Consider the following 109,340-nt stretch of genomic DNA (forward strand, 5'->3'; position numbering starts at 1 on the left):
CTGGCTGGTAAGCAAGGCTTATTTGGCATGAAACTTCACAGCTACTGAAGGCTGTTTTCTCAATCATTAAAAAGACTCCAAATGTATTAGTTATGGATAACCTGACATTGGCCAACTGTATCCTGGGCTGCATCTAAAGAAGCATGGCCAGCAGGTCAAGGAAGGTGACTCTCTACCTCTTCTCCACTCCTGTAAGACCCCATCTGGAGTACTGCATCCAACTTTGGGGTTGTCCCACAGGAAGGACACAGAAGTGTTGAAGCAAGATGATTAGAGGGGTGGAGCACCTCAGCAGTGAGGAAAGCCTGAGAGAGTTGGGGCTGTTCAGCCTGGAGAAGAGAAGGCTGTGGGGAGACCCTATAGCACCTTCCAGTACTTAAAGGGGGCCCACAGGAGAGCTGGAGAGGGACTTTTTACAAGGGCATGTAATGCTAGTACAAGGGGGAATGGCTTCAAACTGAAAGAGAGTAAGTTTTCTTTAGATATTAGGAAGAAATTCTTTCCTGTGTGGGAGGCGAGGCACTGCAACGGTTGCCCATAGATTTTGTGGATGTTGTGGATGAGAGATGTGTAGATGCTCTATCCCTGGAAGTGTTCAAGGCCAGACTGGATGGGGCTCTGAGCAACCTGTTCTAGTGGAAGGTGTCCCTGCCCATGGCAGGAGGGTTGGAACTAGATGAACTTTAAGGTCCCTTCCAACCAAAACCATTCTGTGATTCCATAAAATGAAAAATACGAGACTCAAAGTTCTCCCAAAGAAGAAGATATCAGGCTCTCTGACTGTGCCCATTACATGGCTTTATCACCCAGACCGGTTGTCTTCTTGGAGCACTGTGCTAATGCTGGCTTAACTGGAGATGAACTCCCTTGGAGGCCAGTCTGTGTTCGGACTTGGTCCATGCTGGTTCAGAATAAGATAAAGTACTTGCATTTATGACACTGGGAGCCAACTTCTTCCTCTAAATCACATTTTCAGTATTTTCTCTTGTCCCCCATCTCCATCTTTTTTTCCTCCAAACTGCTGCCAGGGAGATTGCATTGTCCCTCTTCCCTAACATGAAAACCACTCTTGTGTCAGTCTCACTGTCAGAATTGCTTTGGACTCCTCATCCCACTCCCTGTGCTGGGCTGTGCTCATATGAATTTGCCAAATGTCTGTGCACCTGCTCCAGGATGGTTTTCAACCTAAAAAACCCCATGCTGGCATTGAAGCATCATTAAACAGAAATAATAAATAAATCACAAACCCTAAATTCCTTTTTATTTTTTATCTGGAATTTCTTGATAGACTTAAACTCAGGAAGTGGGATATGAATAGTTGAGATCTGAGTGAGGTATTACAGGATCACAATTTACTGAAGATCAAAACTATATAGAAGATTAAAACCAAAATACTACCAGATTACTTCAAAACCTGCAGGAGCAGATCCTGCCAGGATGTTTTCTCTGTCCATGCTTCTGAAAGCCAAGGCATATAGGATTTCTTTTAAATATCTTTGTCTTTCCTAATTTCCCACATCTTCCAATATCTGGGTATAGGAATAACAAATAAAAAAATTTAAAAAGCAGTAAAGTTCCTTCTTGCCTCAATAAAGACTTCAGACAAGGCTGTTAAGCTGCTAAATTAAACAGAGCAAATTTTGTAGGGTGGGAAGTTCTCTGTCAATGGCTCTGTATATGAAAAAATCTACAGCAGCTTGTTCATAAATAGACCTGGAAAACCTGCATTGAAAATTTGTTCTTTATTTACTTTACAGCAAACTGCTTGGGGGAATTAAAATGTATTCTGCCTCCCTTCATTAGGCCTCAGAGAGCAGCTGGTCACTTCCATTGCCTTTGGATACATACCTTGTGGACTGATCCCTACTTATGTGGTCAGCAAAATCCTCAGTGTTTTTTTCCAGCAGGAATAAAATATCCTAGACAGAAAGTAAGGAGAAGAGCCCAAGCTTTACTGTTCTTCTGCATAAAATTTTATTCTCACTGGTGGTACAATTACAGCTGACAAAGAAGTTTGGACAGGAATATCAAATCTTTCCCCACTAGGTGCAGAAAAGCTAGTAGAAAGCAAATGAGCCTGGTGGATGGCACAAGCTGGAGGGAGAGCAGTGGAAGGTTCATCTGAACCAGAACCTTCAAGCTTCACTACCCTGTTGGGCATGCAGCAGGCAGAGCAATGTACCTATGGATGCTTGACTTAACTGTGAAACAAGATTGCCTGGATCCAGAGCACAGTCCAAATATTCAGCAGGCAACAGATTGTCTCCTAGTTTATTAGTGGAGACAAACATGGACAACTTAGAAGTTGTCTCCTTTTTCAGCTGCTTCTTGCTCTGTTTGCCTGGTTTTGCCTATCTTCTAGTCACTCTCCAACTGTGTGTCTTCCCTGGGAACTCCCCACCTGTGATTATGGCAAATGTGCTCAGTGCCTGTCTCTTTGCAGAAACCTACACCCATTATATAACAATGGGAGAAACCCTCACAGGAACACTAGGTTTCTGTTACTTCCACTTAGGGCCATTTTCAAAGGCAGAGTAAGGTGGCAGCCATCTATCCTAGCAAGAAACTGCATGTGCTGAAACTTTTATAAATGTGAAATTAGCCACCTGCAATAACTGTTGTAAAATTGTTAAATTAGTAATGGTGATTACTCATTTCTTGCTGGGATATCAGGGTAATATCATGAAACAGCAGTAAAAAAGGCTTCCATATAGTCCAGAAAATAGGTTAAACCAAGTGTTGCTCCCTCAGTGAAATTAGAAACCTTGCTGAACTCACTGCAGGGATGCCTGCTTGCAAGAACTTTGTCACCCTATATCCCCACTGAAATAGCACAAAAGCGAATAGGAAAGAGTGATCCATTTTTTAATGCCTGCTAAAAATTAATCTGGCATGAAAAGAATTACAAGTTACAAGATGCCACAGAAAACTTGAATGTTTAAGCTTAATACAATCATAGTTGCCAACCCCATTTTTTTCCTGGTTTGAGGTGTCCAATCTTCAACATACGTTTGCATCCTCTATGTTTAATTTAACAAAGTACATGGAAGCTCGCAATCAATAGCATGGCTTCAACTAAGCATGCACAGTATCACAGAAGGATCCACTTCTCCTGCTATCAGACCGGCTTGCAGACTTTGGATCGTTGCTTTTTTCCCCAAACGCTGTCTCCACAGGACAAATGCAGCTACTATTTGTGACTGCAGGTTGTAAGGGTGATCGACTTTACATCGATAGATGTCAGTATGGGACAAACCCAAGCACAGAACTACATGCTCCCATTCGGGTCCCAGCCTCATTGCAAGCTTGTTCAGCTGCTGATCTGTTGGTGAAGTCTTCAAAATGTGTGGTGCAATAACAGTTAAATCTGTAAAAGAAAACAAAAAGATTAAGAAAAAAATGCCTATATGTGTCACTAGGCAATGCTGCAAATATTAATGTGAGACCTCGACAAAGGAAGAAATAAGCATAACCAAGAATTAATTAATTAAACAGAGTACATATTCATGTAGAAAAATTAATTACATCATCACCTAATGCTCAGTAGACTATACAGGGTGCCTTGTGGTTTTGGACGCCAGTAATCAAGATATTAGAACTGTATACCAAAACAAAGACTTCTAAAGTAATTATAGATTTCAAAGTACTGACCAAGAAAGGTTTTCAAGGAACATGTTTCCAGCAGCCATCACCCTCTGAAAATCAATCTGCTTGCACCAATATGATAGTGACAAATGACAAATATGGAACCAGTAACACCTTATTACTCCTGTTCTGTGACTCTGCTTATACACTTGAGAAATAAATTTGATTCTTTAGCTAGTAGGTATTACTCTGCTCTTTTTTTGGTTTTTTGCTAAGGGCCATTCACAGAAAATTCTTCTGTCTCTTAAGATGTCACTTACCCTTTGTGCCTTGTCATATGGCAAACTCATTTCAAGGAGACCAGCTTTTGGGCTTTTCTTCTATTTGAATGAATCCATAAGAACCCAAATGAACAGGGCATCAACACTGTTCACCAGTACAAATTATGCTTTCTTATCCCCCACCCCAGCTGCAACACTCCCGAAAACAGGTATGTCTGTGCTACAGCCCCACGCATCTGACCTCCTTGAAGCTGTTTTCAGGAGAGTGCAAGGAGGTCCCATTTTCTCTAAGAGATTTTTGCCCAGTGTTAAGTAGTCCCTTAGTATTGTCCAAGTACCCAACAGAACACACTCTTCATCCAAACAGATGTTGAGCATCGAACTGGTACCTGAGGAAGACAGGAGCAATACAACTACAAGCTTTCACAGGAAGCATTAAGGGTAGCTGTGACTGTCAGTGGTAAAAATCTTGCAGGGACCGAATCAAGCATTTCTTACATACACAACAGATTTCTTTACGTGTTCCCTATGATAATCTGATAATTTATAAAAGAAGAAAAAAAAAGCATTCAGACAGTGTTAGTAGCCAAGTGAGCATACAGTGCTATTCAGAAACATGCTGTATGGGATCCATCTCACCTAATTACAGCTAACACCTCCTGAACTAAATATGTTAGGATTAATTATTGGTAAGGGGAGAAATAGGCTCTTCTAGAACACAAGCTCTCTCACTGGAAAGAAGATGTCTAAAATAATCAGATTAATGACTCCTCTAAACATGCACATTTCTCCCCACTGATTGCAAAAGGAGCACTGGGTGTAAGCTCAGATGTTGGCATTGATGATGCAAACAAGCCAGGGCTGATGAAATGATTCCCTAATTTCAAACAACACACTAGTTACTTTGAAAAGGGGCATTTAGAAAAACAATGTAACATACCTATAAAGCAATTTATTTTTACCCTTTGTGATCACAAGATGAAATGAAGGGTCAATGCAACCTGCAAATTACTGCTCTTATTCTGTTACTGAAAATACTGTGACAAAACAGGCAAAATATCACCACGAAAATGCTGAGACCAACAACAGCCTGTCGAGCTGAAGCAGCAGACTCCCTACAGAAGTGCTTCTTTGCAAAATCTAATTTGTAGCTTCCATATCATGCTCGCAGTCTCCACCACAGCAAAACAGCAACATCAGAAAGCACCACTCCTACATTTTATCAAAAGTAATTGTTTTTGCATAGAACACCCAAAGCCTGCAGATGTTTGTGCAATTTAAGCCCAATAATACATAAGTACTATACCAAGCTGCTTTGAGTAAAGGGAAAATTGCTTTCTGAAGTGTATTTAGGTCCCTTTGATCTTTCCATCTCCAGATTGCCAAAGGAACCTGCGGCAAGTGCTGGTTTGGGGATAGGGCAAAGGATGCACAGCTTCTGAAGAAGGCTGAGCAATACCGGTGTGGCTGCCTATGCTGTCACATCACATGTGACACCAGTTTCACAGGTAGGTCAGGATAAGGGAGTGCCTTTCATGAATGTAAATAGTAGAGAATAAAATAAATATAACTACACTATGCTGTCACCAACACTACTTTTTAATAATAAACCCTTGCCTTGGCTTTGGGTCAGCTGCAAAGTGCAAAGCAGTGTACTCACAATTGTGATACCTGCCAGCCTGGGCTTTTTGCTCTCAAGCTGGAATTTTTATACTTCAAGTTCACTAGCAGAATGATTTTATGATACTGAAATGTGATCAGGTAGGGAGGCCTAACAATAATACATGTTGGTTTGTCCATCCAGCCTTTGATATTACGCAGGTTTTTTTACTACAACAAATATCTTGCCTTCAGTCTGTTATCAGCCCTTTAATAAGAATCAGAATGAAACCCATCCAGGAAATCTTTTCATCTTAGGCTACCATCTGATTCTAATATGGATGTGGAAAATTCTGGGACAGAAGCCAAATGTTAAATTTAATACAAAGGACTGTTATTTTAGTCCCATTTTATTTTCTGTGATAGCTCATTTTCAGCTCTGATACAAAGTCACTGAGGAAAATCTGAGAGAAATATTACATGACAGGCAGTGTTATTTAGAAGTACAGAGAAATACTTTGTGAGATCTTTCAGTTAGGCAAATGCAAAAATCACAAAAAGATTTTATGTTATAGGATTAATGGCACTCCTAATTCAATAAACATAATGGCATTTCAGGTGAAATGGAAATGAGTTCTCTGTGCTCAATGCCCAAACTTCTTTGAACACATTTCAAAAAACATTAAAGATGCCCTTTTTTTTGTTATGTTTACTACAAACCCTCACTAATAATCTCCATTTGTCAGGAACTGCCTGAGGAAGGTTAATGGGATTAGACCAAAAGTTTCAGTTATGCATATCCTGCCGTTGCATTTGAAAGGTACTTTTAGGATATTGAGAGCTCATTTTTGAAAAAAAAAAAGTGAAGCTCTTCTTGCCTTAGGTGGATCCGATGAGGAGGTGTACATGCTTATGTTAGGCATGTGCTTCAGCTTAGCAAAATGAGGACTGCACTGTTAAAAATGGGAAGAAGTGGGGCTTGGGACACCACCAGAGGGTGTTGAGGGTTTCTCTGGAGAAGGTGATTTGTGGTGCTGTCACCTCCAGTGAGAGCACCAAGTGGAACACTGTCCAGCTGTGGACAAGGTCTATGCTGCAAAGTGTCAGGGCCTCATGCTACAGAGATTTAGGGGCTGAAGTCTCACTGCTCATGCTGAGGTCACTAAGTCCTTAAGGAATGAGAAGCTGACAGGTTTGTGCTGGGCACTGAGCCAGCCTGGTGCAGAGCTGGTGTCCTGGGAGTGCCAGCCAGCTCACTGGCACAGCACTTGAGACCATGAAAAGTCCCTTTCTCAGGGCAGGAGATGGGAAGGACTGTCGCCACTCTGGTTTTGGAGCTGAAACTGACCCAGAGGAAGACCTGCAGCTCCTTCTATTCAAAGCTGCAGCAAAAGGGAACGTGATTCTCCCCATTTTCAACTCTCACTGGTCAAGGAAGCTTATCCACACTAAGCTTTTATCCTAGTTGTCCCAGTCAAAAAACAGATGTTGACAGCTTCTGGCCTGTGTGTACATCTATGCTTCCAGACCACTGCACAGACCAGGAGACACAATGGTGCTGGTAAGCATGGACAGGAAACAGAGCTGGACATAAACAGACAGTATCACAGATATATAACAGACAAAACAGAGCAACCCAGATACCAAAGCTATACGTGGGGCAAAGACAGCCACCCATTGCTTTTGTATTACTTTTTCTTCAGGACTTCTCCAGCTTTAAGTAGTAGATTCAAAGAAGAAATTTCAAAAATCAGGTGGATGGAAAATAAACTCACATCAGCTCTGTCCTGTTTAGCACAAAAGGGAAGATGCAAGATAAAGTTCAGGGAAAATGGTCTTGGAATTACTCAAAGACATTTTTTTCTGCTTTTCCTTTCTCATCATCATCCCCAGGTGATGAAAAAAGATGAGATCACCCCTTAGGTTGTCTTGCACCACGGGAGAATCTTTATCAGCGCTGAGGAACTGAACTCCCACTCTCTATGCTGCTGGAATGCAGTGGGGAGTAAGAAAGCTTGGCTCCAACACAGGAGACAGAAGCAAAAAGGACTAAGGCAGTTCTGGTGATCTGCAAAGCACTCAGCTGATTCCACAGAAATGCAGGCCACCAAAGTGCCTTATGGTTTTGTCCAAAGGACTTCTTTGTGCATGACCAAAAGCATTTGTTGGGAGTTTCAGGGACTTCCCCAATTAAGTCAATACATTTTAACATGATGTTACACAACCCCCAACCTTTATGGATTCTCTCTCACTCCCAGCAGGGCACTCACAGCATGTCTGTGAGAAAGTGTTATCTCTCCATGGGAATCCTATTTCTCAAAACAGGCAGAGAACAAACAGTAGGTGGAATAAACAGAATTTTGCCACACTGATCTTTTCCAGGCCTAGTTTTCCTAGCCGTGAAAACCTCCTTGAGCGAAAACTCTTTTTTCTCCACAAATAAATCTTACACATTTAACTTTTTTCTACCTACATAGGTGTATGGAGTCCTTGAGTGATCTGGACCCTCTTATCAGATCCTGCTTATAATTTCTGAAAAGGTCAAAGCTAACATTTCAGGAGTACTCTTTCATCATTTTTTCTGGCATCTGGAGTATAGTTTTTCCCTGAGAAGTGCTAAAGTTAGATCAAGAGGTTCCACAAGCAGCAAGACAGAGAAGCCTTACTTCCCCCAGGTGTGAGTACTAAAGTTGACTTGCACTTCAAGACTTCTCCAGCTGCCTACCAGTTCTCAAGACACTCATGAAATTGCTCCTCTCCTCGACAGCAACTAGGTAGGCTTCATGAAGTTGGCCAACAAGTTCAGAAGCTACCAGAGGTACATGCATGGCCCACAGCAGAGAAGTGCATGGCCTTGGTTTCCATAACAAATGCTAAAAGGGACTTCGAAACTCCATAGAGCTGTCATGGCTAACGTGCCAGCAATGACATTTGGGGCACTTCACCTCAAGGAAAACATACATAGTAATAAATCTAATGTCAAGTTCTTCTTCCCTCCAGTCCCCTTGGAGCACAGTGCACTTGTGCAACTCTTCCTGAACCACTGACACAGCATTGGATATGAAATGGGCATGGTTGCCAAGACTGTGTGCTGTGTATTTTGGCAGCTGTGCTATGTTCCAGAAATTATTTAATGAATAAATGTGACAATAGAAAGTAACTTGCACATAACCAGATATATTTGCTTTAGAATGACATCCCCTTGGCCTGAGCACAATGTTGAAAGTGTGTCATGAAGCAAAACAACACTTGGTACATCAGGTCGGGACAGGCTTTCAAGAGCAGTGAGGTGGGGTTGCAGAACCTGAACTGAAAGTAAGTATTTAATGGTCTCACTAATGGGACTGGAGACTTCTGAGACTCTCAGCCCCCTTGAGCTGTCAGAGATGCTGGATGAAAGCGAAAGCAGAGAGTGAGCATTTTGAGAGATTCCAGTAGGTGTTGTGACTACTGAACTCAAACACAAGACCATGGTGGAGGTCCTGGTGAGAAGGATGGAATAAACACAAGTTGCTGGGTAACTGCAAGGAGTGGCTTAGCTTGATTTGTTAGAAAAGAGGATGGGAGGTGACCGTAGATCTGAATTTGTGCAGCCGTTCTGCTGCTTTCTTGTTCAGCTGTTCTGTTCCAACTTTATCCTAACAGGCAAAACTGCAAGCAAATGGCTGCCCACTTTCTACATCACATCCAGATTCAAGAGCCAACCTGCAGCCATGAATGACTGGAGTGTCAGACAGACAGTGTCATTCTGGATATACAACACTTGGCAGACCCGCATGGAGCACGCAGCACTTGGCCTCTCATATTCAAGTTAAAAATTATCATGAAGCATTATAAGGTTATTTCATTGAGGTGAACTTTAGGGCCCAACTTGGGATTTAAACACAAGGAACGAGATCAAATTGCTAATCATCAGGAAAAAGTAGAACAGTCTATCCAGACATCAACTCCTACTATGAAATTTGGGTGTGGTTTTTAATCTTGTTGTCATTGTTGCTAATTAAACACCAGCCTGATTCAAAGGCTGGGAGGGGAACATTAGTGTTTTGCAAGACCTACAAATCTTAGGCTCCAGAGAATATGGAAAAATATTTCTCTTCTGGGTATCAGCATATACATGACTTCTATGCGTCTGCAAACAGCACAGATCACACAGCCCATCCAAAGTCTACTCAAAACCACCAGGTCCACTTCCTGGTGTCAGTGGGTTCTAAGAGGTGTTTGATCAAGGAGTGAGATGAACTGAACTGTAAATCCAGTACTATTTGCAGACAGATAGCTAACCCCACTAGAGATATCTTTTTATACATAAAGTTAATATACTCAGCTTAATTCACTTACAGAAGAAGATTGAAATAACTCGGAGAAGTTGTATGGCCCTCTCCTGCTTTTAGCACGTGCATAGCTGTTTCTCTGTCTCTCCTGCCAAATGTGAGTGGTGAGTTACATGGGTAGCTGCGAGGTGGAAGGCATGGTAGCTGTTCCACTGATCTATGCTGGTTGCCTCCTCTGTAGGCTCCTGCTGCCTACCAGAGAGATGCCCACCTTCTTCATACTATCTGAGGTTACTGGAGGACAACATCTAAAGATGATTACCAAGCAGTGTTGAGCTATGTTCTCTGCTTGGGAAATCCAGCTCCTCCCTCCCACAGAGTTGACTCACCATGGGGAAATCCCAGGAATGGAAAACCTGCACCTCTGTAGGAACAACAAGTCCAAAAGAATCTTAAGAATATACACTATCTTCTCTAATGCAATCAAAATCAGCACATTTTTTCAACTCTTTGGGTTATAGTCAGAATGTCCAAACACATGCTGCAGTTATGCTTCACAAAGTACAGTTTCTGTAGCTTGATAACTCTGATCTGATGAATACAAAGAGAAATATATGGAAAGTGCATGAATGAAACCAACTTCTGTCAATTAGTGACTCGTAAGCATACTTCTATCAAGGTGATTTACATTTCCAGGCTTCTTAATTAGATTATGAAAGGCTTTAATCAAAATGAAAGCAAATATGAAATACATTTTTAAGACTGGCTGCAATCTTCCACATTGTGCTGGGTTTTATGACTTGCATTCAAAGATAGCAAGTTCTCTGTCTTATTTTAAACAAATTGCAATCTACTACCACTACTATGACGGCCAATGTGCAGAATAAATTGTGGCCATGATCCCATTGATAATCAAATCTATAGCAACTTTAAACGATCTCCCTAAAGTGAAGCATAATCCACCCATGGTACCAAATCAGCATCTTCCTGCCAAAAGCTCACTGGGAATCTGCATCAGTGGTGTAATTAAAAAGCACATATATCTTCATTTGTTGGCAATCTCTTCTCCTGTGTGAGCTCTAAAGCATCCCTCTCTGTGACATGAAGTACATTTTGAATATTAGGCTAAGAAAAAGAGACTGCATAAAATTTTGTAAATCTACAGGCAATTCAAAACAACAGATGTTTCTATTTTGGCTCAATGCCAGTAGCTAATTCCTATATTCTTTATCACTTGCTAATGACTGCTTAGTAGCTGCAGATGTGGAAGCAGACTGCTAAAACCTGAAATATAAATATTCAGATTTCATGACAAAAGTTTTCAGTTGTATTCCCACTATTCAGTTACAGTAGTTATGCAGTTTTCTTGATTTTTTAAAATCTGTCTTACAAGTTCTGTACCTCCACAAATCTCTACTATACTGATAGCCTTCAGTAGTAATCTATTTTAAACAGATTGACAGAGAAGTCCCTAAATAAATTAACTCTGTCTTCAGTTTCCACCCTTTTCAAGCCATTGGGAGCAATCCCCGAGTTTAAGGAACTAGAAGAGATTGAGTTTTCACATCTTTGTTCCCATTTTACTGTAAAGAGCAGGGAGGAAATTTCAGCAGTTAATAGTGTGGATGCTATTCTGTTTTCCATGAAAAAATATTAATTACAATCCCACACAGTATTTCTCTGCTGTTGCATACCATAAAATCAAATAACAAATTTCATAAATAAATGGCAGCTGCAGACAGATGAAAGGAAAAGAGCACCTATGTGAAGAAAATACAAAGATAACATACTATAACGTCTTCTCTCTTTTCAGGTGGGAGGACCATACATTACAGGCAGGATTGGACTTAATCATGCTGAAGTTTCTTACCTTTTTATTTTTAGCAGCATCTGATACTGCTCTAGGCACTGAAGTAAAAATAAAATTTGCTTGATACTTTCTATTAGTTTTGATATTGTCATACATAAATAAGCTGTAAGCATAAGCACTGAAGCCACAGCTAACGATGTCATCATTGCAGCAACACCTTTGTTTTAGATGTACAAACGGGTTTAGCATGCTGCAATACACCAAAGAAAAAAAGAAATATCTATTCAGTTAGGAGGTTCTGTGGAAATTCTGAGCTTTTGGGAATTACTAGACAGCACAAAATCACCTGCTAGTCTGAAAGCACAGAGATGAGAGTCTTTGGTTTACAGGCCACCAGTTACTCCAAGAGTCAACCCTAGAAATAATGCTGAAAAAATCAAATGCTGACATATGTAATTGCATACTCTATACGATATACTTTTCTATATACTTTTGAATGCTCTGCAGTTCCTAGTGAATTCAAAGGAGTTTGATAATACTCGTGACACCTTCAACCATTAATTACAGATCTGAAGCTCATAGAGCCATAATTTCTCTTTGTCAAGTTTCTTTGCCATGCTATCACAAAAAATAAATTAGTGGGTGGTTGTATGAAGTCAGATGATCGTAAAACACACTCATATTTGCAGTAGATGTCTCATGGTATCATAGGAGGCAATGTGTACCCATATGGACAGAGCAGCTCTGACAGTGTAATTCACAAACAAAACTGGAGGAACTAATGACTGTTTTGTCAGCGAGGTGACAAACTCATGACCAAACTTTTGACAGGGGATTGAAAGCTAACTTCTTTTGACAGATGCTACTTAAATGCTCATTTCAAATAGCCTGAGCTGTCTTTCAAAGAGCTGAGGAAGTTTTAATCCTGCTGTTCCTTTGTATGCAAGAATCGCAGCAGATTCCTTAGGCTTTTTAGATTCTGAGTACAGTGAGAATTTTTTTTCCATCAATTTTCCTATCAAGAAATCTTTCTAAAGGCTGCAGCACTTCAGCAAAACACATGTGCTTGGACTTCAGCTATTAGTGTTCCTTTCATGCAACAACAATAATCATACTGCCAGCATGAAGGACCGTTTTCTCATATATCACAACTAATCATATATTTTTCCCTTGCAGGACTTAAATATGACAACAAGCCACTATATTTAGCCTTGGTAAAACTGTTCATTCCTCTTTGAGATTTTTTTCCTTCAAATTGGCTTTTCTTTTTGCTTTGGCTCAAGTCAGTAGAAATATCAGAATCAAAGATCTGCACAACAGATGGAGCTCGGTTGAGAAGAATGCCTTTGGCTGTTGAGGATCTTTGCCTGGCAGGTGTCAAACCAAAATTAATACTGCACATATTACAGCAAAGTGAGACTGCGTTCCTTTCTGACCACAAACTCATATTAATAGAACAAGCCTTGCAGAGCAAGGTAAAATAGTACTATCATGCTGAATCCTCCACTGTTTGGCATTTTATTTAATAATTTACATCCATGCAAAGTAGGTAAACAAAATGCAACAGGTTAATTTAGTGTCTCTTTACAGACATCCTGCACAGGTGCAAAAGACTTCACAAAATGCCATAACCAACATCGACTTAGACCTCTTCTGTTTTTTTTTTTTTTTAAATGCCTCTTTTTGCATCACTGCCTTAAAGGTTTATGAACTTTACAATAGACTTCCTGACATTTCAAAATCCACAGAGAAAAAACAGGTACTGGTAGTAAAATACACTGCTCAGCTACCATCTGTTGCTACGCCTGGTTTCCAAATGCAATTCAACAGCCCGAGTCAGAAGGCAGAGCTTGCCCTAGGTGTCAGGAAGGAGAGCTTAAGGTGGCATCACCTGCTTCTCTCCATTTTCAGAAGAGTGGAGGCTTAGCATCAGAAGCAGCCCTCTTAAGTGCCAAGTCACTTGAAGATCTGAAAGAAACCCATTTGGAATCTCATAGCTGGCTTCACACACCTGTGTGTCCAAAAGCAACTTTAGCTGACCAATAGGGCACTAATTGCAGAAGGTCACAGTCACAGGATATTTAATTATCTCTAAAGCAAATGTGAGATTTTATTTGTGTGTATATACAAATATATTTACATGCATAAATGTCCAAAATCTTAATTTAAAAAAATCAAAGTCTTAGATAGATGCAAGTCAAATTAATTTCCTTTTTTAACTTAATTTCCACAAATTCAGGTTAGGAATCTGTCACAACACCCTGGTAGGAAAAGGATGAAAACAGGAGCGTGGGTGAAGTAATTTCCTAAACAGAGGTCCCAGCTCAGGAGCACTTTACACCACCACGGGATGGATGAGCAGTTCTTTCCCCTGTGAGTCAGCACTGACCTAATACGGGCAGTCTGTGCTCTGCGGCGTGGTTGCCCCGTGACCGCGCCGGTGCGGGTGACCCAGCACCCTGATCAGCTGTGGCCAGCAGAGATCCCAAGGAAGTACCCAAAGTAATGAGATGACTCACAGCTGCAGCCACGCACTTGAAGGCTGAGGACACAACTACTCTTTTACTCACTCGGGGGAACAGTATTTTGCCAAAGCAACTGAATCAAGTTCAAAATCAAACAAGCAATTACAAACATTTGTATTACTTAGGGTATTTGTAGACTATTTATGCTAGTTGTATATGGATGTATGGCCAGACTTCATGAACGAAGATTTGGGCAAGGCTCTCCCCACGTGGCTCTGCCCTTCCAGCCTGCACAGTGGATTGTTTAGGTGAGGCACAGCATGCGCAGAACTGGCCCCACCGTTTAAGTCCCAAGGTCCATCTGCCACGGCCGAGCGAGCTTGGACAGTGACAGTGAAGTCCTCAGGACTGTCACAGCACCCGGTACTAACCGGGGCTGACCCTGCTGAGCATCCGAGATCTGACGGGATGGGATGGCAGGGAGGCATTGAACTGCCAGGGAATGGTCCCCACTGAGACTTGAACTCAGGTCCTTGGGATTCAGAGTCCAGAGTGCTCTCCTTTACACCACGGGACTGCCCCCTATGCTAGTATTAGTGGGACAATTAATATGCAAAACCTAAACATTTTAAAAAATAATTTGTTTAAACAACTAATTTTCTTGTCTCATGCACAGAGAACAGTGTTTCCCCTTATAGTTTCATAGTCTGCTAGCTGCCAAACTTTAATACAGCATTGAAATTTCAGACATTTTGGCTTTCATATGTAGCAAATCAGAAATAAAAACGTTTTCACACCAGAATGAAAAGGCTGGAAGATCAGACAGACCATAAAGATTTGTTTTACTTGGTTTGAGAGTTTTACATAGCTATGCCTAAACTAAAACTGAAACAAAACCAAAAGGCAAAACAAAAAACTAGACAAACCTCTTCTGTCCCAGAGATGCAGAAATACCAGTGATATTTGTGTCCCTGAAGGAACCAAACCTGAAATCCTGCTACAAACAAGAGAGAAGGGCTGTTATTTCCTTGACAACAAGGAGGTTCCTGACGTCACAGCAGTCTCCTAGACGTAACAATGGAAAAGCAATCTTAAAAAAGGATTTTTTTTAAGCAAACCTCTTTTTAGTTCTACAAACTCAGAAAAAAAGAAATCAAGGAGTTTTTTTCATAATGCTGACAATATTCGCACCAGAACTGTAAACATCAACATCTTTATCTTTTTTTCCTTTTTCAGATGTAACTCTTAGGTGTTATTTGATTTTATTAAAGAAATCACACACACCCTGCAATGAACCTTCTAACAGATTTTGGCATTAGACAGGGATGTTTTGAGCTTCACATTCAACACGTTACCTCAATTTGTGTGTGTGCTCCTCAGAGAAGAGTTGATCCTGGTGATGGGAGGTTAACACATTCTGCAGAAGTGGCCTCAGATTTCCCTTTGTGGGAATGTGCCACACCACATCAGAGTACACAAACCCAACAGTGCTCTGCACTAACCACACAAACAGTGCCCAGCTACCTAACCAGGCCTTCCCCTTGCACTTCAGTTTGTGTAAATATGCTAATGACAGAGGGTGCATGTGCAAGTTTACAAATTCAAGTGCGGAAGACAGATGAAGATTTGTCTGCAATCCCTTGTTTTTTTCTCATTTTGGGAGACTACAGATGTCTAAGTCTATTATGCAGCCTAGGACAAGACTGACCTACTTCAGTATCTTTATTCAGTTTTGTGGCTTGAAAATGGGGGATCCTTGTCTGCTTGAGAGAGGTTGACAAGAACATGAAGGTACTGCTACAAGCCAGGTTTTTCAAGACACACTATTTACTAAGCATTATTTAGTGACATTTATACTATATTTGAAGCACTGAAAACTTCAGACACCCCATGAAAACTCCTTTCTTAAGGCATCTTGGAATTTATAGATGTATAAAGGTTTTCACTTCCAGGATTGCCAAGTGGATAGGGACAGTCAAGCTAAAAACTGTGACAAGCCTCAGTGATTTCAGAAAGCTCTGTGGAGGCAGATTATGAGATTGTGGACAAGAATCCCTGGTTCACCTCAAGAAACCACACCTACTTTATACACAACCCAGGTCTTAAGCATTTGACAGAGACTCAACAAAGCCCTTCTGTAAACCAAGCAAGGAAAGTAGAAGCCATTTGACTGTTCTTTGTGTCATGCAATTATTTCCACATGCCAGTAGAGAAACTCCATCAGTCAAAGATGCCTGTGCCTGTAAGTGAGGCAGGAGCACAGTGGAGCAAAAGTCTCTTTGAACAGCTGAACAAAAGCTTGATGAAGGAATTTCAACAACGTAAGAAATTGTGTCAGATACACAAGTGCAAAAAAAATGCAGCTCTGTAAACCTGCAGAATGCTATTTTAAAGACAGTTTCATTAAGAAACTCAGCTTGAGAACATCTATCAAATATGATCAGAGCTACATGTGGGGACAGCAGGAGGCAGCTGAAGCAATCTGCAGCACAGCTCTACTGCTCACTGGTCTCTGACCCTGAGAAAAAAGATAATTACTGCATGAATACACACATTAGACCAAAAGAGAAAGCCTAGAAAACTACGTATCTCTACTACAAAGAGATGGTGAAAACTCCTCAGGTTTTGTGCAGTAGTCTACAGCTTGGTATGTGTGAATCTGAAAAGCTTTGTCAGACTGGCAACACAGCTGTGGCTTTAATTTTGAAGTCCACGTTTTTCTGCGGGAATCATTAAATGTAACATACTTGTCCTGTTCAACAAAATCTCTCTCCATTTTTTATTCCTCTGAAAATTTAATTTAATTGTGCAACATTCACTTTAGAAACATATTTGAAGATGTTTTAGATATGACCTCATTTGTACACCACCCCAGGCTTTCCAGGAACTCTGAACCAACAGCCTCCTAGCCTTGCTTGTATCTGAACTAGTGTGTTTTATAGTTTCCACACTATACTGTCAGGAAGCTCCCTGTGCAACTGGCCTTGCTGCACGAAATACAAACACATATGGAGGAGAGTTTTAAATCTTGGGTATGGGTTGTTAAAAAGGCTTTCTATATATTAGTTAATGTACACAGAGATTGCTACGATGTTCAAATAACTCCGAAGAGCTAGGCCTACATAGGTGAAAAAGGAAAAGAACCAGAAGAGCCAGCAGCCCAGCAGCTCATCCATGCTGAATTTCCTGCTCATAACCACTGCTTTGAAAGGTGCCCATCTTCAGATGCCGATGGAGCCCGGCCTCGCCTCTGCAGTTTTAATCAGAGAAGCTAATTGACCAGGTCCCAGAAATGCAAATAATAAGTTGTCTCAAATAATCTTGAGTGAAGAACTGAGCATATAGGAATATGGAAATCCAGAGGTACTGATAACCAAAGGGAGCAGAAAACCAAAGGGGTCAGTAGTTATTTGAGCTAGAAAGTCTGAAATGTTATGAAGACAAATATACACCTCACCTCTATGCTGTCAGTTGCTTCACATGGAATTTAAGGCATTGGGTTTAATATGAAAAAACATACCTTTGAGTCAAATTCTGATCTTTGCATTTACACAAAGTGATAGATTTTCCAAGACAGTTCACAGCGTACATTTCTTCTCGTCTCTCACTGTTAGCACTGACTTAGCCTATTCCCACCATCTGCCACGTCCTCCATCTCTCCTTTGTTCCCTGCCTCATGTCTCAGCTGCTGGAGGACTCTCGAGCTGGGATAAGATGCTACCACCATGTCTGTCCACCACAGAAAGGCAACTGATCTGTCTCCCAACCCACGCTGAGTAGGCTTGAAGCCCTCATGGGTGGACTCCTCTGTGTTGCAAGTTTTTCCATAACAAAAATCCCCTCCTACTTTTAAAAAATGCATTTGTTTTTTTCTTTTTTTTTCTTCCTTTGCCAGCTTTTTTTGTCATTCCCTGCCCACTTTTTCAAGCAGGAAGCAGAGTGACAGGGAGAATAATGATTTCCTCAGCTTGTGTTGGAAAAAAACCACAAAAAATTTCCACCAAGACAGAATTTTTTTTCTGTTTTGTTTTGGGTTTTTTTCCCCAGTGAGGCTCAGAAGCCATTCTTTTAATTTAAAATTTCCTAAGAAAGTGTCCAGTTAATGCTGTCATTTGGTGTGGAAGGTAGCAGAGACCTGGTATCTGTTTCGTTTAGCACAGATCCCAGCCTTGAGTGTGGCAAGAGGTCAGCTTGGGCTTTTCTCTTGAATTGTATCTTTGCAAACCTCTTTTCAGGGTTTCGGTGGTATGAATCAAATCCCATAGCACAGTGTGGATACATCGCTCGTCCTGCTTTCCTTCTGTCAATTGGCTGTGCACATCCCCAGTGTTAATCCCCACTGCCTCCACATGTTCAATGAGGAAAGAAAGCACTGGTGAGTGAGGAGAGGACCTGAGTGTCCAAAAGCTGCAGCAGCCTTCCCACGCATGGAAGGGAGCATCACGGATGGGTGCAACCAGTGAAGGAGCACAAAAAGGCATTGAGGCCATTCACTGATGGGCAGGGCTCTGAGCAGGCTTGGGACTCCGTCACCGATGAGACCAGTGTGTGCATCACACACAGTCTCGGTTTCAGCTCAGGAGTCAACCTTGTTAGGGTGTGGTTGTCTGAGCAGATGGCAAAGCATGACGACTGCTGGGCTAAGATTTTGCTACCAAATCAGCCCCCAGCTGTTTTCAAAAATAAAGACTGCTGCTCTCTTTACCAATGCAAAAATAGACATCTCTCTAATTCCCTTCTTCAACATATTATTTCATGTATTACACGAGCACATACCTAGCCAGACTATATAATTAACATTACACAATTTTTAATTAACTACCTACAACAATCTTCCTGCTTTGGTGATGATGGTGTTGGAGGGTTGTTGGGGTTTTTCTTGAGGCTACCATGAAAATCTGAATTCCCAGGTAGAAAATCACTTAGTGCAGAGCATAGCCTGCACTACCAGGTGTAGAAGGTGTCCCGTCGCTCTGGCTATACCATTCTTCCAAGAGAAAAAAAGCTTGTGACACAGAAACAGGGCCAAACCTCGTTTGCAATAGCAAGTACATAAGGCAGGACTGTACCAGAAAAGACAGTGACAGAAACACATACTGACTTAGTTTATTCCTTCAGCAGCTGGGCTTTTTTCATTTATTTTTGTCCAGGAACGTCCTACAAGGCTAGGTTGTTAACTGACTGGGTGCCTTCCGGCAGAGACTCCAAGGGTGTGCTGGGATCACAGGGCAGCACAGCTTCCTTTAGGTATCCCTCCTTCTGACAGCGCAAAAGGGCTCAGCAGCACAGCAAGATGTAACTCAATGCCACACTGACCCAGCAGCAGGGTGTCGGCCTACTGAAACTCAACAACTATCTACAAAACATGAAATAAGCGAAAGTCCACTGACCATGGTTGGCACAAGTAAGTTCCAGACAAACCAACACAAATACATGAAACATGACAAGTTGTAGGGACAAACAACCATCATCCTCTTTCCTCTGAAACTCTGAGTCTGCTTGCCCTGGAAATAGGAGTGAAAGAAACACCCCAACTGTGAGTGCCCAAGTGCGCACAGACACAGACACACACACACACACACACACTTCTCAGCAGACCACCAGCAAATGTTGATCCACCAAATGCAGCTGTTACACAGCAACTCCACACCAACGATAAAACACCACTGGGTCAGATGTGATGGTGTCAGCCCAAATTAAGCATCACAAAACACGCATTGGCCCAGCCAGCAGTTCTCCTTAGCTTCAGTGCGCCGTAAGCCAGGCTGCATGGAACTGCTGCTTTCCACATGGAATGTCTCATTTAAACCACGGGCTGTCACAGCAACTGCTATAGCACTGCTCATTTTTTGTGTAATATATCATTATAAGAGTGGGAAAGTATTTATTTAGAGTGGGAAAGTATTGCTCTGTGAGCTGAAAAGCAAACCAAACAACAAGTGATAAAGCCATGTGCTTCAGGCCAAAGGTTTTAATATCTGGTGTCAGTCCCATTCCCTAAACAAAGGATACTTCATACACACTCTAGACATTTTCTATCTGAAGCAACACTAACACATAATCCTTTATTTACACAGCACATGGACTGTCCTGCACCCCCACGCTGAATCTAGATCCACCCTGCTGTTGTTTGTGGGTGTGTTGCAGAACCAATGGGTCCTGATATTCTACAACAACACCAGGTGGAAAAGACAAAGTGAGTCATTCCTCACAGGGCTCCAAAGTCCTCCCAGATCGATTTTAATAAGGGAGAGGGCACAGAGAGGGGAGTATGGTAGATAGATATGTGGGAAAACTAAAAACTCAGGATTTCTGGAGTTTTTATCCTAGGCTGTAATTGCAAAGTCATGCTTCCTGTCTTCCACATACACACCTTTTTTCTCCCTTCATCCTGGAGGTGCAATGCTTACTTTGATTTCTTCCCTCATTTCAAAACCTGACTTCAAAAAGAGATCAGACCACTGGGTGTAGTCTGGACTTTTGCTTCCAAATACTTCTTTCATCATGGAAAGGACCAGCTGGAGAGCAGCCAGGCAGAAAGGGACCTTGGAGTACTAATTGACAGGAAGCTCAACATGAGCCAACAGTGTGCCCAGGTGGTCAAGAAGGCCAATGGGATCCTGGCCTGTATCAAAAATATCGTGGCTAGCAGGACCAGGGAAGTGATCCTTCCCCTGTACTCTGCGTTGGTGAGGCCACACCTTGAGTACTGTGTTCAGTTCTGGGCCCCTCAGTTCAGAAAGGATATTGAGGTGCTGGAGCGAGTCCAGAGAAGAGCAACAAGGCTGGTGAAGGGACTGGAGCACAAGCCCTATGGGGAGAGGCTGAGGGAGCTGGGGTTGTTTAGCCTGGAGAAGAGGAGGCTCAGAGGTCACCTCATCACTGTCTATAACTACCTGAAGGGAAGTTATAGCCAGGTGGGGGCTGGTCTCTTCTCCCAGGCACTCAGCAATAGGACAAGGGGGCACGGGCTTAAGCTCTGCCAGGGGAAATTTAAGTTGGATATCAGAAAAAAATTCTTTACAGAGAGAGTAATCAGGCATTGGAACGGGCTGCCCAGAGAGGTGGTGGATTCACCATCCCTAGAGATTTTTAAACGCAGATTGGACGTGGCGCTGGGTGCCATGATCTAGTAAATGGACTAGAGTTGGACCAAGGGTTGGACTCGATCTTGGAGGTCTTTTCCAACCCAATCGATTCTATGATTCTATGATTCTATGAATAACCAAGCAAGTCATCCTATTATGCAACAGACGGGAAAACTATTTGTGCAAACACACTGCAGTTTGCATTCTTTTGAAGGCTGCTTTTCCCCAGGGAATTCCAGTAATCTGACTTATTGAAGTGTGTTTTGACAAGCTACAACAGTCCAGAAAACCCACCTTATGAAATTATATCTTGGGTAGCATCTTCCAACGTAAACTCAAATCTCAGTATCACAGCTCATTTTGGAAAGCACTATGCCATAGTTTTCATTTGTTATGAGAACATAGCTTTAGGGGTTTTTTTGTAGATAACAGCTAACAATGTGGCTTACTCTTCCCTTGCAGCAGGTTTTTGTACTGGCAGGGGCCCTATGGATCATCTCCTGAAACTGACCAGAATAAAAACATAGTCTTAATATATTCTTATTTCATCTACTTTCTTTTGCTTTAGGTGACTCCATGGCAAAGTCGTCAGCTCACCCTGAAGACTGTTTGTCCATCCCCAACAGATAAAGTAATTGAAGAAAATCAGAACAAACTGCCAGGGTAGACGTTGGCCCACTGGAAAAACAGGAACACTGCCAGAGTCCAAGGACCAGGCAATATTATGCTGAGAAAGTTTTCTTACTACTCACACCAGCAGTGCCTGCAGGCCCAGCCACGAGCCACATGCCAGGCACAGCACGTGGTTCCCATCACTTGGCTTTTCTCTGTTTATTCCACTACTCCACAAGCCTACCAGTCTCATACTGCCTTTTGCTTGCCACTGCCATGGAGAGAAAATATTTGACTGGGTAGGAAACTCTTATAAAGAATTGAGGATTCAGAGGGCAGAAGTTTTAAAATGCTAGACGTTAGAACATTTTGGAAAGGGAGTCACAGTAAGTATGAATGGACCATTCTGGTCCCTGGGCTCAGCACATCCTGGAAATATCTACCAGGAAGACAAAGAAGACAGAAGCAGTGAAAAGCAAGGAAGTCCCAGACTAAAATATTTCATTTTCCTATATTTCTCTCCCTGAATATTGCAAAACAGAAAGCAGATAGAGTTTTTTGCAGAAGTTACCAGGATTTATTAAAGACAGGATATTGATATGAAACATTCATGACCCTCAACTTAGCTGTATTTCTCTTGGATGGGGTAACGAAGTAAATTTATTATATATCAGTGCCAAGAAGCTCACAATAAAAATACAGATTACAGTTCTCAGATTCACCAACTCAAACCAGATACTTTTGAAAAAACACTCGAGCAGGAAGAATGTAAGTCTCATAAGATACTTGCACTACCAAAGAAGCATATGAAATACATATTTTATCCAACAATAGGATACAAAGCAAACTATTTGATTTAAAACCTCTGACACAAAGACAGCTTGTGAAGACATGAGAAGGAGACCTCTTGTCATGTTATCCCAGGTGCAGGATGCACAAAGAAAGATATATATGTTAGACACTGGCAAAGCAAGCAGAGATTTTATTGCATCTCGAATTTATGATTTTACAAGACCTGAAACAGATTAATAAAGCATGGATAAAGCACGATAGAGAAATACTGCTGTTGGGAAGCCAGGCTTCAGAAAAGGCTCAGACAGATCACAGTCACAGCAAACCTTCATATCAATTCTACCTTGATCATTTACTCCCCTCTCCCCTTCTGTTTCTGACCTTCATTTCTTTCTTTAATGGGACATACCTAGTGGAGAATCAGCCACAGAGAACTGATTTATTAAATTCCTAATAGTAAGATTTTAATAGTTCATTCTGCTTCTGCCACATTTCCTACAAAAGTAAAGACCTCTCTTCAAAATGCTCCCAGAGCTTGCCTGTGTGGCAGATGCATGGTCTGCATGGCTCCAGGAAGACCTAACACATCAGCATGCTGTGAAAGAAGGAACTCATATGTCCTTAGGTATGACTGAAGCCATTGTCACTACTGAAAGTTTCCATAAATCAGAGTGTAATGAACCCACCTTTTATCAACTCATCTCTCCTCATTTACAGACATACTACCAAGGGGGAAAATTCATTCTGCCAAGGATTTCCAAGAGTTCCAATTCCTCACTTCTTCCACCTCATCCTCAGGAAAAACAGCAAAGCAAAGCAAAAAAAACCCACCAAAAAACCCAAAAAAATATCCTTCCCCAAATCCCCCAAACAAAGAACAATTAAACAAACAAAAATAGTAAGCCCCAGAGTGTTTCTAATTGCCTTCCAAAATACAACAAACAAAAAAGCATTTAAAATTGCTTTAGTCTGGGGAAGTTACTAACCATGAGATCTCTAGTGCGTGTCTGTGTTTAATAGAGAAATTAGTGGAAAAAACCCAGAATATTAGTGACCATCCAAGAAAGATTTCATAAAAATAGGGTGGAAGGGAGTTTGCTTGGATTTAATGTTTCCCCAGAAGCATCTCTAGTCCAAACATTACACCACAGGTCAAATGGAGGGGAGCCAGAAAGTGAAACTTTATAAAAATAACCCCTAGAAAGGAAAGTGAAAGTGGCCAGTCTAGTTAGAATCATAGAATGGTTTGGGTTGAAAGGGACTTTAACAACCATCTAGTTCCAACCTCCCTGCCATGGGCAGGGACACCTTCCACTAGACCAGGTTGCTCAAAATCCCATACCACCTTGAACACTTCCAGGAATGAGGCATTCACATCTCTGGGCAACCTGTTCCACTGCCTCACAGCCCTCACAGTAGTAATTTCTCCCTAAAATCTAATCTAAACCTCCCCTCTTTTTGTTTGAAGCCAATCCCTCTTGTCCTATCACTATGTGTCCTTGTCCAAGTTCCACCTTTTGTGACCATGATATGCAAATTCTATGATAAAAAACACATTTGGTATCTGAGCATCAGTAAATACTGCAATCTACACATGGGAAATCCAACAGAAAAATATAGGCCCAGCTTGTAAAATTCTTCCTGAGGGACACTACTGCTTATAAGTAAGCTTACATTAAAATATTTTGGTTTGGAATTGACAGTTGAAAATACTACAAACTGTCCTCAGGCCTCTGTTGTAGCCCTTCCAAGATGCCTCTTTGCAGACAGAGAAGCTCAGCAAAGCACTCACATGAGACCAATTGCCACCAAGATCAGAAAAACTGTATGGGGCAGCTGCCTTGGTAATATTTTATAGCCATGATGTTTAACTTGCCAGTCTATTTCACACATTGTAATATTCACTTTACTTAAGATGTTCCTTCTTGCTGAAGGAAAGTAACCTGTTTAATGCCTGACAATGCTGAGACACCACATCCTAATGTTTGTGAATGATGCTTTTCCTTTATGGGATTTCCCTGGGCCTCAAGGTTCAAGATGCTGAGAGAAGAGAGAAGGATGGCACTGAGCACCGTGGCAATGGAAAGCAGTCACACATTGTCCTAGTAGATTCTCCAAGGGAAGCCCTGCAATTCCATTTAATGCCTCTCAAATTGGCAAGGTCACAAAATGCCTGTAGAATAATTTTTCTCTCTTCTCCAGCTGCTCTTTGAGACAGAGATGTGTGCCATTTAACAGAGAACCAGAGGGTTAAGCATTAAATTGCCTGAAAGACAGACCACTTGGGGCCACAGAGCTAAATATCTTAATCAACGAAAAGACAATTTCAACCTTCTTGTCAAGCATCATTGAGAAGGGAGTGATCTTAGCAGAGGAAGAAATGGCCAGCAGCTTGAAGCACTGAAGCAAGGAGTACACGCTTTAGGGGAAAATTCTGACAGAGTCTCAGAGGATGCTAAGAAGAGCTTTGAAAAGCTACTCTCTCCTGAGGCTCATGAAGCTGAAGGGAAACTCCTTGAGAGGTCAGAGGAGTGAGCACCTATCTACTCTGACATGTCATCTTGCAGGAAAAGCTGTAGTCTGATAAGGTAGGAAAGAAAAAAAAAGAGAAAAGACAAGTTCTGTATTTTGGAATTGAACCCAAGGGGGACACCTGCTCCAATACTGCAAGCTGAGAACTTCAGGTTCAGAAGCAAGCAAGCTCTGCATTTCTAGAGAGAAACAGGCAAATGTAAACAACAGTCCAGGGAAAAGATGCTGATGAAAGGCATTTTGTTTTGTGCATAAAAGGAAAAAGAGAAAACTGCTCCAAACATCTAAGGGTTCCACAGAGGTCTTTTCAAATGAAAAGTGGGAAAAACAGATTGGAAGACTTTAAAGATTGGATTTTCATGGGACCTTCAGAGCCTTTTCTGAATGCTGAGGTTCCCTCTATGCTGTGCATTGGGTCAGTGAGACTTCTGAAAGCATGGTACACAATGGCTGGCAGAGTGAGCAAGAAATAAAGAAATGAGAAATGCTGAGCCATATGCCCTTCAATAACGTGAGAGCCTAACATGGCCACAAGGAGGTATGTCTCCATTCATGGTTCTCAGCCTAGAATCCTCTTCCAGAGCCAGATAAATACTTCATTTCCAAAGCAAGCAATATCTCACTCCTTGCAATGAGATATGAGGACTAGTGCTGCCACCTGTTTCCCTTCAGCCAACCCCACACACTCACAATTCATTTACGAGGAAGTTCTTAGTTCTCAGAAGACTGTGCTAACCTCTCCATCCCTGCCAGTGAAGTAGCCCTCTGGCTGCCCTCAGGCACCAACGGCATGCATGGCTTTCTAGCCTTCTGTCTCAGTGTTCATAGCCAATGGCTGATCAAGGGCGTGCAAATAACTAGTGAAACTCTCAGTGCGAGCTGCAAAAGGAGATGAGTCTTCAGCAGGCTGCAGCAGAACATCCTGTCCCATCATGGTCAGAGGAAGCAAGGGAGGAAATGGGAAGCTTGAGTCAATTGAGGAAACCATCCTGGTCTGGAATGTCTTTGGTTTCTTAATTGCCTAATGCAAAAATAAAACAAAGAAACAAACAAACAAAAAAATCCCAACCAAACAAATGTACAACAGAAGAAGAAGGAAAAAAAAGGCTGTGGTAGAAAAGGCACAGTCAATCGATGAGTCATTTCCAGTTCAACTATTTTCATAAGTGCTTCGCAATGTTTTCTATGTAAGGGACATCTACTGCCTCTGAATGAGTACTTAGAGAATTCAAATCAGCCTTGCAGTTTTGTTGCAAATCCAGAGGGCTTTGCCAAGAAACTAGAAGGTGGTCCCCCCAATTCACATCTTCCCTCCAAGTCAGGTGCCTTACAAGCCAAGCAATGTACATATGAACACAACATGACTTAGTCGAAACTGAAGAGCAGAATTCAGCCAAACTCTAATTATTAATCCAAGAGCAGGGCATACTCCCACAAAGGGGCATACAGGCCAGCCAGCACACACGTAGGATTATGAACACTAATGACAAAGAGGCAAATTTTAATGATGACACATAGGTGTCTCCATTACGAAACAATGCCTAAAAATATCTACTCATTTATTTCCAAACTTCAAAAAGTGGTTACTATGCCAGTAACAGAGGAACTGCAATCACAACATTTGGTGGCTTTGTCTTATTTTTCTTTGTTGGTTTTGCTGGCAAATCACATACGAGGACAGATGATAAATATTCCTCATACTGGAGAATGCTCTAATGCTTTCTGATAGAGAAATCTATATTATGCAGTTTCTCTTTCTTTGTGTATGTATGTTGAGGTTTTTCTAGTTTTGAAATGGGAAGTGAAGTGCTCATCAGCTGCAAAGCGTTCCTTTAATATCAGCCATGCAACAATTATCTCCACAATAACCATCATTACATTAAATTACATGCTATCCTTCCTCATCTCAGTGTGAAGACTAGCTGTAGAATAAAAAAAGGATAAAACCCCAACCCTCCTAAAAGCCATTGTACAGTACTGTGCCTACACCATCAAGGTAAATATACTTCCTGCAGGGAAACTAAGTATCATTTAAGAACCGCCTGTCTTTGTTGGAAGTCTTAAATGAAACCTGTGAAGGCCCCTCACCTATTTCAATATTCATTTCACTGTAATGATGCAGTGCTAATGCTGAAAATGCATGCATATTACTGCAAAATTGAAGAGTACACAGTCACAAGGAGCTAAATAGTGAAGATAATTTTGCTTTCAGCATTTTCTTACTTTTCACTAATTTTCTTAGCAACCCAAACATTTTCATGAGGTCTTTTTCAGTACTGAGCAGGGGTTTATATGTTCCACTACTTTCTCTGAATAACCAGTAATAGTTTGGGAGGGTTTCTACTTTATTTTAAAGATATATTTGTATTTGCTGACTTTCAACATACATATTTACCTATTGTCATTCTGAGGTTTTAAAGTGAAATTTGTTTTGAAATTATTGAAACAACATTCAAACTTTGCATCTTTTATGTCTCAGTGACTTCCAGATAAAATTCATTCCACTTACAAATTACAGACTTGGGGTAATTTTTTTTGGTGGTGTCTTTTCTTAACTCTCAGCCTGTTTGATTGCCCAGGAGCTGAAAAATCAGCTGCACTCTTTTTGATTCAGTCTTCAACACTGGTAGCTACAACTATGCAGGACAAAACATGCATTCAAGGAGAACAGGGCAGTGTAAGTAAAGTCAGACTCAGTGTAAGTAGTAACTAAGAAGAGAGTTAATTTGGTGACACTGAATAGAAAACAGTTCATAGCTATGCATGCACTTTGGCATTCTGAAAATTAAAAAAAAAAAAGAGAAAAAAAGGCTACAATGAGTTTCAAGATTTTGTGGGGATGGCATGTTCCTTGTTGATGGACAGCTCTGCAGCAAGGCCATGAGCAGCCACAGCACCATGAGCAGAGCCAGACAGAGGCTGTACAATGGAGGTGAACGCTGATGGAACTGAACAGAAAGATGAAGAGTCCTGCTCCAGGGTCTGCAGCCTCAGAGCACAGCTTGAATAGTGAATGACAAATCTCTGTATCCTTGGACAGCGAAGGCTGGGCAGACACTTCTCCATCTACAGCAGCGTCCCACCTACAATGGACCCAAGGCTCATCCACCCAGTTATAACTTTGTGAAGTCCTGGCTAAGCTGGACCAGTAATAATGATCATGTAAATAACCAGTATGTTCACTGTAAAGAACATGGAATTGTTTTTGCTGCTTGACATATATTTAGGTTGTGAAGCAAGCACCAGCTGCTGATGTCTCAATGGACAGAGTGTATTGCCCACTCCATCCCAGCCAGTTTGTATCTCTGAGAGTGGTCATGGCTTTTTCTTCAGCATTTAGAAATCTTGTTGGAAATTGGGGGAACTAGTTGAGAAAGAAAAGAACCATAAGCAACAAGACAATGATCAGTGTTCCTTACACTCCTGGAATTAAAATGTTGTTATTGTTGATAACTCTGGCAGAAATGAAATCCATCACAGGAAACCCCACTGATGTTTATCAGCTCTCTATCAGCTTCTCATGAATTTCCCTTCTCCACTGTAACAGGATCACACTTGCTCTCTTCTTTCATATCCTCATTGGAAAGACAAGCAGACACACAGAAGAGGAATGACTCTGACAAACAGTACTGTAAAAAAAAACCCTCCCAAGTTGACACACACTTACTGCATGACAGGATAGTAACACATACTTAAAGAAAAAACAATTTGGCCTCTGTCTTCCAAAGAAGCACACATTATGCACTGAACCGACTCTTAATACACATCAAGTTTGACACTGTCTGGCATATACAAATGCACTCTGGGTGAAACTTTGGCATAACTGAAGGATCCTGTGATCTCTGAATAACTTAAACTGAAGGGAACCCCAGAAAATTCCCAGTTCAACCTCCTTCTCAGAATAGAATCAGCTGTGAGATCAGATCAGTTGAGTATTGAAAACCTCCAAGAACAAAGGCTGCATAGCCTCTCTGGGCAACCACTACCTAACCACCCTGGTGGAGAAAAGGTTTCTCCCTAAGTACCACTCTGCATCACTGTGAACAGCCTGGCTCCCTCTCCTCCATTGCTCCCACGTAAGCAGTGAGGGGCAGTCTCTCTGAAACCATGTTTTCTCCAGGCTCTACCAGCCCTGGTCCCTCAGCCTCTCCTCACAGGGCAAGTGCTCCTGCCTGGAACCATCACGGTGGTTCTTTGCTGAATTAATTCCAGTTTATTGATGTCTTTCCCATGCTCAAGGTGCCAAAACCAGCTAGATGTGCCGTCCTGAATACGGTGAGGGAGATAATCACTTCCCTTGATCTACTGCTTCTCTTAAAAGAGCCCAGGATGCTCTTGGCCATCTTTGCTGCCAGAGCACTGTGATGGCACACATTTGCCTGCTGTTTATCGCATCCGTATGTTCCCTTTCAGCACAGTTACTCCCTACAGTCAGTCGCCTGTACTGCTTCTTTCCCAGGTGCAGGACTCCACATTTGACCCTACTACATTTCCTAAGGTTCCTGTTGACCAATTTCTCCAGTCTGCCCAGGTCTGTCTGAATGGCAGCCTTGTGCTTTAGCATCCTGACAGGTTCCTTCAGTTTGATGTCATCTTCATACCCGATGAATGTGCACCTGCTCTCCTCGCCCAGGCCACTGATGTCTCAATGCAGAATCTGTGCTATCCTGCTTGCCACAGGCTCCAGGTTGAGTATGACCCAATAACCAGTAAGAGAGTTCAACCCAACTTCACACCACCACCAAACAGGAGATTGCATTGCTTACACAATGCAATAAGTGGGTCTACAACAGCAATATCCCAAAAGGTTTCAAAAGGTGTGTTCTTATCTTATTTTAAACTGAGCCTGTGAACATTAAAAGGCACCATCTGTGCAGAGAATATATAGTCTCCTTTAACTTACTACTTGTCCTCATACTTCCTTTCAGGTAGTAATTTTTTATTTAGGACATATCACCATGTCAACAACACTCACTATAAATAAGGGAGCAGAAAGACAGATGCAAGCCAGCCTTGAGCACAAGTGCTTACCATACATACCTTAACACGCTGCTTATACAGAAAACACAGGTTTTTTCCTCACTCCACAATTTACAAAAATCATAGACAAAGGATGTTCTAGAGATTAAGTAAAATTGCGTTCAAACTAGATTAGACAAATTCAGAGGATAAATCATCTCCAGTGACTACAAAGCACAGTGATCCAAATGCAGTCTTTGGACATGCTTAAGGACCTGTATGTCTCCATCATTACCTCTTACCAGCCTCTTTCAGAGACACAACACTGTGCTAGGCTCTTCTTCCAAACGAGTCCCCAAGCCTCTCTAACAAAGAGATATGTTTAAAATAGGGCCTCCCATAAAAAACCCAAACAACAATAACAACAAACAAACCAAACCCACAACTTTCCATCAACTGCCTCAGAGTTTGATCTTAAGCTCTCGTAGAAAGGTCCTCCCAGTTTGTCTCAGCTCTCCAAGTACTCCAGACTAGTGTTAAATACCACTACCAGGCTATGTTTCAATATTAGGCACTGTGACACAAGAAACAACTCACTCCAGAGACCCAAGCCTGGATCTGAATACTCAGAGTAATTAAAAGAACATTTTCAGAACTTCTAGAAATGGGTATCTCTTTTAAGAGGTTAAGTCAGCATCTTCTATCAGACAGTATCTGCTCCTCAAGGAGACGGCTAACCTGGAGAAAAAGTCTGTCATTTGCTTCAGATAACCATCTTCAACTCTTTCTACAAAATTCTCCTTTTTTATGCTGCCTACAAAACTTCAGCAACATTCAGAGCATGGAGATGCTGAATTCAGGGCATACTGTCTTGCTGACAAATATCCCTTTATAATGCACTGTGGACCATGGTGGTCTGTTAAGTAATTTCAGTTGTGTAGATAAGGGTTGGGATTTCTGATAGGCCCAGCAGATCAAGATTTCTGTTTCCTGGCCTAAAAGACAAATAATTTCTTTTTCCATAACTCAGGAAACGGAATTGTTTCCTGATAATTTGGTAAGAGGCAATGGAATGCTTGATGTGCTAACTAGGCAGCTTGAAATATGTTGAGAAGGTGAGGAAGACAAGATATAGGATGATGAGAGTATTTGAATATGACATTATGAGATAAAAAGTTTGAATAAGATATTTGTTGGGTCACAGTGACACCAATTATATTCAAAATTCAAAAGCAGGGTATATAAATATAAACAGGGTTCATATAAAAAACATCAAATCCAGTGGTTTATTTACATAGCTTATAACCGCCTATGTATGCATGTGGAGCTTCCTCTAAACTCTACCTCTTTATCTCAACAGAACAGTATGATGCAAAATTGAGCTATAAAAGGGATCTTAAAACACTGGTGGAGTTATGCATTTTAAGCATACCCTCTTTGATTTTAGTAACAAAGAAAGTTGCTGCTTACACAAACCAATAACTTCCTTTTAGGTATCAAATTATATATTCTTTGCTAAGACAATTTATGTAAAGTATGACTTAAAACAGGAACCATCTGCAAAATTAAGATGATGATTTGCATTTGCATAATGATCCCTGGTTAGTTTTTAAGTCCACAATAAAATGCATATAATAAAAACAACAACACCACACCACTTACAGCAATGTGTCACAGTCAAAAACTAAATCTCACAACAAATATCAATTTCCCAGCAATGTATTAGCTCCTATCATCTCCTAGTCCTACACAGAAGGATCAGAGCTGTTCCTGTGCCCTGAACAGAAGATCCTGGGAATTATAATTGACTGATTTCTGACACACATTATAAATCCCATTTTTATTTTTAGACCAGTTATTTTAAAAAACAACTTTTCTTATAGTTGGGAGTTTCTATAAGTGGGTCAGAAAACAGCAGATAATCTTGGAACTTCACAGTTGAGACTTCCAGAGAAGACTATTGGGTTCAGTGGGACCTGAACCCCAGTGGACTGACATGGTTTTTTGAAGTCTCAGACTTGGTTCACAACAGTCTGTTACTTCTGATTCAAGGGACTATGGACATATTTCAGTATGCTGTCAAACACTGTCACTGCCCCAGTGATTTCAGTGGGAGGATCATAAGCAGTGACAGAACTATGGCCTAGCTACTGGAGCCTAAGTACACTTTCTGCTATCGTAATTTCACTAAATTATATGGGATTCTTAATTGCTCCACACATTATTAATTCACAGCTGACTCATCTTGAAGACTTATACACGCCCAGGATTACAAGAAGAAAACATGTTGTGTTTGTTTCGCCTTCCATCTGAGGATCAGAGCATACCTTATCCTTTATTTATTAGCCAAATTTTTTTTTATTTTATAAATGGACATGTTGAGCTACAGTACTTATGTTCCTTGTCCACCCTTGTCTTATATCTGTTTTTCCAGAAAAGTATAACTGAGTTCAACAGAAATTATGAGATCCACAGAAGAATTACTGTGCAGAATATTTAAGCTATCATGTGTGAGGGCAGGTTAAACAGTATCTTCTAACTCCCTACTTACCCTGCCAACTCCAGTCTGAAAATTGCAATGATGGGATCTTTATCATAATCTACAATTCCTGCCTAGATTTTATCACAGGACTATTTTCTGTCTCTTAAGGGAAGCTATGGCGTTCCTCAGCTCCATTCCTGCATGGCTACACTACGCCAGGGATGAGAGCTTTGCTAAGGCAGTTGCTGAGTTTCTCCCAGATTTCCCAGTCTTCACATTTTCACTGTGGGTAGATTACCTTGCCTTTCTAAATGATTGTATCCATGTCTGCCCTATTCAATGTTTTCTGTATACCTAATCCAGACTTCAGGTAGACATTATACAAGTGTGACATTAGCTGAACTTCAAGGACCAGTGTTGGAGTGCTTTTGCAGAGGTATAGCTGGGTTCCTGCACACCCTTGACTGCCCTCAGACAGAGGGACCTGGGGACTGGTTACCACCACCAAAGGATCTCTCTGGCAAAATCTTAGGAGGAGATGCAAAGTGGTCTATGGGCTGGACAACTATGAGTCTTATCAGAAGTATCTACTAGCCACAATCTTTCCACGGACATGCTGCTTTCCACCCCACCTCATGATGGATGAGTGCTACAGCAACAGAGGGCAGCAGGCTGGATGAGGGGCCATGTGTGATAAAAAGTTAGATGCTGAACCTCCCATGTCTCATCTAATGCTTTGCATTATCACAAGCCATTCTATTTCAGATTGTTGCCCTTGCACCAATTCAGTTGTGTTGGAATACAAGACAGATTTGTGACTGGCTACGGTGCATCTACCAGGAAATCTTTTAGTCCTTACTAAATAGAAATATTTAATTTGTCAACCAGCAGTTTCCTCCAAAGGTTAGGAACCTCTGTTATTAAAAATATGAATCCTGCAACTAATTTGAAATTTTCTGGCTTCAAATTCCAGCCACTGACTTATATTATGCCTTCTGTTGCTGTTAAAGTGACCTTTCAGTAACCTTATTTTAGTATCACATATTTTCTCCCCATGAAAGCACTTATACATTACAAATGACCAACGATCTAGTTTTATTTTAAGAAAAAAACTCAAACTGTTAAGTTTAACATTCTCCTTAAGTAATTGGAGGTCATGTAAAAAATATCCTGTTGTCCCTCATTTCTTCATTCTCTTAATTAGAGCCAAATGTTAGAAATATCCTTAGAAAGACAGAAATAGGCAAGACATCCCTGCTTGGCCTAGTTACACAGCATGACTCAACGGTGGTCACAGAATTGCAACACATTAAAACTTTTTTTAAAAAAGAAAGAGCACTACTTATGCAGGCAGTGAGTTACTCCCTGTAAATCTAATATACTATTGAACACTTGCAAATTATTAACTAGCACAGAAGTTAAAAAATTTAACTACAACAAGAGTAAAAAAATACGCCAATTGAGTACACAAAATCATAAACTGATTTCACTCTGATTTGACTTACAGTAAGAAAAAATTCAGTCACATTTGGCAAGTCATAACATTCCAGTCTTATATAGAAGGTAGGCTTCCTTCCCTTTAATACCTAAAGATTTCATAAATTACTATCTCTAACCTGCTTCACCCAAAATTCAAGAATAATTTTAGCAATGATTTCATGTCCCTTTTATTGCAACTAGAATTTTTAAAAAAAGAATCTTGAAAAGTTTCACTGATTATTTTTTAAATTAACTTAAAATACACTTTTTCATCTTAAAAGTAGCCAGCTTCAGGCTTCAAATTGCATCCGAGTTTCACAGTCTATTGAGATCTGAGCAGCTAATTAGCAAATTCACTGGCTGAGAAAGTAATGCAAGTGTATTAGAAGTTCTTTTATCCTCAGTGCTTTCATGGCAACCTGCTAACTCAGCCTGACAGCCTTCCAAAATGAGATGATTGCTTGGTGCTGAGGGAGGGGAGAGCAGTAGATATTGTTTCTCTCAACTCCGGTAATGCCTCTAACACTGTTTCCCGTAACAACCCAGTAGACCAGTTAAGGGGACAGTGAGGCAGACTGAAAACAAACCTGTTGAGCTTGAAAGCACAAAGTTTAACACAAGTCACTAGTGGTGTACCCCAGCAGAAGATACTGGGGCCAAGACTATTTATCCTCTTCATCAGCAACCTGGATGCTGGAATAGTGGGCACCCTCAGAAAGTCCACAGATGATACAAAACTGGGAGCAGTGTCTGATGCACCAGAGGGTCTTGCTGCCATCCAGAGAGACCTGGACAGGCTGGAGAAAGGGACCAACCTCATGCTGCTTAACAAAGGGAAATGCCACGTCCTGGGCATAGACTCAGAAACAGCTCCCCAGAGAAGGACCTGGGGATCTTGATGAACAAGCTGTCTATGAGCCAACAATGCACCCCTGCAGCAAAGAGGCCACCGGTGTCTAGTGTTGCGTTAGGCAGAGCATCTCCAGCAGGTCAGAGCAGGGGATCCCTCTGCTCTCCTCAGCCTTGATGAGGCACAGCTGAGGGTTGTGTCCAGTGCTGAGGTCCCCCATAAAAGAGAGACACAGACATGGTGGACTGAGCTCACCAAAGGACCACAAAGATAATGAGAGGGCTTGGAGCATCTGACATACAAAGAGAGGCTGAGAGAGCTGGGAGTGTTCAGCCTGGAGCAGCTCAGGGGCATGATATCCATGTGTGTAAATACCTGATAGGGGGAAGCAAAAGGGATAGAGCCAGGCTTTTCTCAGTGGTGATCAGAGACTGGATAACAAGCAATGGGCAGAAATCCAAATACAGAAAACTCAAATTAAACACAAGAAAACATTTTACTGAGTGATTGAACACTGGAGCAGGTTGCCCAGAGAAGTTGAGGAGTCTCCATCCTTGGAGATGCTCTGAATCTGATGGGTCACAGCCTGAGCAATATGTTTTGTCTGACCCTGATCTCAGCAGGAATGTTGATGTCCAAGGGTATCTGTCCACCTCAACCATTCTGTGATGCTGTGACTATGAATGTGAAAGTAGAAATCCTTTTCAATAGAGATATAATTTTGCCACTCTGAGGAGTCATTTGCCTCTCACTGCAACCTGTGTTTTGAAACTTCCATGACCTGTAGAATTTTGTTCTCTTAGCAATTTGATAAATGTTTCTTTTTCCATAACTCATCCACTCTGTTAAGGGGAATGAAATCCTTCCAGTCCGAAAGCCTAATGTATTTTGGGGTTGAAAAAGGCTGAAGAAGAAGAAAATACAGGATGAACTTCTTGTGCTAGCAGAAAATACAACAGGCTATATTTTGAGAAGACAGCAAACTGACTCTTAAGAGATGGTTTTGTCAGCACCTGTGATAAGTGGAACTATCCATATGCTTGAAGTTAGACTTGTGATTAAGAACTCCATTGAACAAAGGCCAGAGTATCACACAAGGAATCCTCTTGATATCTGCTCAGAATAAGGACAACATATAGGGCAATAAAATCAACCAAACAAGTCAGACTAACATAAATGCAACCATATCCCACACTGCCTTTTTCCTATTTGTCGGTAGTACTAATGATATGCCCTGAAAGTTACATCTTATTTACTTTCAGAGTTTCTGTGCCACAGATACCAACTCACAATCAGTTTGGTCTATGTTCATATAGCTCCTAAGAAATTATTTTCATTTCAAACTCCTAAACACAGCCATTACATAAAGACATTAATGTTCCTGGACAAGTCCAGATAGAGCCAAAATAGCTTTGCTACCAGGAAACTGACATCACTGTCACACATGTGTGCTCTACAATACAAACCATTCTGAGACATCCATTGCTGGGTACCATACTTAATATGACAGTTAGAACAGGCTGGACAACACACACAACACACCATAATGGAAGCACAAGTAGTTTTATTCATTATAGGGATGTTTTAGCAGAAACAGGACACCAAAGAACCACAAGCATAAGATCGTCTAACATCCATTGTGCATTAAGGTCAAGAGGACTGTGGGAAGAAGGACAGGAGAGGTGTAACCAATTTCACCACTGTTCACTAATAAATTATCCTAGCAACTTGTCCTCATATTAATTTAGATATTTTGGTGGGAAAATAAAATGACAATTTGGGGATAGAAAATTTTAGAATAAGTAGTTATGTTGCTAGGAAGACCCACTCTGGCTGCAGTCTGGTTTGAAGAGTTAGATATTTTGGGTTTGTTGGGTTGTTTTGGGTGTGCAAGTTGCTTTTCCTGTAACTCTGAGAGAAGTATCTGAGAGCTGTGTGTTTTTATGTTGCACAGAAAATGCCACTTCCTACCAGGCTGGTGAACAAATATACCTTAACCACAGTCAGAGAGCTCTTTTTTATTACTACTTTGAACCACACTTGGAGAACCCTTTTCTATTATTATATTGAATAAAAGAAATATGGGAGAAATCTGTTTCTCTCTTGCTTGTTTTCTTTCTTTCACACACACACACACACACAAAAAAAAAAAAAAAAAAAGACATCCCCAAGATTATTTTAATGTTTAATACAAAAATTCAGGAGCATAGCTCAGGTTCCTTATCAAATGCCAGTAAATTTTCTAAAGAAAGGACTAACCAGCCTATCAATCTTTCTCATCTTCCACAGGCAACAGAGAGCCCCAAGGGGCCTCCAGTTCCCCTCATATTCTGGTAAAAGTGAACTGCAGTTCAGATAAAAATAAAGAGAAATTTTCAGTATTTTGGCCTTGATACACAGATTCTATTGAAACGACCAAACAAATTTCAGGAATGAGGAGATGCTCTGAACGTTGAGCTGTCTGCTCAAGTCTCTCTAACCTTAAAAACTGCACCTAATTTTCCAGAATTTCTTTACTAATACTGGCTTTAGAAAGCTCTGATTTACTATAGAAAAAAAAAAGTACTTCAAAGCACTTTAAAAGCCTAACATGTTGTATAATAAAAGTGAAAAGTAAAGCAGCAACTACGGCTGACAGTCCCTGGTTTCTGCGTGCTCCTCTGCTATTTGTTGTGCTGGTTTAAAGGTGAACCAGCAGGGGAAATGAACTCACCACGAGAGAGATTATAAGTCAGACCTAAAATTTAATAATAATATTACAATAGCAACACTGACACACAAGGGAAATTGCTTTCAACTCACAAAACCCCAGCAGTATAACCCAGTGTCCTGGGGCACAAACCCAAGGGGGTTTGTTTGCCCTTGTGCTGAGACCCCTGTGGTTCCCCCAAGTCCAGAGCAAAAGGAAAAGAAAAACCTGTTGGTGCAGGCGAGGGCCGTGGTCTGTGCGAGAGCGGGGATCTCCTCCTGTCAAGGTCCTGCTGCTGCTCTGGATCCGACGAGAGGTTCCCGAGGTCTTCTTACCCACCCCTTATGTACCCTCAGGGAGCTCTCAGTCCCTCCCCCTGGGCGGGGACTCACACAATGGGTGATTAACTCTGGGAGCCAGGGGGTGTTGAGCTGTTGATGGCCCATTAGCAGCTCCGCCCCCCTCAGGCTGGGTGTGAAGTGATAATGGCTCTCTGGGCAGCTGCTGCTAATGGCCCATTGACCTTGGGGAATGAATAGAGGGGGTAGAATACACAGCTTTGATCACCCCCACACAGGGTTAGCTGGTCCCTCCTGCTGAACTAGGACATTTATATCACTCCATCATGCAAAGCTCACTCCAAATGGATGTTCTGGCAGAGGTCCCAGACACACATGCCACCAAGTCACAAAGCAGCTCACTGTCACACCACTCTTACTAACGAGAGCTACAGCAGCAGTTCTTCAACATCTTTTCCTCTATGAAATCCTGGAATACATTCCTTACGTCCTCTCCTGCCTTCCCCAGCCAGCTGGAGAAGTGCTGACTCCAGGAACGGAGAGATGTGAAACTGCAGACTGTGCCCCATGAGGCAGAGGTTGCTCTTGCAAGGAAACCCACGGGGAGCACAGCGAGCAGTGACTGGGCAGAGGTGGCAGGAGGTACCACTCAGAACTAATCACAGCTAGAGGAGGGTAGGCTGGCAGCCCCCATGGCAAAAGACTAATGCTGCACTGGCCACTAATTACCACACTAATCCTTACTGTGTTTGCCCTCCTCCTTCATCTTCCCCAAACAACTGACGACTGCCCTAGCCCCGTACTAGCCACTCCTTCCCAGGTGCTCCCTTTGCTCTGTGCTCTGAAGCACACCACGGATATTCCACATTTCCTGACAGAAAGAGGTGTGTCTTGGCTCGGCAAGCCACTGCACTGCATCGCTGGGAAAGGAGAACAGCAAAACATTATATGATGTGAAAAGCTGCTTGGATGAGGGGGCAGGCAGCTGGTATGTTAGGCGAAGATTCAGAGGGAAAAGCTGCTGAGCATAGCTCAGTCCAGATGACACACTGAGTGGTAGGCACAGTAACAGCAGGAGAGAGAAAAAAGTAGACAAAGATCTTCCTTCAAAAGAGTTGGAAAGGATTATGTAGGATTGTGACCACATTTTTCCTCAACCATCCAGGTCTGCCTTCCAGCTAAGCAGAAAAAAGGAGAGCTCATTTTTCATTATGCACACGGAAGTTCTGGGAAGCTTCTTTTGAGAAGAGTGGCTATTCCTCATTTAGGAGACAAGAAACACAATTTTCTTTTGCAGATTACTTCAAGCACTGAGATAATCCAGGTGCTGGTTTCTTCCCGAATCCTGGGAACACTCCTAAGCATATAAAAATATTCAGTAGCAGAACAGTTAGCTTGTTCCAGAAAGGAATGGAAAGGAAGAGCAAAAAGATCCAGCAGGCTGTGACAGCATCTATGTATGCTGGGAAGTGAAGTGGATGCTTTTGGGAGTGGCCAGAAAGGACTATAGGTCAGGACAGAGGCCTTGACCACATTCAAGTCTAATAGAAGCGACTGAGGGTCTGGAAACCAGAGAGTGGAAGCATGAGCAGCTTGAGGTTTCTACAAGGGAAATCACTAAAGACAGTCATGACTGGGGGGAAATGGAGAGAGTTCTCTGAGGAAGACACCAAAACATATACATATACATTACATCAAGTCTTGCCCTCTAGGACAACAGTGTAACATATACATATGTTCTCCGTGCTCCATGCTGGGCACCTGGGTGGGGTTGAGCATACACTGTATCACCGAGTGGGAGGAGGCTCTGCTGCTCGGGATCCAGCATGGTCCAATAGAAACCACCACAGCCACAAAACCAGATTTACTATTCTGCTAAATCAATAAATTTGCACTGCATACAAGACAAAGACTAAGGAGGAGGAAGTCAGTTTCTTGATGCTGTTTTGGGATGCAACATGAACCTCACCATACTGGCTTGAATCATCTGCTCATCTGCAGGAAAGCGGTCCCTCTTCCACACAGGCGCACTAGCTGAAGTGACTGGCAGATAAATTTGTTGGCACAGTCTAGATGGTGGCAGCCATTCAGAGGATAGACAGCATGAAAAACCACTGGGCATCTCTGGGTTATGAGATTTTGGGTGGTTTATCTTATCCACCTCTGTGGTCAACAGAATAGCTGAATAGGAGAAAAAAAATAGCTGAATAGGAGAAAATGTTGTGGTGTGTTCCAAGAAAGGGGAGCCTCCAGAGGGAAAAGAGGATGACAAGCACAGGCAGTCCCAGTATGGGCCAGCAAAAGCAGTGTTTGCACAGGGATATTTAAGGGTGGCAATTCACTGCCTTTTCCTGATGCATGTGCGATTCCAGCAGGGCTGAAGCAATGATGGCAAGCACCAAGCTCTGTAGGAGGCACTCCAGAGTGGTACAACTTCAAGGATTCAGCACACCCTTCACTGGAAAGATTGTGCAGATTACATCACATTAAAACACATTTCATCACCAGGGTGTATACTGCCCTTTTGCAATCTTAAACACCTAGCAATAAGCCATTCAAATGAAAAACTGATCTCCAAGACAGCACAGGTATTTACATACCTGCCTGATGTCAGCAACAGAAGCACAGAGACATTTTACGGAGGAGTCTTAGTTTTTAGCAGGTTTTTTTCTTGTTATTTTTACACACTTCAGCTAGCTAGAAACTTGATAACAGCAGCAGAATCATGATAAACTCTTAATGTTTAAATAATTAATGCCAAATACTAGAAGTTTAGTACTCAAAGGGTACCTGAAGGGAAAAGAAAAACCACAACTGATATCACCATTCTAAGTAAATATGCACTAATAGGCCAACTCAGCTGTTCTCAGCAGGAAGAAAATTGCAGGTTAGAAAGAAGAAATGCCTTGCAAATACAGGGCTTCACTTGAGTTAGCTGTTACAATGAAGTGAGAAAATGGATTCTACTCCTGTCACCTCTAACTGCTACAGGGTGGACTCCAGTCAGTCTCTACCTACAACTACAAATGCCACCATGACAAGCAAAAGCATACATTTCATCAGGAATGTAGTTTTCTCAGCATTGAGACTATAACTTAATTTACTGTAGTTGACATAAAGTGAACACCAGCTATCAGAGAGGAGATTGCCTGTATCATTAGAATCTACTGAAGAAATGCCAATGGAGAAAAGGAACAGCTTTTACCTAGGGAAATGCAAGTGAAGGAAAAAGAAAAGCAAGGCAGCAGAAAGATCAATTATCTGGCCCATAAATCTAAAAGAAAAGCATTAAATCTTCAAATGGGTAATCCTGTGTCTGGTTCTGAAGGTACACAGCAGAACCTCAAAGAAATGCAGACATTATATACTGCTTACTTACAACTTGCTTGGCTAAGAGCACAGAGCCAGTAGATGCTACAATATTGTCCCTCAAATGGCAGAAGCGTGAAATGTATTCCAAGATGCATGCCAGGAAAAGGAGTGGGAAGGTACTGTTTTGGGAAGCAGCAAGTTTTAGTTTTTTGAAGGCCATTTTAGGAAGGCAAGATACAGGTTCAAAGGAGCAGCAGTTGCCTGCTAGAGAAGCTGCCGAGAGCCAGGTCTGATGCCAAGGGAAATGACCAGCCTCCAGCAGAGCTGTGGAAGAGCGAATTTTGCTACCAGCTGTTGTCTCTTTTGAACCTGTTCTCCTCTTACAGACCGTTGGAAAAGATCCTCTTTGCACACATCAGTAATTCTTACTCATAAAAATAAAGCTGGCCTATAATATATGAAGTATTTGTCACTGTGCACTTACTACTGGGAACACACTTGTACTCTTGACTGACCACTCAATTAAGCTGAATTCAGTCTTCCACATAAGACATTATTCACTCCTCTCAGATGGCAGAGAGCGTTGTAATCCCAAATAGGATTAGCAGAGCTGTATCGTTTTACATCATGTGGGAACCAGTCTATTCACCTGAAACTGCATTTAACTTCATAGGCTACTAGTTTCATCCCAGGGGGTGATTATCATGATCCTGAAAAGAGGAGAGCTACACTGGATATTGAAACTCAAGAAGATAAGCTTGGCAGCTGAGAGACACATTCTGAGACAACAGGGCAAATGAATTTCAGTTTAGAGAATCACAGAACCTGCTGAGTTGGAAGGGACCCAAAAGGATCATTGAGTCTAACTCTCAGCCCTGCCCAGGACCACCTCCAAGAGTCACACCATGTGCCTGAGAATATCATCCAAATGCTTCTTGAACTCTGGCAGAATTGGCGACCACTTCCCTGGAGAGCCTGTTCCAGTGCCCAGTCACCCTCTGCGTTAGGAACCTTTTCTTAATGTCCAACCTAAACCTCCCCTGGCACAACCTCAGGACATTCCCTCGGGTCCTGTCACTGGTCACCACAGGGAAGAGAGGAGTGCCTGCCCCTCCTCTTCCCCTCATGAGGAAGTTGTCAACTGCAATGAGATTCCTAAAACCAAGGCTGAATTCTGCTGATGTGGTACTTTCTTGTATTTCACAATTACTAGTCTAGTGCTTCCTTCTCTCTCATCTTCTTTTTTTAATTTTTATTTTTTAATTTAAAATAATTTGTAAAATAGTAGGCAATAATAATAGATATCTGCTTGCAGCCTCCAATCCTGGACTGATGGAGAGAGTGATGTCCCCACTAAGAACAGGATGGGAACAATGCAAGCCGAAGGAAAATATTGCCATGGTTTCCTCTAAATACTGAGCATCATTGGACTCAGGGCCTCAGAAAAGAAGAATGAGGATGGAGCAAATACAAAAAAATGCAGAAAAGGACTAAAGATAGACTACTTCTAAGGAAACATCTGAAAAAGCAGAAGTATAAAATGAGAGAAATGCTGGCTTGTTTAATGTGAAAAATAAATAAGAAAATGATAGGAAAGAAGAAACTTCCTACTTTCATAGAAGCCAGTGAGAATAAAAACCAAATACCTTTAATTGAAGAACAGAGGAGAATTATAACCAGCTCTTATATCATTTCTGTATTAAAAAAAATATGATTTAGTTACTTATCTCTTCTTTTTTTTTGTTTTGTTATTAAAATCACTACTTTAGGAGGGAAATGTTTATTTAACATAACAAGAATATATCTGCAATTACTGTTTGTGTTATTCTGCCCCATGAAGTGCAATTAAATTGTATTAAACGTTTAGAAGATAATACAAAGTAACAAGTTAGAAATCTCTTTTTCAATGCTTTCCACACTTCAAAATAAACGCAATGAATTGAGGGCTTTATGTTTTCAAATTCTAAGTAGAACATTTCTTAGTTCCAGAATTCCTGGAAAACAGTAAGAGCAACCATGAAAAAAACCAGGAACAGCAAAAGCTCAACAAATAGCAACTGCAACTTAATTAAAATTTACTTTATTTCCTACTCAGCTGCAGGAAACACCTGCAATTGTAACAGAAATTTTGGTCTCTTATTCAACTATCAGACTGCAATAGTTCAGCAATATTCTATACTTCTACATGTTTTTAACATAGGTTTTGCTGGGGAGGATCTTCCACTAAAAATTCCTCAGTCTTGAGAAAAAAATAAAAATGTAAAGCTCTGACTGTGGCTCCAACAACAAACAGGCTTTAATAATTTCCCAATTACTGCAAAATATTTGCATGAATGTTAAGAAATTACTCTGAACATTTCCTGCACTTTTTCAGGCTCAAATGCACAATGAGAACTTATCGTATTAGAATCAGTCATATTAAAGAAATAGGCTGCTTTCATCTATTACTGAGACTTTTTGAGAGCTTCAAACTGTAAAACTTAATTTTGTAGAAGCACTTTTATATTTCAGGAAAAGAAAACATTTCTAGAAATTGCAGCTTTAAAGTATCTCTGTTAATACATACAGTCAATATTAAAATGCTTTCCTGCAGTGCTGCTATTGATGGGGGTTTTGGTAGGCATTGTAGTCAGATGTTCCTTGAATATAATAACAAGCAATATTAAATTTATCAACTTTTACCATGCTGTGTGCAACTCTCCAATGTTGTCTTTCTATTATGCAGTTCACCAACTGGCCAGCAGGGAAGCAGACTGGTCTGGCTGAACATAGCTTTGGCTGGAACTCAGGAAAAAAAAGGAGAGTTTATGACCTTTGGAAGAAGGGGCAGGTAACTCAGGAGGATTGTCATGAGGTTACGCAGAAAGAAAATTAGAAGGGCCAAAGCCCGGCTGGAACTTAATCTGGACAGTATTGTAAAAGACAATTTAAAAAGTTCTATAAATATATTAGCAACAAAAGCAGGGCTAAGGAGAATCTCCATCCTTTATCAGATGCAGGGGGAAACATAATGGCAAAGGATGAAGAAAAGGCTAAGGTACTTAATGCCTTCTTGGCCTCAGTCCTTAATATTAACACTAGTTGTTTTCTGGGTATGCAGCCCCTTAGGCTGGAAGAGAGAGAGAGGGAGTAAAATGAAGCCCCCATAATCCAGAAAGAAATGGGTCAGTGACCTGCTATACTACTTAATACACACACAAGTCTATGAGGATGGATGGGATCCACCCAAGGATACTGAGGGAGCTGGAGAAAGTGCTCAGCAACCCACTTACCATCATTTATCACCAGACCTGGCTGATCAGAAACGTTCCAGTTGACTGGAAGTAAGCAAGTGTGACCTGCATCTACACAAAGAGTTGGAAGGAGGATCTGAGAAACTACAGGCCTATTAGTCTGACTTTAGTGCCAGGGAACGTCATGGAGCAGATCACCTTGAGTGCCATCACAGGAAACATGGAGAACAACCAGGGGATCAGACCCAGACAGCGTGATTGTATGAAAGGCAGGTCCTGACTGATCAACCTGATCTCCTTGTGTAGCAAGGTGACCTGCTTAGTGGATAAGGGAAAGGCTGTGGATGTTTACCTGGACTTTAGTAAGGTCTATGACATTGCCTCCAACAGCATTCTCCTGAACAAACTGACGGCTCATCACTTACGGACAGGTACGTTAAAAACTGAAATAAAAACTGGCAAGATGGCCGGCCCCAGTGAGTGGTGGTGAACGGTGCTATGTCCAGTTGCCAGCTGGTCACCAGTAGTGTTCCCCAGGGATCAGTGACACCAGGAGGTCAGGTCTGTTTAAAATCTTTATCGATGGCCTAGATGAGGGGATCGAGGGCACCCTTGGTAAGTCGCAGACGACACTAAGCTGGGCAGGAGTGTTGATCTGCTGGAGGGTAGGAAGGCTTTACAAAGGGATGTGGACAGGCTGGATCAATGGGCTGAGGCTGCACTTGAGACACAACAACCTCATTACAGGCTGGGGAAAAAGTGGCTGGGAAGCTGCTTGACAGAAAAGGACTTGGTGGTGCTGGTTGACAGGAGGCTGGACATGAGCCAGCAGTGTGCCCAGGTGGACAAGAAGACCAGTGGCATCCTGGTCTGTATCAAAAACAGTGTGGCCAGCAGGACTAGGAACATGATTATCTCCCTGTACTTGGCACTGGTGAGGCCACATCTTAAATATTGTGTTCAGTTCTGAGTCCCTCACTACAGGACAGACACTGAGCAAGTCCAGAGAAGGACAATGGAACTGGTGAAGGGTCCGGAGCACAAGTCCTATGACAAGCAGCTAAGGGAACTGGGGTTGTCTAGCCCTGGGAAAAAAGAGGCTTAGATGGGACCTTATCTCTCTCTACAACTACCTGAAAGGAGGTTGTAGATAGGTGTGGGTCAGTCTCTTCTCCCAAATATTAAGAATGAGAGGTAAAAGCCTCAAACTGGACTAGGGGAGGTTGAGGCTGAATATTAGGAAAAATTTCTTCACTGAAAGAGTGGTCAAGCACTGGAACAGGCTGCTCAGGAAAATGGAATCATAATCCCTGGAAGTGTTCAAAAAATGAGTAGATGTGGTGCTTAGGGACATGGTTTAGTGGTGAACATGGTGGTGCTGGATAAATGGTTGGACTTGATGGTCTTAGGGGTCTTTTCCAACCTAAAAGATTTTATGGTTTATGAAAAATCTCATAAATAAGGGTGATTGTGTAAACAAAGAATGAGCAGTGGAGGGAAAGGGAACATGAGGAAAATGAGAAAGGGCAAAAAAGAGAACATGAGCAAGCAGGATGCTCCACTGACAGGAGAAGATAAAGGAGTCAGAGTCATCCCATCACCAGGCAGAGGAAGAAGATACACAAAATGGGAGACTGTCCTTAACAGATCTGAAAATCTGTCATCCAACTAGATTGACAAATAAAAATGGCATATCAAATGGATGTAGGGTATGGAGTTAGGTTTAAATATGACCCTGAACAATACTGCATTTAAAAGGTACGGCAACGGGCAAAAGAATGTCAGTGAGTAAAAAATGAGAAAGAAAAGAGATTTAATACTATAGAGTGCAGTAATTGAGAGGAAACACAGGATTATGCCTAATCCAGTCAGGGAAATGGATGTGGTTAGTGAAAAACAAGTAAAATGATTGTGTACTAATACTTAGGCCATGGACCAGAGAAGAAAAAATGGAATTTCAATTGCTGGTGCTAAATGTAAAAGCACTATATTAGAGGAATAACATAAAATGCAATCAGAAGTGGAACATGACTGTGTTCAGGAAGGGTGAAAACAGAGGCAACAATGGTGCACAAGAACTGAACATGAATAATGGCAATGGGATAAAAAGCAACAGCATCAATAATACAAAATCTTTCTAGGAGAAAGACACTGCACAGTAGATTCTCAGTTCCTTTGAAACAAATTTCTTTCTTTTTTCCCCAAACAAATTTTTACCTTACACTCACAAGACACAATTCCCAGTAGAAAACAAGTTTTTAAATTATGAGTTCTAGATAGCAAAACAAATGGATTTAGTAACAGGAGGGGCCCAGTTATTTCTGGATGTGAGATCCTATGTATTTTTTTACTGAACAACAGTTAAACAAAAGGACTGTGGGTATTCTTAGGGTTAATTTTGGGAGTAGAAAAGTTATCTGTAATACAACTGGATTAAGAAAATAATAGAGTTATGAGACCAATATTTGGTTTTGTTTAGACTAAACAGAGAAATAAGCAAAACACTTGAAATACAAGTTCAGGACTTCACATGGGCACGTTTTTATAAGCTAAAAGAAAACAGTTTATTAAATATGCACCTGGCCTGAGGAGATATCAGATAGGAAGAACTATCTGTGCCCTTGAGGCATTGCTACAGAATTGCAACTGAAAAAGCAAGACCATGAACAGAAGGACTGAAAGAAAAATTTATGCTATAAACAAAACTCATCAGCTGGGAATATCGAAGAAAAATCTGTAAAATCACAGAGAGCTACCCTGATAAAATCATAAAAGATAAAGACACTGCTAAAGTGTATCAGATGAGTTTCTGCTAGAGAAAGATCACTGCAGTGCTCTTGATCCACAAAGCAAGAGTTCACCTGGAGCACTAAGCAAAAGGTTTTCACTATGCATATTGAAGGAAACTGGTCTCAAACTGGTGCAGAGCAAGCTTACCAGGGTGATCAAGAGAACAGACAAGCTTCTCCTAGACCAGAGAAGGACTCAAGGAACTTGGCTTGGTAAGCCTCCCCAGACCTAGACTTCTGAGAGAGCTACAAGATTTGTTTACTTAAGTATATTACAGAGGAAGTAAAAAAAGTGTTTAAGCAAAATGACAATGTTAACTCAAGAACAAGTGGATATAAACAGGCCACAATGAAATTCAGGCTGAAGTTCGAAGAAGGCTTCTAGCCTGACCGCACTGAGGCTTTGAAACATAGTTGCAATGACAGCAGTGAAGACAAAGAACTTAACAGGATTTTGATCACTTTGCAAATGGCATAGCAGGAGGAGGTTGCTGGAATGGTAAGAGAACAAATGCTAAGTTCAGGAAATCTTTTCCATTCCTAATTTAAATAAAAAAATTGTTCACTGAAACTTGGCAGAAGCTGTTCAATGCTGTGTTTTAATAGCTGTCTTTGTTATTTCATGAAATATACTTAAAAGGATTATTAAAAGAAAAACCTTTCTGTTGAAAGACAGCGTAGTGTTTTTATGATGTACAAACAATAAGTATCCTGGAATCCTAGCCAGCACACTAGAAGTCCATTAAATAAGTTGCAGCAAATTCGTTAGGAATAGTGATAACTACAAAAATGAGGCATTATTGCAACAGCGTAAAGTTCATGCATTCTGGAGTTACATATTTTCGTAAAATTGATGATAGGAAAAACCATCTGTGGTTAGGACAGTGGACTGGGACTTTAAAGTTTCATTCCTGAATCTGACATAAACTTTAGGGAAACCATTCATTCAGCTGCTCAGTTTGCTAGCTGTAAAAGTAAAATATTCATCTTCTTTTCCCTTGCCCTGTATATTTAAGGTCTCCACACCTGGAGATGGTGACTGTTGAGAACACTAGGGCCAGTTCTCATATTGCATTTCTCACATTACTGCAACCAGCAAATCGATCACACAGGATGACTTTGGCTCCACTGGCTTATTCCCACTGTGCTGGCTTCTAGCGACTGACTGAGCTGTGCTTTTACAAGTAAAATCACACAACGACCTGGAACTCCGCCATGACAGAAGTCAACCTCTCTATACCAACCTGAAAGATCAAAGCTCTGGCTTGTAAATGAATGATATGAAAATGAAAGACAATGTAATTCTAACCACAATTCACATGGTCAGTCACAAAACTCTCGTATTTATAACTGCTATTCTTCAAGATCAAAGGTCAAACTCAGTCATGCTCTTAATATTTAAGTAAAAATAAAATGTACATTTTAACTTTAATATATTTTCATAGAATATATCTGTATGTTAAGACATCTCTCTGAAAATGCTTGTTTTATACAATTTCAGTATCTCCCAACAATGTAACAAAGGAAATAGGATTAACCTCAAAATTTAAGTGTAATCAGAAAAACTCACTGCATGTCTAGAAAAGTTTTTGTAAAAACAAGGATTATCACATTTGCATAAAAGTTGAATTATTTTAATCCATATTTTGTAATGGAAGGCCTTTCATCATTTTCTTGCTTATTATTACTTTTACAACCTATAAGGCAACACAGAACCTCATTCTACCTACTGTGAATTAAATACCTACAAACTTTCATGTCATTTAGAAACCCCAGCAGCTATGAATTAATAAGCCCTACTTAAGATGATGTAGGACAAATTCTATCTGACTGGTATGCTGAGAGAACAGTTTTATTATCTTCCTTGTGACTTCCAAGAAATCCAGTGAAGAGAAGAAGTGGCATAGATGAAGCAGTTCTTTCGATAGATCTGGCAGACCGCCCGTGTTACGCAATATTCACACCATGGCACACATTATTTTGCATTACTGCCGAAAGACTACATGAACAGTGCAGATAAATCCCATACAGAAAAGAAATAAACGATGCTGAAAGTTGTACAGGCCACAAAGCAGCCACTCGCGCTAACCCTGTTGGGGACTATTTAATAAAAGGGAGACAGAAAGACAGACAGACAGACAATGCCCTTTTGCATATGAAGCTGGTTTGTCATGCACTGCACACAGACCAAAGGAAATGCTTTGAGTCTTTGTGCACAGCTTTATGTAAATAACACCAAACTGACACCCCCTGGCAGTCCGGTGCCATTATTCTTTATCAGAAGCACTTGTGAATTTACAGGTATAATCCTCAAGGCAAAAAAGGCTCACTTTGGTCTTCTCAGCCTAGGAAGAGCCTTGGTGAATGAACAGGAAGGTTTAAGAGAAAGGATCCTCCTGCATGCAGCTCTTTGTACAACTGGAATTTGTACCTGAAGGTTAATGTTTTTATTACATGGCCACCACAGGCTGCATCCTTGGTGAGAGTATACTGCTCTCTCTCTTTTAAGCTAACAGGAAAGCAGGTCAGAAGTTCAATCTGTCACAATCTCCAGGCACCAGGGTTCAACAAGCACATTCTCAGGAAGAGAAAAATCCATGAAAGTCCATACATCATGAAGATACAAACTGCAGCTCATGAAGTCTCCAAGTTCCATCCTGCAGGAAAAGCATGGCAGATACCTACTGCTATGGGCAGCTATTCTTGCAGCTTTCCTTCAGCCGCTGAGCTACAATCCTAATAAGAAGCAAGTTGCTGAGACAGATTGACCTTGGTCTGCCTTCATATGACCATTCTTAGACCTGCTGGAATGAGTTCAGAGGAGGGCCATGAAGATGATCACAGGGCTGGAATCCTGTGAGGAAAGGCTGAGAGAGTTGGGGCTATTCAGTCTGGAGAAGGGAAGGCTCAAGGGAGGCCCTACAGCATGTTCCAGTATTTAAAGGGGGCCTACAAGAGAGCTGGAGAGAGACTTTTAACAAGGGTATGTAGCGATAGGACATTAAAGAGGGCAGGTTCAGATTTAAGAAGATTTTTATATGTTAACGTTCTTCCTAACCTTTAGTTGTTAGGAAGACATTCTTTACTTAGAGGGTAGTGAGGCACTGGAACAGGTTGCCCAGAGAAGCTGTGGATGTCCCATCCCTGGAAGTCTTTAAGGCCAGATTGTATGGGGCTTTGAGCAACCTGGTCTAGTGAAAGGTGTCCATGTCCTCCAACGGCAGGGGGGTTGGAATGAGATGATCTTTAAGGTCTCTTCCAAACCAATGATTATTCTATGATTCTATGACTTTTATGTTTGTGCTCTCTCAAAGTCTGTTCACACACAAAAAACCAGACATACAATATGCTTTTCCAAGGAGTTAACACATGAAGAAGAAATCAGTGATGCTTCGAACAACACTGCCAACTCCAAGGGGTTTACACAACAAAATGACAAAATAAAATAAAACTATGGAAATAGCAGGGCAAGGAGAGGAAGTTTATTTTGCAAATTTTTGACTAGCAAACTTGTTTTTCTAAGTTTGTCTCCATAATTGGCAGTGGTAACACTCTTACATTATCAAGAGTTCTTTGCAGGATTCAAGTTCCTTTACAATAGGAAAATTAAACAAGAAGCTCTAAAATTGCTACAAATTGGAGCAGCACAGTATTCAGCATAATATACCCTCTACAATTAGGACTTTTTCTCTTCTGGTGTTCCTTAACATTAGCTCATATAATGAACATTGCAAGTCTAAACTGAACCTGTTTATGAAATGAATACAGAGCTCTCCTGCCTACATAAAACCCAGGAAAGAAGGCTTAGGAAGAAAATCAGGGCAGTGTTTGATCTACCACATCATTGAGATTTGTCTCCCTCTGCTTATATGGGAGTAACAGATATCCATGAAGCAGATTCTCATGATACTTCCTTGATTTTGGGAAATCTCTAAAGTGCCACAACATCCCACTCTCATGCTGACCCCATGAACTACCAACTAATTTCACAGCCATAAGCCTAACTCATGAACGTGACTCTAGAGCAGCCACACCTGCCCTGGCTTGCAGCAGGATTCTTGGTGGCACACCTACAACTGTTTGCTAAACTTTCTTTCCTAAGCTGTATGGCACCAGAGGTGAGACTGGGATCAAGCATGTAGGATACAGGGCAATGCTCTTCCCTTCTGCCAAATCTCTGCTCCCGCCACATGAGTCTGAGATCCTTTTGGCCTACCCTGGGACTAGGAGAGGATACAGCTCAGCCTTGAATATTCTCCCTGTCTTTATAAAGAAATGAAAAAATCAATAACCATAGAAAAAGTATCAGTCTATCAGGATGTTCTGTACCACAAGAAAAAAGTTCCTGAAAATCTCATCCCATCCAGGCAAACTACAGCCAAAGATGGAGGAGCCTGCTGGTTATAAAGTATGCTGTCAGTCTTTGCTTTGTGCTTCTTCTTGCAAGCAAAACAGTCTCAACTCCAGGAATTTGCTTAATTCACTTCACTGCCAATTAACACAAAATTCTAATTACTGACTCAGATGCTGGTGGTGGGGAGTGGGGAGGAGAAGATTAACTTCTCCCCCTTCCTAGCCTCAGTTTCTCTTGTTTCCCCCCCATGTCATGCTTGGTCTGCTGAAGGGCAGGCAGCACAGACAGCACAGGCAGCTGGGGGCAGGCAGCTGCTCCTTTCTGCCTTGCCTCCCTTATAGCTGCTTCTCCATACATCTTGTTCTCCCTGCCCCTCCGAGGACCAGGAGGATGCCACAGACGTGTTCCCAGTGATGGTCCCTTCCCAGATGTCTCTCCCGCTCTCTTCCCAAGGCATGTGTGAGCCTGGCAGCAGGGGCCACATTCTGACACCTCCACGGGGCACCCACAGCACTGCCCACACCCTGCAGCTCACCCCCCAAACACTCACTGCCAGCAAACCCCCAGGAGGCAGGGCTGCTGTAATTCCAGCAATCACACTGTGAGCCCTTCTTTAGAATCAGCAAAATAAGGAAGGGGACCGGCGAGAGGCCAAAACACGCACTGCCCAGGCATCTCTGAAAGCTGCAGCAGCCGGGCTGCGAACGCACACGGCTGACATCAGCCAGGCTGGCTTTTTGCAAGCAACTCACACTGGTTTTTCCAGACTAAATCAGTTTTAGCTGCAAAGCCCAGTTATGCAGGTGGGTGTCTCTGGTTTTTGGGGAGGGAGGGGGTATTTCAAGCACTGGGAAAACAGGCTGGCAGGGTGTGGGAAGGGGCATCTGCTGGGGTTGCAGTTGGCACAGTCACACCGTCAGGAGCGTCAGTTTTGTGCCAGTAAAACTTTCACGGTAATGCTCCAAAAGTAATAGCAGTAAATATTTACCCTTTATGCTTAAAAAGCCTGACTACACAGAACTGCTAGTTGCTGGTGCATGCACTGGAGGGACAGAAGGGGAGAAAAGTCAAGGCCCAGGGAACTGGCCTGCTAAACTCCTTCTAAGGTAAATTTTCTGTAGCCTTTTAGCAAAAAATCATCCATTTTAGAGAGAAGCACGCACTGGAGTATTTTGTTTTCTCAGAGAAGTGAGGAATTTGAAGCCAGGTCCTTTGGCTTATCTGTTGTAAACCATGACTGCTTCTCAGCACCACACCACTCAGTATTTCCTAGAGAAGGGATTCTGAGAAAAAAGAAAGAGCTCCAGTTCCCTAGAAGCATTAAATTAACACAAGGGATCTGTAAACGAAACAGCAGAGGTTTGAAAGCCTTACCCTTTACTGTTTCCTGCTTTCTTGGAAAAATCTCAGTATTAAAACAGATTGGATTACATTACAGGACTAGTTGCTGCTGGAGAATTTTATTTTGGGTTATAAAACACAATGTTTGCTGTTTTTCTAATTCAATTTGCTTTTACCTTCCTTATGTCACACTGTTACTAAGGTTCCTGTGAGAAAATGCAGGTTGTTATTGCCTGCAAACTACTCCAATTATTATCTGCTCTCACTTTGCAAAGTAATCATGAGTAGAAACTATGTAGTAAATATAATGCTGATCTAAAAATGTATGTCACAACTTTTGCTTTAGGCATATAAAAAAAATGTTAACTTCTTTCCCCAAAACCCCCCAAAACCCATCCTTAAAAGGTTAACGCATCTCTAATTAAAACAAGCACTGACCCTAACACTACCAACCAGTTTACAACTCTGAATTATAAAATGTAAACAAGGGATCTTGCAAACGTTATTTTCAAGGGCTTGTGCCTTTTGTAGTGAAGTTTTCATAACAACATCAGCAGCCTCGTGTGGATTCAGACTGATTCACCAAAAGGGCTGACTGTAACTCCAGCCCTATGCCTGCAGTTCTGACACAAGGAAGACGTGCATTTAATACAGTGGGAATTTTTGCCAGGTGATAGCCACAGGATCAAGCTTCCTGGATAGGATAAAAATCTGAAGTGAATTTTTATTTCATGTTTAAAGGTTTTAAGTAGGTGAAGTGAAAATTCTTGGCACTCCCAAATTACATCAAAGATTGAGGAAGGAAAAAACCAGAAGATTCTTGGTAGCAATATATTTAGCACCTTTCTTGGAATGTAATTGTTACTGGAAACTTTGGGGGTGTATCCCTATGCGTTAACCACTCTTATACAGTAAAGTCCAGTTTCTGAACTCATAAAAGTATTACACAATATTCCAGCTACCTCAAGAGGCCTGATAATAAAATCACAGTGCTTCACAATAATCCTAAAGATAAAGAGAATAATCAACTTGTAGCTGGAAAAAATATGCTACTGCATATGTTACTGTAATTACAATTTCTCTGAATACTGCAGTGATACTTCTCACGTGGCAAGTATGAACAGAGTTAAAAATATAAAAGTGGCAGGCCTGGGCAAGTAATTGACTCTGCCAAATTTATAGATGTGTGTAAAAATTTGACTTAACCATGTTTTTTTCTAAGTACTCATGGGCTACATGAAAAATGGGAGTTGAAGGGAAGTCGCAGTGAAAACAAGAGATACAGGTCAGGATCAAACTTTCTTTTAACACTATTCATCTGCTTGGTTTCATCTTCCAATGCCACCTGTATGCTGGAACAGTCAGGTTTTAATGAGGAACATTAAATGATACCATAATGCCTGTAAGCAATACCCTTCTTGAAATGGCACAGCACAGCACTATCAGACTGAAAAAGGGGGAACTTCTGTGAGTGAAAATACATTGCCACTGCCCAGTCTGTGTGCTTGTTCCGGAGTGTTTGTAAGCAGTTTTGTTTAAAGGTAAGAGAACAAGACTGTCCATCAGAATCTCCTGGTATAATTTACCACCACTTTTGTATTTATAGAAGATATACATCAATCCAAAATCACGCTGCAGAGACATTTTTAAGATAAAATAAAATATAAATGACATGGGCTAATTAATGAAAATTACACAAGAGCCCTACAGATTTTTAAGTTATTTATTCTGGTTCCTTTTGCATGCTAATGTAATTTCTAATACCATAAGCAGAAAATACAGACATCAAAACTGACAGTTATTGTAATATTAAACAAATATCTCAGGTGTAAAATTTTCTGCATTTCAAACTGAAACACTGAGGTTTTTTCAAAAAGTTAAAAAAAATCATGGCTCAGACTTGCCCACAATTTATAGCTGACTTAAAATTTCCTGAAAAATAAAATAAGATACTATTCACCCAAATGAATTCTTATTGAGTATTCAGATCAAACAGCAACAAGAACAGTAGCTCCATATATTTTGGATGTAATTTCAAAACTCAGACACACAATTATAGTAATTTTGACAGCACAAGAAATAATTATGGTTCATACAGAAGTCTTTCTGTCTCCCAACTGCACAGGTATCTATTAATTTATAATAATGTAAAAAAGTACTTGCAGAAGGAGAAGAAAAAAATTAATTTTTGTTGTTCAATATACAGTATGTCTGTTCAGCTCTTAATACTTTTGGACTTTCTCTTACCTCATCTCCTTCAGAGTATGTTTACCACTGACCATCAGATTTTATGAAGTGCTGCCACTATCTGCCTTGGGACATGAGGGGTGCTCCTTATTTTAACAATTAAGTCCCAAGTACATAACCCCCCCCACACACACACACACATTAACAGACTAAAAATATTCTAGGCTGTCACAACCAATAAATATCCATGTCTGAATGTTTTTAAAGAATTTAATGTTAAATCTAGGTACTCTATTTGAGCCGCAATTCAAGTAGAAAGGAAACAGCCTGAATTCTTCCCTCTCTTCTAGAATGAAAACCCTACAAAATTCTGGGAAACTTTGGATTTCAGGAAAATCAGACCAATGTTACATAAGCACATTGAATTTTATGGAAATAAAAATTTTAAACTCCTTGTAAGGTTCTAGACCCCACTTCTTCTTTTATTTAGATACATATGTGGGTGAGTGTGCATATACATCTGTTTTAGACATCTGCATACACTGGACTTCTTAAAAAAATTAAATATTGCTGACATACTGTGTGATAACCATGAAGTGCTAAACTACCCACATAAAAGAACAATAAAACTATTATCAGAAAGGATTTCTATTAGGCTCTTGTAATATTTGCAGAAACAGTTTCATATGATTAATATTTATAGCTAAAAAATTATTCCAGTAGCAGATTTCTGTAAAAAACCACAGACATAGTAAATATTTTGCAAAATTCTTCAAAATAAATATAAATAATGAATATGGTATAGTATCAGTTATTTTATATGAACACTCAATTTTTGAGACCATTATGCTTTTCTTTTTATAAAGAGGCTGTGCTAGCAAATAGGTTGTAAGAACTTACCAAATGCACCAAATATATTTATTTTGAAAATAATATGCTTGGAGAAATAAACTTCTGATTGAAATGTGGATGATATGAAAAAATATTTGCTTTGAGAAAAGGGAGTGACAGAATTAGAAAGCAAACTCATTCTGCCTGAAATATTTAAGCAATTTAGTGACTTCCTACTACAAATCCCACTCACAATATTCAATAGGAAAACAAGTCAATATAGCTTGACAATAAAACCAGAGATAGTGCTGTAACTATAGCCTTGGGTGCAAAGGAATAAATGGCTTAAATGCAGAATATGGGACAGAGTCTCAGTTGATGGTCCACTGGTTTAGCTGCTTTCAGTGGGACTATGACAACTTAAACCAGCTGAAGCCCTACCCCACCATTTTGTTGTTCAGACAATTCAATACGATTCCTGCTTCAGGGAGAAAAGGAGGGCAGGATTTCTAATAAAATGAATACCACCACCTGACTGTGTGTTTTTTTCTAAAATTGACAGAGCTCTATAAGTCAATAATAATATCACACTGTAGATGTGGGACTGAAATCATAAGACACAGTAAATTCAGTTATGGGAAACAGCTTTGAATGGTTTTAATTATATTTTCCCAGAAAGGCTTATAGAATGTTATTGATATTTGACCTGGATAGTTCTGTTTTCTATTACAAAGTACATAATATCAATACAGCACCATATATGTCTGCATTCAGAAGTCCTTAACCCTTTGCTGGCCCCAAATGAAAGGAAAGGCAGGTGGATTTTCTTTTTTCTTTTTTCTAATCTAAGGAAAGTGGATGCCATCAAACTAATCACCTGTCAAACACCATTAAACTGTTGAAGTAAAGAAGTAATGAAGTCTGAAACACCATCACATTCTAGCATGACGAAGAAAAAGAGCAGATTATTTTGTCTATGATGGTATTTGTATTTTAATACTTAGACATTTTCTATTTTACAATTGCCTCATTCTTTTTCTCTCCTAAAGCCAGTTCATATGCCTGGTCTCCCCTGGAAGCCTCTGCTGTCTATCACTTTCCAGTGTTCACATTCCAGGTGATTGAATCCTTTATTAAATGAGATACCCCCATACTGAACTAAAAAAAAAAAAAAAAGCCATACATTATAAGCAAAGGAATCCAGTTTCTCAGAACTATAAATTTAAAATCCATCTGGTCTGGGAGGAGGACAATAAAAATATAGAGAAAGTGATTAAGAAGTACTTCACGATACCCACTATAGCTGGCTACCACAGGTCCTGTGGGTCCATTCACCCTGTGCATTCATACCACAGCTCAGCAGTTACAGGAGATGCATAAATGAATATCATTGCCTCCAGGGAATATAAGACAAAGCAGACCAGTAGTCACTTGCCCAAGGCAACGCTTTAAATCAGCACTAGAACAGGGAATATAATTCCCAAATCATTCTGCTTTCCTGGTTCAGGCGCCATTCAGTGGATTACAGCACAAAAATAACAAACAAGCACACAGACAAAATTAACAGTTTGGTGTAAAGGAAAAATTATCTCAAGACAGGAGCATTGTGACAAGGCTAACAGCAGCCAAATAACACACATTCAAGCTCAATCAGAGCAGCCACCTGAAACGGGAGTACTGATAACCCCCAAAGAAAAGTGGGTAATTTTAAAAGCCCTGGGCATTATCAGCACACTGAAAAAAGAGGCACACCGTGGCAAACAGTAACTGCTCCACTACTTACAGTATATATATCCTATATCTATGTGTGTTATGTGTAACACATAAATATATACATCCACACAGACACAGAAGACAATTCTTCATGATTCAGTAAGGTTACAAGTGAACAGGAGCTGCACAGCACTTGAAGTGATGACAGGAATGAGTGGAAACAGCAAGGTTTCGATGCATGCCCCAGTCAGACATTAGCAGGATACAGAAAATCAGAGCTATAAATGTAGGTTAGAAATACACGGGAGTCACTGGTGAATAGGCTAGGGGAGTTGTTTCAACAGCCTGGCATACTATTCAGAATGATCTTTAAAATCCATTAAAAAGGGAATATACAGTGAGAGAGAAAAGGCAGCAAATATAAATTATTAAAGCAAACAATGTCCTGCCCAGTTAACACTCTGCTGGGTTATGTCCTGCATCAACACAGCTTCAAACTGATACCAAGGGGGCAATAACACACAGAGCAATTTTTCTTCCTGTTTTTTTTTTGTTTTGTTTTTTTGGGTTTTTTTTTTTTGGTTTTGGATTTTTTTTGGTTGGTTGGTTGGTTGGTTGGTTGGTTTTTTTAAATATCAAACCAAGGTTTCTTGGGATCCACAACTAAAATGCAACTATTAACCCTAAGAAGGCAGGGAAGGAATTTTTCATGAGTGAAGTTATATTCATAACTCAGCAATACAGAGATTCTTTCATGTTTCTCAAGAAGCTTTAAACTAACCAGCTAGATATTATTTGGATGGATGGCAAATCTGGGAGCAGTTTGAAGAAGCCACCTATTGAAAATGTAAGCAAAAGGCTCTTAGGGTGTTTTTTTGATGCTCAAGAAGGAAGTCTTTGGAGAGACCATATACAGGGATTATAAGGGTGGTGACTTGGTGACTAAATTCATCAGTGTTAAAGGAGAAGGAATCTTACCACCCTCAGACTATGACAGAATCAGTCTTTGGAAGTGTAAGATGTATGGCATTCCAGTATGTGCACTGCATCAGGCCAAAATGTAGATGAGACCATTCTGGGGGTTTAGAGACAACTCACCAACAGCACACTGGGAGATGGCTTGTGACCTTTAAGACGAGGTGTAAAAAGGCACACTTAAACCTGGATGAGCAAGCCAAAAATTAGGAAAGCACAGAGCTACCAAAGTGTCCTTAAAGAAAACAAATCCTGGTCCCTACCACAAACAAATGGAGATCCACATGTTAACAAAGGGGGGAAATGAAACAAGCCATTTGGAGCAGTGAGGCTGCAGTCTGGAGAAGGAGCAAACAGACTGGTCTCCAGAGTGTGGTGTCCACATCCCACCCTCACCTTCACTACTGGCCCAGCACCAAGAGAGCTCTGTCTCAACAGGAACAACACTCTTGGCCGCTCTGCCTAAATACCCAGTTCCCAGCATCATTTTGCCAAACATGCTGCCCTTGGTTTTCATGAAATAAAAACCCCTACCTTCCCCATGAGGAAAGGAGGTGGGGAAAACTTGAGAATGTAAACCTTCAAGAGTTAGAGATGAAAGCCATGCATTTCCCTCTTTGCCATGACTGGAGCTGTGGTTGGCACATTCCAGCTACCCTCAAGACATGCCAGGAAGAGAGGCAACTGGTCTCTTGTAAAGCCTCAGAAGAGAGCAGATTTTTGAATCTTGGTTTGGCATCCGGATAAAGTTAAGTCACAATCCAGATCAAAACCAGAGTGCTCCATTTAAATCTCTTTTCTGCAGGTACAACTGTCATGTAGACAACCATCTAAACCCCATTTTCTTTGACAACATTTTTTAGGAGGAGAACAGTAAGATGGTATGTGTGACTGCAGCCCATCTCAGCCACCTGTGCAAATAGAGCACACAATTACATTAACTTCTATTACATCATTTTGTGCTGTTGACTTAAAAGAGGAAATTCCTTTTCCAAACAGTGTGTCCTGGACAAAGATTAAGATCCATTTGAACTACATATTAATTTGGGAAGTTCGTGTCATAAACCACTTGGATCAGAAATTCCAAAAAATAGCATTAAACAGCAATGATGTCCATTGACAGAGCAAACTGAGCTCTTTAAAAGAGTAATTGTTCCTGAAAACTCAATTATGCACTGCCATTTTTAGTAGCGCAGTCAAGACAGAACATGAGAATTAACACACCAGACATTACCAACAGCAAACCTTATCTCAGTCCCAGGGGAAAAGACAAAAACATTAGGTTATGAGCAGTATCATACAGACAGATCGAAACAGGTTGAGTAAAGGGAAGTGGAAGTTTGCACAGCTACTGAAACCATGAGCTCATCTCAATGACAACATATATTCTACACTAGTTTGCTCTTCTCTTCCTAGTGCAATACAACACACTGATCACAACCTGCCAAAAGTCCAAAAGAACTGTTCTGTAGTTCACAAAGAAGTCTTCCATGGCAAGTTATGAATACCCAGGTTCAGCCTGGTGTTAAAACTCCTCTCCAGCAGCAAGAGGTGCTTGGCAAGAAAAGTTCAAATCTTTGGAAAGTGCATCCTATGAAACACCATGCTTTAGGGCCCCAGGGCCTAAGGATCTTCAGTACTAAACTGTATCAGCTATTATCTTCTCTTATGGGTTTCAAATATGAACTACTGTAAGATCTTCAAAGGCTAAGAGTAAAGCCTATGCAAGATCATAGCTTTCAAGTTTTTTTATTTATTTACTTATGTACTTATTAAAAAAATAGCATTGCTAACCTTTACTTAAGAAGCCTGAGATCTATATCCCTCTTAACAAGAGTTCTCTCTCTAGTCCCAGTGCCTGGTGGGAATGTGAGAAGTTTCTCTCTGAAATGTTATCTAACACTAACTGGTCTGAAGTTCAGATTTCCCCTGCCTATTCCTTAGGGCAGGCCACAGAGTAGACCTGAAAACCAGCACCTTCATCTTCAGATGTATGTAATAAAAGTCATCAGATGCTGCAGTGACTTCTACTCCATAGGCAAGGTTCTCTACAACTATTTCAATAAATTATTATCAAATTTTAAGATTTTTCATGTCATTGTCTAAAGGTCCTGCACATATTTTTCTGTACAAATTACGATTTAACTCTTCCACCACAGCAAGGACCAAAAGCAGAAAAACATATCATGGAATGATGAAGGAGAGACAAAAAGACATCCTTCCCTAATTCATAGAATTTTTTTTGTTTGCCAAAAACTTTGATAAAAAGGTATCTTCTGCCTGCAGTTCATATTTCTTATGGTCCAAAAGAAAAAAAGAACTACTAAGAAACATGATAAGAAAACACAGAATGGACAGAGCTTCATACACAAAAAGCATCTTTTCCTTAATCTTTCTGATATTGCAAGAGTTCGCTTATCTTCAGAAAATAAACAACAAACACAACTCAAAACTCAATTACTCAACTTGTAGCATAAAGAGTTGTGACTGGCTTTATCCTCAAACAGGAATGATCCTTTAGTTTCACTTCAATACTGTAACAAAACTACACCAATTATGAAGATTAATTGGAACCACAGAATAGCTGTAGACAAGAAGAAAACTTCAGCTTTTCCTCTGGCTTTAGTCATGAAGAAAACGACCCTGACATTAAATTCTGGTGCATTTTACGGTATACATGTAATACACATATGCTTTATGTACTGGGGCAAAGCTCCAGTTGAATCTACTTGTTTGCTCAAAGTGCAAGACACTTTTCTGAGAAGACTCAGCTCACCTGGGTGCTGCCTGAAGCAACACACACCCAACTTGTAAGGAGGGAAAAAATAAGTTATATAAAGAAATTCTAAAGACAAGCCATTTAGCTTTCTTCAGTACTAAATATCACTCAATGCAGATTTCCCCACTGGAAAACACCAGGAACAGCAACAGATTCAGATGTTCTTCTGTTCCTGGTCAAAGGTTCACCAATCAGCCTGAGTATACCACACAGTAAGTGAATCACCGTCTGCCAGAAGCACCGATTCTCTTGAACAACCTCATTTCAGTTACTAAAACATACTCCTTTGCCATAGGAAATAAACTTCTTGGATATGTTTATACATTTTGAATCTAAGCTACCAAAACAGGGGGACTCACTCAAAGCTGAGAACAGCTCTCATCACTTTCTTATAACCTGTAGGCAAGAACAAGTGCAGAATTGGTTGTAGTTCTGTCAAATTGCTACATCCGCTTTAGCATTCCTAAAGCACCAACCACCTTTGTCTGCAGACACCAATATTTATTTTATAAATCTGGAATGGTTGAGGGAGACTACATGACAGCACATTTCCCATATCTTAAGCCTACATCATACCTTGTTTTGAGTGATTTTCTTCTGCCTCTACATCTGAGGTAATCTGTTTTGGTGTTCCAGACATGGCATAGGCAGTTTGTTCAAGTATGTGTTGCATTATCACTTTGCACGAAAATAGTTACAACTGTGGTGTTAAAAGACAGAACTTTGATTAGACAACTCCAGCCAAATGAAAAAATCAAATTGAGTCCTAAAATCCATGCCTAAAAAGGCAGTCACTGAAAACCCTGGGACTAAATGCTCACTCTCAGAGGTTTTTTTCCTAGACCACTGACCTGACTGGATTTTCTACCTGGGACAGGTGTCAGAGGGCTAGATATGGGGAAACCAAGAAAAATACTGCATGTGACAAGGAAAAGAGAGGTTGAGGGTCAAAGTGTTCAAAAATATATGAAAAAAGGGCCAAAGGGGAGCTTCAAACAAGACATCTCTGATGCCATTCCTCTTTGTCTGGAGACAGGTCAGCAAAATGGAGTGGTAAGTGGTCCTGTCCCACTGGGATTTCCCCAGTCCAGTTTCCTTCCCATGGCACTGTGGGTATTCAACTTGACAGAGCCTGGCAAAGGTTAGCAGTGAGTTCCTTGACATGATGGGTATATGAAGCAAGACAGAACCAGCATGGCTGTCCTTTCATCATCTCTCATCCCAGTGGTTATATTACAGAAAGGAACAAAACATCAGGCATCTCTCTTTTTCCAGCTAAGCAACTGCAAGACTGCTATAGAGGAAGAAATACCACCAATAACATAATGGCTCCCACAGATGGGGAAAAAAATCAAAGTCTTATAGGCCCTTACAGATCAAAGATAAGGCAACAAACACTGGTAAGTTTGTAACGTAGGCTGCACAAGGATAGGATATGATAAGATTAGGATTCCATCTTGAAAAAGCCCCTTTTTCAAAACTAAGATGAGGAAAACTATAAAGGATAGTATGAGGACTAAGCCCATCAGCCATGATCAGGAATAAGTGGCTATCTGCTACAGAGGGCAATGATTTAAGGACAAAGCAGTAAATGGTACATTAGAATTTATATCAGATACATAACATCTTGGAAAACATAGAAGATCATCTTGGCCAGCATTAATACTAACTCTGCAAAAGAAAGATGAACACTTTTGTAGAAGGAGGATATTCTGGGTCATTTTGGTGTTGACAATTTTTATCCCTAGGGAGAAATTATACCCAAAACCTGAAACTTAATATCCAATTTTGGTGTCATTGCCTAATAATTCACAGCCATTCCCCAAATGAGACAAAGCACACAGTTCTTCATAGTTTATATATTCTATATGCCAACATTTTTTTAACCTTGTGATACCACTGGACTCAGAAGCTGGTAAGAAAGGATATGAAGTAATAATGTACTCACTCCAAACATCCTGATGAAGGGCAGAACATGCAATCCTAGAGAAAGGTTCATGTAGTAACTTTGCTTTTAGATATTTAAGGATGCACTACAATGACATTCACTTCATTCACAGCAATTATATTAAGCTTTTCTCTGATATGTAGGGCCAATGTGCTTTGCATGCCAGAATTAAATCAATTATATGTTATAATGGTGACTGATCTGTAAAATGGTTACGCATATACAAAAATTGTAAGCTGAGAAGCAAACCTCTATCCAGAATGGGGGGAAGACTAAAAAGTTGTGGTGCAGACATGACTAGAACCAGACAAGGAGAAAGAGGACCATTTAGAATTGGGTGCACACAGAAGTGGCTTTTCAGAGGATTTTATACCCTGCTCCCACACTAGTTTACTCAATGAAACAGAGGATTTAATTTATTGAAAGAGTAGTTCTTCATTTTTAATATGACAATATAAATGCTTTTCTTGATGTACAAGGTTAAATTAGCAGTCTAAGTAACTAAACAGGGAGGAAACGGGCTGCTGCAACAGCTTGTACAGTCAGCAGGAACTGAGCAGTAAAAAAGCAAAAAGCCATACTTACGGCATAGGACAGGAGAAAAGGACTTTGTTTATCAGTGCAAACCCTAGAGGTGTGCCAAATCAGAAGGCTAATTAACGCTTGGCAGTACAGAATCTCTTACCACCTCCCTCTCCCTACCAGGAATAGGCATGCTTTGGGACTTTGAGCCCACTTTGATGGTCCATGATTAACTAATTAATTGAAGCTACTACATCCCCAATTCCAGAATTTCTAGTATTCTCCAGCCATGTGTGGGAAGAGTTCATAATTTACCCACAGGGAGTAATGCAAGACAGTGATGAAGTCTGAAGAGCTCTAGGCTTGTCTGGATATGTATCCCTCAGACAGTGTTGCTGACATGATGACAAGTTTCCCAGTACGAATCTACAAGGTAAGGACAACACACAAAAAAGTATCTGTCTGTACACAAATGGGAGGATTTGCAATTTTAACTGGGCAGTATATTATTTGGTATAAGAAGCACTAGTTATGACGATTGCAAGAATAATTCATTACCCTAGATGTTTATCAGGAGGAATTAGTTGGCATGAAAGCAGTATCCTGACATGGTCATCCTATGTATTTCCTCACCTTAGACCTCTGAAGCTTTATAGACAAAAGTTACTCAATATCTGATAGCATTTAAGAAAAAAATGCTTAAGTTGAAAAACCCAAGACAAAGTGTACAATGGTGAACCTTATCTTGGGCGACACTACCAGGAGGGGTAGACACTAACAAGTACACACAATCTAAGACCAATGTCAAAGGCTTAAACACAAAAGCAGGAAGATAATTCTGCCTTTCCTAGCATTTACAGGTGATTACAAAAGACTTACAGAGAATCTCATGGAATTACTGCTGCTATAATTATCAAGATTGTTTTTGTTAAAGTTCCTAAATGATTTCAGCACTCGCCAAAGAAGTTTTGAATGAAAAGACACAGTATATTTGTGCATGCAGAACCAGAGGAGCAAAATCCAGCACACTGCTTTTTTAATCAGAACATTATCCCTGGCAACAAAAACAGTGATACAGGAGAAATTTTACCAAGTGCATAGGCTACTAGTAGTGAAAGCAAAAGCTGTTAAATCATAAATTCAAGGCACTAAGTCACAGTTCCCTTCACATCTGGCTTGGGGGTGGGCATGATAAAAAACCAAAAAAAACAACAAAAAAAACCAACACAAAACCCAGGAAGAAATCTTCTAAACCAGAGCCTGGTATGCCAAGAATTATGTCAAAAGGTGCATACCAATGGCAAAATGAACACTGCAGGGGACATATAATCACACTAAGAATGCCTCTGATCAGCATTAGCCAGAAACAAACCTTGTCATCCAGGAGGCTAGAGCATGAAACTCAAGTGAACAACAGAGTTTACACTCCAATCCTTCCTGATATTAGTCTGAACAGAAAGGCACCACACTACTGAGATTCACTTTTTCTCTAAATGACTCGATGTTTATTCTTTACACTACTGTAGGTGGCAAATTGCAAAACAAAAGAAAAATGCTAACAACCCAAACAACACACAAACAACTTCGTAATATCCCCCAGGACTCCCTGTGCATCCTTCAGTGGAAACACAGTTGTTTTCCCTCCTACAGACTCTGTTTATACATATATTATAGCCCAATCCTGTGGATAATTAAAGTAAACTTGGAACAAATAATCCAACCACGGCCAATGAGCATCCTAACAAGCACAGTCACACAGGGAAATGCTTGCAGGTTGAGTCTGACAATTAAAATATATTATCTCACACCTCTTAAACTAGCCATTCCAATTAAATTTCAGCAATGCACATGTTTCCACTACCTGGGATATGGACAGCATGTAAGACGACTATTGCCTTCTGGAGACTGAGGAGCTCCTTTCAAGACTTTGTCTTCTGCAAGATATCAGGCCAATGCAGTGCCATGCCAGGAGGTGGCCAACTTTATTTTATCTAAACACAAGCATGGTAACAGCTTCTTAATAAAAGACAGACACTTGCACTAAACAGGTATTTCTCATTTCTTTTTCTGTTTTTCCCATTGGTCATAATGGAAGCTGAACAATCCCTAACATGTGTAACAACTTTAAAGAGACAAGGAAGTGTATGTCTCTATCCTCTGTATAGGAAAAGGAGAGTTGACTTAGTTGAACAACTTTAAGATACATTTAACATTGCTATATATGAGAACTAGGATAAAAGAAACATATAAACAAATAGTGATAAATAAAAACAAGACTCTTGGTTACAGGTCAATTCTGCTCCACTCAGGTGCAAGACAGAGACACAGGTTTATCATCAATCCCCTTCCCTCAGAACAGGTCAAATTGTTTTGCTAAAATGTGTGCACGAACTCTAGGCAAAGCTAGGGGCATTAGGAGGGGGATTCCCAGAGGCCAGTGCACCCATTAAGAAGTTGCTGCACTAAGCACAGCTGAAACAAAGAGGAAAGAAACTCAAGCCCTCTTTTAGGACTTAGATACATTTCTTTCAACTACTGGAAAGGACTTTATTCTAGTTAAACTATGAGCTGTCTCTTGGAGTTATGCCTCCACCAAATATTTAAAATTATATAAACCATACATGCACTTACGAGGGAAATCACAAGGTGGTACCCTTCCTGTTACACTGTGGGGTCCTATTAATATTACAGTATTCCATGTGAAGAGCTGCACCTCGCTGCCAGCCACTGGCAGGGATGCAGCCCCATCTGACAGGTGTGTTCTGCAAACACCCACAGGATTCAATCCCATGGGTGAAATTGCTGGAGAAACACCTGGCCGCGTGTCCCAACACAAGCATGAGCAAGGTGCGGCGCCCTCGGCACTGTTGAGAGGCAGGAGCCTGGGATGTGCCCAGAGCAGGCTTTGAAGTGCCCAGGTAGCTCCAAGGGCAAGAGCTTTGCTACCTGGGGACCTGAATGAAAGCACAATCAGCAGCTTGCTGAGGAAAGATTTAAGGCCTCCCATTTTGGATCCTGGTGTCTGCAAGAAGAATGCCCCAAGAATCCTGAATTAATTTCTACTGCAAACAGCAGCTCTAGCTATAGCCTGATGTTGCTTTCAAAACAAGCCCTTTGCAGGTGAACTCGACAGATCCATCAAGAGTACATTAACTGAGGGTATGGGGAGAGTGTTTTGCAACCCTAACTGCAGAAATCATTGTTCAAGAATCTGAAGACTAAACTAATCTCATGTGGGATGTAGCAGAACTGGATCACAGAGGACTACATGACTTTTTAATTAAATGGAAGAGGAGTAAGAATAAAGAACATGTCACTTAGAAAAGCTGAGCAAACAAAGCCATCGGCTACAGTAAATAAAACCATATTTAAATAAATAGTTTCTTCACATAAAAATACTAGAAAGTACTGCCTTTCCTTTTCATTCCAGCATTTCTTTCTCAACAGTTACTTTGCTGAGGATTCATATGCCCCTGCTTAAAGGTAGCACCAGCTGCGTGTGGAGGAAGGCTACCTCCCACCAGAGCCAGTCAGAGACCCCAAGGGCTGGCAAGGGGCTTAGTCAGACCTTAACCTGTGTAAAGTCCTTTGACTCAACCCTACCACATATTTTATTAGAAAGATCCAAAAACTGAAACAGGCTGTTCATTAAAGAACTCAACATATTGTTAACTACAAATGAAAGGTAAGACTTTCCAAAGCATCTGCACAGGACTAAAATTGCCTTCTTTAAAGCCAAGGGGAGCTTACCCTTGACCTTGACGGGAGAAGGGTTGAATAAGCTTGGGTTAACTGTGAGTACTTCTGGAAATCACAGGCAAGGTGGTGAAACACTAAGATTAAGGAGGCTGCCAGAAGTGGTACATAATGTCGATTTATTCACCTTGGTCCAATGCATTAATGCTCATTTCCTGCACACATAAACCCTGTAATATAAATCAAATTGGTTCCTTCTCTAAATGTAAATTGGAAGAAACACTGAAGCTTCACTTCAGTTTGCAGCAGAGGTGTTCATCAAACCATATGGACAACTCCTTTTTGATATATGGGGTTTTGTCATTTACAAGAATGAATTACAAGTTTTCTGATTTACTCTGGAGCATATATTAGTGTATATCCACAGGCCATAAGGGCCATTAATTAGTATCAACAATTCTATTCACAGATAAAGCAAGAGAAGGAAGAAAACTCATAAAGAAAATCTGACAGAATACTGGAACAATGGTCTAATGGGGGAAAGAAGCAACAAGATTGGTTTTCTGTTTACCCAGACAATTGCCAAGTAGATAAAAGTTGGCTTTAAGTGTCTTGTGTACAAAACCATAAATCTTCTAACAAGATAAACCATATCATTCTGAAGTAACAAATGATATTTGGGTGCTCTAGTCCTCGTTCTCATAAACATACATATAACTGTGAACAGATCTATAATGAAAATTTAGTTGCACATGGCAGTGCAGGGAGGGCTTCAAGATATAGTAATCACGTGTAATTAACTGTATCCTGGAGGAACCTCCTGACCTTTGTCATACAAGTGACATTTCCTGCCGAGAAGTAACTCACACCACTGCTGATATTCTCAGCTTACACGCAAAAGGAGTGTGGAGTCTTAACTAGTAATAGCTTTCCAGCTGTGGAAATTATTTTACTTTGAAGGGCAAGACATGCTGCCATGTTAGTGCAGGGAAGACAGCATAGCACCCATTCCTTCACCAGCTTGCTCTGGCCCACAGAGTCCGGCCTCTGACTTCACTCAAGTCAGACTTTCACTGAGAGACACTACTTAACATTTTTACTGACTTTGGGTGGCTATGCAGCCTCCCTAACACAGATAAGTTAATGTGTTGTCTGCTTGGATGGTTGAGTATTGTTTTGTTTTTTAGTAACATTCATAGACTTAATTTATGAAAGACAATCAATTTTCCCCATACAATGGAAATAAAAAAAATCAGACATTTTCAAATGGTCGTCTAGTCCAACATCCTGCTCAAAGTAAGGCCAGTTTCAAAGTCTGATCAGGCTACTCAAGGTCATGTACTGTTGAGTGTTGACTGTCTCCACGGATCTGAGATGGAGCCTCTTTAGGCAACCAATTTGGTTTGCAAACTCTCCTGGCCAGTGTTTAACCTGTCTTGTGAAATTTTAAAATTACATTCAATCAGACTTTCCCTCACTACAACTTGTGGCTGTCACTTCTTCCCTTTTGCACCATAGGAAGTGTCTGACTCCACCTTCTCTGAGCATACTCTCGGCCTTCTTTCCTCCAAGAACAAACTCAGTTGTGTCAGCCCTTCCCTGTAGTTTATGTTAAACTAACCACTAGTGGTGCTCCATAGGACTCTCTAGTTTGTCAATCTTTCCCTCGTACTAGTGGCATAAATCTAGACACAGTGTTTTAAATACAGCCTTCTGGTATCAAGTACAGCAGAATAATCACTTTCTTCATTCTTCCTGCTGGCTTTTCTCTTGCTTTTGGAGTCCTGTGTGTGGTTAGTCTTCATCATATTTGCTTTCTATCAAGACACTCAGCTTTTCTTTTGCAGACTTGCAACTGGTCAGTCAGTGCCCATCTTGTTATTTTGTTGGAATGTTCTATCCCAAGTGCAGGACTTTACAATTCCTTCTCCTGAATGTCATGAAGGTCTTGCTGGCCCATTCATCCTACTTGCTGGGATCCCTCTGAGAGGCAGTCCCACTCTTCTGTGTCAAATTATCCCTGGGGTCTGGAGGGTTCCCTGGGTTCCTCTCTGAATTTGAGCTAGGCTGAAACTTCAGCTGAGCTGGCTTCCTGACATGCTTGTTACTTTTCCTGCACATAGGAATGGATCATTTTTGTGCTTTGAAAAGGTTTTCCTTGAGGATCAGTCATGTCTCCTAGGTGCTTTTCCCCTTCAGAATTGTCTTCTACTTTGTACCATCAACCAGTTCCACGAATAAGCTGAAGTCCAGAACCTTTACACTTCTATTTGCTTTCCTCTTTTCTCTGCCTTAAACTTCAGAACTGCATGGTAATCACAGTCAAGGCTGACATTAACAAATGCATCCCTGAACAGCTGTTCCTTGTTTGTGAGTGGCGAGGCCAGCAGAGTATCTCCCTTACACTACTCATCTAGGGAATTCATCAAGAAATGACCTTCCATGTTCCAGAAGTCTCCCGTCACATTACATTAAACACCACGGTTATTAAGTTTCCCTGAGAAACAGGACCTCCAAAAGCAGCACTCTTTTAAGACGACTTCATAGGATCACAGGGAAATTCAGGAAACCTCATGAGGTCTCATGTCCAACCTTCTGTTCAAAGCAGGATGATCTCCAAGATCAGCCATGAAAACCTTCAGGGCTGAAGACTACTTACCTGTTTGGGTCCTTACTCCACTTCTTGAGTACCCTTAAAATAAAAACTCTCCTTATAATGAGTCAGAACCTCCCATTTCAACTTACATGCTTCATCTCTCATCTTCCCATCATGCATTGCTGTGTAGTGCCTATCCCTGTCTCACATGGATATTCTCTTGGAAGATACTGGAAAACTGCTATTTTCCCTTCTACAGGCTCTACCTTCTCTTGATCAGAAGCTCTACTAAAGATGCCACCATAATGTCTCTCTGACTGACCTTCCTCTGATCCTAACCCAGGATTTTGACCAGCCTATTGCCAAGGCAATAGCACAGCTCGGGCACTCAAGATGCTCCTTTGAAGAGGCTGCAATGGCATCCTTGTCTAAGAACCCAAAGCACTATGGCCCTGTGGTTGTGTGAACTATCCTGTCATGACTCTGCAAATCCCATGACATCACAGTGCTGCAGCTGTGCAGACTTCCACTTTGTTCCCACACACCTACTGGTAGAGAAACTTTTGCCCCACACTGTTGAGTTGATCCCATCTGTTCCTAGCAGTCTCCATTTGTTGACAACTGCCCTGTGGTCATGGAGTCCAATGTGCTGCTAGAACAGGAGGTGCACAGACAAATGTGAATATGCAGGATGAATCCACCCCTGCCCAGGTTCTTCCCCTTGACTGGAAGGATGGAGAACTGCAGAGGCTCCAGCCCTTCACATGGGATCACTAAGATCCATGGTCATCCCTAATCTCCTGAAGTATTATTACCACCTACATGAGAGAGGAGCAAAGTCTGATGATTGGCCAGGTCTTGCCAACCTCTGTGATGTCCTGGATCCAGTCACTGGCAAAGAAGCAATCTCTGAAAGTCATCAGGTCTGGTCAGCAGATGGATGCCTCCACTTCCTACACCATGGAGTCTTCAATCCCAATTACTTTTGCTTCCTCTTAGTGGCACTGATTAAAAGTAGTTGATCAGGCACAGCTGGTCTAAACACCCCTCTTGCCAGAACTCACTCCTCCTCTTCTGTTTCCAGGGTCTATACATTTTATTAAATCTATATTATTAGTAGCCTCATATACATGTGTCACTGAGGATGACACCAATTATGGGTTTGTGTTTCCACTAACTTACCTGAGAGAAACTGTTTGAGGCTGGAAACACTACAGTTCCTAACAGTGATGTTCCTAGGATTCAGGCTTCTCAAAGTGAAAATAAAAGATGTAAGCAGCATAAAGACAGGAAAAAAATAGCAAAAAAGCAAGCAAATATTCCTTAAATAGTAAAAAAAAAAAAAAAAAAAGAAAAAAGAAAATTTTACATCTATACACACATCAAACTAAAATAAGTACACAGAATGCTCCATAAAACCAGGGAATTTGATTACTTGTCCATGCCATGATGCATACTGTTAATATTGAGTGTCTGCTCAAATCTTTAATGCCAGACTTCACAGATCTCACTGCGGTCAGGAACACAGCCAAAGCTGTAAATGTAACACTCGATTTTAAGGGGAGATGGGAATGTGGAAAAGAGTTTGAGAAATTCTCCTACGAAGATACCTTTGAATCTCTCCAGATAACCAGAGAACATTTTCTCTAACCTCCAGGCATTAGGATGTGGCACATGGGCAATCCTTCATCTCCACCAGGTCAAACCAGCACAGCCCAGACTGTTTAGCTCATCCCTTTCCTTCAGACATATATGGGAGGAAACTCCCCCTTCTGCCACTGGACTATACAAAAGTGGGGAGGGAAAGAAGAGAAAGAAAAAACCCACAATCTCCTGACCACCATTTTAGAGAAAGGAAAGGGATTCATTAGCTGCTCTCCTATCTGAGAACCAAACGGAAAAGGCAAGAGATTAGGCTGCTTCCTCACTGCATTAAATGGGAGAGGAAGCAGAACAGGAAAAGGGCTGGAAGCGGCCAATAAAAGGTAGGAAGACATACTAAAATTCCCCATTTCCTAAGGCTTTTGCATTTGAATCCAAATCATTAGAAACTCACAATCCAGCTGTGGAAAAAGGACTTTGGGAAAGCTGGGAGGGGATGGCAGGAAGTCTGGCTTTCTCAGCATAAGTACATGTTTCAGTTTGTTGTCTATTTGCATGCCTCATCCAAAGTGTTACACAACATGAAGCTTTATATAGCTATATGAGAACACGCGCTCCCCACACAGCCAGCAAAAAACCTCAACCACACTAAAATCCGTTCAAATCAAAAAACCTCACCCAAGTCTAATAGGACTCTAATATTGACTAAGTACCACAACAACAAAATCATACATTAGAAAATATCCTGTTTAGCTGTGAGAGTACAGCTTTCCCATGGCAATTCTGTGTAACTCCATGCCCTAAAATCACTAACATTTGTCAGATAACAGCAGCTGCTCCAGGATTCCTTTGGCAAATGCCATAAATCAGACTTTTTTTCTTTCTCAGTATGCTGCAATCTTCTGTGGAATGGCAAAATCATCTATACTACAAAGAGGAGCAGTACTAACACTTTTAGAAGAAAATTATTTTATAGCACGTTTTATGGAGAAAAATGCAATACTTGGGGCGAGAAATTCTGGAGCAGAGAGAGATTAGAAAAACATTCTGATAAACAAACGCCATCAAAAGTTATAGATTTTTTTAATTCAGTGCAAAAAATATTGGGTAACTGTTTTCTGTTCCTAGAAAGAAGGAAATTCTACTGCCAACAGCTGTAGTTTTCATAGGAATTATAAGACTATATTGAAGATTTATGTTCCTGACAAAGGCACAAAGTTATCCAAACTAGGGTAGAAAAAAAATAGGAATAGTCTTTTCCCAACGAAACAGACCCACATAACTTTTATTAACTCTTACTATGGCAGAAATTTTGATCTTCAAAACCAGGAACTCATGCTGTTGATGTTTATAATGATTAAGTCTTCCAATGCCAATCTGCATAGAGTAAACTGGTTTATCACAAGTTATTACACAAGTAAGAAAGATATCCTATCCACTTTAAATCAATTAAAGTCATAATACTTACCACCTCCAAAAGCACATGACTTTAAATTTCCTTCTTGAGATTTTGAGGTTTTACAGCAATGCTTTCCCTACCTTACGATAAGGTTTCCATTAAGCTGTGGCCATCTGTCAAATCCACAGTAGAGAGGAGAAAGGTGACCCAAGGCAAAAGGCTGTCCTGGGCATAAGTAAACAAGCAAGGGGAAGGAATCTTGGATCTCTTTGTTGCAGTTTTACAGATGCAAGTGGTCCTACCTGCCTGCACCTCACTCTCCTGATTCTCATGGAAAAATACTCTTTATGCTCTGCACAATTATGGTCTTTTGGTTTCCTTGAAACTACATCAGATAACAGGACACAGAACTATTAAGTCAACAGACATTCAGCAATAAAACTCAGGATATCAGAGATTTTAAAGTTCACTTATTTGAAAGCAGTCAAACAGGGTTGAATCCTGGGCCAATTTACACTTCCACTCCATGCTGTTCCATGAACACTACATCAAGTTACACAACTTGGGAATCAATAAATTCATTGCCTTGAAAGAATTTGCTCAAGGGCTCATGATGAGTCAGTGGCAGTGTCTTGCGTAGGTCTCAGACTTTGGCTTCCATTATGTAGCTGCTTAGTTCACCAGATCATATTTACACAACATCAACAAAAATGTTTTTATTTCTGACCTTCTGAAATTGCTGTTTGTTTGGTTTGTTGTTTTGGGGTTGATTTTTACTAGGAGAAGCAAATAAATTAAAGTTTCTAAATAATTATAGTTGTGGGGTTTTTTAACTAGGAACCAACAAAATATACTTCTCAGCTGAAGCAAGAATGGGAAGCCTGATCTCATCAAATAGAATACAAAATAACCCAAAGGCCTACATAGAAAAATCACTATGCACAGGCCGGTTTTAGGTTCAGATAGACGTAACCTAATAGTCCACTTAGTTACTGACTTGAAAAACCCTCCATGTAGCCATTGTGAAGGAAGAGACGAAAATAAAACCCTCCTTCAAGAATCACCTTGCTATCAGGCCTTAGTCCTGCAAAGGGTCTGTAAAAAGTGAGGATATTTTGCTTGAGTTAACAGAATTTTAATTAAGCACAAACAAGTGAACAGCAAGCATTCAATTTCCACAGTACATATGATTCAAAGGGGAAAAAAAAGAATTAAAAAACTGGGACCATAAAATCAACTTCAATTTTAAAAGTTTTAGGGTCTAGAAAAAAGGTATTGTGTATGTAGTAGGCTTTTTCACCAGAAACAGGTTCTTTAAAATAATTGCCATTGACAAACAATCATTTATAAGAACAGTTTTCAATAAGGCAGAAGTTAAGTTATCTAGCATGGCACTAGAGAACAAATTTCATTTTAAATATGCTTATAGTTTTATTAGAGCCAATGGCTTTTTCCATGCTTAAGGCTAAGCATATGCTCATGTACTCTGCCAAGACAAAAACTTCCAAGTTTGTTGTTAGAACGCAAAGCAAAGCTTTTATCCCAAACCACATTTTCTTGCATGTAATCAGCACTGATGATGCCACCATAGTCTCCAATTCTTTCCAGGGCACACTCAGCATTTATTAGGGCACAGATGGTGTTCTTTCTTTGGTTTCTAAAGAACATGCCTAAATATTACAACAAACTTGGCTATCTGCCTCTTATCCTCTTCTTACACTCTGTATTGCCACAATAAAAGTAACAGCAACCTTTGATCTAATCTGGAAGTCTTTTCTAAATTACACACAAAATTTAGCAATAGAATTATCAAGTAGACTAAACCCACTCGAAACCTGGAGAACCTGACAGGCATAAATCCAGCACCTTAGTGACAAGTGATCGAGGACAGGAACAAGCAATTCACAAAACAATCAAAACCCCAAAAATCGGTAACAATTTTCCCAGTAACATACTACACCGTCCCCAACTGCACTTCATTGACTGTGTGTTTCTGGACCTGTAAGGACTATTCAACAGCTTAAGCAGCAATTATCAAAGGAAGAGGCTGTTTTTTAATGCAAATAAAGAATATTAATATGACAGGATTTGTTGTAAGTAAGGAAGACCTTTTCCAACACACTCAATGCCTTGGTTTGCATTGTGATGCAGCATAGGACACTTACTTCCCAATTTTTGAAAATTTACTCATTTCCAAGCACACGCACAGCAACCTCCACAATGACCAACAGAAAGACAGGCTGTCACAATATTCCATTAAAGACATCCCAAAGTAAGATAATCTCGAATTTGCCCACCAGATCTTGACAAAATGATCTTGAACGTGTAGCTGAGATGCAAGTGCGCATGCTGGTCAGCAGGTCTTAGTTACCCCTCTTCACAGGCTTTCAGTCTCAACAAAGCACAATGACTCTGGAAAAATCACAGGTCATGTGCATCAAAATATGTATGACCAAACTCAAGAGGGGGTAGAGCAGGGGATGGAGGCTTGAAGAAAGATTAATCAGATTGCTCGAAAAGGATGTTCCCAATTGAGGACTATTTCACTGTCTCACTGGTAACATGAGATTAGCAGCCAGTGCATGCTGCCAGAATCTGGGACAAGAAATGTGCATTTTAAGCAGTTCTCTTGACTTCAAAACAGCTCAGCTAATTGCATGCATGGATTGGTAAAGAAATCACTTCTGAACAAACATCAGGTCCATAAAACTAGTTTCAGAAGTACATTTAAATGCCAGAGATTTTACTAAATAAGATTACATAACACCCACTAAATCAGTTAGATTTGATATTCTTTTAAAAATAAGCAATGGCTAGTAATTTTGAAAGCAATGATCCTAGATATTTTCACTCCCATAAACATAATAAACTAAATAAATCTAAGTTAACACATGATACTAAATAAAAATTACAGTGAAATCATAATAAAAGTAAAACAAAACTCTGTCAATACAAATGATCCAGAAACAAACCACTGTAAACATACATAAACCAAACAATAATCAGGTGTGGATGGTAAAGAGACTGTCCTGCAGCTAGTCAAAACTATATTTTTATAGTCCGCTCCCTCTGAGGTAATGGATTTTGGGTCCTCTTATATCCCATCCTCTCCCAAGGCAGTCACTCCTCCTGCCTCCTTGTCTTCTAAAGCTCAGCCCTGCTCACGCCCCAAACTTTGCAGTACTTCCTGGTGTTTGACTGGCTTCCAGGAAATTCAGGCTGTTCCCTTTTCTTGGTATCATGCATAACTTGAAACTACTGGTACATTCAATACTTTTAAAATTATGGCTTGAGAACAAGCTTCAAAATACCAGCAACAACAACTTACCTGCAGGATCTTGTACCATCATTTCCTTACGCTTCATTCTCAGCTTGTCTTTAACCCATGGGAACTCCTGTAAGGAATCCAAAAACACTTCAAAAGCTTTGGGTCCTCTGGTGGGGAGAATATCAAGGAGCATCATGGTTTTCCTCTGACTGGTGGTTTGGGCTTTTATTTCTTGAACATGACTGTCTGTAAGAATTCCTTCTTGGTAGAGATACTGAATAACAAGTCCATCCACCAGCACCTCTGTGCAGAGCTCCACGCGCAGGGAGCGTAAAAGCTGCTTGTCTCTGGCATCCATCTGGTAACCTGAATTGTGAAAAAAGGAGTAGGGAAATGGGTAAAGATTAAAATACTTCAACCTTTAACATCCAGAAGTGATGTTTGACACCTGCCAACCTTTAGAAAGAATTACGAACTCGGAATCACCACCCTGGAAAAACTAGTAATGATCCACATCATCTTCTTTCTGCTCAGATTTCACCATCTCACAAGGTAAAATGAAGCCATTTCTGGGAAATATTAGACAGGAATAGAATCTTTGGCATTGTGAAGACCAGTCCTTTGCTGGAGTGAAACCCATGCCAAATAATCCTGCTCACTAACTTAGGTTAAGGTCCATACTAAAGGCAGCTAGAGCATTTGACAGTCCTTAAGAGACTGTAACTCCGAAAATTAAAGAGATGTCACAACTGACCACTGACACAATTACAAAAGCATTAGCAGAACTGGTACATACACCACAGCCAGGCAGCAGCAGCAGGGCCAGAATCAGCAGGCAGCTTTGGCCTACACAATGCATTTTAACTTTAGGAGGGATAAAAACATACCTTCCCAGGTTGTTCTCCCCCCTGAATCATCCTGGAAGATTGCTCTGGAATTCAACTGATCTGATAATGAGAAACTTTCTTCGAATTTCTATCTCAAATTTATCCACCTTCTATTTATAGGCATTTGTTCTGCTGAAACTGTTATTTAGCTTAAGTAGCTCCTCTCCCTCCCTTCTAATGTGTTCACAGTAAGCAATCAGATGACCTTTGCCAGCTTCCATTTTACTTGACTAACACTCTGATGAGATAAAAGCTGAAGAAGATGCTTTTTATAGCCACTTTGCAGAAGAAGAGTCAAGGTCCAGAGAGACCAAGATCATGACAGGAGTCCATGCCAGACCTATGAAGCGAATGAAGATGTGTAGTCTATTCTTTAATGACAAACATATCCCTAGGACCATGAATGGTACTTGAAAAGGAAACTGACAGGACAGTACAATGAAATACTTTCTCATTACTAAATAATGAAGATAAAAAAGTGCAGTAGGTGTTGAGTGTCATTAGCAGGAGGTTTCTAATAATTAAACTAGAAGCTGCTGTTTGAGCAGCTAGACCCCGCAGAAACTCTACTTCATTCAGCTTGAGGATATAAGGAGAGATAGGAATTTTCAAAGCTTATCTATGAAATCTGCTAGTCTTTTTATCATCAGAGGTGCCTACTGACCCAAGGCCCCATCAAAGTTGGTTTAGTTGATCTGGTCATTAAAATCTAGGGCAGGCAACCAACAGAACATATCGACATGTAAATGGCACCTCAGACAGAATGCAAGGACCATGAGACAGACTTGGAAAACTCTGTCTGCAGCATCCTCTGATAAAGTTACTTTTCGAAAATGCTTCCACTGAGTGCTAAAAGCACTGCTGCTGGGCACCTTCCTGGAGGATTTTCCTGGTTTACTAAGTGCATTTTTCATATACTGAAGTGAATTTCAAGGTGCTTACCTTGTATCTAGGGATCACATGGGAATGAAACAACAGCTATCCCATGCCCTTAACATATGCTGGTTTGCTAAGCATAGCTCAAACATCAAACTCCATCATGGACACAGACAATAGCGCAAGCAAGCAGCTGGAAAAAGAGCAAGCAAGAAAGAACTGGATTTCCCTAACATCCCACTTGATGTTAGGATGCTAATTTTGGAGAGGTGAAGCTGAAGATCTTGGTCTCCAACATATAGTACCTTTACACTACTGGGAAACAATCTCTGGACTAAAGCAAAATTCAGGCAGTAAATCCCATCACTTCTCCCTTCTACAACACTCCCGAGCTCACAAAGCACTCGCAGAGTTCAAGGCAGGCATCGAGCAGCAGCTCTGAGGGTGTTACCTCAACCCAGGCAGAAAACTGTTTCAGATGCTACAAAACTCTTGTACTTCACATTCTGTATGGGCCACTGAGAGACCCGTCCAGGAGCCTCCTTGCCCATGTGCTGGATGAGGAACGTTGAGTCCTCCAGTCACTGCATTTGGAGAGTTCCTTTTCTCCACGACCAAAGCAGCCAATTCTTTTCAAAAACAAAGCTCTTACAAACCATCCCAGTTTGCACCTATGGCTGCTGAAAAATGCCTGTTGAGCCATGAATCTGAAGGGCTGAAAAAGGCTTCTGTCTTGCTGTCTGTAGACAAGTGAAGTTTTAAAGACCTGATAAACTTTCAGGATGGGGAGTAATGCTTTCTCAAGTCTTTTTAAAGATTAAGTATTTCTCTGTGTGTGTTTAACGTGTTGGGACAGAGTTTAGTGCAACACAGAATTAATTTAAATTCATTTCAATCACAGTCTACATCTAGGGATCCAAAGTAGACTCTGAACTAAATTTTGTCTAGTAATTCCAGGGAAAGCGAAAAAGATGAGATGCCCATTTACCCGAAAGATGGCATGGCTCAAACCTTTCCCACGTACTTCTGAAAGTGGATCTTTTCCATCGTAAAGACAAATTTTAAGAAATATACTCTATGTCCCGCTGAATCAGCACAATCCCTACTTCATCGCCACACCACTTTCTGGGATCTTACAGAGTCTGTCTACGAATAGGGATAAAACTTTTCATAAAGTCCCCTTCTGATCTTAAAAGGCACATTCACTTACTCCTCGGCTAGAAAACCTTTGGCGTTTTCCGGAACACCGAGGGCACTGGGCTGCTTACGACTCTTAAGTGCGTTCCCACACGCCTGCTTAGCTAAGGATAAGCTCCCCCCTGCATAACCCGTGAGTGACTCTGCCTACTCACAGCCCAGGGGTTCAAAATCTCTCCCCCATAAAGTTTTTAACTTCCTCCCTGCAGCCGAGGTCTGGCCGCTGCTTCGCCTGCAACAGCGGGACCACCTGCCGACCCCGCGCCCCGTCGGCAGCAACCCCGGCCTTCCCCACGGGGCCGACAGCGGCGGCGGAGGCGGCCCCGGTCCGGCCCGCCCCGCGGAAGCCCGGCCCCTGCCGCGGCCCCGCGGCGCTGGGGGTACTGCTCTGCCGCTCTCCCCTCCGCGGCGCCCGGGGCTGCGGGCGGGAGCACCCGGGCCGGGCTGGGCCGGGCCGGGCAGCCCCGCCGGCAGCGCCCCAGCGAGCGAGCCCCGCGTGGGGAGCGCCCCCCGCCCCGACCCTGCCGCTACTTACACGGGCGCAGCGCGGAACTGCCCGGGGCGCCGCGGCGGCCGCCGAGCCTGCGCGGGGAGCACCGTCTTTGTGCAAGGCAAGAGGCTCCACCGGAAGCCGCCGCCGCCGCCCCGCTGCGGGCCGGCCGAGGAGGGACGGCCTCACCGCCATGGTAGCTGCGAGCACCGCGCTGGGCCGGGCCGGGGAGCGCCTCCTGAGCGGGGGTGCCGGCCGGGCTCCGCCACTGCCCGGGAGTGCCTTCCTGGGGGTGCCGGCCGGGCTCTGCCACTGCCCGGGAGTGCCTTCCTGGGGGTGCCGGCCGGGCTCTGCCACTGCCCGGGGGTGCTGCCGGGCCCCGCCGCTGCCCCGCCGCGAAGGAGTCCCTTCGCAGGAGCTCGGAAGAGCTGCTGCGCTCTCCGCGTCTCGGTGGTGGGGGTGTTTAGGGAGTGGAGGGGTTGGATCTAAAATTGAATTAGAAATTACGAAATTGGCGTTTTAATGGCATTAGAAACAGCTGATCCCATTACATTCGAGGAATACTCGTTCCTGTTTGCAAGTGTGTGCTAAGCCGAACTTCATCCCGGTGCTGTATCGTCCTGTCCAGCACAGAGCAGTATTATATCGAATACTATACGTATTTACCTTCACTGCTTTCATCTGAAGAGCCTAAAAAAGGCGAAACTTTAATAGATGAAAACCGTTTAGTAAAGTAAGAGCCAGCCTGTGCCTATGACAGTGCTATGCATATCGACGTTTGATTAATCTGTTAGTGAATACAATATCATTGAATTCACATCATTTTATACTAATATTTGGAACAAAATATGGCAGAAGAGAGAAGACTAGGCTTCATAGAGCTATAAAAATGAGGTGGTGTCACTTTCACTTACGGAAGAACTTTTTTACATCTTCATGTAGGTAGGTGTCAGGTGTTACACAGGATTGAGCAGTGTCAGTCCTTTGTCTTTCATATTGGGACCGCAATAGCAATGAAAGAAAAACAAAAAAAAAGAAGGAACAAGAAAATATTCTGCACTGCTGGAACGCACTACCTTGAAGCTGCTGGCGATCACAGCGAGCTGGCAGTGGTCTGCACAGCATGCTAATGCCTACCCTCTGGAAAAGCAGGAAAGGTGGTGGCTGCAGCTGCTGCTAGAAACGTTGTCACCATGTGAATCTTTTTTGTACACTCAGTTTAGACTAATCATACAGATTTAAGGGTATTTGAAAGGTTTAAGGGTATTTGGAAGTTAGCGAAACCTTTACATACCTTTCCTAGATACTGTGCCATGGAAAAATGTAACCGAAGGTGTTACTGGTAGAGCTCACATACTGCATACGCTTTACATGGTATTTACCTACAAGATTTTACATAAAGATACATAGTTGCACTCAGGAAACTTAAATCATTCCTTTGATTTTCCTAGGGCTGACAGCAGAGTTGAGAATTTATGTGGACACAGAATGTAGATCAGTCTTAGAAGCCAAGTTGGTATGCTGGTTTTAAGAAATGTTTAAAAATATATATACATTTATTATGTGGCCAGCTTCTGCAGAGATGCTACTTTATTGGCAATTTTAAAGCAGTGTTTTGGTTTGATTGACATAATGCTTGTGTTTACGATTATTTGCAGGAAATAATTTGGATACGGGAGGTTAAATTGCATGTGAATAATTGATAAATAATATTTTATTCCAATATTAATAGTAAACCAAGGTAAATGTTTTTTTGTCTCAGGCACACATGTTAGTGTTCTAGGAATACACAGACATAAAAAACTGAGTACACCTATGGGTTGTTTCAGAGCAGTGCATTAATGTATTTAGTGTGACCTTGACAACAGTGGAAACCACACAAGTGTCATCTTAGGTAACTTAAACAAGAAGTATGCTGCTATTGTGGCCAAAGTACAACTGGGATTTCTTGTCATAGATAGTTTGATACTAGTTGTGAGAAAATTCATCTGTGAACAGCACAGATCAGCACCAGGGAGCAGAGAACACCATAAACCATCTATATGATTGTTCCTCAGCTCAGCAACCAGAAGTTACACAGCTACCAAAAGTTTCCTTTCTTGGCTTGTCCTTCTGATTGTCAGCTTTGCTTCCCCCCCTCCCCGTCCCCCCCCCCCAAACTCATGATCTAAGGAACTGTATTATATCTGGAATTGGAGTGACCGGACCTAGAGACTTCACAGAATCACATCATTGCAATCTTGACAGCTGCATTTAATTGCAGATAATGTGCCTGCATTTTAAAATAGAAATTAGGAGAAGCAGTTACATCACTTACATTTACTATATCTTTTTGCCAGATGAGGCAATTAGGTTTATTTATTTTATACTGTTCAAGAATGTCTTAGAGAGTTAACAAAACATGGATATGCACAGAGCAGCTCCAGATTCCACTTGAGGGTAGCAGTTATACAGTCAGCATTTAGTCATACCTTTGCCTGCAGTCTGAACAGATATATGAAAAAGGAAAGCAATGAAAGGAAACAGATAAACCTAGGAAGGAAGAGGACAGCAAGAGGTCCAGGCCTGATTAAAGGGAAAATATGGTGGTTCCTTTTTCTTCCACGGATAACTAATTACTGCTGGAAATTTACTTAGCAGGAACTGTAAATGTGCTCCTAGTGTTTTGGGTTCATCTTTAGCATTGTAGCCCAGTTGTTGACTATATAGTACAGCTAAAGGATAAGAATGTCTGCAGGTAGTATTTAAACTCCAAGGAAAGAAGACTTTTATCTCTTTATTTCAGTTCCATTTGGGTTGAGCCATCACTAAAGTTCTTCCAGTTCTGTTCTGGTCCAAGTTCAACAAGACTTCAGAAAGATGATTTGGTTCTATTCTAGTTTTAAGGACAAATATATATATATTTTTAAATACACATTTTTTTATATATTTCAGCCAGTTTGGTGTCAGTTCAATATCCCACTAACTACTCAAATCTCAGTGCTAATCATGTAGATTAAGAAAGTATTTCCTAGACTTTGCAGATCAGTGGACCACAGTTAATCCTGCACATCAGTATCATCTGACTTTTAGACTTAAAAACTTGTTCTGTCTGGTTCTGCAGACTGAGGAGTCACCAGTGGTCGTCATCTTTTAAGGACGATCACCACACTTTTAAGGACTGCTGAATTCAGGTTCACAAGTCCAAATTTGTGGGAACCAAGCTAAGCAGTATCTCTTCTGACAGTGTTATTCTCTTTACATGTGAGGTGTTCCAGGTCATAATGCCAGATTTTTCCATTTGTTATATGCTTTTTTAAAGCTCACTTAAAAGTCCCAAATCTTTTTAGAAACTCTATACATGTATGAGATTAAACAGAAAAAAAAGCTTTGTGCTAATTAGTCAGGTTGTATCCAAGACTGTATGTATTTTCTTTGTTTTTTACAGACTAGTTTGTTTCTGCTGATAACAAGACCCTAAATGTGTTGTTAAAACTAGCACAAGCAGATTTAATCTATTAGGATTATGCTGTTTTCAATTGTCTGTAGGACAGCATACCAATTTTAAGGACAAAAGAAAAAATATGAGCCTCTAGATTTGTTTATTAAAAACACATCTAATTGGTTAAATCACTACAAAACCTCAGAAATTAAGATGGGAAGAAAGAAACTTATTGTATGCCTGCCTGTCATTTTTAGAAAGAAGAGCACAGAAAACACTTCTTTATGTGATGTATCTCAAAAACAGTATTAAAATGTATGTCAGAGTGGGCCAAACTTGGTCGTCTGAAGACCAGGTGAGGGTCTCGCAAGCCATTGCTGTCCACTGCTGTCCCAGACAATAATCCCTTCACTTCCTCCCTCTTCTCTTCCTCACCGTGGTCCCCATTGCACTCTCCTTCACAAGTGTGGGCCTCTGTAATGCAACATCCTGTGCCAGTCACTGAAAAACAGGCTGATGCCAGAAGGGAAGGTTTTGGTATGGAAAGTTTGCCCAAACTGTAGACTGAATTTTAGGGATGCTGTGCTGGGTGCCAGCAGGGTTTGAGGGCATTAGGTTGTGAGTTGGGAGAGGGTGTCACTCTTCAGGTAGCATTTACTACTCCAAAAATGATTCCTTATCACTCCTAAGAAAAGATGATAAAGCAAGACTGAAGCGCAGCACTGAAAGAGACCGGCCCCTGGGCTGCGGCTTAATTATTCTGATACTTGGTAACTTCCATTCATTTAAGCAATAGAGGCTTTAAATTAAATGCAGTTCACAGAGGAATTGATATAAAATATAGGTGACACATCATGAACTTTCTTAAAAGTATTATTTTATTAAAAGGCATGTCCAGCATGCAGGTAAAATATAGCAGAGAAAGTTTTAAAACATCTTAAACCATGAGGTTTAAAGTGACCCTGGAGTGTCTATACATGTACATTTGTTTCAATAATAAAAATAAGTGTTTATAAGCAGTACTGCAATGAATTCTTAATGCTGTTTGCTTTGATACAAATAATCTGTAGCAAAAAGTTAAATGAGGAATAGTTATAGAAAAGAAACAGGCATCAAATGCAAAACTTTTGCATACATTCCAGAAAAAAAATATCTCCAATGAATTGTAATAAAAAACTTGCAATTAATATTTGTAAAACATGACTCAGTATTTTTCAGAATTTTTAGTCCATTTCCTTTAAATATATGAATTGATGTAGTTCTGGTTTTAATTTAAAGATGCTTTGAAGAGACAGATGAAATATTGCAAGCCTCTTATTATTTACTATTTATTCCAGACTTATGAGATTATTTTTTAAATGTAAAGCACCATTTTAATAATGTGAAAACAAAGAATATTCACTAATTATCCTGAAAAATCAAACATTGACAAATGGCTGAAATGAATTTATGATTCAAGTCTGAAACCTTTTCACAAACCCAACTTAATTTGTTTGCAAATTACAGCATATAAAAACATTCTCTAGCATTTTACATAAAAGATTGGTAGGCAGGTTTTATTTAGGGGGAGAATAACTATTGCATTTTATAATCTTCTGTTTCTTTCCCAGGATATGAACTAGGCAAACCCTTATACAAACCTGTATTTCTCAAGTTTCTTACTCTAAGGTTAAACTTTCCAGGAGCTAGTAATGATTTATGGAAATTTTTTACAGCAAGAGATGTGCCACTGCTTATACTTTTCCCATAAATCCTGTTTTCAAACAAAAAATACACTTTGAGTAAAAATTCACTTACTCTATTTTGTTCCCTTTTAAAATGAAACCTGCCTGCATGCAAGCTAGTGAAGCAGCCTGCAGTAGGCACTGCATCCTCCATCAGGAGGGTTAAAAGAAACAGAGGAATTTACAGAAAACAGTTGTCTTCTCACAGCCAGTTCATTTTGCAGACAACACACATCTGAAGCACTTCAGCTCACGAAGGAGCTGTGATGCCACCTGCACTGCGATCTAGCTAGACAAGGATCTCACTTTCCTAACTTACTTCCTTCTCTCTTCCAAGCAAAGCAGCCAGTGAAAGATGTTGCCATCATTACAGCTTAAGTTCCTATTGATGTTAGTTGAAATATAAGCCACTTTTCACACTATACTGATAAAGTACAAAATGTTGAGTCCACCGCCTGTTTTACAGATGGAAAATTGCAGCTCAGTCTTGTTTAATATTGCTGTCCTAAACAAAATGAACCAAATAAAATCCCTTGAACAATCACAGTCAATCCACAACTTATTCCACACTCCGTATGTGTCAAACAGCATACTGGGTAAAAAAAAGCAAATGTATGATGTGTAATCTGTGTCTGGAGCAATCTCTCAAATTTGGAGATTCCCCTTGAGTCAAACAGAGTAAGGGTACAGCAACTCAGCTGAACAGATCCTATTTCAGGGTTGTAACCTGAAGGGATACAGTTTAGCTGTAATAAAGCATTTTGAAAAGAGATTTCCAGCTTTCAACTACCAGACTTAAAGCTATCTTTTTTATAACTCCTATTATCAAGCCTGATCCAAATAACCTCAAAAGAAGAATTTGCATGAAGATTTGAATATGTCCCCACATTTAACGTACCTCTGCATTAACTATTTGTTAACCAACAGCACACCAAATTGCAAAGCTCAACTATGAAACATCAATTTCAGAATAATTTTACTAGAATCAAAAGGATTTACTTATACAAACCCTGCCTGCCAGTGAAGGACAAGACAGGACCACTGAATTGGTGGTGGTGGGGATGTTAAATGTATTTTGTTCTTTGCAGCACTCAGCACTAACTTTTGCTGATAGTGTCTGCTTGAAGTTTTTCCTACTAAATACCTTCATGGAATCACAGAATATGCTGAACTGGAAGGGACCCATAAGGATCATGGAGTGCAACTCTTAACCCTGCACAGGACCATCCCCAAGAGTCACACCATGTGCCTGAGAGAATCATCCAAGCACTTCTTGAACTCTGTCAGGCTTGGTGCTGTGACCACTTCTCTGGGGAGCCTGTTCAGTGCCCCACCACCCCTTACGCTAACATAAATAGCTTTTGCTCTGGCATTATATTCCTCCTTAATACCATAGAAAGGAGTGGTATTATTTTGGTATTTCAGTTCCTGGAAAGTTAATGGCTTCAGCTCTGGAGGAAAACAAAATATAACATAGATGCAATCCCTTTTCAAAACAGGATCTAAGTAGAATAAAATTCACAATTTTTCAGGCAGATTAAACACCATAATTATGGTGATATGTTTTTAAATTTCTGTAGACTTTCTCAGAGGCACTGGCCTCAAAGCTCTGTAGATAACCTGATTACTAAACAGTTAATCACTTCTCTGGTTTGGTAACCCTGGCACCAGGAGAGACTGATTTTGATATAAGGTAGGTTTTTTTTCCCCTGAAATTCAGTTATCTAGCCAGACTTTGTTCAAATGAGGATTCAAACTGTACTGATACAACTTATGCCCCTGGACCTTTAATCTCTGCTAATAACAGTACCGTGCTCATCCTGATGGTTAGTTATTTGAGACACCTTGTGAGAAGTGCTGCCTCTCACAGGAGCTGCAGGCTTTTCCATGTTCTTTCCCTTCAGTCCCTTCTCAGACACGAAAGCCAGACAAATATTTCCCTCCGTAGCAAGCTGAATATTTTCTCATCTGTTTCCTGGCAGCAGTATTTCACCTAGCTTGTAGTCTGCCCTCTGTCTAAGACAGCAGATAAGGACCAGTGACGGTCAGCACTTGATACCTTTCATGGCCTCAGGCAGCACCAACTCTGCCTCCCAGTTCCTTTGGCTGATATTCAGCCCACTGTAGAAATTAGCCAATTCCAGCACCACTGTGGCAAATCACCATGTTGTTGTAAAGCGAGCTCAGCCCACGGTGACTGAAGTTATGTGTCAGTGGAATGTTGTTTCCAGGCATTTTCGGTCATGCTAAAGGCTTAGCAAAATACTGAGACCTGCTGAATTCAACACTAACAAAGAAGTGGTTTTCAGGAACTAGGATGAGATACCAAAGTAGCTTGTCATCCTCACTGCCGTTGTGCATACAGAACTAACCCACTCAGACCTTTCAACTAATTTCTAGTTATTCTATTTGGAAGTTTTTTTGGTTTATATACTAAAAGGTTTTTTTTTTATTTCTATAGTTTTTTTTAAATAAAACTTATCCTTTCAACAAAGTTTCTTATGATTATTGAGAATTAGCAATACTATTTTTAGAATCCCTCAAGCCACTGTTTCCTCTAGCAGTAAATATGATATTTAGTTTTATTTTAATGACAGCAAAGTCAGCAGAAATTTTATTTTACTTTATTTTAAATGACTCTTAGACATGACAGCCATGTCTAGAGATATCTCTTCCCATTTCCATCATGTGTTTTGTGTTAAGGAGAGCAAAGACCTGACATCACTCGACTTACTTTCTGCTAGAGCCTAAGCTTATAGTCAAAGGAAAAATCCATAGGATTGTTGTCAGGAATACAAGAAAAACCTCTTGAATAGAACATGTAAGTAAATAAACTTCTTTACAATCTTTAACAAGGCAATTTACCTGCAGGAACTAAGACTCAGAAGTTGGCTAAGGTATAGTAATTCATGCAACTACCGAACTCTATCATATGTAGATTCTGTTTTCTCAAGGTGATGAGACTTTAGTAAGAGTCTCATTATAAAGCTCCATCATTCCTACTGAAAAGTTCCTCATTGTTTTAAGATATTAAAAACCCCTCGGTCCCCATATTCTAATGAACAATTTTTCCTTCTTGCTAATAATTTTATATTGTTTATCTAGATTGTGGTTACACAAAATATAATTAGGACAATACAGACAAGATCAGATTTAAAAAATTACTTCTAGTGCACTGGGTGCAGCTGCTTGGTTACATTCCCACTCTACCCATTCATCCTGCACTCGAACCATTTTCTGTCTCTGGTGATAATACTACCAGCAGGAAAATACCCATACAACTTGAATGCTGCCACAGTTCGCACTTCTGCCAGACTTAGTGCTAAACAAAATACTGTCACCAATTCTATTTTCATCATTCATCTTGCAATTATGTTTGGTTTAGTTGTTTGGGGTTTTTTGTAAACATCACCTTTTGGGATTGTAGGATTCTTAGTTTTCCTTTAATTAAAATAAAGAGGTTTTCAGCAACTAACATTCCAGGTATAAGTTGGAAAATCTGAAATGTCAAGACTCAAAAACAAAAAGCCCAACCAGCACATGGGGTGGAAAAAGGATTAAAGTCCTTATCATGATTTTTGTCTGACTCATGGGCATTGAACATGTGAAACTGGCTTCACTGAACACTCTGTACTAGCAATTCAAGATGATATAGATCAGTTAGAAGTAATTTTGGAATCTCAAGGACCAGCAATTTAAAAGCTGCAGCTGCAAACAAGCCATGAAAGAGAAAGAAAAAGAAAGAGAGAGAGAGAGAAAGGAAAAGAAGGAGAAAGAAAAGAGAGAAAGAAAGAAAAGAGAGAGAGAAAGAAAAGAAAGAAGGAGAGAGGGGGAGGGAGAAAGGGGAAGGGAAAGGGAAAGGGGAAGGGGAAAAGAAGGGAAAAGAAGGGAAAAGGGAAAAAAGGAAAAGGGAAAAGAAGGGAGAAGGGAAAGGAAAAGGGAAAAGAAAGGAAAAGGAAAGGGCACTGGAACTTTTTTTAAATGTTTCAACAACTTGATCACGAAGTCTACATGCAAGACCTTTGCACCACTGTAATCTAATCATGTGCTATCCTTGGATCTTTTGTACTAGAACAAGTCATTCCTCTGTGCTGCATTAGAAAGAAACCAAGCTTTCAGCAAGCGACAGTGTAGTTTAGTTTTACTAGTGCAATGCATCACCCCCAGGACTGGCATCCTAATGAGGACAAGAACTGTGCTTTCATACAAAGAGGACTAGTTCCCCCTCCAGTCTGTTTAAAATATTGTTCACTGCTTCAAGCATACCATAGCTACAGACCCTACTTTTCCTCACAGGAACTAATACAAATGACACGAAGTTTAAGTCAGTATGCTCCATGTTGACTTGACTCCACATCACAGTAACTAATCTTGATAATTTATAAGGATCACCACCTTTCACTTTACTAGTACTCCTCGTCCTCAGCCTACCACTTGCCCTTGTGCTTCAGAGAACTACTATCAAAAACACCTGAGCTTCCCTGCATCTGCCCCAGGTCATTGCTGAGCTTGGTTCTGCCATGGGGTACATGTGGCCTATGACTGCTTACAGCAGACTGCCAACAACAATCCATAAATCATTTCTTATACTTGCAATACAGCAGTCTCATTGAACCCTGAAGCTTTTATCTTCTCAGTCTGCCTGCTCCAGCATTGGTATCCATGATTTTAGATCCTCAGGCCAGGGCCTATCCAGGGAAGGGTTATTTTAAAGGACCTTTGTACAATGTGTTTATCATTGAGACCCCAAGCATATCACCTTGGCTGAAAATGCATGGTAGCAGAAGGTTAACATAGCAGCAGATTAGAGTGTTTCTAACTGTGACAGAAGTTATGCCATATAGCAGCTCTATCACTGCAAGGCAGAACTAGACAAGAACTGTAAGAAAACAGATTCAATAGAATGAAGTGTGTTCCCAGGCATATGGTTCTTTCGCAGGCTCTGCTCACAGGAAAAGCTCCTCAGCATCAGGGTGGCAGATCCCACGAAGACTGATGACCAGAAATGTGTGATTGACACATACCTGGAATACAAGAGGTCTTCTGGGATGGGAACGAAAGGGTGGTCACCATGTAACATGAAAAATTTCCAACTACATTTTGGCAGGACATGGAGAAAATTTTACATAATGAAATGTTTTGTTTTGTTTTTTGGGAGAAAACTCCTCCCATTTCTATACTAAAGCTTGCATTAAAAATGAGGAGAGAAAATTTAATCCATGGAGGAGAAAAGCCATCTTTTCCACAGAGAGAACAAGAAAATATGAAGTATTTGTCACACCAAGGAACCATCCCCTCTGCCTCAGGTTCTTGGTATCTTGGTTTTTTTAATGGCTCTGCTACTTATTTCTGCCAGCATGTCACTGAAAAAATTGAGTATAATACTGGGAACTTAGATGCAACAAATAAGCTGGTCAGTGCCCCAAAGTTTATGAGAAGAGACAGAACATCTTGACAGTACAACAGAGCAGTTAAGTCACAAGGAAAACAAGAAGATTATTTTATGTTGTTTCTATTTCAGCCTGGGCAGAGCTAGATTACAGCAAGTCTTGACAATCCTCCTTGTCCAAGCATAGGTCTTTAATTAACAAATAAGCCAGGGAAAGAGCTAAAACTGTGAATTTGTTGACTGAGGATGAATCTATGTCTCTCTTTACTGCTCTCCTACTATTCTCATCCTGAATATGTCTTCTATTAAATACTTCACATTTAATCTGAAGAATGGGTACTGAGGGTCCTAGTCCCCTCTTCCTGTTTGGAAGACTGCTGTAACAGAAAAAGCAAGATCCTATGCTAATACCTAACTACAGGAATTCAGCAGGCAGTCTCTAAGCTACTAATCTGAACGTAATCCAGCTGTACCTCTGAGCAACACTACAAAGGCAAAGCAGGAGTATTCATCCTCACTGATACATGTGCGTATATCTGAATATTAGCTGGCAAATTATATAGATTCATAAGAGCACTGTTTCCTGAATAGTAGCAAATCCATACATACAAAGATTTGGAGAATGTTGAGCAATTTGATTAATTTTATTGAGTAATGGTCTGATAGCTACAATGGTGAATCAGAAGTTTAAAAAAAATAAAGAAAAAACCCAACCCCCTCAAAAAAAAATCAAAATCCTATTTCCCCATATTTTGGGAAAAAAGCTGAAGAAAACATTCTACACTGTAGAAAGACAGCTGTAACTGCTGATATCCATGTTTTGACATTGTAACTGAGCAACTGCAAATCTGCAGCTTACAGTCCTAAAGCCTCAACCAAAAGAGGCTTAATAGTAATATGGATATAACACCATTGTGAAGATGTTAACATGTTAAGGATTCTGGGATACCAATCTGGTATAATCAGCAACATACTGGGTTCCTGTGAAAGATGTGGCATTTCTTCTTAAGGTCAGCTTTTACAGAACTTTGAAAAACAATGTTTTAAACTGATTACTTACAGTACTCCTTTGCTTGCAAAAAAGCAGGAGAATAGCTCAATAAAAACTTAATACATGATCACGTTTCTGACTGGATTTGACTAGTTGCATAACTTCAGCAAGATTTTCACAGTGTGATCTAGTTAAGCTTTAAGGATTATATGAACACCAGCACCAAATTAATCTTGGAATCAGATAACTGAGATACTTGTGAACTCTCACACATCTCTGACCACTTCTGCAGTCTCTCGGTCTCACTGCTTCAGTAAGCATTTGGTAGTTAGTGCAGCATTTTATGCCATTGACAAAGCAACACAATGTGGACAGACTCCTGACTTCCCTCTCCTTGCAAGAATAGCATGCCACCTTGTCAAACTCCTAGGGATGCAAGTTGGGATTACCCTACATAAAGTCTCCCTTTGTGGCTTTTGAAATAAAACCCTTTTTCCCAGAATTGCCACTGTTTTGATAGTGAATTCCATGTGCAGTTTTACAACTGGTTACTCCGTTCTTTGGCTGATTTTAAGAATTGCATTCAAAAGTTACGTATGTTAGAGGCATTTAGAAAATATATTTATACCTGGTATTGATACTCTTTCAAGTACTCTTTTAGTCTTGTTGGTAATGGCAGCTCCCAGATCTGATTTGTACTCTTGTTTATAGCTATTCTGCAGCGGTGTTGCAGAGTTGGAGCAGACGTATAGAGGGGTTTGTTCAAGTAAAGATGAACTGTTCCATTTGAAGGTGTTTCAGTTCTGTCTTTGCACATAAGAACATAGTACTCAATCAAATGCACAACGCTGTTGAACTGTTTAAGTCTAGATCTGACACAAGTGATAGAGTCCAGTCTAAACTTGCCATCTTGATATTCTATACGTAGATTGGTTGGTCCCGCTGATGTTTTGACTGAAATAGTCAGTAGATACTCTGAATGTGAACTATCCCTAACCAAAAAGGTTCCTTCAGGGGCATCCTGTAATCTCTCTTTGGCTTCAGCAACAGTCATGCTGCCCCAGTACCATCCTGTTAAAAAATGAGAGAAAGAAGGGATTTGTTTATTCCTGTTTGTTCAAAAAGCTGCTCTTTAGCAGATAGACTTGTAGTCCCCCGTTTCCTTTGTTGTTGGAAAGCTAAAGTCCTTCAGGAATAGTAAATTTTTATTTGCTATTTACATCCATTTGCTTTACAATGCGTCTCGTTTTGACAGAGCCGTCCAGGTCACTCTTTATTTTCACATCTATGCATACACGCGCACAAACTTTCCCCGCAGCGTCCTGCGAGACAGACCCCAGAGCCGCCTCGCAGTGGCAGGGACGCGTCCCGCGGCTCCCCGCTGGGTCCGCACGGCACAGTCTGGCAGCTCGCAGAGAGCCCGGCAACTCCGGGCAGGCTGCTGTTCAAATGAGCTTTGTGTAGCGATAGGAAGAAGACAGGAGTAAGAACACAGCTCCGGCGGGGTGGCTGCGGTTCTGGCGCGGCAGCGATGAACACAAAAACCCTTCCTGCCGCCCGCAGCCAAGCCTCGCGTCCTGCGGAGCCGGGAGAGCCGCCGCCACGCCGGGGAGCGGAGTGCAGGTACGCGGAGCCGCGGGGATGCGACACTGCGACCGCCCCGGCCGGCGGCAGCGCCCGGTCCCCGCTCAGCCGCCGATCTCGGGCTGCCGCCGGGGCGCGGCGCTGCCGGAGCTTTCGCTTCGGCCGCCGCCGCAGTCCGCGGAAGGTCGGAGCCGCCGCCGCCCCTCTCCGCCGCGGGAGCGCGTCCCCGCAGCGCCGGGCGGCGACAGCCAAGAGTCGCCCCGCCGCCCACTTCCCCGCTCTCGGCCCGGCGGGGCTCTCCGCCGCGCCGCCTCCCCCGGCACCGCGCCGCCGCCCCGGGCGCCTTCCCCTTCCCAGCCGCCCGTGCTTACCTGCCCGCCGCAGCTCCTCCATAGCCGCGGCCAGCTGCGCCGCCTCACGGGACTCCTCGGCAACGGGCGCCGCCGTCCCGCGGTGCCCCCAGCGCTCCCGAGAGCTCTCCGCGCTCTCCAGGGACTCGGCGGAGCGCAGGGTCATGGGCGGCGGCGGCAGCGGCGGGCGCGGCCCCGCGCGCACGCAGGTCGGGGGCTGCCGGCAGGCGAGGGCTCCGCTTCTCCGCCCCCGCAGGGTTCAGCACCGCGCCGGGTGCATCGTTCCGGCCCCTGGCCCGGGCGCCGCCTGCAAGCGGAGAGAGAGCGTGGTTAGCGGCGAGCCCCGCGAGAGGCGCTCCCGACGCAGCCCGTGTGTTTGTGGCGATCCCGCTTCGGAACTTCCCAGCATCCAGAGGAGGAACGCGAGGCGAGAGATCACCTCCCGGCTGAGCGGGGGAGGGACATCTCCTCCCTCCGCCGCCCAGCCTGTCCTCGGCTCCCCTCCGCCGGGCACGAGGAGGAGGAGGCGGCCCGCGAAGGTGGTCTCGCTTTATTGCAAGGGCAAACCTGCTGATGCGCCGCTCCCTCCGCCGGGGCAGGCGAGCCCGGCCGCAGCGCCGGGGAGGGAGGAGGTCGTGGGGGAGAGCCGAGCACGTAAAGGTATGAGTGAGGAGGAGTAACCAACGGAGCGAGTCAGGTCCCAGCCCCGGCGCTGCCCCCGTTGCACGGCGCGGTGCGTAGGAACGGTGCGGTAGAGTTTTTCAGTAACATCATACCCTAAAGTCGTACCTCCAGGAATGGGTGCCCGGCCTGGGCTGAGCTCCCCGGGGTGGGAGAGTTCCTCCCGCGCAGCTTCGTGTCCGAGGAGCTGCGGGGCGGGTGCGCGGACAGCGCACACTCCCTGGGGCTCCCCGGCCGCTTGGGAACGAGAAGGGGCAGCGCGGTGGAGGGTGCGATATAATTAGCGCGGGCAGGAAATGTGCTTTTCCCGCTCCATTAAATGCTGATATTGGGGGGGGGGAACTTTCCGCTCGGCTGAAGCAAACGGGAGGGACAAAAAGAGCCTCTCCTCTTCTGCGACCACCGTCACGACAGAAGCGATACAAAGCCGTACAGTACCAGCGAGGGGGAGCCTAACCGGCTTGGCCGGGGTGGAGGGAGGCCCGGGGCAGCCAGGCACCGGTGCTTGCGAACCGGGTAGTCTCAGCCTCCGGCTGCGCAGCAGCCGCCAGGTGAGGCGTTATGCCGAGGTGGTTCCTCCCGTAACAAGTTCCGTGGCGGAGCTCAGAAACTTCTCCAAATTAAACTTTAGTGACAACTGATAGGCTGCGTTCCCTGGTTTCTATCGCAACATATGCGGACACACACGCGGCAACCCCCCGGCAAAGCCCACCCTCTTCCTCCCCTGCGCCGCCTCGGGGATTGGGCGCAGGTGCGCCTGTCACCGGAGCGGCTGCGGGGCCGCCCGGCACAGGTGGGAGCAGTCCTGCCGGCGGTGTCCGGGCGCAACCTCTTGTGAAAGGGAAGCTCCGGGAGAGCCTGGCTGCGAAGCGCCTCCGCCCGCTGTAGTTCAGTGGGCACGGAAGGCTTGCAAGGCGGTGGCGGCGGGCTGCAGACGGGCATCCCCCGGCCGGGACAGCAGCGCCGGAGCAGCCTGGCGCCGGCTGTGGGGAAGCTTTATACCGCCGGTCGGCAGCGCCGCCTCGGGAGCGGGGCGGCCGGATCCCGGCTCTCGAAGCGCGGCAGGTCATCGGGTGGGAGGGGGACAACCGGACTCACCCGGGCTCGGTGGGACTGGGCTGGGGCCGCCGCTGCCGCCGCCTGGAGATGGGGCGGTCAGGTTGTTCTGGCTCCCGGCGGCGCTGAAGGGCCCGGAGACACACAACACCCGCGTCCCAGGGAGAAGCGTCGAGGCTGTGCTGGGGCGGACAGAGGCTGCCGGAGAAGGATGGTGCTTCTGGGGAAACAACACCCTCCACTCCCCCCCTCTCCCCGGCGCGGGCGGTCTGCTCGCCTTTGATTGCGAGGCGAGGGCATCCTGCCCCCGCCGCTCCCCCCTCCCGGGATGGTTACATACAAAGGCTGCTTTCCAGGAACTTTCCAGGAACCGCATCATGTGACAGGACCCGCTCCGGCGCCTCCGCCGCGATCGCGGCCAGCCGGGGCCGACGCACCGAGCCGCCGCCCCTGTCACGCCGGGGCAGCGGTCGCCGAATGCCGCCCCGCAGCCCCCCCGCCTCCTCCTCCTCCTCTTCCACCCGCGGAGCCGCGGGCGACGCGCAGGTCAGTGCCCAGGGGCGCAGCGGGACGGGGCCGACGGGGCCCCGCGGGGCGCGGCGGGACTCCGGGAGGTAACGGGGCGAGCGTGGGGCCGGCGGGGCGAGGGGAGCTCGGCTCCGGCAGCCGCGGGCACCTGAGCGCCGCGGTGGGGCCCGCCCTCGGGACCGGGAGTGCGTCAGGGGCTGGTGCCAGAAGCTCCGTGCCAGGGACTTGCGGCGGCCGAAGCTCCTGGGACACCCCACCCTGGTCTCCACCCCCCTTCACCCTCCGGCGCTAAATACCTCGTTGCTACAAACAGCCATTGCCCGCCGATGCGCGCGCCGATTTTCTCCCCCCCCCCCCCCCCCCCCCCGCACACCCCCGCCCCGATTCTTCTTTTTTGTTTTATTTTTTTATTATTATTTTTTAATAGTCGCCGAGCTGTTTTTCGTCGTAAAGATGACCGATTGCGCCGCGCGTGCTGCGCGGTAACCAACCACCTTCTTGCCACTGCCCGGGCGGCCCCGAGCCGACTTTAGACACACACACACACAAAAGCAGGGAAAAAAAAAGGAGGAAACAAAGCAAAAGTAGCCGTAAGGGTTTCACCCTTGCCCTTTGGCTGCAGGTTAGGGCTCCCTGCAAATTGCACGGCGGTGTTTGGGAGGGCGAATTGACGGGAGAAGGATTAAGGGGTGTCTTTTTGAAGCCCTCAGGGGAAAAAAAGGTACAAAATAATACAAAGTAATCCCCTTAAAAATCAGGCTGGGAGGGGGCAGGGAGCCTTTGTTGTCAAAGAGGTAAATGAATATGTATTAGGCTGGTCGGTGTGGCTGAAGGAGCGGGGCAGCTCCTGCACAGAGAGAGCTCCCACAGGGACACGCTGCCGTGGGTCGTATTGCCCAGTAACGCCTGAAATGAGACGTTTCTTAAAAAAAAAAAAAGGGGGAAAATAAAAGAACAGTTCCTGCCGGAATTTTTAACAGTTATTGCTTATAATTCTTAACCATCAGAGTATAAGAGAGTTAATAGTTACCTTCAAAATCCAGTGCTGTCTTTAATAATTAAGCAGATTCATGTGAGACAAAAAAATATCTACTTTGTTAAGTGAAATATTGGTCAGTATGGTTTCATCTGTTTGTAATGCCTGGATGCTTTTGAATTTAATTTATTCAGTTTATGAAAAAAGGTGGTTTTAATCATTGGCAGCAGCACAGATTTAAAATGAGGTCTGAGGAACAAACGCGGGCTTTCTTAAGCATTCTCAGAAATGGTTTAAAACAATTTAGGGCTTGAAGGTCATTCTTGTTCCTGGTTTTGTCCGTACAGTTCAGATAGCCTCAGATCCAGCCTCCAATGACTCTTGCAGAATCTCCACTTACTTTTCATTGGATAAATGTGAAGAGAGAAGAGAATAGATTTGTGCTCCTTGGAATTTAGTTTACAGTTCAGCTACCGATAATGTGAGATCTCGCATAAAACCTGCATTACTTTTTCCAGAATGGCAATGGCTTTGCTATGTTCAGAAAAACAACAAAAAAACCCAACACAGATCTGGTTTTATTATTAAAATAATTCTGTATATGCAGGTACAAAGCTTTTGCTCAAAAATAAGTTCTTTTTATATCGTTCAAATTAGGGCTATTTATTTAAAGTTCACTGATGCATCTTGAAGAAATGCAATGCATCTTGTCTAGGTGCAAAGCTGCTTTTTTACGGCTTTGCTGTAGTTCTCTTTCCCTGTGTTATGTTATTAATGGGATTTTTATGTGGATAGTATCTCAAGACTTCCTTTGCTTCTGCTGTTTATTCATCACTTGAAATCATAATAATTTGTTTCTAAAACCACAGCTGGCTGCTATAAAGGCAGGGAGAGGAAGACCATGATTTATGTGGTGAATTAGAAACAAGAACAGAAGAATGTAATAAATATTTGTTACTTTAAACTTTGGATATTGTTATGAAAAAGGTAGCATAAAAATTAAATAGGCAGTATATCAGCAGGATCTTTCTTAAACAGAGTTCTGTTTTTTTCTTTTCATGAGAACATAATGTCTTTTAAAAATAGCACTAAATATCTGATAAATTTACAAGAGTAATGAAATTCAAACTTAAAAAACTGCAAATCAATGTTTAAATGACAATATTGGCACCTCATAAGAGTACTCTGGTTCACAGTTACCTTTATTCTCTGGCTCGAGACTTCCATAAATGCTCTAGACTCAGTGGGGTACATTTGTATTTCACTGTTTCTTTCATCTGTGTTTGCTGGTGGTTTTCTCTTCTGTCTGTGTGACTCTTCCATACATAGGGGAGAAAAAAATAGTTTTAAGGGTAAGAAAAGGTGAGTAAATTAATTTACTTTTGGGACTGTGGGCCATATGTAGTGCATCAAACTACTGAAAGTTACTTTTTAGCTTCTTTGGCATTGGGATGTTTAATGCAATCTTGTTCTGCCCTAAGTGTTTTACTGTGTAAAAATTAGAATGAAGTAGGAGAAAGATGGAGAAGAGAAAAGGAGCAGACTCTGAGAACTTAGCTTTCCATCATGTAAACAAAAGTTTTTTTAATTTGCTATATAACAAGCTGTAGTTCTTCTAAACAGTCACTAATATGAAAACTATGTACAAATGGGGATTTAGAATTTTTAAGTACAATTCAAACCAAATGCTTTATTTATTTTTAATCTGTGTGTTTTGGAGTAGCAGTTCTAGGACAAACATTGCCTGTACGTATACAATTATGAATGCTTCTCAGCCAGTTTTAAAGGCATATCACCTGACTGGAGATGAAAGGCACAAAGTTAAGCAATCTCTAAATTTTTTTTTCCAAATACTTTCTACTGTTCCTGAACAGTTTGGTTCTGAATGTGTATCATCCATATAGTAGATATATTTAGTCAAATTTTATATTAGTAGTGAAAACATGAACATTAAGAGTTCTTCAAAATCACCAGCAGAATATATTGTTCTGACTTGATTTCAAATGTATGTGCCCAAGACAGGGAGGGATGAGTGAATTTTTATTTTTCCTTTAGGCAAAAATCCTTTTCATGACTGAGGAAGGAGGCAACACCGTTTTCAAAGCTGTGTGAAGTGCCTGTTGCTGGAAATAATTTTCACTTTGTTCCTGAAAAGTATGTCAAGTTTACTGGAGGGCTAGCATGCTGATCTATTTATATAATATGACGTGGGCAGAGGAGTAATGTGTTTTTGACCCAGCTGATTTCGCTAAATTTCCTCTGATTTGCTGAAAAGACTTACTGATTTATTCAGCTAGATTTATCTAGCTATGTGGAAGAATACAAGGGGCCTTTCCCTAGTCTCTGCATCCTTACTTTCCAAAAGTGCAGCACAGAATATCCATTATCCATGACATATCATTTGGTCAGAAAAAATCCCCTTTAGTTAAAAGCTATTGCTTATCACACACCTTTTCTTATTGGCTGTATTTTGACAACTGCTTATCTGAACTGATGTAAAATAACACTGTGCAACTGCCACGGGTCCTCCCTGTCCTGGGATTATAGTCTGGTTCTCAAGCAGAGAAATATGAATATTGAGCCTTTAGCTCAAGCAGATTGGAATGAGTTAACTGTAGCTCCACACCATGAACAAGGTCTGCAATGTGAACTCTCAGAGAATTTCTCACTTAGCAGTCAGGAGGAAAGTTTCCTTATTTCACAAAGTGCATATAACATAAGAAATAAAATATAGAGAAAACAAGTATTTTCATAAATGGGATCACCCTGCTCTTTCCAGCTTCTCAAGGAACAAAATGTTTTGATTAAATACATTACGATTTATACCAAACAATTTTACTATTTACTAGCCACCTTATTTCCTACCATTTTAGTCTATTCAGATATGAATGCTTTGTCTTTCTTGAGAATATACTTTTGGTAAAGGAGAATAACAAAAAACTCAGTGAATGATATCTATGAATCAGGGCTGCTCTAAAAGAAAACCAGCACTTGTAAATTAAAAGCAAACCATCAAGAGATGGCACTACGAGAGTAGTACTTTGAAATAACATCCAGATTCTTTTTTTTTCAGAGACAGTTGAGAAAACAAAGGATCATTTACTTTGGTTCAGTGGATAAGCTGACAGATAAGGAGTGACAAGCATGAAACTGACCTTAAAAAGGTGGCATGTAAGTCCATCTCTCATCTCATCATGTGCTATCTACTATTTAAAACTAAAGGCCTCAACTGCATTGAGTAAGAGGCTATCTAGACACACTTAGGACCTTCAGTGAAAATAATGAAATGCATTGCTTTCTTAGTTTCTCTACTTTGCTATTTACAATTTTAAGTAAAACCAAAATAGTATAAAAATAATTTAGGTGGACTTATAAAGGAGAAGTAGAATGTGGTGACAGAGGGTACTAAATATGTAAAAAAAAAAGGAATTTACACAGCAGTTTTCACTTTATACTATGTTAGGCTTCTTTATAAACAGCAGAATTCTGGTCTATTACTTTGTTATTTTGTGAATTATCCAGTTTCACTCTGACTAAAACTAGCTAAATATTGCTGAAAGTTACTGAAGGATAAGCTGTAAGTAGAAAACCAGACTGCTGGAAAGGACCATTTTGATACACTCATTTCAGGCAACTAGGAGAATATTTGCTCTGCATTTTAATATTCAGATTTTAGTGTAAGGTGCTGTGACTGCAATATTTTTAATCTTGTTTTTTGGCTGAGAAAGAGCATATAGGTGTATAATACTCATACACCTATACATACATGTGTTCAGAACCCCACTCTTTGAAGTTCTGGATTTTTAGAGAAACATACACTCTTGTCTTTGTTTTAGAAAATCCTAGAGATAGCACAGCTGAAAGTACTGTGAAATCTTGCATTCTTGTCCCAGATGCTGCCAGAAAAAACAAGCTTTTTAAGCTTGAGAAGGCTTGAGATGTTTTCTTGCCAGTTGCAAGCTCTAGTTCTCAAAGTAAAAGAGAGCAAGTAATGTCTGTGAAAAAAATTTTCCTGATGGATGGCATGAATGCAGCTCTCCTGTGCTCAGCCAATCCATAAGTTATGAAAGTTCTTTTGTTGGCAAATAATCAGTTCTGAAATAATAAGGAAAACTATAACAGGTGATGCAGTGACTCTAAAGGGGAGATTTTTGAGTGCAAAGTAAAGTGGAGGTGAAGAAGAAACAGGGCTATATGTCTCTGAAAAAATGGCCTCCCATCAGAAAAAGATTAAATCACTGTTCTAGTTCTTTTATGGTTTAATTCATGCAGAACTATTTGGCCTTGTGTATGAATTCCTACAATTAAGTGTTTATGATTGGAAGTGCTGCAATGAAGAGCAGATTGATGAATATAATTTCAGGAGTGCTGTGGATCATTAAATGAGTTGTAGAACCTTTTCCTGGCCATGAACCACTTTTAAATTTCAGGCTAAGGCTGTAATAGACTTCAGCATAAGGCCTGATGTCTTGCTGTATTTAGGAGTTTGAATAACAGGCTAATCAATGTTTACTAACATGTTTATACAATTTTAAGCTTCTTACAATTAATTGAAAATATGTTGCCCATGGTGAATGAGCTGCTGGGCTCAAATACATTTTTCAGATTAGTGCATTAAGTGCTAGTGTCAGGTAATGAACGTAACCTGCCTCTGACGTGTTGGCTTCTTTTGGCTCAAATAGGCACAGCTACTTTCCTGCTTCAGTATAGAGAGAGGCTGCATGTGGAATGTCATACAAACCTGGACAGATGACAAGAAAACAGTGCTAGCTGCCAACTACCTTCTCTCTATTTGTCAGTATTTGTGCTTGCTTTTTGTCAGGATAGCTCAAGGCATCATTGTATAACTGATTGGCATGTTGGAAGGACGTAGAGTAAAATGCAGGCCAGACAGACAGACTGGTATTTTTTAGGCTCAACAGAGGAAATAGACATAAGGCTACTCTTTCTAGTTAAGGAAAGAGTGTTAGTCCACAGCTTGCCTTCTCTTGGCACGACCTGTCCATTCCCAGAATTGCTTGCTTCTCCTGTAAGCAGTTTTGCCAGTATGTGGAAATTAAAGGTCAAACAGTAGTAGATAAAATTGGATGGACTGCTTGAGGCAGTTACTACCTTCCTCTGTACTGTATCTGAAACCATCCTTCCTTGTGGCTCTGACAGAGCGCTGCCTGCAGCCGGGAAGAGAAATTAACTCCTGCATGTCCTCCTAAACAACTTCAGCTTTCAGTCTTGTGTGTTAGTATCAACTCCAATTTCGGCATGGCTCAAAATTGCCATCATTCAGGAGCAGCTTCGTGGGCTATTTGGTTGTGAGGTGGCAAGTTCTGTCACAGGGTGGAGTGAACCTAACTCCTTCAGCCATCTGATTTTAATCCCTTACCATATGTGACCTGAAGTCCTTAGATGCCCTCTACTGCCATATACCAGAATTAACAGATGGCTCTGTGTAACTAAATTCAGTTTTGTTGAAGTTTGTTATTATCTCTCTGTCTTTATAAATGAATGGAGAAGGGGAAATAATATCCATAATTATTACAAAATATGCAAAGCCTTTTATAAAGTGTGATTTTGGGCTAGACATGTTTTCTGACTTTCAGTGCCATTGCCCTGTATTTCAAAATTTTAACACTATTTTTAGTAGTCTCTTCAGAGCTCACTTCTCTCATGAATTACCCCTCTGTGAATAGATTTGATCCAGAAAGACCCCTGAAGCACAGCAGAATTTTTCCCCAGCGTTTCGTGCCATATAACACTAGATGGAAGGAAGCTGCAAAACCTGCTGCTGTAGTAGATCAGTCTTTGTTCTGGGAAGGAACTAAAAGATGCATTTAGACATTGGATGTATTGTTTGTGTAAGACAGAACAGCATGGAAGAGTGTATCTAAAATGGAACAAGAATGAAATTTCTGTCCCACCTTTGCCTGTGTTTTGACAGGTTTTGTGTGCAGGCAGGCACAGAGCAATCCTAAATCAATCAGAACTTATCTTGGAGGGAATCACTCAACAGGCACTCAAGAATTAGTCTTTCTGTGCTGCTTGAGCTTTAGCTGTGTTGGGTATGTTTCTATTGCTGACTTGACTGAGTGGGCTTGGCCCAAATGAAATTAGCAGCCATACTTTCTGGATGTTTTTAAACAAGCCTAACCTTTCCTGAGGACAATCGATCACTTCTTTCTACTGCAGGTGGTTGTTGGTGATGTTACAGACAGAAGCAGGCATGGCCGGAGGGAGCATGAGCTTTCCTGTGGAACATGTGACAGCCGGGATCTGCTCCAGGTAAGCAAAGGGGGCCACGTGCAGAGGGCACTCAGGAGGGACCTTCCCAGGCTTGTAAAAAGCTTGGGTTCATCGAAAGGGGGAATTTTCACACTATGCTTTCTTTTCCCTCCAGCACAGTCCTCTACGTTCAGGCATACTGGTCTAGAATATGCTGCTTACATTTTTCAGGAGCTTCCGTAATTTTTCCAGAACATAATCTCAAACTAACAGAAGTCCATAGCAAAATCTTGTTGTGAATGGGGGCTTTGTTCTGTGAGACTATTTCTGAAAATGCCTGGTTCTCTGTTAGCCATTGCATAAAAGGCTGAAACATGAATTTGTTCATGTGCTTTTGTTTCAGTGTATTCATTCCTTCAACCCCTCCCCTCACTTTCTCCAAGAAATACATGGAGCTCTTCATGTCCTCCTGGCAGGTGGGCTATATAAAAACCAGTAAAGTCTTACCAATTTATACCACCTGACAATGCACGCCATTGCATGTATTTTTATTAGATCCCTATTTTTCCAGTTTCTTTAATGGCATTTCAATCTTTCAGTGGCTTTTTTTCTTCCCCTCTCCATCAGGGAGTAAAATCGTGTGTCCACAGAATGTAAAAACAGCTGTTTCCACTCAATTTGCATTTGTATACTTAGCACTTAAAACCAGATTATTTCTAGAAGCTTTCAAAATCTAGTCAAAATTCCTACTTAGTCAGAGGTACTAGTGATGTTAATGAAATCCCTTTGGACTGGCAATGAAATTCCCCAAATGACTGATCAGTTAGGCTTTTAAGTTATACTTCAACAATCTACTGAAGCATATCTTTTAATCTCCTTGGGCATTTTCAAGATCAGTTCCTTGGGCTGCTCTAAGGCAGTAAAAGTATGCCAGGTTATTAATTGTTTTAAAAAAAAATGTGCTGAACTGGTAGTATATTTCTAGCAAAATTAATTTATCATACAAGTATAGATGAAAAGGGAAAAAAAACCAAACCCAAAAACAAAATAACACCTGACAAACTGTTTAAAGTGAACAGCTTATTTTTTTTTGAATAAACAAACCTCTTATGCCCTGAGAATAACTGAAAAGCAGCTCTTTGGTTTTTATGCCACTGTTTTCTTTTGTTGACATTTCATTAGCTCTGAAAAGAAAACTGCATTTTTATTTAGTAATGCCTAAATGAAGATTTTAAGAATTGTGTCCAATTACTGTGGGTTTTCTTCTCCAGAAAACTTCGAAAGCCTTTCACCTCATTATTTTGCCAAATGTCTTAACCTGAACAACTTCTTTAAACTTCTTTGATCCTCTGAAGGCTGAAAATTACAGAACATTGACATTTAGTGACCTTTGGTATGGTTCATTTACTCCAACATGGACTGTGTAAGAAGATGCTTGCTCCTAAATCCAGATTTTGTTTGAAGTTATAGAAGTGCACATTCTTTGTCTATTTTTTCATTCAGAATTAAAATCCTTTTATTTTACAGGAGTCTCAACCAGGGCATCTCTGAACTGGATTGGAGAATCTTGAGGACTCAAGTTGTTTAGAGAACAGTAATTATATGAGTGAGTTGCTGGTTTTAGATGTTTGTATAAGCCTGGGCCAGACTCATTCAGACTTGGTACTCTGAACGGCCAAAGGCAATCTAAATTCAGGTAATCTGTAAAAATGCTGTGGGTTCACACTTCCAGATTTCAGAGGGCATACTTGTCTTTCAAAATTATTTTTAAAAAAAGTCCCTGATGTCAAGAAGGACTTACATTTGGAATATAAGGGGAATATATATGGCTTATATTCAGACTAACTGGGGCTAGCTCCCTCTAGAGCAGATTCTCAAATTCACATCCCACAGTTCTCCTTGAACTCCTTCTGGTGCCTCTATAGATCCAACATGCAATTCTGATTTTTTTGTGTTATCTATCTTTTCAGATACTTTAAAGTATCTGAAATTATGTGAAATTTTATTTAGCCTGTGAGAAGGGTGCTTTCCTAGCATGAAAGTGAAGGTATGTAGTGTATGTTTTGGCATGTGGTTACTTTTGGGGGTTCACAGCTTGGGCAGTTTAGAAGAGCAGGTAGCATAAACTCAAACAAGACGTGATGTTGGGAGCAATGCTCGGTGCAGGCTCTCCCTGCAGCAGTGGGCAGCCATTGCTTTAGGCTTGGTGGAACCGCAGGAGGTAATGAGGAGTTGTGGGGAGCAGCAGCCAAGGCTGGAGCTTGCTTCCCAGCCCACTGCATTAAGGAAGAAATCAGAGGGAGCCTGAGCATCTGTCTGCTGCTGAGGCCACCTCATGCATGGTAAAGCATAGACACAGGTGTTCTGACTGCAGGATAAATATGCATCACTGTTTCAACAGTCATGAGTTAAAATCTTGGTCGTATTGAATTGAAACACTCACCAAGTTCCAGCCATTCAAGCTTTTGACCTTGCACTGGACAAGGACTTCTGCTCTTCTCTTCACAGGCCATTGTGTGCCTTACCAGTGGCCTCCCTGGCCTCGCTTCAGATCTCTCTTCAACAAATACAGCCATATAAAGTCAATGGATTGTAATCCATACAGCCAACACACAGTATGTTTATTAAGGATTTTAGAAAGGGAGTTTCTCTGCTGGTTTTCTTACCTAGGCTTGTGGTAAACTTCCCATGAATTTTGTTTGTGCTAGGCTTCTACTCTGGATAGGAAATCCTTTTTCCTAACCCAGTTCTAAATTCTGTGGAACTCACCTTCAGTTTCCCCATCACTAATGCAAGGATTTTAACTGTATGAAAAATGACATAGGGGAGAGGGAGTTCTATAAACATTTTTGGAAAATAACAAGTCAACCCATACCAAAACCAGTTGGGATTAAAAATTAGAAAATAAATTTTGAAAAAGGATATGAAGGCTTATGCTAATTAAACTAAATAAATGGAACCTAACTCGGGGTCAAGTAAAATTTTTTCCTGGCATTCATTTGTTAGTCAGTTGAAATCATCAGTGAGTCTGAACTAAAGCAGAAGGTGAGGATCACTACTCCAGCACACCTCTGATGCAGTGCAACTCCTACTGATGTTGACTTCAGAAAAATGCTTGTTGTTTGTTTAAACAAATAAAACACATTTGAATGAGAAACTAGCAGTGTTTAAGAACCTTAGTGCTAATGACTTAGCAGTGTTTAAGAAACACTAATCATGGCTTGAAACTGTTAAGCTGTGTTTTGTTACCATTAGTGAGTAGGAAATATAAGTTTGTACATAGGGTCCTGCTTTAATAGTTTAATCTTTTGCTTAGGTTAAACTTTATTCTACATGGTAGTGGCTTAATGCAGTAGCCTTATTCAACAATAACTTTTTAATTTTTTGGTGATACTTACATGATTAGAATTTTATTAGTTCTAGCAGAAGAGATGCTAAAAAACAGCTCTTCCAGAATTTCTCTTTTTAAAATATCTCTTATTTTGCTGGTAGGGAGATTTTCCTGCTGAGGAATTGTAAACTTTAGTAGTAGTCAAACCTGGCCTTATTTAAAAAGGTAAACTGCTGCTGACCCAAGACTGCTTTTCATCTTGACAAGGAGTAAAGCTGTATATTAGCACAACTGTTTTCTGTATGCATTACTTATGTTTCATAAAGACCCGTTGGCAAAGTTTCTCAGTTCTACTGGCCATTCTAGCCCCTGGTGGTGCCTCTAGGTGATGAAAAACTTTGTGATACATTGACTATCACTTCTCACCTATATGACTCTTAATAAAGTGGCATGCCTGGCCATAGACTTTTACTTCTCCAGGAGCCACACAATGCAAAATTGCTGACCAAACATGCTGTTTAGTTCAAGCAGCTTCCACTGTCTCATCTTAAATGTCCCAACAGCGGTAGTTATATACAATGGAACTAACATTCTGTGTCAACTGTATTTAAATTTTTAGATAATTCTGAGCAAATTGCCCAGTAAATCGTAATTTATTGTGTTCATTTTTCTAGAAGTACCTAGATGTAACAGTCGCAATCAGGAGCTCATTTTAAAAGAGGTGCTACAGTGATACATGACTATCTTATTTTCTTCTGTGACCACATACTGAGTGAATAAAAAAAAAAGCTGAAGTATTGTCTTTTCAGCATTGAAGGGTTGATTATGAGGTGAGATTAAAATCTTACACAATTTATTCAAACTTACAAATTAAATACGTGTGTGAAATGCTCTACACAGAAAAGCAAGATTTCATGTATGTGAACTACATGCTTTTGAAGGCTAGCAGAAACAGCAAAAATGGTTTTCATGGTTTTGAATCCAAATTTTAAGAGGAGTATTTTCCTTTTACACAGATGCTCTCTGAAAAACAAGGTAAGACAGCTTTCATTTGCCCCAATACAGACATGTGAATCTCATCTTCATCCTCTCTTCACAGAGAAAGAAAATGCACCTCCAGAGACCAATTGTGACATCATCTAGACAATAAAATGTTAAAAGTAGACCAACACTCTCGTGGAGGTGGTTTTTTTCTGCGTCATCTGACTATAAGGGGAGCCTATGAAGCTTAATTCAGGCTTAGATGTCTAATTAGTAGCTGTCTCAATCTTGGGCATAAATCCAACTGTTATATTGTAGGTACACAATTTACTGCTTTATTCTGGTTAGTAGTGGGCTTGCTTTAGGTCAATTTTATTATATTGCAGCACTAAAATAAAATATCCATCCTCTATTACAGGCAAGGAATGCAGTCTACATATATTTTATCTTTCCATTTTATAATGTTGTATTAGTTTTGAGGGTGGAATGAGCATGTGAGAAATTAAAGGAGAGCAGCTGCTAATATTCATAGACTGCAGAAACTGAGAAATGCAGTGCTAGCTTTAAACAGCAGTCAGTACTATGACTCATAATGGACCCACCACAATGATGTACTCTGTTAGAGCAGAATTTAGTCATGACAGATGAAGTTCAGACCCTATACAAGAGCAATGGACAAGAAGCAAACTTTCCTGTAGAACTGAATAGCTGCAGGGGTGGGGAGGGAGGGAGGGATGGATGGGTGGCTGGGGGGTAACTGCTGCCTCCCCTGCAGTCATGAGGAACTGAAACATGAAGACATGACACTTGTAACACGGGTCCCGCTACTGCTCCACTCATGCTGCGCAACTCATTCTATTCTGAACCAGGAGGGTGGTGCTTGCTTTATTTAAGCATGGACATACATCTCTCAGAGACCTTAACAAAAGTCAAAGCAAAGAGTCAAGCACTACCTAAGAACCTTTGACCCTTTAAATACAACCACTTTCGGACCTGCTTTTCCTGAAGTACTTACAAAATTAATTAACAGCGGCTCACGCCTGTCTCACACAGACCACACAGGCAAGTCCTCGATGGTCTCCCACAGATCCAGTCCCGCTCCTGGGCAAGGCTGCCTCCTGGTGGTGGCACCGAGGATCTGCAGAACATCAGCACTGGCACACAGAAAAGGCAAAAACCCGTCTTAAAAGCATCTTCCTTTTTTCATGCGGGTCTAACTAGGGACAGTGAAAAGACTTCTTTTCACTAGGGCATCAAGATAATTTGAACTGCTATGTAAATGGTCTGAATTCCTGTTCCAGAGCGCTGGAACAGGTTGCCTGGGGAGGTTGTGGAGTCTCCTCTCTGGAGAGATTCCAAACCCATCTGGATACATTCCTGCTCTAGGTGACCCTGCCTGGCAGGGGGCAAACTTGATGATCTCCACAGGTCCCTTCGAACCCTAACACTTCTCTAAATTATGGACAAAAGTTTTGATGCATGACTGAAACAGTTTTCTAAAGGCATGCAGGCAAGTGAGCCCTGAGACTCAGAGTGAAACATTTTAAACCAGAAATCAATCAGTAAGATGTACCCAACTGTATGCTATCCACAGAAATGAGTTAATATAGTCTGGGACACTTATAGCTGCTAGATACAAAGAAAATGGCTAAGTGCCCAAAAGTGGATACAAAGTGACAGAGCAGACTTACCATTGTGAATTTTAAGCATCTGAAGTTTTCAATTAAAACAAGAGAACAGAAAACAGAAGTGCCAAACTTTCACACTGATTTCCTTTTGCATAGAACTGAGACAAGAATCAAGTGGATGAATTTTGAATTCCAAGTTTTCAAGTGAAGAGCAACATAAAAATATCTTTATGTAGTTGTTTGAGGCATAGGAAATCAAGAAGAGAGCTTCAAATTACTGTGAGAGTAGTATTTTAATTATGTCATGCTGCAAGCGATCCGGAAAAAAGATTTAGGAGAAGAAAACATGGAAAGACTGAAAAAGGCAGCACAATGAAGGTATAAAACTTCAGTGTTATGAATTAATAACAAAATGTCAGAGGGTACATGTATGAACAAGTGTTTTAGACTCAGTTTCCTGTAACTGGTCAAAAGAGAAAGTACTTTAAAGACTGCAGTCAAGGACATCATAGATTTTTAGCCCTCAAAATACCTGAAAAGCATCCAAAATGTTCGGGAAACGTTGAGAAATCCAGAATCTCTTCACTGACTGTGGATGCTTGATCATAAACAGGGTTAGACAGGCAAGAACAGACAAATGTAACAGGTTTCTGTAAAGCAAAATGTCTTACCAGTTTTAGGCAGCAATAAGCA

The 109,340-nt window shown here is 41.4% G+C and overlaps 1 protein-coding gene across 8 annotated transcripts; it reads right to left on the minus strand.

The window, feature by feature from the left end:
* Positions 1-2,848: 2,848 nt before the first annotated feature.
* On the minus strand, positions 2,849-95,015 carry CRADD (CASP2 and RIPK1 domain containing adaptor with death domain). 8 transcript variants are annotated; one of them, XM_071552091.1, is made up of 3 exons: positions 93,272-94,031; positions 76,402-76,707; positions 2,849-3,367 (listed from the first exon to the last, which is right to left on the minus strand). In XM_071552091.1, the coding sequence occupies exons 1-3, from the start codon at positions 93,414-93,416 to the stop codon at positions 3,072-3,074; spliced, it is 747 nt and encodes a 248-aa protein (XP_071408192.1). In that variant the 5' UTR covers positions 93,417-94,031; the 3' UTR covers positions 2,849-3,071. The 8 variants fall into 8 exon arrangements, with proteins under 8 accessions (XP_071408192.1, XP_071408186.1, XP_071408187.1 ...); XM_071552085.1 differs by lacking the exon at positions 93,272-94,031 and adding an exon at positions 79,837-79,973; XM_071552086.1 differs by lacking the exon at positions 93,272-94,031 and adding an exon at positions 79,457-79,602.
* Between the last annotated feature and the right edge of the window lie 14,325 nt (positions 95,016-109,340).

The sequence above is a fragment of the Pithys albifrons genome, chromosome 3 (assembly GCF_047495875.1).
Source record: "Pithys albifrons albifrons isolate INPA30051 chromosome 3, PitAlb_v1, whole genome shotgun sequence".
NCBI lineage: Eukaryota > Metazoa > Chordata > Aves > Passeriformes > Thamnophilidae > Pithys > Pithys albifrons.

What these genes read in the sequence shown, in the direction of transcription:
- CRADD (XM_071552091.1), bottom strand. Translation starts at nt 93,416, where the DNA reads ATGACCCTGCGCTCCGCCGAGTCCCTGGAGAGCGCGGAGAGCTCTCGG. An exon ending in GGAGGAGCTGCGGCGGGCAG is followed by an intron (nt 76,708 to 93,271) that starts GTAAGCACGGGC and finishes TTCACAATTCAG; the next exon opens with GTTACCAGATGGATGCCAGA. An exon ending in GATGGTACAAGATCCTGCAG is followed by an intron (nt 3,368 to 76,401) that starts GTAAGTTGTTGT and finishes TTTCTTTTACAG; the next exon opens with ATTTAACTGTTATTGCACCA.